This window comes from Nuphar pumila, chromosome 2, assembly GCF_984573655.1.
Source record: "Nuphar pumila chromosome 2, dmNupPumi1.hap1.1, whole genome shotgun sequence".
Taxonomy (NCBI): domain Eukaryota; kingdom Viridiplantae; phylum Streptophyta; class Magnoliopsida; order Nymphaeales; family Nymphaeaceae; genus Nuphar; species Nuphar pumila.
Window position 1 is genome coordinate 85799929 of NC_143250.1, and position 144179 is coordinate 85944107.

At 36.8% G+C, this 144179-nt stretch overlaps 1 protein-coding gene across 5 annotated transcripts; it reads left to right on the forward strand.

The window, feature by feature from the left end:
- Positions 1-44248: 44248 nt before the first annotated feature.
- Positions 44249-113199, forward strand: LOC149845929 (uncharacterized). Of its 5 annotated transcripts, none has more exons than XM_089997790.1 (10): positions 44249-44595; positions 44793-44871; positions 45511-45605; positions 52311-52415; positions 52528-52607; positions 62121-62211; positions 86785-86892; positions 112050-112136; positions 112653-112721; positions 112829-113199. In XM_089997790.1, exons 1-10 carry the CDS (start codon positions 44368-44370, stop codon positions 112982-112984), a joined length of 1098 nt encoding a protein of 365 aa, XP_089853916.1. In that variant the 5' UTR covers positions 44249-44367; the 3' UTR covers positions 112985-113199. The 5 variants fall into 5 exon arrangements, 3 of the variants coding, with proteins under 3 accessions (XP_089853916.1, XP_089853917.1, XP_089853918.1); XR_016430486.1 differs by having other exon boundaries at positions 44255-44595; positions 112637-112721; positions 112829-112908; XR_016430485.1 differs by lacking the exon at positions 112829-113199 and adding an exon at positions 112243-112517 and having other exon boundaries at positions 44255-44595; positions 112637-112700.
- The last annotated feature ends 30980 nt before the right edge of the window (positions 113200-144179 follow it).

A 144179-nucleotide genomic window follows, 5' to 3' on the forward strand; every position in this document is an offset into this window, starting at 1 on the left:
TCGAGTAAATGTGCTAAAATGATTAAAAATAGAAAATGCTTGAAAATTAGTTTTATTTTGCAATTTAGTGTATATTTTAGTGATTGTCATTAATGTAGTAGTTTTAGTTTTTAAAAATAATAAAAAATTAGAGTTAAAATAGAGTTAGTTTAGTTTTTTTTCAAAACATAGTCAAAATGAGGTGTTTTGTAAATAACTTTTTGTATGAGAGGTTTTAAATAGAATTTTCAAAAACTAATAGAGCTTAGGTGAAAAATAGTGTAACAACTTACCAAATTCGTTTTAAACTTCAAGAAAGGGGAAAAATGGTTGTCTCCTCTTTGCGCCAAAACCTTCTCTTCTTTCCCTTCCTCTCCACCTCTTCTTCTCCATCTCCTTCTTTTTCTCCTCTTTTCTCTTTCCTCTTTCCGGTGGAGTGACACAATCAGTGGCGGCAAAAGGAGGATTCCACTTCTCTTTCCCAACCCAATCTGAACGGTGAGTTCCTTTCTTCTCCTTCTTTCTTTCTTCTTTTCTACCTCTTCTATTTTCTGTGTGCATTTTAGATTAGTTAATTTTGTTTTCAGAAAAACGAAAAAGATATATATCGGATTTTGATTTCTGCATTAGTTTCATCACAATTTTTGTGCATCCTTTGATTTGAGGCATTCTTTAATTTCCTATTTTTTTTATTGTGCATCTGATTTCTTGTATCTTCATTCCTTGATTTCCTGTGTTTTCGGTTTTGTTCATTCTTTGATTTTTCATTTCATGTTTTTCATTCTCGCAATTTCCGATTTCCTGTTTTGCATTTAGTAAATTCTTGTCATTTATCTCTTGATTTCCTGTTTTGTATTTAGTAAATTCCTGTCATTCATCTCTTGATTTCCTGTTTTGCATTTAGTAAATTTCTGTCATTCATCTCTTGATTTCCTGTATTTCTGATTTCCTCATTCTCATTCTTTGTTTTTCTGTTTTTCATTCATCGCATTAATTTTCTGTTTTTCATGCATTAATGTCTTGTTATGTATCTTTCATTTCCTGTTTTTATTCATCGTAATCTCCTGTTTTGATTCATTGTCTGATTTCCTGTTTTGTTGTTTCCGATTTCCATTTCTGCATTCATTAAATTCATGTTTGTCTTCAACACAATTTCTTGTTTCCTTCATCCATTAAAATTCTTGTTTCTTCATTCAGTACTTTTTTGTGTTTTCTGTTTTGCAGTCAGTTTTTCCTGTTTTTCAAATCACTGATTTCCTGTGTTTTTCAATCTCCGATTTCCTATTTTTTTTATTATTCCTTGAATTCCTATTTTTCATTTCAATTCCTGTTTTTCTATGTTTCATCTCTTGTTTGTTTTTCTGTTTTTCATTGCATTTCCTGTTTTTCTGTTTTTCATTCTCGCCATTTTCTACTTTGTTTATTCTTTGTTTTTCTGCATATTCATTCTCTAATTTCATATTCATTCATTAATTTTCTATTGTGATTTCATATTCTTGTTTTCTTTCTATTTCATTATTTCAGTTTACTATTTCCTGCCGTTTTTAATTGTAATTTCTAGCTGTTTAGTTAAATAGATAAGTTAGCCGATAATTTTGTTATAATTAGTTTACTTAACTGTTAGTGTTAGTGTAATTCGTTAATTGTTAGTCATTTAGTTGACTTAGCTAATTAGTAGTTAATTTTACTTAGTTGCAAACTGTTGTTAGTCATTCTTGATATTACATTTAGTCTTAGAATTACTTAGTGAATTGTCATTAGGTTTATATAGTTAGGAATTAGTTGTATATAGTAGCATTACATGCTTAGCAATTTATTACTTGTCATTTACCACTTTAGCAATCATTTTCATTCAAAATTGTCATTAGACTTCTTTCATATTATATTTCATTGTTTAGCATTTAATTAGTATAGTTTCTATTACTCTTTCTTTTGTTGCTCGTGTTTTTTTGAATTGTGCAGGATCGAACGGAATGGAGCGAAAGTGATCGAGTGACACAGAAGCACAAGCATAGAAGAATTTTTGCTTTCATTTTAGAATTTAGGAATTTAATTATGGGTTTGCAATAAAGTCTTTTTAAGCCCTCTGCGTAGGGTATTCATTCATTGTAATAGCTAAGTAGCTTAATTTTTCTTGTACTTTTCATTTTGGCAATAAAGAGTAGTTTAGTTGCTTGTTTGAATACAAAGTATTCCCGTTCCCTGAGTTTGACCCGGTCTCTACCACTAGTGAGAACCGGTTTTTATTATTTGATGTTTGGTTTTCACATGCTTTTCATTTAAAAATCTTTTAAAACTATAATTTCTTCAAAAGGACATCAAATTTTTGGCATCATTGTCAGGGAACGGCGAAATGCAAGTATTCACTTTATTGCCTAGTGTTTGCTTACGTATTTAGGTTTTAGAACCACATGTTTGCATAACATAGAGAAGAACTTACTTTTCCTGCAGAGCCACCCATTAGGATTCCCTTAGAAGTGACTGTGTACGAGTGGTACCGTGCACATAGATGTCATTTTCGCAAATTCTCTGGTGAGTGCAACTGTGTGGTGCTTGTTTGTTTCTCATTTTTAGTTTTTTTTTTTTGCTCACTTTGTGGTTTGTGTGGTTTGGCCTCTAGCGCGTTAGTTAGGTAAAAAACCTCAAATTAGGACGCGTGCTACACCGGTGTACTTCAAGGTGTATGCAAGAACGATGCTCACTTGACCCTGAGCTGGTAGAGCCAATTGAGGACCTAGAGTCCCTTATTAGGAGGGCCCAGAGAGCTGGAACCATGGCTGAAGATCAACAGATGATTCGTCCTCTTAGGGAGTACTTCATGCCCAACAGCTATACTCCCGCCTCCTGCATCACAAGACCTGATGCCCAACCATGTAGTTTGAATACAAAGTATTCCCGTTCCCTAAGTTTCACCCGGTCTTTACCACTAGTGAGAACCAATTTTTATTATTTGATGTCTGGTTTTCACATGCTTTTCAATTAGAAATCTTTTCAAAACTATAATTTCTTCAAAAGGACATCAGATAACATGCCAAAAAATCAAAGAGAGTGAACCCTTTATTTGGGAGGAAAATGTGTGGGCCTCACTCGACAAACCACAAACCCTATAACCACTAAAAGTGGAATACAAAATGGGGCAAATTTTTACCTCTGGAGCGCTGCAGCTCAAGATCCTCCTGATCAATCAACGAAGAAAGGACTGGCTGAGTGTTGAGAGAGAGATGGTGGTGGTCGCCCTACGCTGCCACTGACGATAGTGGTCGATGCTGCATTGGTTGCCTGAGGAGAGAGAGAGAGAGAGAGAGATGGTGGTGGCTGGATGAGAAAAGATATGATGAGGAGTGTTGAGAGAAAGATGGTGGTGGTTAGCCTTGCGCTGGGTTGCCATCGATGGTGGTGGCCGGTGCTGCACTGGTTGTATGAGTTGAGAGAGTGAGAGAGAGAAATATAAAAAAGGCATGTATAGATGTTTGTATAACGGCGACATAATAGAGTAAACCCCTATAATGGCGAGAGCCAGATCTCATCGTTATTGATCTATAACAGTGAGATCTCCTGGCCTTTTAATTTAGTTTTTAAAGTATTTTAATGACAATATCTAACCGATAAAAAATCTCGCCGTTATAGATATGTCTTCAACGGCGAGATGTGTGCAAGAGGCATTCATGGGGACATAAATATCTCTATTATTAATGAAGTTATAGCGGCGACATTCATGATTGTAGTAAAGTAATAATGACAATATATGTATGTCTCTGCTATTACCTATCAATTAGAGGAGATAAATATCTCACCGTTATTGCTTTATCAATAGCAGCTAGATTTTTTGCCGTTATTAAAGAGTCGTCACTATTAACCCTCATCCTTATAGTGCCACCTTATAGGCAGAGGGTTGACCCCCCTTTACCCTCCGCTAACTTACCGCGAAGTCGGATCCACAAAAGTTATGAATTTATATTCAGGTAGAAAATAGACTCCACACTTCTCAAACAATGTTTTGCATGTAATATATGAAAGTCCACGGATTCTGGCAAGAAATTTAGACTGTATATTTGAATGCAAGTTGTTTTCACATAACTTTGTAAAAATGGGGAAATGGATTAGGATATTAACCCGGATTCGATCCATATTCACCCAACGGCCCTTGTGGTGTTGAATTTGGTGTTTCGGTTCATGAATTAGATACAAAGATCTAAACCCACACATTCCAATGAGGATTGTCAAGTTTTCCACATTGGTGCATTCAATCAAAAGAAGTCCCAGACTGCTCATCAAAAGAAGAAAAAACATGGAGAGAGAGAAAGAGATTTGTTCTTGATAGACCATAACTCGTGTCGATCATGGTGCTATTAGTTTGGTGCCAAACCATAACTAGGTAGAGTTATCAATCTGTTCTACAGGACATTTAAATAGAGTGTAGAATCATGACATGGATACTCCATGCTAGCAGGAGGCATAGTTAGGTGCAGGGGCGGAACTTGAATATATATATATATGGAACTATCGTCGGATTAAATAAAAGGTCAGACACACCATCGCGCACCAAATGTAGCAAAAAAAAGCCTTTTAGTAATTGTCGTTGACTGCCACTAAAGAACTCTTCAGCACAAAAAATGATGATGATTGTGCACAAGATCAGTAGTACAAGAAAGCAGTTATACGTGCGATGAGCCTTTAAAAGGTCCCTTCGAGCCCTCAGAGGGCCCAAAAAGGTCCCCTGAAGGCTCTTAAAGGGCCCCTCAAGGAATGTTTCATCAAATAAGCAAAGAGTAAATGAGCTTAAAGAATACATGATAGTACTCTAAGGTTTAAAGGGAAATAGTGCATATAAAGGGACTAAAGCTCAAGCATTGAAGACCCTTTTTCTCTTTTTTTTAGCTTAGGTTTATTTATTTCATTAATTTGGGTTTGTAATAAAACCATTTATTATTCTTTTTTAGCCCTCTGCAAGAGAGTAACACATTATAATAGTTAGTTATTTTCATTGATTTTTATTTTAAAGGCAATAAAGCTTGTCATTCTGTGAAATACAAAGTTTTCTCTCGTTCTCTGAGTTTGACCCGGATGAACCGGTTTTTATTATTTGGTATCTGGCTTTCATAAAACATTTTCATCAAAAATATATTTTAAAAATCAATTTCATAAAACTTACACCACCAAACCAATGACAAAATCCATGTTGATAACATTCTACTTTCACTCTGAAATCTCTAACAGTTGTTAAAGACCTCCAAGTCTCTGATGCTCTATCTTCAATTGTTGACAGGTGAGACATCTTGCAACAAAATCGGCTATATCTTTCTGCATATCATTCCACCAAAAGTTCCTCTGAAGTTCTCTGAACATTTTGATGCTCCCAAGATGAATAGAGTACCTCGATTTATGAGCCTCTACCAAAATCTCCTCTCTCAAGGTGGAATCATCAAGAACCCGCAATCTTTGCATAAAATGAACAACTTCATTACTGATGCATGAATAACGAGACTTGTCTTTACTAGCATCTGCCACGCACTTGCCATAATCATGACTCTCTTTCTGAACAAGAGCGATCCTATCCAAAATCTCTGGCCTAGCGATCAGATTTGAGTACAAAATATGACCTAAACTCTCCACGAACGACTGTCAATCGATGAAACTCTACATAAGATCCCAATTCTGACTATTTAGGCACAAAACTGAAGGCTTCTGACTCAATGCGTTTGCAACAACATTGGCCTTTCTTAGATAGTATGACATAGAGAATTCATAATCTTTGAAGAACTCTAACCTTCTCTTCTGCCTCAAATTCAGCTCTTTCTACGAAAAGATGTACTTGAGACTCTTATGGTTAGAGAAAACCTCAAAAATCTCATCGTATAGATAGTGCCTCGACATCTTTAGAGCAAAAATGACTGCATCTAACTCTAAATCATGTGTCGGGTATTTACACTCATAAGTCCTCAACTATCTCGAGGCATATGTGATTACCCTACAGTGATGCATCAAAATACTGCCTAAGCCATTACTTGAGGCATCGCTATAAACAACGAAGCCTCCAGAACCACTAGATAAGGCTAACATTGGGGCTAAAATGATCTTCTTTCTAAGGATCTTGAAGCTCTCATCACACTGCAAAGTCCACACATACTTGACTCCCTTTCTCAACAACTTCGTCATCAAGGTCGCTATCCTGACGAAATCCTCAATGAATCGCCTATAGTAGCTCAAGAAGCTATGAACTTCTATCACACTCTTCGATTGCTTCCAAGTCATTACTGCCTCAACCTTCACTGGATCTACCTCGATACCACTTCCAAAAATGACATGACCCAAAAATGTCATATCGTCAAGCCAAAACTCATACTTTGATAACTTAGCATAAAGCATATGTTCTCATAGTGTCTCCAACACAATACAACAATGAGCTCTATGTTGCTCCTCATCATCAGAATACACCAAAATGTCATATATGAATATGATCATGAACTGATCCTGATATTGACGAAAAACGTGATTCATCATATGCATAAAAATTGCTGGTGCATTTGTCAACCTGAATGGCATCACTAAGAACTCATAATGCCTATATCTAGTATGAAATGCTATCTTTGGCATGTCCTCTACTCTAATCCTCAACTGATGATATCCAGGTCTTTCTTTTGCTTTCTACATGATGCAAATGCAATTACTTGTTTCGATATTAATTAATTATGTCCAAGGGGCACCACTGCCTGGGATGTTATAGGCTCACTGATCTACATGAAGGTGTATTTTTAAACATTGGTAATTTCAGTATTTTATTAACCCCAAGAGCATACAATTACATGGGCACCAAAAGTCCAGAATCCTTCATTAAAGTTTGCTTTCCTTAGAAAAGTCGTAGTGCACTACTACTAGTGTATGTAGCGTGACCTCCTCCATAAGGAGTCTTCATCTCCTAAGCCACCATGGTTGGGGACTGATCCACCCTCAGTGACCAAAAGATGAGACCTTACCCACAACATGTCAACTGTCACTCTACGAGGTTGGTGCTAACTCGCTCAACGAGCAAGTTCATTTATAGATCACACTATCTTTCAGGACATAACATTTAATCTCTATGTAACTTGTCTAAATTTTAGTTCAGGTGCATTAATGCAAGTTATCTAGGTACCCACACCAACACCCTAGGTCATTGCCCAACCAGCTACACAAAATTTTATTATGCAATAGGCATTCTTTTTGTGCAAATACCCTTGCACATATGAAGTCACTCTTGTACCCCAGTGAACATCATGTCATTTATACAACTATGTAGTGCTCACATCAGCACCACAACTTCGTATCACAACCCTTGCAAATACCAGCCAAACAAGACCATGTATGCTTAAATCACACAATGTCATGTTGTCACATACTTACAATCACTCTTATCAGCTAAACTAAAAGAAAAAGAGCATGAACTTACACATGTATAACCTTCTCATGCATGTATGTTAACACACTTATGCATTTCAATATAAATCAGGTCTCTCCTTGGACCATCCTACACATATTAGTGCATGAAGCTAAAAATACAATAAACACGGGTCTACCTACCTATTCTCTAGATGATTCACTTAAATCACAGGCTTAACAGCCTTTACCCGATCTTAAAATATCAATATATTAGATTTTGGGACACAAAGTCGACTCTCCTAAGCACAAGAATCGACTCACAAGGTGCAGGATCAACTGTCTTCAGAATGAGTTGATTCTCCCACTGTAGAGGTTGACTCTTGGTCTATAAGGGTCAACTCTGCAAGGAGCAAGAGTCGACTCTTCTTAAAAGAGTCAACTCAAATGGGAACATGGGTCAACTCTCCTTTTGAAGATTGTTGACTCTCCGAGAGAGAGTCGACTATTCTAAAACAAAAGTCAACTCCTCTAAACAAGGGTCAACTCGTTTGAAAATGGGTCAACTCTTCATAAATAAGAGGACTCTTGTTTTAAAAAACATGGGTCGATCCTATAAAGAGAGAGATGAGTTGACACCCAGAAGTAGAGGTCGACCCCCGGGTCTGCCCAATCTTTTGCAAACAATAGGGGTCAACTTTTTGTTCAGCAAGGGTCAATTCCTAGCCTTTGCAGAATCGAATAGCTCCCACAAATTCATTTATGAGCTAAGAAATGCCACCAAAAAGGTGGTTCTACCCCCAACAAGTCCAACCCAACATGCAGGGGGTTAGAACAAAGGATCCAATACATATTGTTCATAAAATCTCAAGGATAAAACAGGTTCTTAAACATTCATAACATGAATATGAACTTGGGCTGCATAAGCTAAAGCATATATATTTCAAGCCAATATTCATTTTCAGCATAGCTTTTACCCAAAAGACTAAACATCAACACTACTAAAAGCATGTAAAACTAAGAAACATGCTCAAACATTTATTTTCATATAGAATCTGTTACACATTCAGTTTCTAAAAATTTTATCTTTAAAACATGTGTTTTCCTTAAAAACAACAGTCTTGATTCCAGATAAAACACTCTCGAAAACAGCCATCAAGTCAAAACAGAGTTTTAATTCATATATTGGGTACAAAACCTGATTTTCAAACATACATTGCAATAGAAAACAAGCTACACAAATTTTTATTTATCTAACATGTACAGAATCATATTTATAAACACTTTGAAAACAAGAGAGAGCTACAAATATTTCAATCCATAAAATTGTTACAAAAAGTTAGTTTGTGAACACTTTATGCAATAGCAACTAATAAAGATTTGCATATACACTTTTCTCAATAGCTACAAAAACATATCTTTTTATTCTTAAAACATAACTCGAGGAAAGACTTGTCAAAACACATAGTTAAGTTGAAAATCCATGAAAAACAAGAGTGAAGATCAATGATCCAACAACATTGGTCCAACGAACCAATGCATAGATGCTTTGGGTTGGTTCCACCAAAACCCAAGCATAACAGTCTAAAAATTGCACATATTCTATATATTTATCACAAAATTCATTCAAGAGTTGACTCTCCCAAGCACAAGAGTTGACTCTGAGCTAAACTGAGCATAAACAATGTTGAGGAGTCAACTCTCATGACTCAGGAGTCGACCCTTTGGCTAACTGCACTAAAAACAATATAAAGGAGTTGGCTCTTTTGTTTCAAAAGTTGACTCTTCACTCCATGAGTCAACTCACTCTAAAAGAGTTGACTATTTTGGTGCAGGAGTCGACCCTTTTACAGAAGGAGTCAACTCTTTTTAGAAGAAGTCAACCATTTTGCAAAGGAGTCGACTCTTGGGCTAACCAAAAGATGAAAATGTAGAGGAGTCGACCCCAAAAATGCAAGAGTCGACTCCTAAGGCATTTTAGTTTGGTTCCATACTTTTACAACTCTGAAAACTCAGAGTTTGAAGTAGCCAACTCACTTGAAACTCAACCCCAACACATCTAAGGGTGTTTTAAAATGATTATATACATCTGCAACCAATTTTTCAACAATTTAAAAGCATTCTAAGCAAGATCCTAAGCATGTTATTCCATAAAAGCACATCCAAACATTCAAGTCATGCTTTTAGTAAAATCACCACAAAACTAGTTGTAGTCATAGCATGCTCAGTATCTACGAAACAGAAAATCGAGCACCTACTTTTAATCGCTATATCTGACAGATATAGGTCCACTAAATGCACTATGCGCAACTCGCACACACCTACACGGATTCCTGGCTACCACACACATGAACAAGATAGTTGTCCACACAGAAACACAACCTCAAACACAGACTAAGGTGCCACCAAACACCGCTTTAGCCACAACAACTCCAATAATGGTCCAGCTCAACTATAGGGTAGTGGTGAAGCAGATGGGTCATCCACCAAAGGGGAGAGAAGGTGTGAGAGAGAGAGAGAGAAAGAGAGGAAAAAGGGAAACTTGTCTCCTTCTTGAGCTTAAATAGGCTTCTACAAAAAATGGGGTATGAGTCTAGACAAAGCTAGATCCAAATGATCCAAATCTGGTTGAATTTCAACCACAAAGCGGCATGGGCTCCTAGTTAGCCCACTAGTTGGGTGAACTAGGTCCTCACCTAGTTGGCCTAACCAAAAGGTAAACAACCCAAAAAGCAAAACAGCCAAGTGGCATGGTTTAGCTGACCCTAGCAGGTCTGACTTGCTAGGGTTGGCTAAGCTGGGCGGCAGCTGTCGTTGTTGTCCCAACAAAAAAGATCAAAATGCCCTCAAATTTAACCGGTTTCTCAAAATAAATCACAAGAATGTCATTAAACCAATTCAAATAATATTGTATATGTCTTCTCATGCAGTTGACTAACCTGGTCAACTTAAAGTTTGACAATTATGTCCTTTGAGACAACGATGACCTCAAAACAACCCAAAAATAACCAAAATACCCCTAAAACTTGTCGGGCACACTCTAAACTCATTTCAACTCTATTTTCGATAAAATAAACACATTCTTCTCAAAATAAATCATAAGAACGTAACTAAACATGACAATTGCATGAAAAATCCAACTATGTTGTCATTTTCTAAAAATTACAAAAGTCGAGAAAATTTGTTGGGTATTATAAATGCCATCTTTAGAGTTATGATCAATAATCTATTTAAGAGCCAAATTACAGTATTTTTGCATAACTCTTGCATGAAACATCATTGCTAATCCCAAATCAACTATGCTACGATGTTTTCTTTCAACCCGTCTATTTTGTTCAGGTGTTCACTAACATAAAACTCCGTGATGGATCCCATGATCCTTTAAATACCTTTGAAATATCTCACCAAAGAAGTCACCCCCACCATCAGATTGGAACACTTATACTTTTTTGATATCTGTATGTCGCCATCTTATGAAATTCCATGAATCTTTAAGAAAATTCAGATTTTTGTTTTAATGAAAAAAACCATATAAAGTGCGTATGATTGTCAACTAGGATGGTGTAATATTTGAATTCCCTAATAGAGTTTTCAGGAAAAGGCCCCCATAATTCACGATGGATTTTCTCAAATGGCTCCACACAAGTAGAATTAGAAACATCAAATGGGTGTCTACTAGATTTTGCCATAGCACAACTAGTGCAAATGTCATTGCTTAAACAAGTAGAAATTGAAATGAGATTCTTTCTACGAGGAAGCTGACAATGTCTATGTTTGGAGGTCCCAAACATTCGTGCCATATTTCTTTGTTGGTTACTCTTTGTCTATTGCAGAAGAAAACTTTCTTATTTGATGGCTTAAGCGCGTATAAATCACCACTCCTACACATTGGCGCTACCAGATTCTTGGTCTCTCTATCCTTTATCACAAAATAATCATCATAAAATTCAAAGATCAATGACTGGTTTGTGTTTATTTGACTCAGACAATAAATTCTTTTTAATTTCTGGAATTACCAAAACATTATCGAGATTGGGCTTGCCTCTATTAACTTCAATAGTAGTTGAGCAAACATGAGTTATATGTAACTTATTTTTGTTCCCAACCATAATTTTTTTGGGGCCCTTATATCTAATGAAATTTTTAGGTTACTTGGATCAGTAGTTATGTGAGGGCTCACATCCATCATAGTATATGGTCATTATTTCAAGAGCATGTGCAATATCTCTTGCTTGATGCACTTGGTTGAACATGTGACAACATTTCAAAGCATAATAAATTGGTTTAAAACAAATCTGACAAATTGTTCCTTTATCCTTTTGCTGGTTGTGATGAGCTTGTTTGGTTGTAAAAGACTTTTATTTTGGGAGGCTTGATTTTGATTGGAGTTAGGCTGCATCTGCCAAGTGGATTGTTGTTCAACTTGGAAAAAACTACAACCCTTTGATGAAAACTAATTCTGATTTTGATAGCCACCTCACTAGTTGTAAATGTTGTTCTTTCCTTCCCTTTGATGAAAACTAATTCTGATTTTGATAGCCACCTCACTTGTTGTAATTGTTGTTCTTTTCTTTTGCGTTGACCTACAAATGCCATATTTTGATTCACCGACCCTCCAGTTCTCGAATTTTGAAGATTCTTAAATTTTCATGGCTCTAGAGCAAGGGAACCAACTTTTCATGTGGGCATAAGCAGTTTCATCGTACTAGTGACAAAAGCTTCATAGCCTTGCCCGAGACCACTTAAGAGCAGAAAGACTTTAGTTTGATCAGTTATGGGCTTGCCTATGGCAGCAAGATCGTCATAAATATTTTTAAAGAAATATATATACTCGACAAGGAACTGATTTCCCTTTGATGAGTTTGAAGCTTTTAGAGGAGACAACATTCTCACTCGTAAGAATCAAGAGCGAAAGCTTCTTCAAGGATAGTCCAGACTTGGGCAGCTTTGTCTAAACCAACAATGAAACTGAGCACCTTTTCGAACAAGGTGCTGGTTATCCATCCTCGCAACGGTCTGTCGGATTGGCACCAAGCAATAAAATCAGCATTCTCAGACCAAGAACCTTCATTGCCTAATATAAACTTTATAGGGGTTGGAGTAGATCCATCAACGAACCCTTGCAAATCTCTGCTTTCTATTAGCCCAAGGATTTGCCTATGCCCTTGTGTGTGATAACTTGATAGACACGAAGTTGGCGACATTGAGTGTTGCTAGATATGGGTATTTGGATTGAGCAGAGAAAATTGCAGCAGAAGCCATTGTGAGTTACTGAAACCTCATTGTATTAGCTCTGATACCATAAACGAAAAGTTAAAGAGGAAAGATAAAAGAGAATGCACAAGAGTTACGTGGTTCGACAATTTCTTGCCTACATCCACATAAAAACACTTGCAAAGATGCTATATCATTGATTGGGCTTTACAATATATAGGTTTTCACACATCATTTGAGGAGAACTCTTTGTTTTACAGTTAGGAAAAAAAACTTTTTTTATCCTTATCACCAAGCACCATGTTTTGTTGAGCAGACACGTTCTATTGAGGATTGGTGCATTTATCTCTAAAGGATCTGATAATAGTTAGTTTATTCATTATTTTTAAATCTTTGGAGGCAATTATTCATTTCACCCAATCGTCTGGAAGATAAATTATGTGTTAAATTATGGTATAATATATATATATATATATATACATATATAATTAAATTTGTAGTCGAAGTCATTGTATTGTTGTTACATTCTTAACTTAGAATATCACATTCTTTGCTTACTGCCATTTTTTTATTTGCTTGTAAATCTATTATTTTTTTAGAGAAAAAAGGAAAAATATTTTATCCAACATTGACTGACTTTTGCCAATTTACTCCTACTTAAGCTTGTACCTATCACAAAAGTGCTTTACAACATTGCATTCTCTTAATGATCTAGCCATCATTTATTCAGTCTTGTTACCAAATCTAATTCCTTCTCATCCCTTTTGTACTCCTATGACTTTCATAATCAGATACTTGGATTAACAACTTCATAATTATAGAGACCGAGATTTAATGGAATATCATAGACCCATTTTTTTTAGATTCAAAAACCATTTAGAAGTGTGGAAAAGACCTCTAAAAGGTCTTATTGTTCTTTTAGGCATTCAAAAAAGACAAAGTATTTTAAATTTACCGATCAAATTTTCAAGATTTGTTTTTGACAATCATTTTTTATTTAATTTTAATAGTTAAATAAGAAAATCTGAGATTTGTCTGTTACTAAATTGATCAAATATAGATTTAGACAAAGATATTTGTTCGTTACTAAATTGATCAGTAGATTTACCTCTCTCTCCATATTAATTTAGATGGGCTAGAGAACTATATGAATTAATTTTCTTTTTAAAAATATTGTATCATGCTTAATTTGTTTTCTTTTGCAGGTATGGGCAATCCTTTTGGACAAATCAATTGAGCAATACTAGGTAGTAACCAAAGTCTTGTTATTTTCTTAACTTCTCTCTCGGCATTTTTTAATTTTTATCTCTCAGCATTTCATGGTAATTGGTGCTCTGCACCAAAAAAAAAGAAGTCAAAATGCAACTTTCATTAGCTGATATATTAGGTTTGGATTTTGATTGGCCACATAATCATGATTTTGTATATAATAGTACATATATAATACAATCAGCTATTCATACAAATTTGGCCATATTATTTAGTATGAGATAATTAGACGATTTTAGATTTATCGCATACGATTCTATTTTACCTAATATTTCCATCTTTACTATTGTTTTTTATATTATTTAAATTTCACAGTAGTATGATTAATAACAAAGAGAGAGAGAGAGAGAGTTGCATAATAATTTTACCTTGCAAATATGCTAACTACTTTACCCCTTTAATTAGATTCAACATATTTGTTTTGATACTTTAAAAATTGTTTACTATCTCATCAAAGAAATTGAACAGTCTTCCATTATGGGAAGCAAGTAGTAATTGAATCATCAACCAAGATGTTATTCATTTATTAGAAAATTTGGAAGCCAGCTATTAAAAGTAGAAACATTAAAAGGCATCCAAACCTTTCCAAGATCTTGCATGGAAAAGTATGTTGGAATTCTAGAACCTTTGTGTGCGAAGTGAAGGAGATTGAATTTTTACAGCCTACTTCGGGGGGATTTCGTTGATGTACTTATCGACCATTGATCCTGCAGAGGCAAGGGTTGGGTATAATTAGCCTCATCTGGGTAGTTGTATCTCAACCATAACTATCCCATTGGATTCTCAAACTTGTTGGGAATCCAATGAGTTGTGGGCCCATCACTATCTCAGTGGCTCATAACTCAAGAGCCCACTATGTAAGTAGGTCACTAAGATTCTTAGCATTAGTTTGGATCATTGGATTCTTTTATGAGATCTAATGATATATTCTAGATCCAATACATGGCTTCATATTTTAGATCTAATACTAGATCCAACTTTGGATCCAATATTTGAGTTATGGGCTCCACGTGTGAGACCCAATAACCACACTAGATCTGCACCAGGATCCAACATCTCCCACTTGGCCATATAGGCCAAACTGTAAGGCCCCAAAATCCAAACTTGGAAAATCTTTAGATTTTTTTATGATTTTTTTTTTGAAAAACATTATGCAAGCGGAAATACCATAAGAGAAATCATTTGGAAAATTTGAGCGAGTTACAGAATGAACAACAAAAAGAAATATTTTATTTCATAGTTGATTTATAAAATGAGACCAAAAGATATACATCAACTCATTTACAAAAGGTCTCCCAAAAACTGGAGATTTCCCCAAAACCAACTGCCAAGACTGCAGACGTCCAAAGTGTGGGTTCAAAGCCTCTGTCGCACAGTCATCGCAATCACACATCTAACAATCATCACCTGTATCCCCATGAAATGAGGTTAGTACTCTTGTGAGTTGGTGAGATAATATCCACAACATTCTATTTATGAAAAACATAGGCAGTAATCAACATAAGTAAATCTAACATGATGGAACAGTTAGAAACATTTGCAATAATTGACAAGTGCAACTATAAACAAGAAAGGAACAATAAACAGGATAGAAACTATCAACTAGCATTCAATCAAGTAAGTAATTGAACCATTAAGCATCTAAACAATGCAACTGTAACAAGTAAAGAACAATAAGAAAGGCAATGAATTTAAGCATCTAAACAACTAAGTAGTTAAACAACTAAGAACTAAACTACGATATAAGCATTAATTCATAAGTCAGTAGTTAGCAAGTTAGTTTAATTATTCTATCTTGATTACTCCTTCCGGTATGTGAAGGAACCTTGCATTCTGTGAAAAATACCACCAGGGTTTATTATTCTATGTTATGTGATAACTGGAGTACCTACAAACCGAGTAAAACCTCATGCGGGCGGCCTGTGACCGAGAGAAAACCTCACATGGGTGACAGATTGCAATCCATACTATTGTAGTAGCTGAGGCACCTCAAGAGGTCACCTCAATCTCCCTAACTTTGGGTGACTGGAGGCCAAAGGACGCCTATGCTTTTTAAAACGTGTCGTAAAATCGACCGATCACTCAAGGTTGTACCATTCACCCTCTGCAAGGTGAACCATTTTGTGAATGGGTGACTGGGTAATTTATCTTTTTAGGGCTACAGTTAGTACACATTCCCTCATCTCAAGGTACTTAGGCTCATCTGACCTTGTGTTTCCCACATGGCAACACGAACAACACTCAAAGGTCTAGCCCACTTGTTCACGTGCTCAAGCCTCACACGGCCTCATAAAAACTCTTTGCCTGTGAAGGCGACCATCACATATTCATTATTTAGGGGTTTATGACACAACAAGCACAAGTGAGCTTTGCTCACGAAAAAGAGCTCAATGCCCAACACAACTCACCATGGAGTTTCAAAGTGCACAAGATTTACAAACGTGTATCATATCCCTACTGTGATGTTCATGTCTCCTTGGCATTCGAGACAAGTCAAGTGTCAAATGTGCATATACATCCATGTGATGTGAAAGATACAACAGTCTATTCAAGACATTGATACAAGTAATAACATTGCACATTCATAGCTCAACTATAAGCACTTGACTATAAGTATACTTCAATCAATCCATTTGAGTTCAGTGGCATGATGTGCAAGTGGCAAGTGTTCAATACGTGCTATAACATTGATATTTTATGTCACATCATGTTCATAACATAAAATTCATAACCATGCGCAGTAGTATGCTTCATTAAGCCTAGTGTGAGATATCACAATGCTTGAATATCATGCATATGATCAGAAATTCGCAGTCATGTCGAGTGGTGCAGTGCTTTATGATATAGTCAAGAGTGTTGTGAAAATGTGCTAATTCATTAACACCACTCTACTGGCCTTACATGAGCCATGTGCATGTAAAAATATTTCAATCCCATCAAGCATATTTTCGATAATTCCTTAAACGTACTAAAATGCGAATTGTACCAACTAAGCATGTCACATATGCTTCATATCAAGATTGTGCCAATATGTGCAAGTGTGGAGTGTACCTTAGCAACAAAATTCATTGTACAAACAACCATAACTTTCATGTATGGTTCTTGAATCATTCCGCACATGTTATCACGTTAAATGTTTCATATCATATCATGCTCATTTGTATACTTGCAATTGTGTTAAGATGTGCGACAAGTGCACGTGATATGAGTCATTCCATCACGCATACCGTAAAAGCTACTACACTTGAAATAACATGGTTAATATTGTAAAGTTCATAATTGTGCTTAGAAATGAGTGTGATACATCGCATTCAAGTTGCAGTACTCTTTATTTGGCTTGAGCTATGCTTCTTAATGTGAATGCATCCAAAGGATGTCATAGGTGCGGTGAATTTGCAGCACACGTATAAGTGCATATATATACATTGTCTAAGCGATGACCTTACTACCGCAACATCGATAGCCAAGGTGCTGCCCAAAAGCGCCTACGCTGCAGGAAAACTGCAGCATCTATATGCCGCCAAAGGAATGCCAAAACATACAAAATTGGCAGCAATCTACTAGCTGCTAGACGCGGGCGAAACGCATGGGAAAAATCGCAGCAACCCAATGAGCCATGCACTCAAGGTGTGCAGGGAAACGCAGCCAGGTAGGTGCTGCCAGCAAATGCACGGCTACAAGGAGGTCGTTGTGTGAACCATTCTTATCTTGCCGCCATAGTGGCACCCGAGGGGCATGAGCAAAAGTGCCAACATGTAGCCACTTGCAGCGGCTATAGGCTGCCAAACGTGTGCGAAATGCATACCAAAATGCAGCAACTGGTTGTTGTCATGCAAGTGCTAAAATTATAAGACCGAACAACATGTAAAGCGCTGCCAAGGGTGAGTTTTACGCGGATAAAGTTTTGCGGCAAGAGGCTTGCTGCCACCTCTATGAGGATGCTGTCATACACATCGAGGGTTTTGTTGTTGTACCACCCACTACCGTAAAATTTTTGCAGCACATATGGTGTTGTCACGAAGCCGTGATTGCAGGGAGAAACCAACACTTAGGGTGTTGTCAACCCAGTTTCCTAAGGACCGGTATCTATGGTTGCCGAAGGGGCTGACCCATGGTCGATTTCCTAATGCAAAAGACCACATTGGTTCTTGCCAGTATTCACGTAGGTGGAGCTCAAAAGCGGACTGTGCAAAAGTATGAATTGTTGGCCCTACTAGGCAGGTTGGAAGGGCAGGTAACCAGCCCATAGTTGGGCCAGCACACAACCTGGTCTGGCCTGACATGCAGGCCCAGACCTGTCGGCTGGTGTACCGCAAGAGGGCCATGTGGTTTGCAAGAGAAGTTTGCCTGGGCTCATGCGGTTAGAGCGCCCAGCAGCTGAACCGACAGCCACGAGTTGCTGCCACAATTGGGCTCACACACAGCACGGTCAGCCCGTTGACCAGCTAGTCGAGGCTCACTTGCTCAGCCCAAGAAAGTGGGCCAAACTGTGGTGCAAAGAAGAGACTATGAGTTTTTTTTTAAAGGATTTAACTTGGCCTAGTGTCATTAATACATATATATTTTTTTTATGCAGGTACTTTTACCACTGAGCAAACCCCAAAATGTTGGGTTGCTCTAGGGCACACCTGGATTGCACCCAACTCGGCCCAGCCGAGTGGGCGCACCCACCATAAAGCATCCGCCCAGTGGCTAAAGGGGGTTTGGTTGGACAAGAGGATGCCCAGGTCTATTCCACAGTGGACTCAGACCTGGGGCAGGTCCAGTTCTGATCAATGCCAGGGTACTAGGTTGCTCCAGAATGCACCTAGGCTACTCCCAACTTGGCTCAGTCGAGTAGGTGTGGCTGCCAAGAGGCAACCGCCCAGCGGCTAGGTGAGGATGTGGCTGAGCAAAACGAACGCCCAGGTCTGGTGTGTTCTGGTCTGAGCATATTGACCAGGTCTGAACCACGTGGTTCAGACCCTGTTCAAAGTCCTTCAATAGAACCGAAACTGAAAATAAAGAAAAAAGCAAATACATATCCATTTTTTTAAAGGCATGGTGTCAGAATGACACCCCTTGTACCCACGACTAAGAGGGTGCATTCCAATCACCCTATAGGGTTTACCCCATGAGCTTGGGGCCCACAAGACCATAGAGAGGTCATGGGACACCCAACCATGGCGTGGGTCGAACCATAAGGTAAGGAAACGAAAGACATAAATGAAAAATGCATGTGGGTGTGTGCCAATAACATGTGAAAGCATATCAAGAACGCAACCATTACTTCTAATCCACCGAAAATTCATCATGCAATTCAAAAAATGCAATTCATGTTTGGTCAAAATAAACCAACATACATTTTCTTTTCAAACAAAGAAAAATTGGAAATGTCAATATATTCTCACAAAACAAGGATGAAAGTTGTAGATAATGCTCACCTTGCTTTCGGAGAGGAAAGAGGAACATGTTCTTCACTTGGTTGGTAGTGTAGAGGAGAGTCCCTTTCGGTACTGTAAACACCTTAAATTTTCACTCGCATCCACAAGCACATCCACCCAATCACTGAGACTTGTTCTCTAGGACTTCTGGAGATCAAAGGGGTCAACATCTGAGTCTAGACCTTGCGAAGGTCAAAATTTTGCTTCTCAATCCTCAAATTTGCTATATTTGGCAAGTATTTGTCTTTAGTGGCGAACTTTCAAAATCTTGTTTGTGTCAGGGGTCTAGGATTTCAAATCCCTTATTCAGAGTTCATTGCATATCAGTGCATAGCATTTCACATCATTCCACTGCACAGCATGTCATCTCGAGGTTCAGAACTCCAAATTTTAAATTTTCAATCCAGATTTGAATTTTAAAGCTTTTTGAAATAAATTTCAATCCCTGGGTTTTTAAAATTGATATTGTTGCCCTTTGTTAACCTCCAAGACCTTGAATTTTAAAATATTTTCCCAAGAAAACAATTTGGATTTCTTTCAAACTCAATTTTTAAATTTTTAAGCTAGACCCACTTTGCCAAGGAGGCTAGACCCACTTTGCCAAGGGGGACAAAACTCTGAATTTCGAAGTTCATTTCAAAAATACAAAAAATCTTTCATTTAGTTCAAAATTCTCTTTTGGAAATTTTATAAAATCATTTTTAACCCCTTTGGATTTTCAAATAGTTTCTAAATCATTTTTTTTTTAATGTGTGGGTCCCACCCCAAGGTGGCACCACACATTTTTTTATTATTATTTTATTCCTTTCAAAATAATGTGTGGGTCCATGCCAAAGTGGCGCCCCACTCAAAATTTTCAAAAACAAAAAAAATAGAAAATCCTTCCTCATTCTTTCCTTTTTTTATTTATTTTATTTTGTTTTTTATTTTTATTTTTATTTTTATTTTATCTAATCTAGAAGAAGAGAGTGGACCCCACAAGGGGGGTCAACCCCCTCTCTCTCTCTTTTTCCTTTCCTTTCTTTTACCCCCTCTCTTTCTTTCCTTTCTTCTCTTTTCCCTCTCTTTCCTTCTTTCCTCTCTTCTTTCCTTTTTCTTTTGTCCCTTCCTTTCTTTCTTTCCCTCCTTTCCTTCTCCCTTCTTTCCCTTTTTCTTCCTTTCCCTCTTTCTAATTCCTCCAAGCACCATATGACTGAGCATTTGTTTCTCTCCAGCCTCCTCCTCTCTCCTTTCTAACTCTCTCTCTTCCTCTCTTTGACGCCATCCTCTCTCTCTCACACCCTCTCTAGCTCTTTCTCTCCCTTTTCTCTTGCTTCAGCCCCTCCCTTGGCAGCCTCCTCACCCAGCAGCCTTCAGCCTTGATAGCAACCTTTAGCCATTGCCAAGACCCTCCTTCTTCAGCTGGCAGCAGCCTCCTCTCCTTCAGCTGGCAACAGCCTCCTCATAGGCGCTTCCACCACCTCCTCTCTCCTCACTGGCGCTACAACCTCCTCCTTCAATCGGATCAAGCAAAGCTTCCCAAGGTAAAACCTTTTCTCGCCTTTCTTTTTTTTGTTCCTATGAACCTACCATGTAAATCCAGTTTAAAACTGGATTCACATGGCTGGGAAGCTATGTTTCATGAGTTTACAATAAGGTGACCATGATCAAGGCTGAAGAAGGGAGATCCATCCAATGCATGGATCAGATCCTCCCTTCCCACAGCCACATAAAAAAAATGATTCGTATATCCCTACTTACTTTTGTTTTTACTTTTTTTCATGTTAGATGCATATTCTAGGCATTATGTTTGGCTTGATTTATTATTTTGTTTACATATTGCATTAGTTCCTTTAACGTACGCTTAGTATTCCATAGGGTTTCATTTATGTACACTGTGTAGCCATTATTTTATGTAGAAATTCTTTACGTTAAATCTCAAAATTTTTATCATGTATGTGTTTGTTTGTTATTGAATCTTTGCAAAAAATTTGAAGCCTTTTGAAATTTGTAGCTCTATTTTAAAAATACAATACCGAATCAGGTTTTCAACACTATGAAAACGTTGGATACACCAAAGGCAGAATTGTTAATCTGAGATCTCCCTCATGGGATATCCAATTCATGATCTATAAAATATAGTGGATTCATGGAAAGATCTAATATTTTACTAGATTTTATTGTAATTTTCTATTATAATATGCTATTTTTCAAAAATCGGAATACATAGATCATTTTACAGAGCTCGCTACAGGCCATTGGAGCTTTGGATCGACTTAGGTCGATTATAGCTCCCGACCTGTAAGTCGGATGTTCAGTCTGTAAAAAGAGGAATTAATTCTCATGATGTTATCCATCATTGCTCAAAATTTCAGGATTTTAGGATTTATATTTTTTTTTTTAGATTTTTAAAGTACACCTATCTATTCCCAGTTTCTGCTTATTAGAGTGATCTAAGCCTCTGATAATCTAGTGTTTCCTTTGTAACCATAGCTCATATCACAAATCTGTAAAAAAAGGATGTGATCCTCTGTTTGTCTACTTGTTTTTCTTAAAATTTTAGAATTTTTAGCTACTGTTTAGCAATTTTCTGGCAATTTTAGTTGAAAGCCTGTCAGTTTGCCTGTAATTTCAAGGTTGTCAGATTCTGACCTAGGTTGCCGGAGTGGTAAGTCTCCGACCATAGGTCAAATCCCAAGTTTGTAAAAGGCAAAAATCCTCCCCTAGTTGTCCACTGTCACCATACAAAATCTTAGGAACTTTTATGGTAAGGATCAATCCAAAAATATCTTGTCATTAGGATAGACACATGCTTATAGGCTAATATCTTGCAATTTTAGGGTTTTTTATTAATTTCCACATTTAAATATTGCCATAAAAATTCCTTTTGTTATCCTATTCCATTCTTAGGATCACTATGGTTGTTCATGCCAAGTTTCATACAATTTTGAATTCAATTGACCCATGTGTTAGCGAAGTTACCAAAGTGAAATACTTAATTCACGTGAAGTACAAGTGAAATTCAATATTATGATGATATTTTAGCATTTTTAGGGTTTTAGCATGCATATAATCATATCATATCATCTTATGTTTAATTTTATTCTCATTTGCATTCATTTGATTTTCAAAATTCTCATTTTTTGCAAAATTTCTTTCTAAAAACCCTGATTTCAAGGCCATAGTCTTGTTATCAAAAGCATTTTGGTCATTTTCATCACAATTTTAGAATTTTCAAATATTATTTTCGTATTTTCCATACATTAGCATCATTTATTTTTCATATTTATATCAGGGAGGTTTGAATTGGGTTTATATCTGGATAAAATCTGATAATTTCTCGATATTATGGGGTGAATCCAGAAAAACCTACATATCTGTGCTAATCCATTTTCTAGTTTTGCAGGGATATTCAAGTGGAAGACTTTAGCCATTTATTTCGTTTTCTTATTTATTTCTTTAATGTAATATTAGATGTAATATTGGAATAAGAGTTACATTTCTGCATAGAATAGGGTGCATTGCATATAGTTTATTTTCGTAATTTTCAATATCTGATGAGTGATAATTCGTGCAAATTTTCAAAATTCACAATGGTTGACACGAATGGCATGTGCACAGACTTTTAGGGAGTAGACAAACTTGGTGGAATTCGCATTTATGGCCATAGTCAAAATACGAACGAGACCCAGATTTGTCATCTTCGTATAAGCCACATTCAACCTACACTCTTAGGCTAACTTCAAAATCACTGCGTTTCTCAAATAATTTTCTCAAACTTCCTTTGAAAATATCTTTCAAATCTATATTCATTCATTCATTTCATTTAGTTTGCATCATAAAAATATTTCATAAGGCTATATGTCTACTTCTTTGAACACATTTCTCAATTTCATCAATTTTCTCAAAATCATGTAAAATCTTCTTTAAAGATCAAATTCTCACAAAGTTTTTATCCTTTTCCCCTCATAAAGTGAATTTCTCTGTCTTCCAAGAAATATTTTCCAATGTAATTCACAATTTTCAATAAATTCCTTTTTCAAGTATTTTCCAAAACATCAGAAGCAAACATCATCTTTTCAAAATGTGCATTTTTCAAAAACTTCATAGCACATATTTGATTCTCTGTGCATTTAGGAAATAGAGCATAATTCAGATATTTGAGCCTAGCTAAGCACACATTGATCATTGGTTTAATTACCCCTGGTAAAGGCGTCAGGAATGGATGAACCTCGTACCGACAGGCGAGTCTCATTCTATGGAATTTTTTCCCAAATTTCAAAAATGGAGGCGAATAATTTTCAAAAAATCATTTTCAAAATTTTGGTCAAGTTTGACTCGCAGAATCATTTCTCTCTCTCTCATAGAGGGTGAGAAAAATTTTGCGACGATAATAGGTACCACACCCTACACAAGAGCACAAGAAAGCTTCACAAGATGCCATAGATTTTCGGTTGAGAGAGAGAGAGAGATCAAAAAAAGAAAATCGCCCCTTACAATGCCCTTCTCTCTCTCTTCCTTCAAAATCTACATATGCTAGGGTTTTAAACTTGTGTGGCTCAGATTAAATCTCAGAAAAATGAATGGCTAGGGGCTGCTTCACGCCCATCTAGGCCATGGCAAGGTTGTAATATCCCAATCTTGCCTCCCATGCCCCCAATGGGAATCCTCCATTCAAATTCTTTTAAAAATCTTTCAAAAATGCCATTTACATTAGGTCATTTATGCCATTTTGTTTTAAAAAGTTTTTAAAACATGTCACAGGGTTGTTGCCCGTTGTGACCAATAGACTCTTAGCCTACTTTTACTTTTGAAAATCTTTCAAATGTGTCATAGGGTTGCTGCCCCTATGACCAATGAGCACTTGCTCTTTTAAAATCCTTTGAGTTATTTACAGTTGAACCACCGCCCAGCTGGTCAAACACGCCCAGCTAGGGTCCATGTTCGGGCTCTCCAAGTCGAGCCTAAACCCCCACAAAAAATCTAATTTTTGCTTCATACAAAATTATACTTTAAAATTAATATATATAACCATTTTTTTTAAATGCTTAATTTCAATTTCGATAAAACTCACATTTCTTTTAGAAACACACTCATTGGCAAATTACGTAGAAATGAACGGATTTTAAATCATTTAAAAATCTCGTTGGTGAAATTCAATCAATTTTATGTATTTGAATTAAAACTTGGGGATTTGATGAAAAATGCATTACAATATGCATATATATATATATACACACACACGAATGTGCACACATGCATATGCATATACCTATGTATATACGAATACATAAATAAATGCATTTATAAAATTCTATCTCGCATTGAATTTTCTCAGAAAATTCATGAGCCTTACACAAACACATATACTGTATCATAACTGGTGCATCATGTATTGCATATAACACTTCATGATAAAACATACACCAAATAATCATGCACAATTCTTTGGGTTATCTCATTATTTAAATATGATATATTTCTCACATGTTATAAGTTATTTCCCACATAATCAATTGAACTTTTCTATCATTCAATCTTTAAGTATGCACATGCTATGGGTTATTTTCTATACAGTCATGTGAATCTTTTCATAATTCATATTCAAGTATGAGATTTTCATACATGCTATGGGTTATTTTCACATAGCTATTATATTTTTTTTGTTTTGAAATATGTTGTTTTCACACATGCTATATATTATTTTTCACATAGTCATGGTATTTTCATCATCATATAAACCATGATACTTTCCACATATGGTATGGGTTTAGCCATGACATTTTCCTTGCATGTACTAATTTTACATAACTATATAGGTTTCTCATCATGTTATAGTTTAAATCATAACTCTTAATATGCAATATCATATTTAAACCAATACATTATATTAGGGTCTCACTTTTTTAGTTAGTCATGTGGTTTTTATGGCTCTTCCATGACCGTATCATAGGACATCATCATATCCTCATGCACACTAGTGGAGTACTATGAATTTTATCAACCCATGGATCCATGATAAAATAAGATTTGCCAAACATAGCAAATACTTTCACTTTTTAGACTTTCACCGTAGTTAATACTCTCACTATCCATGTGTATCAGCATCACATGCAACATGCTTAAATTTTTAATAGGTTAACCACCACCTAATCATTTTTTGATCAATATATATCTAGATCCAAATAGTTATAAATATTACTAAAGACATGGATAACACCATGTTGCATATCATGCATAAGCTTCTAAGGCATGAAAAATACATTTTCATGCATTTATAAAACAAACCATAGAGAGCATAACTTATAATGATTATTTATTACCATATACAAATAAATATTCACATGCATGTGTAAAATGAGAATTCTACTCTCACTTTTTTAATGCATCGCATTTAAGCAATATACGCATTATGTCATCACAAACTAGAAGCAATATGCATAAGTAAAGCATAATATAAGTATATGTATCCATATTCAATTTGGATATACATCAAATCCATATCCAATGAGAGTTATCACATTATCATTTGGATATGCCAAATATGATAAGTTTATTTCAAGACTTTAAACTTATCAAAAATGCATGATAAGCCCATTCCAAGGCTTTAAACTTATCAAAAATGATAATCAACAACATAAACAATAAGCATGACAACATATAAGTTCAGATCCATTACTGAATCCACTCAAAAAGTTTATATCTAAATTCATTGAATTTGTATGAGTCCATATTCAAAACCTGACTTGAGATGTTTTCATAAAGTCCAACATGATCTATATTAAAAATTAGATCTCCATATAAGCTTAAATAACTTATGCAAAATCATGCATCACAAGAGATTTAACCATTGTCTAAATTTATATCCAAATTAAAATGGATCCACACTACACATCTAACATTATACTTATCTGGATATATCCGGGTCAAACTAGGACCCATAAAAAATATATTATTAATAGGTCTAAATATCAGGTTTGATATTATCCAGATCCATCATAAAACTTGAATCAAATCTGAATCCATATCTCATATCTGGGTATTATACTTTTCTAGATTCATCGCAAAACCTGGATCAAATATAGATCCATATTCAATATTTGGGCATTATAATTTTTGAGAACTATCATAAAACTTAGATCAAATCTAGATCTATATCTCATATCAAGGCATTATACTTATCCAGATCCATTACTAGATCCATCCAACAAGAGGACCCAATTAAAGAACTATTCAAATTATGAATGCATAAAACCATAACTGAGTTCATATCATACTATAAGCTTTGAGTCAATGAATAATTCAAATCTGAATCTCAATACTTGATCCATATTGAGTTATTTGCTCAACATCCAAATAACCTCAAAAACTCATAAAATGACTCATTCAAGTATAATAATAATTCAAGCATATTCAATGGTGTTTCCTAGATTAAAAATATCCAACTAGATCTAAACTCATTCACATGAATCTATTACAGGTTCAACCAGATCGAAAATGTTTTATCGGATCCAACCAAGCCTATATCACCTTACTAGATCCAAATATATGATCCAATATTGATCAGATCCAATATTAATCAAAATCAGATCTAATGGATCCTAGTCCAATTAAAGTTGATTCGTCATAAAAATTGGATCAATACAAACCATATTGGATCGATACATAATATGATCCAAACATGAACAAAATATAAAACATATCAAAAAATAATATGTAAACACAAAATTTTCAAGATCCAAAAATAGATGCATGCTAAAAATCTAACCTCTCTCGTACTAGGGTAGAGATCCAATCCAGATTATAATTGGATCTCAGAAAAACCAAATCAACCATGAGTTTTGAAATTTAATATAAATTTCATGGATATTACTTCAACTGAATATCAAACTGATGAAAATAATCCATGATCCAAATCTATCTAGATAATGCTCTTTGGGGGTTTCAGTAAACTTGAAACACTTTTCTGCAAAATAAAAAAAATTATAAGGCAATTTTGGGCAAAAACAACAAACCAGATAACTAAAACAATTTTTTTAGAACTTTTTTTGTTAAATAGAAAATTATAGGTATTTTTCTATAATTTTAGAAAAGTTCATGAGTCATTTTGAAAAAAAACAGACACAACCCTGTCTTGGGAGAGTGCCTGTTTCTAGAAGTTTTTAAAAATAAAGGCTCATGTTATGTAAAACAGCGGGCACAATATAAAATATAGAAGAAAAAAAAACAAAGGCAAATTTATAAGCAAACTTAACAAAAGATACTTAGGAATTTTTAAAAAAAGGGGCATAAAGGTAAAAAGCACTTTAAAAACGTACAAAAGAAAATTCGAGGGCTCTCCATTTTTCTAAAAACCCAGGCCTATTTCTTCTTTCATTTTTTAATTTCTTTTTTTCATTCTGTAGTTTCCTCCGCTACTGCCACGGCGGATTCCAGCAACCGTCGTCCAATGGGTCTCATGGATCGCCCATTTGGTGGAGGGGCCTCCACCACCCCGAGTACACCGCTGGCTGCCTCTGCCGCTCGCCGACAACTCTGCTGCCTCCGCTGCTCGCCTACAGTGAAAACCTTCCTACACCCGAGCACCAAGCAAGGGTGTCGGTCGGGATGGCCTTCGCCTCTCATGTGAGCGACACGAAGGATCATCCGGCTAGATGACGTGTGTCTCTTGTCCTCTTCCAATAGCACCTCTGGTGTCACGCCGTGTATCGCTGATCAGTGGGAGTTTTATTCCACTCCCTGCGACCACCGCTCTCCACTACCTTTCAGACGATGGTCTCGGTGTCGAGGCTGAATCTGTGGACCTCCTGACCCTCAGCCTCACCATCGATCACCAGAGTGCCTCGCCTACAGTCACCGGATCCAATAGTTCTTCTTGCTATTCAACCCGATGTACAACTCCCCGGATGTCACGAGCGAGTCGATATGGCCTTACTCACGGGCCAACCCAATGAGCGAGGATTTTTGGCTGAAGTCTTTCTTTCTTTTTTAAGACCTCATCAGCCATTGCTTCTCACTGGAGCACTACAGCCTCTCTGCAGCTCCCTGCCCTCCAGCAGCCCTGCCCCATCTCATGGGAGCACTATGACCTCCTTTTGGCAGAAATTAGTCTGTTTGGTGGTTCCGGCCAGCGAGGACGTCTCTTTATTCCTTTCCGGGCTAGAGAGACCCCAGTAGCAGGCATCAGAGGTCGCCTGAGTCCGTAACCACCTGACAGAGAGGGTTTCTTCCTCTTCGGTTGCTAGTGGCAGGAGTCATTAGAGTCCGATGACCCTACAGAGAGCTTTTCCTGTGTTTTTTTTTTCTTCCAGATGCCCCTCTTTTGATTTTTATTTTTTCTTTTCCGTCTGCTCATGTCGGCAGCACGATCCGTCGGACATAGACGTCCTATGGAGGAGCGTCCTCTGCTTTATCTGCAGTTGTTTCACACCGAAAGCTTCTTTCCTCATACAGCACCAACGGTCCTGGCTGTTCCTGAGTTTTCTGATGAGGAAAGCTCAAGGCTGTCATGGACCATAGTATACCTGATAACCACGCTCTGAGACCTTGATGTGTGCAGTGAGGGAGATTAAATTTTTACGGCTTATTTCAGGAAAGATTTTCTAGATGCACTTTTCTAGCATTGATTTTGTAAAAGACAGAGACGAGTATAATTAGCCTCCCTTAAAATAGCCATTTCTCAGCTATAACTATTTCATTGAATTCGTAAACCTGATGAGTGATGTGAGCCCACCATTATCTCAGCTCTCGTAACTCAAGGACTCACTATCATTAGCACTACTTTGGATCATTGAATTCTTATGAGATCCAATGATACATTTTGAATTCAATACCTGAATCCATATTTTAGATCCATTATATAAGTTATGGGTTCTATGTGTGAGACCCAATGGTTACATTGGATCCGTACTAAGATCCAACAAAGTAAACAATTTTTTTTTTTTTACAATCTAATTAATTTAAATGCTTATTTCTTTAGAAGTTTTAAATGGTCTCTCTTAAAGTTGCAGATTTGATACAAGACATGACATCATTTTTGCTTCGGACCTACGCATTTGTTATCCAATTTGGCCCTTTTTAGAAAAAAAGTTTGCTACTTTCGTGAGTTCCAAATTCCATAGTGAAAAGCTCACCATTTTTTTTTGTTTATTTTGCACATCTGATCCTATAATCTACATGTACTCGTTAGAGTGAAATTGTTGAATTGTTAGGTCACTCAAATCTTGGGTTAGAATCCCCTAGGGTTATACTCAGGCTTATAAAAAAACACCAATAAGATTTGAATGTAAGCTTGGATTTAAAGAGAGCTAGCTAAATCTAGATCCATTTTTTCATTAACATATCAATCATATTGTATACCCAAACCCAAGCAAGCATGAATCGTACACGGTAAGATTCAGATCTGTTGGATACATTGGTTATTATTAGATCGAAAACAAATTCATGACCAATTCAAATCTTTTACTTTTTTGTGTTAGACACAACCAACTTCTAAAATAGCACATTGTTTCTTGCATAAATAGAAAATAACATAATATTTGGAGATTTTAAAAATGTAATAAGAGTTTTTCTTATATAGATCTTGATGTGATAAGCGGGGTCCTGTGTCAAGCTGAAGGCCCTGGATCGAATCCTTCTGCCACATGGGGTGGCTGTTGTTCTGGTAGGGGTCCGCCTAACCCCGGCTTGCCTTTCAAAAAAAAAAACTTTAAAATTAACTACAGTTAACACTAATAGTTTGTGATGACGAAGTAGGTGGAGATTTATTACTTCAAAATTTTATTCTATTTTCCAAAATGTATTGATCTTTGAATCATCATCATGTGAATTTCACAAAAAATTTGTTCAATTTAGTAAAAAGGACCAAATTTTTTACACACACACACAGAGAGAGAGAGAGAGAGAGTAAATTCTTAAATGTCATATTTGAGATTTGCTATAAATTTAATGTTAAAGATGCTGATGGGCTTTTTGATAAACCACAACAAACTTTATGCGCATTTTAGAGATTTTCAAATGTGCTAAAAACTTTTCAACAACAAAAACGTATTTGCATTTAGCAATTATGCTAAAAGCTTATAATCTTATTCATTGAATTTCTCTTCATTTTTTTTCCTTACCTCTTATCATTATATTTCATTCTTGAACTTCTTTTTATGGATGGTTGTATATCTATTTTTTCTCATTACTGCAGGTTCCCTTGGATGGCCATCTTACTAGCAGCAACAGTAAAAGCAAAACAAACTAAAAAATCTCGAATGTCTTTTGTAGTGTCATTTCATTTTGAAAGAGTAATATTTTATTGCAATTAACCCTACCTACCTACCTATATATATATATATATATATATATATATATATATATGCAAGGTATGCTCCACCCTTGTCCTCCTTTTCAAGATATGTTTTTTTTGGCAAATATGGATGTGATCTCCATGGTTGAAAAAATATGAATACTCTTGCATCAAAGTTGTTGATGTGTAGGTAAGGTTTTATAATTTAAAAAAAAACAGAACTTTCAAAATCGTTGATTTTTGGATCCTTGCAAAGTCTAACCTAAACATAAAAAAAGTCTGGTTCAAGAGTTTATTCATATGTTTTCAGCCATGAAAATCACATCCACATGGTCAGATTTGTCAAATTAATAAATATATCTAACATGCATATTTTGAAAGGGAGGACAGGAGCTAGAACATTTAGTGGGTGGACCATCCCCCTTTCCTCTCTCTCTTTATATATATATAATTTCTTTGATTATATCCATACAGATGAAAAAATGTCTTGTCACGACCATCCCTGCATTTACTATACTGTATGCATAAAAATCAAAGGAAAACTAAAGAATTAGGATTCGTCAAAAGCAGTTAAACAAACCAACTTTTTATTTATTTTCATCATTAATATATTGCCAAGGGGACCTTCCCTATTTTAACCAACAACAGTTCAACAAAGGAAAGCAAAAGTATTAGTGTGCATCTTTTTCTTGATTGGTGATCCAACATTTAAGCAACATCGACATCAACATCATGTGAAGTAGAAAGCAATACAACAAGCATGATATCATATCATTGATATGGGCTCATGAAATTATCTTAGGAGAAGTCCAACCTAATACATATTTCATCTTGTTTTCCATGTTTGTAAATCTTGGCTTGGAAATAGGGTTTTCAATGGGCATGTGTCAGATACCTAACCCAAGCCGAACCTAAATCTCCAAGCAAGGAAATAAAAAATGATGACCTGAATAAAATTTGGATTGACCTGAACTTGACCTAAGTAACAAGGGTCAGGCTTGAGACATAATTTCGCTTAGATATCCGGCATGAGCTGGCTGAGCAGAGAGTTATGTATGTATTTTGAAGTGTAGATATATGTTTAAAACCCTTTAGTTATATGTTTTTTTTACTAAAAGTGATCGAGTAATTTGATGCGATTCCCTAAAAACTTGACAATTTTTTATATTCTTTTGACATCCAAAATTGTCATTATCCGACATCGTTAGGACCCTTTTACCCTTCACAACTACGAATTTAGATATTTTGATGATAAAATTGTACTGCTCATCGAATATGTCCAACACTCATTTAAATCCAAAATCGCAGGATTTTTTTATGTGAATTTAGACCTCACAAACTCGCATAAATTTATTTGCGAAATCTTGACGAAACTAAAACTACCAAAATCACAAATATCATACTCTTTTGCATATATTTCATGAAATCGCAAAAATATATTTGTGAAACTCCACTTACCACTAATTTTGCAAATATCTTATTGTTTCACATATACTTTTCAAAATCACATAAATTTATGTGTGAAACTGCAATTATCGTCAAATTCATAAATATCTTACTTATTCACATATACGAACGATATCACATAAATTTATAATATTATTCTATTTTGTGAAACTTCACTAAATTCACAAATATCTTTTTCACATATACTACATGTTCTCACTTAACATAATTTGTGAATTGCCTTATATCACAAATATCGTACTTAACTATTTGCAAAAGCATGACACATATGCAATATTTCTTATTTATTGAGAAATATTTTTTCGAATCATATATAAACTCGTTGTAGTCCCCAACCTTATTATTTTTTGCATAATCTAAGATTTTTTTTGTCTTTTGTCTTCAACCTGCTTCCCTTTCGACAACTATTCATTAGAGGCATTTCATCATTGTTGAATCATTTAAGACGTGTTTTTTCATTAAGCACAGTGTGCCCTTTTGTTTAACGGTTGAATCAAATACCGTTTCATTTTCTTTAACCACTGAATGAAACAATGTTTACTTTTTTTTAAATGCTTTTTGAAACGCAAATATGTTGTTTGTTTTTTGCAATGTTTGTTCAATATTCCTTGTATTGTTATTGTAAGAAAAAATGAATATGCTTATTAATACAATATGGCCAATAAGAAGAAAGGGACCACACCCACGCCATCTAAAATTTCTCAAGCACAACAACAAAAGCAAATGAAGAAGTATGAACTGGGTCATCCTGATAATTCGAAAGTATGGCTTAGTGTGCATAAGTGGGTAGAGAGGAAGCCACATTCATTGCCAAAAATATGAGTGTCTGATATTTTTTTACAAAAATTGTACCATCAATAATCACATACAAGTACGTTCAAGCAGTGAACAACTACAAGTTTCAAAGTAGCTTGTATCTAAGACAAAATGTTTAGATAAAGTTGAGCAGTTTATAGACACAATCTTGTCTCTCATCCCAGAAGCATAGTGGGAGGGGGAGGGTGACCTATTGGTTGCTTATGAGGTTGTTGTTAACCTCAATGTCTGAATAAATGCAACTGAAGATGCAGCCACCTATACTAGCAGTAGTAAGAGGGTAGAAGAAGTACCTGACCAAGGGGCCGAGATCATCCTCAAGAAGTAGATGTAAGTGTGGGTCATGTGGCTCGCTCAGATGCAAACATCGTTCAGGAGTCTGATGTTGCTCTCCATGCGTAGGAAAAAGTGATGTCGTGATGAAGAGGTTGCAGGGAGGAAGAAGGTTTGGTGCTCGTGGACAGGTAAAAATTTATTGGAATTGATTGACTTCATTTATTAAATTGATATATATATATATATATTGCTACTGTATCTTAATGCAATTGATTAGTTTGTTATGTATATATGCAAAACGTAAAAATTCATTGTAATTGATTGATTTCATTGATTAAATTGATATATACATTGCTATTGCTATTATATATGAATGCAATCGATTAGTTTATCATGTATATGTGCAAAATGTAAGAATTCATTGCAATTGATTGATTTCAATAAATAAATTGATATATATATATATATATATATTGCTACTATATACATGAATGCAATTGATTAGTTTGTCATGTATGTGTGTAAAATATAAAAATTCATTGCAATTGACTGATTTCAATGATTAAATTGATATATATATATATATATATATATATATATATATATATATATATATATATATATATATATATATATATTACTACTATATCTCAATGCAATTGATTAATTTATCATGTATGTATGCAAAATGTAAAAATTTATTATAATTAAATGATTTCAATGATTATATATATATTGTTACTGTATCTCAATGCAATTGATTAGTTTGTCATGTATGTGTGCAAAATATACAAATTTATTGCAATTGACTGATTTTAATAATTAAATATTTATATCTTAATGCAATGGATTAGTTTTTCATGTATGTATGCAAAATGTAAAATTCATTACAATTGACTGATTTCATTGATTGAATTGGTATACATATATTGTTATTGTTACTATACATGAATTCATTGAAATTGACTGATTTGAGTAAACTTAATTTGGATTACAGGATTCTCAACCAATTGATTTATAAGAGTCAACATCTTGTATGCACCGGTTCTATTGGAACCAAGCACACCAATGATTTTTAACACTAAAAGAAGAAGCAATGGAGTTGTTAGATCGAATGCATTTTTGCAAATTCTTGAAGATTACACCATGGAACATCAATTCCCCTCTTATAGACTGTTGTGTGATTTTGAAATCCGACAACCAACATATTCTAGTTTGGAGATCTTGAGATGACCATCACGTTAGAGGACGCAGCACGAATCACCAGACTGAAGTGACAAGGGGAGCTAGTTAGTGAAATATGGTGGAAAATTTTTAACCACTTGTATGATATTTATTTGCAAGCAGATGATGATGTGTTTGCAGTCGATAAGATTAAGTTTTCATGGGGAGGAGGATGGAAGTGAAACTATCGTAGGTTGGACGAAAGGACAATAATAGGGTGGACAAGACAATGAGAGCATTCTTGCTATACTTCTTTGGCTCACTTTTATTCATTGACCATGGTGAGAAGTCAGTTCATTCATCTACATCGAACTGTTGGAAGACCTAGATCATGTTGATCAATACGCATGAGGAGCAATTTCACTTGCACATCTGTATATAAGTTTGAGTAGCACGAGGAGCGTAAGAAAAAACCTAGCCGAGATGGTGAAGGTATTTATTCCTTTATTGTACATAAACTTTTGATTTATACTTATATATTGTGTTTTGCTATATACTTGTATTAATCCTTGTTAATCATTATTATATAGGTTTGAATATGGGAGCATGTATCCATTGAAAGGTCTCAGATGCATGACATTGCCCATGAATTTTCATGTGCCACAACGTTGAGTCGGTCATACAACAAAGAGGGTCGTGATTGAAGATTGGTGGGTCCTCGCATGTCACGTGCCGATTGCACTACATCACTTTGCATGCTGACTAGGGCGAACATAAGTATTCTTATTGATATTTTATATGTTTTTTTAATAAATGCAAGTCTATAGGCCTAACCATAAAGAAAAAGCAAGTAAACTAGTGCCCCTATAAAGACGCATTAGAGAGGATAAGGAAAATGTTGATGTGATTATGGGGGTGAAGGACATCATCAGGAAGAGTATTTGAATGTACAACATGAATAAAGTTGAGCGCCAAATAGCTAGCTGAGTCGTTCGCTAGTTTGTGTTTGTTCTGCAGCCAAACAGTTACCCTTGCACAGTTAGCAAATTTCTATCGCATGCCATGAAGGATCAGACGAAGGATTACCCCACGATATTCCTCTTTGAACTTCAAGACTGGTGCAAGGGAGGCAAAGACCGGCTTGTCATTCATGGAACGTGCCACTAACGATGATTTTGTAGCCACTTAGAAGGTTGTATATTCTTCAACGACAAAGAGGGTCTTTCTAGGAGAGAAAAAAAGATGGAGAGAAACACAAAAAGAGCATAAGTGGATCAGAGGGAGAGTTGACTCTTGCACTTGAATAGATCTGCATGTTGAAGAATATGATATGTATTCAAGAAGATATGATACATACTCAAGTTAGCCTTTTGGAGAATGCAAATAAGGTCATTGAGGAGCTACGATCGCAACAATCACAACATCATTAACCATAAAAATTCATTTGATTAGTTTTTATTTTTTTGTATATATTTGAATATCAACATCGTAACTCATTGACTTACTCATTGATTTGTATATAATGCCATTTGAATGTCTCTATGAATGAATTTTTGTATAGAGTCATTTGTTTGTCTTTTATTTGCATATAATGTCATTGATTAAATATTTAAATGATTTTAATGTATAACTGAAACCATTGTTAAATGTTTAAAATGAAACCACTGATCTTGTAATTTAAATGATTTGAATGTTCAAACTGAAAGCATTGTTTAATGATTTGTATATAATGTTATTGTTTATATTATATATATATATATATATATATATATATATATTTAAATCATTTGAATGTCTATTTGCTTACATTCACTGTTATTTGGGTTGTTATAAGCGAAAATCCACAATGGGTTTATATATGATTCAAGAAATTCACAAAAATAATAAATTTTGCATATTTTCATAATTTCACAAATATTTAAGTATGATATTTGTGATATCTAGAGATTCTCAAATAACTTCATACAAGAGTGTTCAATATATGCAAAAAATAAGATATTTATGAAATTAGTGGTAAGTGTTTCACAAATATATTTTTGTGATTTCATAAAATATATACAAAAGAGTATGATATTTGTGATTTTGGTGGTTTTAGTTTTATAGAGATTTCACAAATAAATTTATGCGATATTATGTCATATATGCATATAAGAAAGATATTTGTAAATTTGGTGGCAAGTGGTAAGTGCAGTTTCACACATAATTTATATGATTTCGGAAAGATATGTGAAACAGTAAGATATTTGCAAATTTAGTGGTAAGTGGTCAGTGGAGTTTCACAAATATATTTTTGCGATTTCATGAAATATATGTGAAAGAGTATGATATTTGAATTTTTTGATGGTTTTAGTTTCATCAAGATTTCAAAAATAAATTTATGCGAGTTCATGTGGTCTAAATTTGTGAGTTTGGCTTGTCATCCATTTTCTTTGTCATATCAAACCTCATATTCATCAAAATGTACACATGAAGGGGTTGGGTCTCAGGATGGATAACTATCCAACTTATAAACATACCTGGATCATATCAAGTTGAATCGATGAACCTTTTGGACCCAATTTTGTTGGTAATATTTTGGATAGACACTTGACTTTTTAAAAAATTGCTTAGATGATCATTTGAGTTACTTTTTTTCACGACCAACATTTAAAAATGACAAAGTTTAGTTTTTTTTGTAAATTTATTGAAGGGTCTATATTTGGTACTAATGAAAGTATGAAACTATTACCAACGGTAGTTGGTAAGAGATGTAAGGTCATGTGGCCATAAGATGACTATTGGGAGGCCATCTCCAACAGTCACATTCTCTCAACAATCACAACTGTTCATAGATGTAACAGTTAAATTACAAACAAATCACATATAAAATAATCAGATAATAAAGCATGCTTGAAATATAGTTATATGTATAAAACACCAAGAGATGTGTCTCTTGGGGCTAAAGAGATTTCTCCCAGGGATGTATCCCAAGCTTGAACCCCTTATAAGTGCAGTGTATTGTATGGAAATAACATGCAGGGAATCAATCGTTTAGTTCTCTAAATAGAAAGAGAATTATTGCAATTTGAGAGTGTTGAATAGTAAGTACCTTTCTGGCGATTTTGAGAGTAACAATGAACGCTTCAGCCTGCCAAATTTGTTTTTTCACATTTATAGATTCCTACATTGGTATCAGAGCAAGGTTCGATCTATTTCTATCGGTGATAATGTGTGTCAAACCATTAACGCGTGCATCACCAAAAGAAAAGAAAAAATCAAACCAAGAAATCAACGTTTGAGGTTAGTATAAGATTTTTTTGTTCATATGTATGGCAATCGGCTAAACCAAATATCCATTGCAGAAAACCCAAAACTCAGATACATAAATATACATATATATATATATTATGTACCCAAGTTTGTCTCTTTTGGTAACCAGAGACAGTCCTTGAGAAAGGGGTGTAACCTTTCTGAGAGAGTTCAATTCAAACCAAACTTCTTATAAACATAAAAAAAAATAAAAAATTACAGATAAATCAAAAGGGGGCAAACTCAATTATTGGTGGTAGAAATCTATGTTAAGCCCTTGCCAGTGACATCATTATCGGTCCCGACTGGTCAAAGGTGGTCAAACCCTTCGACCATCTCTACTGAAAACCCAAGATACACACCCGACAAATCCAAAGAGGGATCAATGCTTGCCTGCCCCTCTTTGTGCACACCGAACCCCCTTGCTCTCTATTTCAATTTTAGGCTATAGAAGCAGCAGAAGGTCAAAACCCTCTGCTTTCTCTCTCTGCTATTCCCTGAACAGTGGAGGCAAAGCAGAGGGTGCAGAGACCCTCTGCCCTCATGGTGAATCAACATCGTGAACCTCCTTCCCCTAAACTGAAAAAATCCAAACGAATAGGTTTGAGCCGCAAGCGGCTCATTTTCTTTTGAAAATGTGCTACCTAGCACTGAGAGCAATGCACCATAGATGATCGAGTGGGCTCCTCCATTTTTGGTGAGTCATTGCTGAAAAATTGCAAGCAACAATGATGATCATTGTCTCAAATAAAAAGGGGGCAGGACACTCCAACGAGTCATTGCCATGAAGGTGGACGCTCTGTCGTTGTGCAGGTGACTCATCCTCTCTAGCGAGTCATTGCTGAAAAACTGTAGGCAACAACAATAATGATTGTTCTCTCAAACTCAAAGGGGCAGAGGTTAGGGTTTGGAAGAAAAGGGTCGAGAACCCTCTTCTTTCAAATTTTCCTTTATTTTAAAATATATATATATATATATGTTTAAGTCTATAAAGTTTTTGTTAATTCCATTAAGGACCCTTCTAAAAATTATGCACAAAGGGTTTGTTTTTTGGAAATTCCATAAAAAGGCTTACCAATTTTTTCTGAAATAAATCTCTGTTGATCATTTTTTGCAGAAATAGACTTCCTATTTTCTAAATTTATAGAAAGAGGGTTGAGGCTTCTATTGCTTCAAAAATTTATAGTTTTTGGAGGTTTATGCTTTATTGTTTGCTTAGAGAGGCTTCTGCTTTTCTGAAATTGCAGAAATGTGATTCTTCTTCTTCTGATAAACTCAAAAATTTTAGAAAGTGTTCTACTTTATTGATTTTTTGCAGAACAAGGCATTTGATCTTTTTTGATATTGCAAAAAGCAGGTTAAAACTTTTTGTTTAACTTAAAAAGTTGCAGAAAGAGGTTCATTATTTTTGCTTACATAAAACCTCTTCTTTTATTTTCTAAAACTGCAGAAAGGTGGTCTTGAGTTTTTGAAAATCACCTAGTACTTGTTTTTGTCAAAAGTGCCTCAAAAATTTGTTCTTTTGTGTATTTCTTGCACATTTAAGTATCTTATTGCATACCAAACTAGTTTGGAAGGATTAAAACTGGTTACATTCATAAATATTAGTTGAAATTATTTTATTAATCCTAATATTTATTTATAATTAAGATAATGGAAAATCAAATAGTCATGGTTGAGTTGTCCAAAATTGAAAAACTCAATGAAACAAATTTTAGAATATGGCAAAGGAAAATGGAGTATTTGTTAACACATGACAAGACCCTACATATGTTGAATAATATGAAATCTTCACTAACTGATAAATCTAGTGAAGAAGAGACGAAAGCTTATAATAAGTTTATCAAGGATGATCAACTTGCTCGAGCAACTCTTCTAATATTCATGCAAGATGACCTCATCCGAGTATTTGAAGACTTTGACACCACAAAGAAAATGATGGAAGAAGTTAAAAAGAAATATGATATGACTTCAAAAACCCATATTCAACTTCTTATAGAATAATACAACTCATGCAGGATGAACGAGTTAGACAATATAGTCGATTATGTGAATCGAATGCTGATAATGGTTAAGGACTTAGCCATAATTGAAAATGATATTCTTGAGCGAATGCAAATCTCTTCCATACTAAACAACCTTCCTCCAACTTAGAAGATGGTGTCAATTGCCATGAGATTAAACCATAAAAGTTTATCGCTAACTGATCTCCCTGTGCAATTTGCTCTTGAGCAGGAGTACATGTCAAAAGACAAAAGGAGAAATCATGAACACCTAAGAATCCTTTCCAGCAACCTCTCATAGGTTCAAGCCTAAAGACACATTCATCAAGAAATTTAATAAGAATAATTTCAATAAGAAGTGTCCAGTGCAAACCAAAAACTCCAAGACTGCAAACAAGGGAGCATGTTTTTCTTATGAAAAAGTTGGGCATTTCAAGAATAATTAACTAAATAGAACCAAGAAAGAGTCCAGGAAAACAAGTAACTGAAGAACGTGAAATAGTATGCACTGTGTTTGAATCATTTATCGCATATGGTGATCTTCCAGGATGGTAGATTGATTCAGACACAACATGTGTTTAAGTCAACATAAGGACTTGTTGAGATGAAGGAACTGAAGCCTAAAATCACATAGTGTATATGAGAAATAACATCTATAGTGATGTGGTTGGGATAGAGACCTACCAGCTCCAAATAGAAGGGACTAGTCTTCTACCAACAAATGTATTTTATGTACCTTTCCTAAGAAGAAATCATGTAGCAGTAGGAGACTTTGCTAAAAAGGGCTTTGAAATCCATTTTCGAGGTGACAAGGTCACTATTGAGAAAGATGAAAAAGTGAAGCTCAGGGGTCACTATGATGCGGACAATAGTCTATTTCATTTAAATGTAACTCCTTCTATAAATAATGTAATAAATGCTTCTAGTTACATTAATTATGCATTTAATGTTAATGCATATTTATGACACTTAAGGTTAGAACATATAAATATCAATAAAATAAAAAGAATAATTCACATGGGATTATCACTTTCTCTTAAAAATGTAGAATTTGAAAGATGTAAACTATGCATATCAGGTAAAATGACTAGAAAACCTTTTTCTAAGGGAAGTAGGTCATGTAACTTACCACTTTTAGTACACACAGATATATGTGGACCCTTAACAATAAAAACACATAAAAAAATCATATTTCATCACATTTATAGATGACTACTCAAGGTATGGATAGATATACCTAATCTCTAATAAATCTGAAGCTCTAGAAAACTTTAAGGCATATAAACATGAAGTTGAAGGATTATTAGGAAAGAAAATCCAAGTTATTAGATTTGATAGAAGAGGTGAATATAACTCTGATGAGTTTATGACCTTTTTCAATGATAATAACATAATTTATCATACAACTATGCCTTATACACCTCAATAAAATAGTGTAGTAGAAAGAAAGAATATAGCTCTAATGGATATGACAAGATCTATGTTGGCACATGCAAATCTTTCCAAGAAATTTTGGAAAAAGTAATATTCACTACTATGTATATTTTAAATAAAGTTCCTTCTAAAGTTGTAGATCTTACACCTCATGGGTTATGGAGTGGCAGGGAGCCAGATTTCAGTCATTTGCGAATGTGGGGGTCACTTGCTCATATGTTAGTTTTTAGTCAAATGAGAGTCAAGTTAGATAACAAGACTATCAAATGCATCTTCATGAGATACTCAAAAAGATTAAAGGGATATCATTTATATAATCCAGAGAAAGAATTTATAGAGAGTGAGAAGGTAGAATTCCTGAAAACCAAATAAAGTAATTTTAATCCTAAAGATGATGGTGTTCTTCTATATATTATAAATGATTCTGGGGTACCTACTCAAGAGTTAGAGCATAATGATCCAGTTATAAATAATGAGTAAACTTCACAACTAGTAATTGGATAGAAAAGAACAAGAACACCTCCATCTTGTTTGAATTATTATTATACATTATTGAGTGATGAATTATGTTATTTCATGGACATAGATGAAACTCTTGATAACTTGAGTTTTGAAGATACAATTGCTTTCAATGAATTTGAACTATGGAGGAAGCAATAAAAGATGAGTTGGACTCCATAGAAAATAATGGAGTTTGAAAACTAACCACAATGCCTAATGGGTATAGAGCAATTGGTAATAAGTGTGTTCTCAAGAAAAAACTCAAGGCAAATGGATCTATTAATAAATTCAAGGCAAGATTAATAGCAAAAGGCTATTCTCAACAAGAAGAGATTGATTATGAAGAAACTTATTCTCATGTAATCAAACTGGTATCTATTTGTATTATTTTGATCTTGATTTATATCAAATTGATGCAAAAACAACCTTCTTAAATGGTGAATTAAATGAAATTATTTTCATGCAACAACTAGAAAGTTTTGAATTGAAGGTCAAGAAGATAAAATATACAAGTTGAATAAATCCTTATATGGACTTAAGCAGTCACCAAGACAGCGGTATTTGACTATTCATAATGCTATAATTGAATTGGGTTATAAGGCAAATAGTTTGGACCACTGTGTATATAAAAAAAATAGTAAGAGTAAGTTTACTGTGTTATCTCTCTATGTTGATGATATATTAATTACAAAAAATGACATAGACGTTATAAGTATGACTAAATCATGATTAAGTTCTCGATTTGAAATGAATGATATAAGTGAAACTTCATATATTATTGAAATTAAAATACAAAAAATAAAAAAATGAGATTGCTATGTCAAAGTCAAGAAAAATATCTTGACCACATTATAAAGAAATTTAGAATAAAAAGTACCAAGGCAAATGATACTCTTGTAGTAAAAGGTCTAAAACTAAGTAAGAATGAATATCTAAAAGATGGACAAGAAAAGTTGAATGTTTCTTCTACTCAGGCAATTGGAAGCTTGATATATGTAATGCTTTGCACCATACCTGATTTAAATTTTGATGTGAGTCTAGTAAGTAGACATCAAAGTAATCCTGGGCTTTCTCATTGAAAAGTAGTAAAAAAGATTTTTCGATATCTAAAGGGAACTAAGGAACTCAAGCCATGCTATCAGTGCGATAGTCCAAAGTTTGTGGGTTATTCAGATGCTAACTTTGCTAGTGATAGAGATGAAACAAAGTTCACCTCTAGTTATGTATTTATGTTTGGAGGTGGGGCAGTTGCATGGTCATGCAAGAAACAAGGGTGTATGACTCAACATACCTAAGAAGCAGAGTATATTGTCTGTAACATGACAATCACTTTTGGTGTGTGGATAAATCACTTTCTAAATGAGTTAAAATTTGATATTAAAAAAGATTCAGTTCAACTTTATTGTAACAATAAAGTTGCTATAAGATTGATACAAACAAGAACTGATAACTCTAAAAGTAAGTATATTAAAGTTAAGTATCAATATATTCATGATATGCTTATGAAAAATGAAATAACAATGAATTATATTTCTTCAAGTGACATGGTAGCAGATTCGCTAACCAAAGTAGTCACTGAGGATGTTTTTAATAGACATGTAAGTCATAAGTTCACTCAAAAAGTGTGTATGTAAGGTTCCGGATGAAAGCAAGCATTAAAAACATAGGATATCTCTTATGGCCAAGCGGGATATGTAAAGTCATGTGGTCATAAGATGACTCTTGGGAGGCCATCCCCAACAATTACTTTCTATCAACAATCACAACTATTCATACATCTAATAGTCAAATTACAAACAAATCACATATAAAATATTTGGATAATAAAACATGCTTAAAATATAGTACATGTATAAAACACCAAGAGATAGTGTCTCTTGGGGCTGAAGGGATTTCTCCCAAGGATGTATCCCCAAGCTTGAACCTTTTATAAGTGCAGTGTATTGTACGGAAAGAACATATAGAAAATCAAGTGTTCAGTTCTCTAAACAGAAAGAGAATTACTGCAATCCAAGAGTGTTGAATAGTGAGGACCTTCCTTGCGATCTGGAGCATAACAAAGCATGCTTTAGCTTGCCAAATTTGTATTTCCTCATATGTAAATTTCTACATGAGCTGCCAGTGCACATCTAAGCTCAGTTGAATAACTGGTCCTAACCCCAACCTGCCTTTGAAAAAAAAGTATGAAACCATTGAGCTAAAAGTAACAGGGCGACTTAATCTAATCACATAGAGGTGTTCACATTGTTTTAGCGAAGATTAAACATTGAATCGTGGTTTTTGGATGTAAAATTATGAATTATTGAGTCATGAAACTTTGGTATATTATGGGTGATTAATTTTTGAAGGCCTTGAGAAACCTAGTTGCCTATCATAATCGCATGCTTTACAACTTATTTTCTACTAAAGAAACATTAATCTAAAAAATAAGAAAAAAACTGTGATTTCTATTCAATAGTTGCATACCGTACTAAATATTTACCCATTATTGTCACTCCTGTAGCCCTCCACAGACATACTTAAGGATAAATAAGTAATTTTAAATAGAAAAGAAACGGAGATATTCAAATATTTGAAATCTCAAGCTGTTAAATGTAAATTTGTCAAATGCAAGCCGCCTATATGTAAATTATCCTCCAAAAAAATCCAGCGCATTACGTTCGACGAATTTCAAGGAGATAAAATTCCGTTTTATTCCTGTTAACAACGTCGAGAAAAATTGTACGGCTGAAATAAAAGCAGCGAAAATGAGCAGTGATTATATACAAAACTAAGCGAGGGAGAACGACAAAGAAGGAGAACCCGAGAGGCAAGAGCTCCTTTCATCTCTCCTCTGCCGCTGCGTTCCTGATCGCGCTTTTCCTTCCTCCGATCGCCCACCGGAAAAGCCAGGATTTTCCGGCGAGGAATGGCGGAGGCCGACGGAGAGAGCGCCCTGCTCGAGGAGGCCGCCCGGGTGCTGGAGCGGGCGAAGGAGCTGCAGGACTCGTCCGCCTCCCTCATCTCCCAGACCAAGAACGAGGAGCAGTCTCTCTGCCAGCGCGCCCTCGCCCTCGAGTCCGAAATCCAGCGGCTCAAGCGCTCCATCGATGCAGCGACGAAGGCCGGGGCCGTCGATCACCAGACCGCCGATAAGGTCTGCTCTTGATCCCGTTGCTCCGAACGATCGGCTTCTTCTTCTTCTTCTTTTGAATTTGCCGATTTGCTTTTTCATCACTAATTGAACTCCCTGAGGTCCGTTCTTTCGTAATTAGATCGTCTGGAGTTCCATTTCCTTCCATTTGACGTTATTGATTGTGTTTATTCTTTTCTTTGGCTTTTTTTGGGGTGAAGATGGAGGACAAATTGTACAAAGCCAAATGTGTGATGAGAGATGGCGATGTTTCTTTGTTTCTCCCCGTGAAATCCAATGGTACCGTCTTCTGAGACTTGTATGGACTCTTTCCGTAGATTCCTTAGCGTGTAGCTCCTAAATAATTTCATCTCCTAAACATCGTAAACAATTCAAAAGAACATAGTTAAGGTATTTTTTTCTTTATCTAAACTTGTAGATGTGTTGATCTTTATTTAATTGCTAAAAATCGTCCTTTACATTGAATCAATGTAGCCATAAAATTCGATTTCATCGTCAAGTTTTAGTGTGATATCAACTGTTGATTTTTTGTTTCTCTGGAAACACTTCTAAACATGAAAATCACACCATCTGAAGCATCTTTTTCTACTAAAAGTAAATTATGTAGGATATATTTGTAAGTTCAAATTAAGCAAATACCTAGGCATATGACTTTTCAAGCCCTTTAGGAAGGTTTAGGAGATAAGACTGTTTAGGACCTATAATCTGTCACATGGATACAGCTGCGGATATGGGGATACAGCCATTTTTATGAGGTTTCCAATATAACTTGTATAAAAGGGGATACCGAACGGGAGTTAAAATAGAGTATCCATGTGACATAGGCCAGAATGGCATTAGGAATCACAAGATCGTAGGTGTTCTTAACTGTTCTGAATGTCTCTATATAGAGAATAATATTGTGTGGTTCATGTGTAGGTAGATTTCTTAGGATGTTTCTTGGTCCTCTTAATGTACGGGCAATCAGAAAGGATGTGCAGTTGAAAGTGAAGGAGGAGTACAACAGTTACCGGGTAAGTTTACTCAACCTGCTTTGTTTACTAAAGTCATGGATTTGTTTGTCTTGGAAGAATTTTCTTATTAGAGCGATGATTGATGTATGTGCTAGCATTTATTTAGTTTTTCGAGCATCATCAACTGGCTATAAATAATGTTGTGGGTAGAGTATTGATTATATGAAATATATTATGGTTATGTGTACTTGTTTGCACTAATTAGAAGCTGCAATTATTGGCTTGCACTTGACAAGTTTAACATTTATGATATTCTTTTTTGGTGGAGAACAGTTTGGAAACTAATTGGCTTAGATAGGTTACTGTACAATTTTGAGAGACTCTAATCAATGTGATTGTTCCTTTTAGTGCACATACCTATGCATTGCACATTTGTGTTCTAGAGCTTTCTTGCAAAGAGATTTTCTGAAATAATGGTCGTTTTCTTCATTTTGTATTTTTCTCATTTTGATCTTGTGCTAGAAATCTATGTATTACACATCTTTTTTTTTTCAGAAATTTTGGGAGGTTTTCATTATGTTCTTTTAGCAGGAGTAACCAGTAAGTGTCCTCACAGGTTGGTGATCCACTAGCTTCTAGTATTCAGACTTTAGTCCTTTCTACTGAAGTTATCAATTTTATTTGACTTGTGGTATTAGGTAGGACCTTGACAAGCATATAGATGTGAAAATCCACATCCAAAATCTTTTATTGATTTTCAAAACATTTTTCTTTAGAAAACTCGCCTCCCATTTCAGAAAATATGGGAACCCTGCCGGTACAAGATTCAGCCGTTCATCAAGATTGAGACTTTCTTGAAGAATCACTTTTCCTAGCTTTTGGGCAGAGCTTTCACAACACCTATGAAAAGAGAGAGAGAGAGTCTTGGTGGTGGGACCCATTAAGCCTCTGTAATAGGCAAGAAAGAGAAACTGACAATTAGCAAATGCAAACAATAAAAATTTAACTAAAAATAAAAAAAAGCGAGAGGTTAGAGAACTTACGGGCTTGTTGAATCTCTAGCCCCGTTTGTGGTGTCGGCAGAGTCTTCCCATTCCGACCGGGAGCTTAGAATCCGGCATAATATCCCTACTCTGACCGGGGTTTCTTACTGGCTATGTCACAGGGACTCGGAAAAACAGATGCCGCATCCGCGTCGACGCGACGCGACGCGGGTGCGCGTGCGGCACCGGGTGCGGTCAACGCACCCAGGCTCATTTTGATACATCTTTTTGATTTTTTTTTTTAAATTTTGCCCTATGAAATGGTACAAGGGTGATTCTTTGGACAAATCAGAGGTGCCGGAAAAATGCAAAGGGTGTTTTGGAAGGGGTGTTGTTTTAGAGTTGATACCTGGGGATTTGAAGGCAATAGGAAAAGGTTGCAGAGTCCTTGTTGCAGTAGCTCCTGCTGCAACTGCACCACAGGGACATCGTATAAATCGCTCGACCTGCCCTCACTGTTATAAAAGGTGGGGCTGTTGTTATAACGGGAGAAGGGAGGCATCTTAAAAGGGAACGCATCGGTGCGAGACAACTTTTGAGGCGCTGGACTAATACCTTCCCTCTCTTCACCGGAATCATTCACGGCCAAGGCTGCTGCTGCACCTGCAAAGCTCCCTGCTATGCCTGCACTACTACTGCCCCGGTCTCTGATGCGCAACCAATCTCCCCCTTTCATCCTTTGCTGCTTCCAACATTCGGCCTTTGGGACAAATTAGCAAAGCTAACGCTGCTGCCCCTTATTACTTCAAATCACATCACACTAACCCTTTACATGTCTCGAGTGTTGCACCCAACCAGGGTTGGGGACTCCAACCAAAGTTCCTTCACGTGATGCACTAACTAATTGCCCCCAACTAGTCTCACCTCCACTTCCAGAAGGAAAAAGCGCAAAACACAAAATCTCCAAATATCTTATTATATGTCATAAAGAAATCTAAAAATGTAAAGGTAGAAAAGATGGCTGGAGGCGGTACGGTCACGGAAACAGAGGTTAAAACTAATAAAATATTGACTGGTGATTTTAAAGCCCGAGTAATTACGCGGGACGACTTTTAAATATGCCTTGCCCAGGACCCGCGTTGGGGGAACTCGGACCCCTTTTAAATATATATATATATATATATATATATATATATATATATATATATATATATATATATATATATTTTTTTTTTTTTTTAAAAAAAAAAAAAAATTTGCCGCACCCCCGCACCCGGGTTTTTTGGAAGTGCCGAATCCCCGCACCCGCACCCGCTCCCGACCCGCACCCATGTGACTTAGCTTACTGGGAAGGGGCACTCCTTGTAGGAAACACTACTCTATTAAGCTAGGAAAGTAATTCCTACACTATACTAAAGTAATTACTTAGTATTTTCTCCCAAAAATGCAGGAAAATTCTAAGTAAGAAGGCTATCCTAGGCTAAGAGAGTGTCAAACACTCCGTATAAATCCGAGGCTTGGTGGTCAATGAAGCGGGAAAGCTAGACTAGAAAGCTAGTTACCTAGGAAAGCTAGAAGAATAGGAAATTACCTCGAGGGGCCGCTCTCGGAAGCGAAGGAAAGGAATAAAGAAGGTAGGCGCTCCCAATTCTCCATCAAGCACACACACTCAAGTGGAGAAGCTTGAAAAAGCTTGAGATAATCCCCAAATAAAGCACAAAGAAAGTCTTTATAGGCGTTTTTCAGGCCTCAACAACTGAGGCCGTTGGCAGACGGGCCATCAACCGATGTTCTGATCCTCAGCAAATGGCCATCTACTGAGGACCAATCGGGCATGGACCAATCGGGCTTGATCGGATCCGGTTTTGTGTCCACATCTAGTTGACCATCGGTAGATGGACCATTTGCCAACTGTCAAATGGATTCAAATATGGGTCGGGTCAACCTAGTCCGAATCCATATTTGGATCCAATTAACCTTTGATAGATGGGCCATTTGCCGATAGTCATTTGGATCCAAATCTGGATGGCTCAAACCCAAATTGTCCAGACCTATCCTTACACATTTCAGGAAAAAACCTCTATCTTGGGATCTAGAAGTCCATTTGATGAACAATTTAGTGTATTGGAAAGCTAATATCCTCTTCTACGATTAGTCTTTTGGGCTTAAAACCAAATTAAACTGTTTGAATTGTCAAAATGCTCTCAAAATGGGCCATACTTTTTGAACAAGTTTTTTTAAAATCCAAAAACATGTTTTGGCCCTAACTTTTTACTTTGATATTGGATTGAAGTGATTTTTGGCTTGTTGGAAAGCTGGAAACCTCTACTTTTTGGTTAAAAAAGTTTGAGGATGTCAATTTACGAGTAAAAAAGAGGTAAAGCCCAAGTTATTACTCGAAAAGACCTGAAACACCTAGCCTTTTAAAAAGTTATTCTCGAAAATTATTTTATCAAATAGAACTTCAAAGCACCCTTTAAAAATGTTTGAGTGTACTTGACTATGTTTGGAAGGTTTGTGCACCTCCCGAGAATTTCCTTCCTTTCGAAAAGTTCACACCTTAATCCTCTTGAGTGCGAACAAGCATCTCAATTTTGACAAGTCATGGCATTGACTTTACAATTTACATCATGGCCAAGATGAATGTTGGTTGAGAACTCGGAAAAATTTTGGGTGTCTACAAAGCACCCTACTAAAAATAGGTTTCTCTTGGGCTAATTCATGCTTCTTATTGATTAAAGCACTTGCTTCTCATGTTCCTTCGCTGAAGATTCATTTTTGAGTCTCGTAGTTTTGGTGTCTACATGCTGATTCATTAAAAATATTATGTTTAATAGTTCATCATTTAGTTAATGGCTATGTTGATTCAAATGATTTTTTTTTCATTCTTTTGAAGAAAGCATTTATTGAACTTTCCAGCTGATAAGGAACTTTGAAGGTGGTACCATCAATTTTTCCCCTTAAATTTTCACATCAAAAGCTAACTGAGGCTGGTGTGAAAATCATATGTTTGACTGTGCTAGATTATAGTTGTCAGTTTTTTGTTTCTTATGTACATTGATGTAAATATGTGAGTTAGGAGTATTTTAGTCTTAATTCTCTATTTTGTTGTGGTAACCCTAACAAAGAGGTTCGACCCATGTATCTTTTCTCTTAGTTCAATAATACAAGATGTTTGGCTGTCCATCGAACCTCTCTCTCTCTCTCTACGATTGATTTCAATATGGTGTCAGCGTTAGTTAGGACTTAGGAGAGTTTTTGCATCCAAAAGAAGGGCACTGGAGCATCTAGCTGCAATTTTGCAGGGAAGTAGCAGGAAATGCAGATGGTGTCATCTTAGGGATGGATGATTGACTGGTTTTGGCTACTTTCAGAGTAAGTTGGTTTCGAGTTGGAAGAACACTAAACTCCATGTCATTTGCAGCTATAGGGAGTGAGTTTCAATTGTTTTTTTGACTCTGGAAATTTTCTTAAAGCTGCAATCTGAAACTTGAATCTGAGTCCATTTTCAAGTTTTTGAGAACCTAATTTGCTTCTATTAGTGTTATTTTTTTATTTAAAGGTGGTAGAAGACTTGGTTTGACAAGATTTGGTGTGATTTTTTCATAGTGGGGAAACTTGTGAAGAGACATAAGAGGCAGCAGCCTATTCTTGACTACTTCTTGCCCTACAACTTGGTATTTAAGACCATTGGTGGTTTATCTTGTGCTGCTATTTGTGTTTGGAGGTATTGGTACTTTGTACTCTTGAGTTGTTTTTGTTCGGGATGGACAAGAACGATCTCATTCAAGTATCCCTGTTAAACTTGATAGTACTAACTGCACCTTTTTGAGCTTTGTACTCTTGAGTTGGTGGTTTATCTTGTGCTGCTATTTGTGTTTGGAGGTATTGGTACTTTGTACTCTTGAGTTGTTTTTTGTTCGGGATGGACAAGAACGATCTCATTCAAGTATCGGTTGGAGCATTCATCCTTTAAGCAGAGAGAAGATGGGAGTATATGGATGAAAGGCACTATATAGGCCCCATGTAATAATCATTTATCATCAATGAGAAAACTAGCTGTTAGCTTTTGGAGGTCTCTTTGCCTCGAAGGAGAATTCCCTTCTCTCTCTCTCTCTCACACACACACACACCTGCCATTTTTCACCGCACTAGTGTGCTCGCATGTGTGTCCTGTAGCACCCTTGCCACACACCCACACCCTCGCATGCATAACCCATGTTGCCAGTCATCCGTGCAACACTTGATAAGAGTTCAGCCCCAACTTAGCCGACACATCAATTTTCAACTATCATATCATGAGATTTTTGGATAAGGAGTATCCTTTTAACAAAATTAATGTTTAACTCATATTTTTTTTAAAATTATTCTCTGCTTTCTTCAGTAGGTAGGCTGGGCAGTAGCTCCCATGGTTATGTAACCATAACACAAGATGCTCTTAAAAATATAAGTGCCATAATTACAATAAGCACCAGTACACTTTAATAAGAGATTAAAAATTCACCATTTGTACCATCTCACACTATGATTTGAAATAAAAACAGAATATCATAGGTACTTTTAAATAACTGAGAGTCCAGAGTGCAATAGATTGTTTAGAACTGTTTGACTACCGAAGCTCTCAATATGAAAACCTACTAAAAGAAAATTTGCAAGTGTTGTAGATAGCTTCAAGTTATAAAACACACTTAAGTTGGTGGGTGTTAAAGTCTGTATAACTTTAGGCGTGTTTTACTGGCCTAAATAACTGAACTACCAGGGCAGTGTCTTTTTTGGAAGGATTTAATTACTTTTGATGGTCACATAATCATTTGGGTATTTGTTATAAAATACCCTTGGGATTTTTGAAAAGGATCATCATGTGTCCTTTCACCCATTAATAGCTCTTACACTTCCCTCCCAGAAAAGGACCTAGCTGCTTTCATGTCTGACAACACTGCACTTGTGTCAGTGTTCAAGTGACATAGGTGTAGGCGCATAATGAGTTACAAGTATGTCTTTGAAATCATCTGGTACCATATTCCAATAAAAGGCATGCTATGTCTGAATGAAGTATAGGGGCTGATTACCAAGCTCTGGCAGCTGCTAATTCTTAAGCTTAATCAGCTCACCGTTTGGTGACTGCTTATTTCAGAAAACAGATTAACCCATTTTATGTTGTGAAAATAAGAGCGTTGCAAAAATTCTTTGGAATCTAGTCAAAAGATTGAAGAATAAGCATGTTGATTTTGCTTGGAAGAAAATTAAAGACGTTGGCATTTTGACCTTAATTTGTTAGCAGCAAGAATCCAATTGCAGGTTCGCTCACAGAATTCCTTTGGCATGATCAGCTTAAGAAGCAAATGTCCATGGTCATATCCATGCACAGTGTTGAGGTGATGTTAAGAATGGCATCTAGTTTTGTAATTTGATTTATAATATGGTTGTTTATACTTAATGTTGAGCCTAATACCATAATCATAAATCATTATTAAGAACATTGCAAAGAATAGAATAATGGTTTAATCCATAAGTTCTGGCCTTTGCTTCTTGGCAGCTGATGCATTTTCTTCTCCGTATTCTCTCTTCCATCTTAGTTTCTTCACTAACAGACATTTTTGCTGCCGCTTAACCATTTTATGTTTTGTATCCATTCCTTTTCCTGCTATTTTGTTAATCTATCATTTGATGAATTGTTTTTTTATTCGAGTTTGCACATAAACATGTAGCATATATACATAATGCAATGATAAATCATCTTTTTCTATCTTGTTTTGATGTCTCTACTAATTATTGCTGGCAGGATCGCACAGCTGTTTTATTTATGATATTTCCATGCACACTCCTGTTTTTAAGGCATTGGATCTGGGATGGATGCTTTCCTGCACTTCCAGTTCAACTATACCAAGTATTTACCTGTTCCTTGTCAGATACTTGAAAAACAATTTACATCTTCCAATAGAAATTTAGTTTTCATCAATTTATCGAATCAAAGCATGAGAAAATTTCTCTTTTTTCAGGCATGGCTGCTATTTCTATATACGAGTTTGTCCTTGAGGGAGAACATATTAAGAGTAAATGGGAGTGATATTCGTCCTTGGTAAATGGTCTGATCTTTGCTTCATGTGGTTTGCCAAGTTTCTTTTGGAGCATGGACGTGTGATGCAATTTAATTCTTTTTGAAAATTCTGGTTCTTAAGATCTGGTGAAACTGTGAAAGTCTTTATTTTCCCATCATTCATCCAAAGCTGATGATGCCATGAGATTGTATGTTGGGTTTTATAATAGATTACTTGCTATGATTTCGTCATTCACTTTGATCTATAGTAGTTTTATACTCATTGTAGATTTAATAAATATGGAGACGACATGACTGGAAATTATTGCATCTTTAGTTTTTCTACAGACAAAACATAACTGGCAATTCTTGCATCTTTAGTTTTTCTACAGACAAAATTCAATCCTCATTCAGGTTTTCTCTAGATGATCTTCTAACAAGTTTATAGAAAGTTTATGAAACGTATGTATCTTAAGAAGTTGATTAGTGATCAAGTAGAAATAATGTTAAATAATATAAAGAAAAATAAATCATCAGGTCCAGATGGTTTCCTATCAAATCTTGAAACTCAGTTGGTGAGATAGTGATAAAATGGTTAATAAAACATTTTAACAATTATTTGTCCACAAAAGAAGTGTGCAATGGGTGAAAAAAGGGTATTTTGGTTCATATACATAAGAATAAATGTGTTATCCAAAACTGGGCCAAGTATATGGGTATTAAGCCTATCTTTAAAGAAAGAAAAAGGCATAAGGATATTAAACATAGTTAGATGAGGTGGTCATAAGCTAGTGGAATGTTATGTGAGAGACACATCCTTTGTATAATTAAAAGGATATTTCTGTAGGACTGTTGAAAGATTTACATGTTTGTAGTGTTGCATATTGCACAACTAAAAAAGCAATAAGATATAATACTGGTTGCAGAAATGCATCACCGAGTCACCAGTTGACTCTCTTAAGTTGTATATAGTTATTTGTGTATATTATATATATGTATACCAATGTTGTGAAAAGCACTGAGGCGTAGCGAAGCACTCCTCCAAAAATGAAGCGAGGCATAAAGCGCAAGCCTCAAAAATATATTTTTAAAATTGGAAAACATTAAAAAATATCTAAAAATAGAAATGAATAAAAGAAATGCTTTATTGATGAAGCAACAACCATTAATAAATACCAAAAAATATGAGAATAACATATAAAAGTATCATTAATGCAACAACTTGATCTATCCAAGTATCTAACAAATTAAATGTGAGCATTCAATGAAAATTTAAGTAACAAAATCACTAACAATCAAATTCCTTAACATCATCATATAATAATGCACACAAACTCTTCTTAAGTTCTAAACAAACATTGAGCTAATTTTTCATGCATGCTTGTTTGAAAAATTAGCTCTATCAAACTACTAAAATCACACAAAATAATCCAAACTTACACTTAGTCTCACAAATAAAAAAACAAACATTTTCATTTAACAATTTTTTTTTTTAATTTCCATGATCTAACAGTCAATTACATGTACATGTAATGAAGAGGGGTGGAAGCACCAATAGAGCAAGAACACTCTTTAAGAGTGACCACAAGAGTCAAGAACACAAACACTAAAAGTGTATACACAAAACTCACAAAAGTAGAAAATGACTTAAAGTCATAAGTTGAATATTATTGAAGAAAGAAAGAGGAGGGTGAAAACCCAATACCTTTACAAGAGTGAGCCTCCTCTATTTATAGAGGAGGAGAGCTAAAGGGGGACCATAAAGGGGGCTCCCTTCTAGTCGTTGGGAGCCCCAACGGTCATAAATATGATCGTTGGGGCCCCAAAGACTAGATAGGTGGGGCCCCTTATGGTCCTTCAAAAGTAAAACTAAGAAATAAAAAAAGAAAAAGAAAAAGGAGAAAAGAAAGAAAAAAGGAAAAGGTCCAAAAGGAAAAAGTACATTGGTGATTTACCAAAACGCCCCTATCGGGTTTTTGGTTATACAGAAAAAGAAATATATTATGTATATATACATATATACATATATATACTTATATATATATACGTATGTATATATATAAGTATATGTATATATATATTTATATATACATAATTTAACATGCCCCCTCAAACTTTATGAGGAGAAGACCGAAAGTTTGCTAAGAAGAAACATAAATCGTGGAGTTGGGAGCGCTTTGGTGAAGAAGTCAGCTAGTTGATATTCTGAAGTAACATATGACAATGTGATAGTTCCTCTGAGATATTCGTCTCGAACATAATGGCAATCTATTTCGATATGCTTGGTCCGCTCGTGAAAAGTATGATTGCTTGCAATATATATCGCGCTTTTGTTATCACAGCAGAGCTTGGTGGGAGAGGAAATGAGGATGCCCATGCCACCAAGGAGACTTCTGAGCGATACGATTTCCATAGTTGTCATTGCCATGGCCCGATACTCAGCTTCAGTGGATGATAGTGAGACCTTCTGCTGTTTCTTGCATCTCCACGAAATGAGGGATTCACCTAAAAAAATGCAAAGACCAGTAGTTGAGATACGATCATTGGGATTTCCTCCCCAGTCAGCATCAGTAAAAGCAGTTAACTCAAGAGATGAGGAAGAGGATAAGAAGAGTCCCTTGGAGATGGTATTTTTGACGTATCGCACAATTCTCATTACGGCTGCCATATGAACTGAAGTGGGTGCATGCTGAAACTGGCTTGCTGCATAAACCACATGAGCTATATCTGGACGTGTGATGGATAGATAGGTGAGGGATCCAATTAATTGACGAAAGGGGGTTGGATCCTCAAGAAGAACACCATCCTCAAGTCTCAGTTTTGCATTGATAACTTCGGGAGTCTCAACTTTCTTTTCATCAGATATTCCTGACTTGGTACAAATGTCTGCAACTAATTTCATTTGAGATAGGATGTAACCTCATGCAGAATAAGCTACTTCAATTCCTAAAAAATATCTCAAGTATCCAAGGTCAGACATATCAAAAGTTTCTTTTAACATAGACTTTACATTATTTACCCCCTTTTTGTCACTCCCAGTGATGATCATATCATCAACATATAACAAAAGCATAACAATGGAGTCACCTGTCTTCTTAACAAAAAGAGCAGTGTCAGTATAGCAAGAAGTAAATCCTAAATTGATTAATACATTACTAAACTTATCATACCAAGCTTTAGGAGCTTGCTTAAGTCCATATAAGGCTTTTTTTAATTTAAAATTTTTTTCATTTAAATTCATACCTGGAGGAGGTTCCATATAAACTTCTTCATTTAAATTTCCATTTAAAAAGATATTTTTGACATCTAGTTGAAAAATTGACCATTTTTAATAGAGGCTATTGCAATAAGGGCTCGAACACTAGTCATTTGAGCAACTGGGGCAAAAGTTTCATCATAATCTACCCCATACTCTTGGGCATATCCTTTGGCAACTAACCTAGTCTTATATCTTTCTAATGAACCATCACTCTTAGTTTTTACTTTAAAAACCCATCTACATCCAACGGGTTTCTTGCCATTGGGTGGATCAATGATTTCCCAAGTTTGTGCCCTTTTAAGAGCATTAAGTTCCAGTTCCATTGCTTTATTCCAATGAGCATATTGTTTAGCATCATTGTAATGAGATGGTTCATGAAAGGAGTGAAGAGCTAGTAGACATGCTCAAAAGTTTGGAGAAAAAGAATCATACGATACAAATCTATTTGGTACTTTAGAAATACGATTTGATCTTCTTTGAGAGGTTTCTTCAATCGACTCACTTTGAGAGAATTTTTCAAGGGCACAAGGTGGATTTCTTTCATTCCTTCTAGAGTAGACTTGTGTTTGTCTTGATACATTTTCTTCTAAATTTTGATCATCATTTGGATGTTCAAAATGATCTTCTATGAGAGGTTCATTAGGATCAATATGATCATTTATGATGTTTTCTTGAGGTAACAAGTCAAGTAAAAAGGAATAATCAATATTTTCATTTGGTTTGTGCGAAAAACCATTTTCTTCTTCTAGGAATGTGACATCTTTTGAGATATAAAGTTTGTTTTTGAGTATGTCAAAACATCGATAACCTTTTTGTTTTTCGCCATATCCTAAGAAAATACATTCAATAGCCCTAGGAGAAAGTTTATCATTTTTGTGAGTTAGAACAAAGCATTTACATCAAAAAATTCTTAGTCTTTTATAATCGGGAGACATATTGTAAAGTTTCTCAAATGGAGAAAGATTTTTCAAAGAAGATGAAGGGATTCTATTGATAAGGTATGTTGAGGTTAGAACCGCTTCGGCCCAAAAGGATTTTGGAATATTTTTTGAAATTAATAACGTTCTTGTGGTTTCTATAATGTGTCTATGCTTTCTTTCCGCAAGACCATTTTGTTGCGGAGTGTTGGGACAAGAACGTTGATGACAAATTCCATTTTCTTTTAAATAGCTTTGAAATTCATTTGACATGTATTCGCCTCCCGAATCGGACCTAAGAATTGATAAATTTCCCAAAAATTGATTTTTAACCATCGCATGAAATTTCTTAAAGAAGGAAAAAGCTTCGGATTTGCGGCTTAAGAAGTAAATCCATGTAAATCGAGTGAAGTCCTCAATAAAGACCACATAGTAGGAAAATCCTCCTTTGGGCAAAATAGGGGAAGGTCCCCATACATCGGAATGAACAAGTTCAAAACGCCGAGTGGTGAAATAATTTATTTGAGAAAATGGAGTAGCTTTAGATTTTCCAAAAATGCAATATTTACAAGTCATGTGATTGTCTTTACAAGTATTGTTCAAAAAAGGAAAAAGAGACATTTTTACAAAATTTGGATGACCAAGTCTCTCATGCCAAATTCCAATACTTTTGTCCTTTACAAGATTGCAAGATGACTTAGATGGAAGAGTAAAAAAATCCATAAAATGGAGATCACCCCTTCTATGGCCTTGCCCAATCAGCTTCCCTGACCGGAGATCCTGCACGGTGCAATCTTTAGGTGAGAAAGAGTCTTGGCATCCATGATCGGTGATTTGGGAAACGGAAAAAAGATTTAGATTAATCTTTGGAACGATTCTTACTTTAGGAACGAAAAAGTTTTGAGAGGTTTTAAAATCAAGTGTTCCAATACTCTCAAATTTTAAAGATGTTCCATCGGCCGTTGAAACATAAGAAGATATGGGTTCGGAAAAAACATTAGAAAGAGAGTTTTTATGAGATGTCATATGAAAAGAAGCACCGAAGTCTAGTATCCACATACCTGGAGGTGATGAAGAATAGGCGATGGCGGCTCCGGATGTTGAAGAAGAAGTTTTGAAAAGATGTTGGAGAACTTCAGAGATATGATTAAGAGTTTCTTTGATATCTCCCTCTTTAGCACTTTCTTCTTCCTTCTTTGGAGAATTTTCTTCAACCACGGCTACTTTTTCCTTAAGCTTTGGACAAACCGGTCTAATGTGTTCTGGTTCATTACAATAGTGACATATCACTCCCCTTCTAGGCCCATTATTTTTGTTAAAGTGAGGAGGTCTATATGCTTTTACATTTGATCCGGGCCTAGTAACGGCCAAAACTTCATCACTCTTAATGCTTAGGCCAAGTCAAGTTTTTTCTTGGCATATTTCGGCAAGGGCGTCTTCAATGGGTAAGGCTTTACTTCTATGGAGAAGGGATGCCCTAACTTGTTCAAATTCCGGTCGAAGACCATGAAGAAATTGGAAAAAGTGCTCTTTTTCAATTTGTTCCCTTCTTAATTCAATATCTTCCGGAGCTACCCATTTAGGCTCAAGAAGAACAAGTTCATCCCAAAGAGGGGTTAAAGAGCTAAAGTAGTCCCGGACACTCATATCCATTTGTTTGGTGGAACGGATTTTTTCTTGACAAAAAAATTATCGAGCAAGATACTTTTGGGTATACATACCCTTAAGGAAGAACCATGCCTCATTGACTCTTCTAAATTTGGCAATATTAGCACAATTTTTGAGGTCCACATTGTTCATAAACCATGCCAAAATTTTGGCATAGTTACTTTCCCAATCCTCAACTTTGGATTGATGGTCATTAATAGCTTTGATGCGCTCATCGCCATCTAAAGCTTTTTCAACCTCATTTTCTATTTTAGTGAGAACAAGAGAGGGTTCGGGAGTAGTTTCCATAACAAAACCCCAAAGTTTCTTACCTCTTAGATGATTTTCCATAGCGGAGGCCCACATAAGATAATTGGACCCATTGAGCTTAAAAAAAGATCAACTTTAGAATCACGTTCCATCGGCACCAAATATTCTTTCTTTCTTCAAAAGCTTGAGAGACACACGTCCCGAGATAGCAAAGAGAAGCCCAATCACCAACCGAGCTTTGATACCATGTAATGAAGAGGGGCGGAAGCACCAATAGAGCAAGAACACTCTTTAAGAGTGACCACAAGAGTCAAGAACATAAACACTAAAAGTGTATACACAAAACTCACAAAAGTAGAAAATGACTTAAAGTCATAAGTTGAATATTATTGAAGAAAGAAAGAGGAGGGTGAAAACCCAATACCTTTACAAGAGTGAGCCTCCTCTATTTATAGAGGAGGAGAGCTAAAGGGGGACCATAAAGGGGGCTCCCTTCTAGTCGTTGGGAGCCCCAACGGTCATAAATATGATCGTTGGGGCCCCAACGACTAGATAGGTGGGGCCCCTTATGGTCCTTCAAAAGTAAAACTAAGAAATAAAAAAAAAGAAAAAGGGGAAAAGAAAGAAAAAAGGAAAAGGTCCAAAAGGAAAAAGTACATTGGTGATTTACCAAAACACCCCTATCGGGTTTTTGGTTGTACAGAAAAAGAAATATATTATGTATATATACATATATACATATATATATATACTTATATATATACGTATGTATATATATATATATATATATATAAGTACATACATGGTCACATGCATATTTGCAAATAATTACACAAACTGAAAGTAACAATTTCATATATATGATTTTTATATAAACAAACTAACAAAATTGACATACAATTTTTATATACAGTCAATTAATTGAAAAAAAATCCAGTCATTAAGAAGAAGAAGAAGAAGAAGAAGAAGAAGAAGAAGAAGAAGAAGAATTAAAAAAAGAGTGAATAAAAAGAATTGAAGAAGAAGACTGGAAGAAGGAGAAGAACAGAAGAAGCAAATGAAGAAGAAGAACAATAAGGAGGAGAACGAAAGAAAAAGAAGAAGACTGAAAGAATATGAAGAAGAATAAGAAAATGTAGGATGGAAGAAGAAGGGAACAAGAAAAAGAAGAAAAAAAGAGGAAGAAACAAGCAGAATAATGAACAAAGGAAGGGAAGAAGAAAAAGAAGAAAAAGAAGAAAAAGAAGAAAAGGAGAAAAGACGAAGGTGAGAGAGAGGGGTACATACCTGGTGCTCTTCTTCTTCTTTGTTTTCTTTCAGTAGGAGAGAGAGTTCCCTAGCCCATCGGGCCTCCCCCTTTCATTTCTTTTTTTTATGTATTAGATTTGGGTTTGACCCAATCGGTTTGAGGCATGCCTCGCCTCGAGGCGCACACCTCTGGCCTATTTTGCTACACATGCGCGCCTCGAGGCGAGGCACACTTTCATTGATATATACGTGTATACATACTCATGTATGTATATACATATATACATTATATATATTTCTTTTGTTCTTTATTTTTATTCTTTATTTTTTTTGTATTTTTTGTGTAGTCAACATTGAGCTGACTAGCCGTTAGTGCTAGGCCAATGGCTATATGGCCTCCTTCTTTGTATATATATAGGGTTTCTTCCCCTTTGTAAGGCAATGCATTATTTGTGCATTGTCCAGCCATTAATAAAATATTTTTTTCTTATATTGAGTGCTATCTTTGGAGTGTTTTTATTGTGCCCTTAGTGTCTATTATTGTGATTGTGCCTTTAGTGGCCCTTGTGGTCGTGACCTTTGCTGGCTGATTTGGTGATTGATTGTGCTCGTGTTTTGTAGATCTACACTTATCTACACTTGTGGGTGTTCTATTCATTACATGGTATCAAAGCCATTGACTTTTGATCCTTGAAATTGATCTCAAGTGGCTCAAGTGAAGAGGTTGTGGTTTGTGTGCTCCAAGTGTTCGTGATTCAAGAGACTTTTTTTGTTTCTCTTGCTCTTTCTTTCCCTCCATCTCTTCTCTCTCTTTATCTCCATTATGGATGACAAAGAGATCATCACTATTGTACCTGCAAAGCTTTAATGACACAAACTATGTAATGTGGTCTTCAATCATGAAGCACTAAATATGGGAAAAATGACTGGGGCTTGGTAGATGGTACCGATGTGGAGCCAAAGCTTATTCTTACTAAAATAGACAATGGGAAGAGTATTGAGCTTTTAGGAGAGGAGAAAACCAAGGCGATAGTGGAGTACGAGAGACAGTGAAAAGAATGGCGGATTGGACCTTAAAAAATAATGTCATGGCTTATTAATACCGTTGACATTAATAAATGCTCTAGTTTGGCTAAGTTTGAGAATGCTTATGATGCTTGGAATTACCTCGAGCACATGTATTCCCTTAAAGATATTGCACGTGTGCAATTTACAAGACAAAATAAGAACCATGACACATGGAGTAATGAACATTAAAGAGTACTACAATGCCCTTGGAAAACCAACGTACATGTTGCACAATATGATCGAAAGCCTCTTTTCTACTAAAGAAACTATATAGGTCACTAAAAAGGTTAGATTACCAAAAAAGTGGAAAAATGGTGTTTTCCACTAGATTGCATATATATATATATATCCCCATGTTTGACACCAACACTTGAATCCATCCCTAGGTACTGCAAATGGTAGAAATTGTATGCCATGACCTCAGTCAATTGAGGAACAAAGGGATCTATGACAAGTATATTTTGTGCTGAAGGCCTGTTATGACATCATACCTGAATGTATCATGTAGAATACAAGACACTTCAGTATCAATCACTGGCATGCCTACAAAGGAAATTGAACTATGAAGCAAGGCCAATGATTGATACAAAGAAATTGGACTGTGAAGTGGATTACCTTGATAACCATATCAGGGTCATACAATTCTGATATCTTCACATGCCAACAGGTCTTGAATAACTTAACAGTAAAAATCTGTGCAGCATTCTGAATGAGCAGCAATAAAAGTCAAAAGCTCAAATATTGTTTTTTTTTTGCACATAGCCTGAACCAAGTGTTATAATATTTTTTAAAGCAGATTTGCAACAGGGGGCCTTGGAATTGATAGCCCAACCTTCAAAAAAAAAAGATGCAATCCTCATCACTAGAATAAGGGATTATTGTTTAAGTGGCAATTCATTTAATGCGGGCCTGAAAGTGTTACAGGGCCAAAACAAATGCATTTCTCTCTCTCTCTCTCATGGTTCGGCATGCTTATGCATTTTTCTTGTTGCCATTACCACTAATGATGTATAGGAAACAGGCTTGTCGGTGTTGCTTCCTTTTCTCTATTTTATGAAATAGAAATCAATGATTAGCTACTTGTTAGTTCTCATGTGGAAGTTCATTTATATTATCCTAACATCTGATTTTGTTCATCCTTGATAGGTGGATATGCCATCACTACTGTGCTATGGGAACGGCTCTGATCAGTCTCACATGGGAGATAAAAGGAGAACCTGATTGTGCCCATAAGCAGGTTGTCACTGCTCCTATTGTACCCTAGTTACTCATTATTGTAATGAGATGAGCGGAAAATAAATACAAGCCAACTAAGGGCATACAAACACACAATACAATGTGCACAACTACAAATCCACAATAAGCCAACTAGGGCTTGCAACACAATGCAAAAAATATAGATTTTATTGATAAAATGCTTAGTGAGAAGCATAAAATAAATATCGACAATGTGTCCCTATTTATACACAACACAAAAGAAAGAGAGAGAGCCTTGGGAGCTCCCATAGAGACTTGGGAGCTCCCAACGGCTATATCTATAGCCAGTGGGAGCAGCCCCAACGTCTCTATGGGTAATCCCTGTAGAGCCCCTTAAGGTAATAAAAATAAATTTATTTAAAAAAAGTAAAAAACACTATCTAACTAACCTATTCTTATTGAACTAACTTAGTTACATAATGTGAAATGACCAAAATGCCCTTTAGGCATTATATATATATTTATTTATTTTTAACACCCTTCCTTAAACTTATGGTGTATACACTGAAAGTTTGTTAAGTAAGAATATAAAACGTGGTGCAAGAGCTTTGGTAAAGAAGTCGGCAAGTTGATACTCAGAAGTAATATATGGAAGCTCGATGATTCCTTTCAAATATTCATCTTGTACATAATGGCAATCCATTTTATGCTTGGTGCTCTTATTGAAGGTGTGGTAGCTGGCAATATAGATGACACTCTTGTTGTCGCAATACATCTTCGAAGGTCTGGAGATGTCTATTCCGATATCTTTGAGAAGATTCCTTAGCTATACAAGTTCGATAGTTGTTGTAGTCCTAACCCTATATTCTGCTTCAGTAGATGGTAGTGAAACTTTCTGTTGCTTCTTGCACCTTCATGAAATCTGAGAATCTCCTAAAAAAACACAAAAACCATTAGTTGAGACCCTATCATTTGGATTTCCTCTTTAATCTGTAATGAAATGAGCAAAAAACGAATACAAGCCAACAAAGGGCATACAAACACACAATACAACTACAAATCCACTTAAGGATAACACAATAAGCCAATTAGAACTTGCAACAAAATGTAAAAAAAATTCTTTATTGACAAAAAGCTTAGTAAGAAGCTTAAAAATAAATGGGGACATTATGCCCCTATTTATACACAAGAGAGGGAGACTTGGGATCTCCCATAGAGACATTGGGAGCTACGAACAACTATATTTTTAGCCGTTGGGAGCAGTCCCAACGTCTCTATGGGTAATCCCCATAGAGCCCCTTACATTAAATGAAAAATACATTTATTAAAAAAAACTATCTAACTAATCTATTCCTAACCTAGTTATATAATGTGAAATGACTAAAATGCCCCTATCAGTCATTATATATTCGTTTATTTTTAAGAATATATATATATATATATATAATTATATATTTAAACATTCATATTTTAACACTCCTCAAACTTACAGTCTATGTCACACAGACTCTTCTAACAAGGCATCGTACCCGCACCCAGGTGGGTGTGACACTTGGACACAACTTCCTTTGTGTTAGGTGAAGTCAACCACACTGAGTTCCATTTCTATCCAAAAGTATATTCAGTTAACCCTAATCAGGTCCATTTTTATTTATATTATATATATAAATATATAAATGCACACAAATACACGTAGTGTTAACTTAAAACTGTTAATATATATATATATATATATATATATATATATATATATGAATGTTTAAATAGACCATGTGACATAGGTGCAGGTGCGGCGATGCAGCACTTTAAAAAAACTTGGGTGCGGTATATATATATACATACATACATACACTCCCCGCACCCTTTACAGTGCCGCATCCGCACCCGTAGCCACATCCGCACCCACACCTATGTGACATAGCTTACGGTGTATACACTGAAAGTTTGTTAAGTAATAATATGAAATGAGGTGATTGCAAGAGCTTTGATAAAGAAGTAAGCAAGTTGATATTCAAAAGTAGCATATGGAAGCTCGATGATTCCTTTCAAATATTCATTTCGTACATAATGACAGTCCATTTTGATATGTTTGGTGCGCTCATGGAAGGTGTCATTGCTACTAGCCCTATATTCAGCTTCAGTAGATGACAATGAAACTTTCTGTTTCTTCTTGCACCGCCATGAAATTAGAGAATCCCCTAAAAAAACAAAAAAATCAGAGATCCTATCATTTGAATTTCCTCTCCATTCAACATCAATATAAGCAAACAAATCTAAAGATGAGGATGAGGATAAGAAAAACCCTTTATTTATAAAATTATTTATATATCTCACAATCCGCAATGCAACACTCATGTGTATGGTGGTTGGAGCATGCTGAAATTGACTTGCAGAATGAACAACATGTGCTATGTTTGGTTTGGTGATTGTTAAATAGGTAAGTAACCCAATCAACTGTTTATATGGAGTACCATTTTCAAGTCTTAGCTTTGCATTGACAACTTCAGGTGTCCACTTTCTTGTCATCTGTAATACCAGACTTAGCACAAATATCAATAGAAAGCTTCATCTGAAAGAGAATATAGCCCTTGGGAAAGTAGGTGACTTCAATACCTAAAAAATATCTTAAAAACACAAAGTCAGAAATATTAAATTTTTTTTAAAACATTTTTATTTTCAATAACTCCTTGTTCATCATTTCCTGTTATTATCATGTCATCCAAGTATAGCAGTAGAATGACAATATTGATACCTATACTTTTAACAAAAAGAGCAGTATCAGTATAACAAGAATGGAATTCCAAATGAATCATGACACTACTAAATCTATCATACCAGACTTTTGGGGTCTGTTTGACCCCATATAACGCCTTTCTTAATCTAAAATTTTTTCCTTTGTGAATACTAAAACTCGATGGGGGGGGGTGTTAAAATGTACCTATTATATATATATATACATATATATATATATATATATATATATATATATATATATATATATATATATATATATATATATATATATATTCTGTTTATTACATCAATACCCGATAGGGGTATTTTTGTAATTTCACAGTTGTTTTAGAAAACAACTATTTTTTCCTTTTTGATCAAATGTAATTTTTATTATTTATTTTTTTATTTTTCTTTTTATTATTTTTGAGGACCAAAAGGGGCTCCAACATAGAAGTCGTTGGAGCCCCCAACGGTCACAAATGTGACCGTTGGGGGCTCCCAACGACTCTATGGGAGCCCCCTTTTGGCTCTCCTTTTGAGGCCCTTTGGCCCTCCTTTTTCCTCCTCCTTCTCTTGTATAAATAGGGGTGATCCCCTTGTGTATTTTTATCTTGGAGAGCTCCTCTCTCTTTTCAATAAGAGGCTTTGTATATTGTTGCCTTCTTAAAGGCTTGTGCTTGTATTGTCCCTTCGTGGACTTGTGATATTTTCTCTTTTATTCATTGTTGTATGTGCTTGTATGCACTCTTTATATTTCCGCAATATCTCATTACATGGTATCAGAGCCACTCGATTCTTGAAGGAAAGGTGTGGTTCGTGTATCTCTTATTTTGGTGGACATCTTCTCACTTCTTGGCAACATCATGGAGACAAAGATTGATCTTTCTTTCAAACTCAATGGAAAGAACTATATGATGTGGGCATCGGCAATGGAGAATAATCTCAAAGGGAAGAAGCTTTGGGGTTATGTCATGGGGACCGTTCCGGAACCGAAGCTTATGCTCACAAAAATGGAAAAAGATCAAGAAAAAGCTCTTGAGGGAGATGCTCGTCTCAAGGCCATTGAAAATCATCAAAAGGAAGTAGAAGATTGGGAAAGCAATCACGCAAAAATCCTTGCGTGGTTTATGAACAATGTGGAGCTTAAGGTATGTGCTAATATAGCTAAATTTCGTCGAGCCAATGAGGCTTGGTCCTTTATGAGGGGTATGTATACCCAAAAGGATCTTGCAAGAGCATACTTCTTGCAAGAAAAAGTTAGAACCACCAAGCAAGGTGATTCTAGCATTCAAGACTACTATAGTGCCCTTAACCCACTATGGGATGAATTGGCTCTTTTAGAGCCAAAGTGGGTTTCTATGGAAGATGTTGATTTAAGACAAAAACAAATGGAACAAGAGCGATTGTTTCAATTTCTTTTTGGGCTACGCCCCGAATTTGAGCAAGTGAGATCCTCACTTCTCCATAGATCTATTTTTCCTCCTATTGAGGATGCTATTGCCGAAATCACTCAAGAGGAGACAAGGCTTGGCATGAGTAAGCATGTTGATGAAGTCCTTGCCGTATCCAAACCGGGTAACAATGTTAGAACCTATAAGCCTCCTCATTTTGGGAAACAAGGGAACTACAATGGAGGAAAAAAAATGATTGTTTGTCATTATTGCAATGAGCCGGGTCACATTAGACCCGTTTGTCCAAAGCTTATGGGAGCCTTCAAGCCTAAAGTAGCCTCTCTTGAAGAAACCACCTCCAAAGAAGATGAAGGCAAAAACAATGACATTAAAGAAACTCTTGGACAAATATCTATGGCTCTCCAACAAATGCTTAAAGTTTCTTCCTCCACATCGGGTGCGGCCATTGCTTCGACATCATCACCCGGTACGTATTCTTGGATCCTTGATTCCGGAGCTTCTTTTCATATGACCCCTCATGAGAATGCACTTAGTGATGTTTGCATCAATTCAAAGGACTCTTGTGTCTCAACGGCCGATGGAACTTTTTTGAAAATTTCAAGTATTGGCTCTTTTAAAGATTCTCAAAATTTTTGTGTTCCAAAAGTAAGAGTTGTTCCCAAATTAAATTTAAACTTTTTTTCGGTTTCTCAAATTGCCGACCATGGATGTGAAATATCTTTCTCATCTAATGGTTGCTTTGTGCAGGATCTCCGGTCCGGGAAGCGGATTGGGCAAGGCCATAGAAAGGGAGACCTCTATTATATGGACCATCTTGATCTCCCTACAAACTTTTTTTGTTCTTATGTCCAAGAAAAAAATATGGAAACTTGGCATAAAAGACTTGGTCATCCAAGTTATTCCAAAATGTATCTCTTTCCTTTTGGAAACAAATTTTGTAAGGAAAAAGAAATTAATTGCAAAGATTGCATTTTTGGAAAAATGAAGTCTATTCCTTTTCCAACTAGATCTTTTTTCTCATCAAGGCCTTTTGAATTGGTGCATTCGGATGTTTGGGGTCCTTCTCCGGTTATGTCTAAAGGGGGTTATTCATATTATGTTACGTTTGTTGATGACTTTACTCGGTATGTTTGGATTTATTTCCTTAGTCATAAGTCGGAAGTATTTACTTTCTTTAAAGATTTTCATAAAAAGGTTCAAAATCAATTTCAAAGTAACATATCTATTTTAAGATCCGATTCCGGTGGTGAATACTTATCTCACGAATTCCAAAATTATTTAAGCCAAAATGGCATTTGTCATCAAAAGTCATGTCCTAGGACTCCTCAACAAAATGGCCTAGCGGAAAGGAAACATAGGCACATTATAGAAACCGCTAGAACATTGCTTGTGTCTAGAAATATTCCAAAAAATTTTTGGGCGGAAGCCGTTCTTACCTCAACCTATCTAATCAATAGAATGCCCTCTTCTAAGTTAAAAAATGCTTCTCCCTATGAGAAACTCTTTAAGTTTTCACCCGATTTTAATCGACTTCGTATTTTTGGTTGCAAATGTTTTGTCCTACTACATAAAAGGGATAAGTTATCTCCCAAAGCAATTGAATGTGTATTTTTTGGATATGGTGAAAATAAAAAAGGGTATAGATGTTATGATTTTAAGAATGATAAACTATATGTTTCAAAAGATGTAACATTTCTCGAAGACGAAAACGGTTTTGATAAAATAGAAGAGACAAATGAAATTGATTATGTATTCTTATATGATCTTATTGATGACATACAAGAAGATTCTCTTGAAAACATAGATGACACTCACGAGGTATCCCCTCTTGACATAACACTCTCAAATGATAATAATTCAAATACAAATGTTCATGATAGCAATGCCAATATAAATGTTTACTCAAGAAGAAATCAAGAAAAACCTATTAGTGCCCTCGAAAAATACTCCCAAATTTCCGAATCCATTGAGGAACCACAAGTTAGGCATTCTTCTAGAATATCAATACCCCCAAATAGGTTTGTCTCCTATGACTCTTTAACTCCCAACTATCGGGCATGTTTGATAACTCTACACTCTTATTTTGAACCAACCCACTATAATCAAGCTAAATCTATACCTCATTGGGTTGAAGCAATGCAAGTTGAACTAAATGCTTTAAAAAAGGCCAATACTTGGGAAGTAGTTGATCTACCCTCACACAAAAAACCCATTGGTTGTCGTTGGGTCTTCAAAGTTAAAACTAAAAGCGATGGCTCGTTGGAACGATATAAAGCAAGATTGGTTGCTAAGGGATACTCCCAAGAATATGGTATTGATTACGAAGAAACATTCGCCCCCGTAGCTCGTATGACAAGTGTCAGAACCTTAATAGCTGTCGCATCAACCAAAAAATGGCCTATTTATCAACTTGACGTAAAAAATGCCTTTTTAAATGGAAGTTTAAGTGAAGAAGTTTATATGGATCCACCACCCGGAATAAATATTAAGCAAGGTCAAACACTTCGGCTTTTAAAGGCATTATATGGTCTTAAACAAGCTCCTAAGGCTTGGTATGATCGTTTTAGTGATATCATGATAAAATTAGGATTTCATTCTTGTTATACTGACACTGCTCTTTTTGTTAAAAATGCAGGTTCTAGTATCGTAATTTTGTTGCTTTATGTTGATGATATGATTATCACTGGAAATGATCAAAGTAGTATTATTAATGTTAAAAATATGTTAAAAGATAATTTTGATATGTCTGATTTAGGTTTTCTCAGATATTTTCTTGGAATTGAGGTTGCATATTCTCCTAGAGGATATATTTTGTCACAGATGAAGCTTGCTGCAGATATATGTTCTAAGTCTGGGATTTCTGATGATAAGAAGGTAGAGACTCCCGAGGTTATTAATGCCAAGTTACGGTTAGAAGATGGGGTTCTTCTGGAAGATCCTACACCGTATCGACAACTCATTGGGTCTCTTACATATTTAACCATCACCAGACCAGATATCACTCATGCGGTTCACTCAGTCAGTCAATTTCAGCATGCTCCTACAACCGTGCATATGAGTGCGGTTCTTCGAATCATTCGCTACATTCGGAATACCATCAATAAAGGGCTATTTCTATCCTCCTCTTCCCCTTTGAATCTTCTTGCTTATACTGATGCAGATTGGGGAGGTAATCCCAATGATCGAGTCTCAACTACTGGTTTTTGTGTCTTTTTAGGGGACTCATTGATTGCCTGGCGATGCAAGAAGCAGCAGAAAGTTTCACTCTCATCCACTGAAGCTTAGTACCGGGCAATGGCAACCACAACAATGGAACTTGTATGGCTTCGCAGTTTGCTTAAAGATATGGGAGTTGATATTACTGAAGCCTCCAAGCTGTGTTGCGACAATAAGAGTGCCATCTATATCGCAAGCAATCATACTTTTCATGAACGTACGAAGCATATCGAAATGGATTGCCACTATGTTCGTGACGAATTTTTACGAGGAACTATTGCTCTGCCATATGTCACTTCAGAATATCAGTTGGCAGACTTCTTCACCAAAGCTCTTCCAGCTCCTCGATTCATGTTTCTTCTCGGCAAACTTTCCGTCCTTCCCCCGTAAAGTTTGAGGGGGGGTGTTAAAATGTACCTATTATATATATATATATATATATATATATATATATATATATATTCTGTTTATTACATCAATACCCGATAGGGGTATTTTTGTAATTTCACAGTTGTTTTAGAAAACAACTATTTTTTCCTTTTTGATCAAATGTAATTTTTATTATTTATTTTTTTATTTTTCTTTTTATTATTTTTGAGGACCAAAAGGGGCTCCAACATAGAAGTCGTTGGAGCCCCCAACGGTCACAAATGTGACCGTTGGGGGCTCCCAACGACTCTATGGGAGCCCCCTTTTGGCTCTCCTTTTGAGGCCCTTTGGCCCTCCTTTTTCCTCCTCCTTCTCTTGTATAAATAGGGGTGATCCCCTTGTGTATTTTTATCTTGGAGAGCTCCTCTCTCTTTTCAATAAGAGGCTTTGTATATTGTTGCCTTCTTAAAGGCTTGTGCTTGTATTGTCCCTTCGTGGACTTGTGATATTTTCTCTTTTATTCATTGTTGTATGTGCTTGTATGCACTCTTTATATTTCCGCAATATCTCATTACAGGGGGGTCCATATAAATTTTCTTATTTAATTCTCGATTAAGAAAAACATTTTTGACATCTAGTCGATAGATAAGCCATTTTTGTATGGAAGCTACGACTATTAGGGTTCTAACAATAGTCATCCTAGCTACGAGGGCACAAGTTTTTTCATAGTCAATTCTATATTCTTGAGAATAGCCTTTGGCAAGTAGCCTTGTTTTATATCTTTCTAGGCTTCCATCACTCTTGGTTTTAACTTTGAACACCCATCTACAACTTATGGTTTTCTTTCCTAAGGGTAAAGTAGTTATTTTCCATGTTTTGGCTTTCATGAAGGCATCTAATTCCACCTTCATGACTTCATTCCAATGAGATAAATTTTTTGCTTCATTATAATTAGATGGTTCATGATAAGACTGTAACACTATTATGCATGCTCTATAGTGTGGGGACAAGAAGTCATAAGACACAAACTTATTAGGTGGAATGGAAGGACGACTAGATCTTCTAAGGTTTAATTCTTCTATAGAAGGATTATGGTCAATCTCTAAATTTTTATCAAAAGATTCTTCTTCTAGAGAAGAGTACTTTTCTAAAGCATTTTGAGAGTTATTTTCCTTATGCTGGGTATAAACATGTATGATGATCACTATCCATAGTATGATGATCACAAGGTTCTATACTCTCATTACTAGGATGGTTATCATCAACATTATCATTATTCAAAGTCTCATTATCATTCCTTGGAGTGAGATCAAATAAAAAAGGTATAGTTTAGTTTCTCTTTTCATTTCTTTGATCAAAGCCATTCTCATTTTCTAAAAAGGTCACATCTTTAGAAACATAAAGTTTGTTGTTTTTGAAGTCAAAACATCTATATCCCTTTTGACTTTTCCCATATCCAATGAAAACATATTCAATAGCTTTTAAAGTTTAGGAATAATTTATTTCTTTTGACTAGAAGCACAAAACATTTACAACAAAAAATTCGTAATCTTTTGAAGTCTGGTGTTATTTTAAATAACTTTTCACAAGGAGAAACATTTTTTAAGGATGATGATGACATTCAATTTATTAAATATGTTAAGTTAAAATGGCTTCGACCCAAAAAGATTTTGGAATATCCTTAGAAATAAGAAGGGTCCCAGTGGTATCCATAATATGTCTATTTTCTTTCTGCTAGCCCATGTTGTTGGAAAGTTCTAGGATAAGACCTTTGATGACAAATTCCATTTTGTTTTAAGTTGTTTTGAAATTCATTTGACAAATATTGTAACGCTCCAAAATTTCAAACTTGTAAACTTTTAAAAATACTTAGAAAACCTTTCATTTTTTAGAGTTTTTATCAGCGAAAACATTTTTTTTGAAAAGCAAAACAAGTTGACAACTTTGGGCACGTTACCTTAAAAATCCATGATCAAGCCATCATTATTAAAAACATTTTAACAAGAAAATTAGTGAGTCAAATATTTATTATGAAAACTATCCGTTCTACAAAAGTTAGGGTTTCCTCTTATACAAAACTCCAGCTAAAACAGGTGTCCCAGACACAAAATTGCGAGCAGAGGAGTGAAGTCTCCGGCCATCTCGTTGTTAAAATACATGTAATCAATATATATATATATATATATATATATATTCAATCATACCCGATAAGGGTATTCTTGTAATTCTGCCCAATAGGGGCATTGCAGTCTTTTTTTTATTTTTGTTTTTTGTTTTATTTTCCTTTTTCTTTCTTTTATTTTTTTGTTTTCTTTTTCCTAAATTGCATTAAATGCATTCACATTGGGGGTCCCAACTAAGAGTCGTTGGGCCCTCAACAGTCACAATTGTGACCGTTGGGAGCCCAACGACATCTTGTTGGGCCTCCCAATGTGGTCTCTCTCTCTCTCTTACTTTTCTCCCTCTCTCTCACTCCTTGCCTATAAATAAGTGGGGTCTCCCGCTTTTTAATGTATGGCTTCTTGAAGCCCTTTATTGCATTTATAAGAATTTATGTTTGCAAGCCATTGTTGGCTTTTGTGTATGTCCTTTTTGGACTTGTCCTTTGCTTTCTATATGTGAATGTCCATTATAGGACATTGTTTTTATTTTCGCATATTTCATTAGATGGTATCAGAGCCAAGTGTATGCTCTTGATTCTTGATATTATAGTTAGTTGACTAGTTATATTTTTCATATTGTATTTCTCTTTCTTGGTTTGTCTTCTTGAGTTTAAAATGGAAGGAGTACAAAAGATTGATGTCTCCTTCAAACTTAATGGTTCCAACTACATGATGTGGGCTGCCGCCATGGAGAACAACCTCAAGGGTAAAAAGTTTTGGGGATACGTCATGAGCACTATTTCGGAACCGCAACTCCAACTCACCAAGATGGATGGTGATCAAGAAAAAGCTCTTGAAAGAAATGCCCGCATGAAGGCTGTTGAAGATCACCAATCTAAAGTGGAAGATTGAGAAAGCAAGCATGCAAAAATTCTTGCTTGGTTCATAAACAATGTGGAGCTTAAAATTTTGTCCAACATTGCTAAATTTCGGATGACAAATGAAGCATGGTTCTTTATGAAAGGTATGTATACTCAAAAAGACCTTGCTCGCCAATTCTTTCTTCAAGAAAAAATTCGGACTATTAAGCAAGGGAAAATGGGTGTAAGAGATTACTTTAGCACCCTTGGACCCTTATAGGACAAGCTATCTCTGCTAGAACCAAAGTGGGTTTCTAGTGAAGATGTGGAACTAAGAAGTGAACAAATGGAAAAAGAACACTTTTTCCAATTTCTACATGGGCGTAAGCCCGAATATGCACAAGTTAGATCTTCCCTACTTCATAGATCTAAGCCTCTTCTTTTGGAAGATGCCATAGCCGAAATATGCCAAGAAGAAACTCGTCTTGGCATGATTAAAAGAGGAGATAAAGTTTTGGCCGTGTCTAAACTCGACAATCATGTGAAAGCCTATAAGCCTCCATACTTTGGGAGGCAAAATAACTATAATGACAACTATAGAAAAGCCATTTGCCATCATTGCCAAGAACCGGGTCATATAAGACCTAATTGTCCTAAGCTAAATGAAACACCAAAAAGTAAGGTTGCCTCCATTGAAGAAATTACTCAAAAGAAGGAGAAACTATCAAAGGAAAGGAGTCCTTCTCTCTTGCTCAACTATCGGAAGCACTTCAAATTCTACTCAAATTGTAATACCCGGGAAATAGAATCAATGAATTTTAGTTGATTTGGGCCTAGGACCCAATATTCGGATCCGTAAGTAATCGATAAAATGGGTGTTAAAATTATGCTTATAGTAATAATTTTTGATTTAATAAGTAATTAATATTATTTATAAGATAAAAAGAAAAGAAAAAAATTCAGGTACTGGGTCGGACCCGTAGTGGGACCCGCAAGGATTCAACTGTGGATCCGCTAGTCCTTGGTGACCCGGATCCAGTTGTAAACTGGATTTGGTGTCGCGAGTCTTGGACCCGGACCCGCATGCGTGTGTTAAAGGTAAACCGAAACAAGAATCGTGCCTAGGGCACAATTCTTGCAGGTCGGTTCAAGAAAACAAAACAGAAGGGGAGGGGGGGGGGTTACGCCCGACATAACCAACCCTTCCAATTTTTTTCGAAAGGAAGGGGAGCAGCGGCTTGCCATAAAAGGGGGAAAACCCCCTTCCTATCTCTCTCTCTCTCTCTCTCGGTGTGCGCACACCGGAGGGCAGAATGCCATCGTCAGACAACGTGGGCTACCGGCTGCCATTGAAGGCCACGACGAGCAGCCTTGTCACGAGGAGCGTCAGCCACGACTCTGTACTCGCGTCTCCAACCTCTGATCGTCGGAAAAATCGCCGGTTAAGGTACGGGTCTTCCTGGAAATGGGGTGAGGGATCGAACAGGGGTTCGATTCCGTGTGTACGATTTGAGGTAGTGTCCACAGAAAACCCCCATCAGCGAATGTGTCTTTCGTTTCAAAAGGTGAAAAGGGGGGATTTCCAGTCGTCTTGGCACCCGATTTGGGAGTTCCCTGGCTGGGAACCCACGAATATGCATAGGATGAGAAAAGGAAAGGGGGAATCTGAATCTGGAGGTTCTCGAATGATCTTTTTTTATAGTCCTAACTTGCCGAGTTCCCAAATCAGCCTGATTTGGGGTTTTCTTGATTGGGAATCGAGGTATAGCTTAAGATGAAAAAAAAGAAGAAAAGAGTGTTTGAATCTGCTAGTTTTCTTTTTGTAATCTTTGCTATCATGCTGAGGGTAGGAGTTAAAGCCTCTAAGATGAAGGGCAGAGTGATCGTTGTTTCTTTTTTTTTTTTTAAGTTTTCTTGTTGTATCCCTGTTGAATAATTGGACCTTTGATGTTTAGCAATGTATGTTGTTCCCCGATGAATACAACCAATCTGAAATTTTGATTTCAAAAGTTTGTTCTGTAATTGCATGGAGATTATTGTATTTTCCTGTGGAAATCGCGATTTCTGATTTTCGTTCAAGTTGTTACTTCCCTTGGGGAAAGGATAGGGTATTCTGGGATTGATTGTATGATCTTGAATTTCGTGTGGAATCCGCGTGCTGAGTGCGTGTCCTAAAAGAAATAGATTTTTTTTACTAACTGTCTTTACTATTGTTGCTTGCATAGGCACCCACTGTCATTTCAGTGCATAATGCCTATACACACGAATTGCTTTAAAGTATCTCAAGCTGGTTCTTGAGAGTGACTTAAACACATATTTGTAATATTTAGTGTGGATTATTGAGTCATATTTGAAAATTTTCAGTCATGTAAAATAAGGGGTCATCATACCCTGTTCAAGAAGGATGGATACATAAAACTGAATTTAATACATACTGTGACTTGCCTTGTTGTCTCTAGCTGAACATTATATTCTTGTTTAGAATTCTATGAATGATTTAAAGGCTGGTGTATTGATTTGCCATGGAAGTTTATGATTTCAATCGACTGATATGAATCAGTTTTGATGAAAATGTGTTCCAGATTTAATAAATATTGTGTATGATCTAAGTTCCGATATGAATAAAGGGAAATCTTGGAACCTATACACACCTATATATTTGTCAAGAACATGCTGGAATGTTATTAAGAAGAAGGTTATGTAATTGTTATTGTTATGTTTATGGTACTCATGAATGTGAGCATGATTCGGTTATTGATAATTCTTCTTGGGCATGAATGCTTGATTTATTATGTGAAGTGGTACATGTACACTCACACACTCAAAGAAGACATATATTGGTTAATACCCGTATGTGATGTATGTAACACATAGTGAAAATGCATATAATTGGTAAATGACATGCATATGGTTGGGTTATGATTGCATGAGTGCACATGCTCTTGGCATTATTGGCATAGTGTTATGGATAAACACTACTTGGTTTTATTATGTGATGCACCAATGGCCTAAATGGACCATCATCGGCCTGGAGAGTCGTGGGTTTGTTTTCTTTTCACATATAATTTGACCGCATTACTTACACTACATAAGTTGGTATGACACACTACTACATTGTTCCTGTGGTCTTTATGGGCTGGAGTCCCGTAAGAATTCTCGTAGAGGTGGATGCGAGCTTTTTCACTTTACTTTTGCATATGGTGTTGCAAACTTAAAGAATTGAATTTAATAAAAACATAATAAAGAACAGTGTAACATATGTTTTGTGATCTTTCATCTGGAGAATGAAAATCTTAGAGTTCCGATCTTGGGGAGACCGTGAGGATACAAAAACTCCGTGTGCCTAAATTTGGTCCCCTGAACCCGATATTGAGGTTCTTTCTCCTAGCCACGGTTTTAGGGAGAGTCCGCCACTTTACTCGGGAGTAGTGTGTTGGTCACAATTGTGAGTTTGTTTGGTACCAAGGAAGTGACACTTGTGTGCGTGGGGTGTCTCTTGTGTCTCCGATATTAGATGTGGAGGCCTAATGTTCCGAGGGTGACTCGGTCGAGGGCTAAGTTGGAACCCCGTAATAAAATACAAATTGTGTGCTAAGCTACCCTGAGAATGTACTTGACCTTGGGGATTCTACCCGTTTGGTGTATCCGTGGGCGATGAAAATTAAAAAGAGAAACTTAAAGATGTATGCATTAAATAGGGCATGCATATGGAAAAGAAAAAAGAACTTGAAGATAAGATAATAAAAGAATTCATGCATTGAAAAGGGTATCATGCATTTTCCTGTTCTGCACTAAATCGTGCATTAATTGGAATGTTCTCTAGTTCATGATATGATAATGGTATTTATTAGTGAGTATATGCAATCTGTCACATGTATAAATTGTCAGATTCTACACATTTGTTATATTTGCACTCACTCAAATCAATATATGAAATCTTATACATGTTCTTTGTCTCACCTGGTTTCCTTAGAAGTAGACGTGCTTAGAATTTCGGTTTTGACCCTTGATTTTTCACAGGAAATGGTGAGCAGTGAGTTTGGACTGGTCACTAGGGATGGACGAGGGTCACACTTGGGTTGGACAGTTTCAGCAGTGGCAGAGTGACTCTTTCTTTGGTTTTGGCTTCATTGTTACTTTCAGTTCTTTTTACTTTCTCAGTTGTAAAGCTTTGTAGCAACAATTTACTCTGGTTCATAAATAAAGGGTTGGTGTTGATACTTATGAATGATGATTGTGAGTTCATTTGTGGTGTTGGGCTATCCAATGAAAATTAGAACGGTGAGGGCCTCTGATCTCTGGGAAGGTCTCCGCATTGATTGAAAAAAAATATTCTGCATTTTTAAAAAGGTATGAGTTGAGATCGTTACACAAATCACCGTCAACTTCGGGTGTCGTCACAACTTCTTCTCCTCCAGGTATGTCTTTTTGGATTCTTGATTCTGGACCTTCCTTTCATATGACCCCTCTTGAAAATGGGTTTTTCCGATTTGTGTAATAACTCTAAAAACTCTTATGTTTCAACCGCCGTGGTACATCTTTACAAGTAAAAAGTTTTGGAACTTTAAATTTTTCCAAAGATTTCTTTGTGCCAAACGTAAGAGTGGTACCTTAACTTAATTTAAATCTCCTTTCTGTTTCTTAAATATGTGATTATGGATGTGAAATCTCCTTTTCAACTAAGGATTGCTCTATACAGGATTTCCGGTCCGGGAAGCAGATTGGGCAAGGCCATAGGAGGGGAGATCAGTATTACATGAGCAACTTGAAACTTCCCACTAACTCTTTTTGTAATCATGTCCAAGATAAAAATATTGAAACTTGACACCAAAGACTTGGACATTCAAGTTTCTCAGAAATGTACTCCTTTCTTTTTGAAAAGAAATTTTGTAATGAGAATCATTTTGTTTGCAAGAATTGTATTTTTTGAAAAATGAAATCCACTCTTTTTCCAAATAGAACTTTTGTGTCCAAAAGACCTTTTGAGTTAGTCCATTCGGATGTTTGGGACCCTTCTCCGGTCATATCGAAAGGAATATACTCCTATTATGTTACTTTTATTGATGACTACACTAGATATGCGTGGATCTATTTTCTGAATTTAAAATCCGAAGTCTTTGACTCCTTCAAGAAATTTCATATGATAATCAAAAATCAATTTTCAAGTAATATCTCTACTCTTAGATCCGATTCGGGTGGACAATATCTATCAAATGAATTTCAAAATTATTTGAAAACAAATGGAACTTGTCATCAAAGATCATGTCCTAGGACTCCTCAACAAAATGGTCTAGCCGAAAGAAAGCCATTTTGGAAACCACTAGGACACTTCTTATTTCCAAAGAAATTCCAAAAAGTTATTGGGCCGAAGCCGCTTTAACTTCAACTTGATAAATAGAATGATATCTTCATCTTTACAAAATACATCTCCATATGAAAAATTATTTGAAAGAATACTTGATTTCAATAGATTAAGAATTTTTGGGTGTAAATGCTTTGTCCTTACACATAAAAGAGATAAATTATCTCCTGAAGCTATTGAACGTGTTTTCTTAGGATATGGAGAAAATTAAAAGGGTTTTAGATGCTTCGACCTTAAAAATAATAAACTATATGTATCTAAAGATGTAACTTTTTTAAAAAATGAAAATGGTTTTGAGAAAACTAAAGATATTGACGAAAGCGAATATGCTTTCTTATTTGATCTTCTTTCTCAAGAAGATTTGACTCCTCAAGAAGAGGAAATCTCTAAAGATTTGTTGAATGATCTAGAGGATATTCCTCTTAACAATGTTGAAAATAAAAGTGATAGACCCATCCAAACCTATGTTAGGCGTGGTAAACAAGTTCCCATGAGTGCCTTAGAAAAATACTCTCAAGGTTTCAACATAGAAAAAACCTCTTTAAGGAGATCCAGCCGAATCTCTAATCCTCCTAATAGGTTTGTTTCCTATGAGTCTCTAACACCAAAGTATAGAGTGTGTCTAATTGCGTTACACTCTTTCCATGAACCTTCACATTATAATGAAGCCAAAAATATTTTCCAGTGGGTTGAAGCCATGAACTTAGTGCCCTTGAAAAGGCAAAAACTTGGAAAATAACCTCATTACCCACTGAAAAGAAATCTATTGGATATAGATGGGTCTTCAAAATTAAAACTAAAAGTGATGGATCATTAGAACGCTATAAAGCCCAGTTGGTAGCAAAAGGATACACTTAAGAATACAATATAGACTATGAAGAAACCTTTGCTCCCGTAGCTAGGATGATTAGTGTTAGGACTCTTATTTTGCGGATGCGTCAGTTAAAAAATGACCTATTTATCAATTAGATGTAAAGAATGCATTCCTAAATGATGAATTAAATGAAAAGTTATGTTACATGGGTGCGGGTGCAGGGGTGCGACACTTTCAAAAACCTTGGGTGTGGGGGTGCGGCAAATAAATAAATATATATATATATATATATATATATATATATATATATATATATATATATATATATATATATATATATATATATATAAAAGGGGGTCCGAGGTTCCCCTCGGTGCGGGTCCCGCTGCGTGGTCAGCGGGTGGGGGTCCCCCCCCCCCAAAAAAAGATTTTTTTTTTAAAATTCCGCAGCCCATTTCATAGGGCAAATTTTTAAAAAAATCCAAAAAACAGACCAAAATGATCCTGGGTGCGTTGACCGCATCCAGGGTCGGGTTGACCACATCGGGTGCCGCACCTGCGTCGCGTCACATCGACATGGGTGCGACACCTGTCTAGCCGAATCCCTGTGACATAGATGAAAAGGTTTACATGAATCCTCCACCAAGCGTATGTATTGGTGAAAATAAAATTCTCAAACTTAAAAAGGCATTATATGGCTTAAAGTAAGCTCCAAAGGCTTGGCATGATAGATTTAACAATGTAATGACAAGTTTAAATTTTCGCTCATGCTATACTGACACTTCTTTGTTGTGAAAAGTGCAGAGTGTAGGGTCTTCAGTAGTTATTCTACTACTTTATGTTGATCATATGATCATCATTGGAAGTGATGAGCAAAGAATCAATGATATTAAGAAAGTTTTAAAAGAGAATTTTGACATGTCTGACCTTGGTTTCTTAAGATATTTTTTAAGAATTGAAGTAGCGTATTCTCCCCGAGGGTACATTCTCTCTCAGATAGCCTGGCATCTCCGATGATAAGAAGACAAAACCCCCTGAAGTTATCAATACAAAGTTAAGGTTGAAAGATAAAATACTCCTCGAGGATCCTACTCCCTACCGCCAACTTGTTGGGTCTCTGACCTACTTATCCATCACTCGGCCAGACATAACGCATGCAGTTCACTCAGTTAGTTAGTTTCAACATGTACCTACAATTGTGCACATGAGTGCAATCTTAAGGATAGTCAGATACATCAAAAACACCATAACTAAGGGAGTTTTTCTTTCCTCTTCGTCATTACTTGATTTAATTGCTTATACTGATGCTGATTGGGGAGGAAATCCCAATGATAGAGTCTCAACTACTGTTTTTTGTGTTTTCTTAGGTGACTGATTTCTTGGAGATGCAAGAAGCAACACAAAGTATCATTGTCCTCAACAGAAGCGGAGTATCGTGCAATGACCACTACAACCATGGAGCTTGTGTGACTTAGAAGTCTCCTCAGTGATATGGGCATATTCATCTCTACTCCTTGTGACAACAAAAGCGCAATCTATATCGCAAGCAATCACACATTGCATGAGCGTACTAAACACATGGAGATAGACTGCCACTACGTTCGTGATGAATACCTAAGAGGAACCATAGCACTGCCTTACGTTACATCCGAGTACCGATTGACAGACTTCTTCACTAAAGCCTTTGTTGCTCCTCGTTTTATGTTCCTTCTCAACAAGCTTTTGGTTATATCCCCGTAAAGCTTGAGGGAGAGTGTTAAAATACATGTAATCAATATATATATATATATTCAAATTTGTCCAATAGGGGCATTGTAGTCTTTTTTATTTTTGTTTTTCTTTTTCTTATTTTCCTTTTTCTTTCTTTTATTTTTTTGTTTTTTTTTTCTTAAAATGCATTTAATGCATTCACATTGGGGGTCCCAACTAAGAGTCGTTGGGCCTCCCAATGTGGTCTCTCTCTCTCTTACTTTTCTCCCTCTCTCTCACTCCTTGCCTATAAATAAGTGGGGTCTCCCCCTTTGTAATGTATGACTTCTTGAAGCCCTTTCTTGCATTTATAAGAATTTATGTTTGCAAGCCATTGTTGGCTTTTGTGCATGTCCTTTTTGGACTTGTTCTTTGCTTTCTATATGTGAATGTCCATTGTAGGACATTGTTTTTATTTTCGCATATTTCATTACACTCGCATCTCGCCATCGGCTGTTTGATAAACCTACTCGTCACCTTCGCCCATAAAATAGGTCAGTTTCACGAAAAATTGGTAGGTACGCAAGCGAGACAATATGAAATAAAAAATAGAGCAAGACATATTATGCTAGCATGATAAGCAGTAATTAAGCTACACTAACATGATAGACATTTTAGAACAGAAATTTAGCTACGCTAGCATGAGCAATTATCTTATGCAAATAATTTTTTTTCTTCTAACATGGATAATTGATTCCACAAGCGGATAGAAATTAACGAACAATCATCAGCTGACACAGATTATAAGCAAACAGTTCATCATTCTAAAAAGTGAAAATTCGAACAGTTATTGTGAACAAGATATTCTTTGTTTCGATATTAGTTGGCCTGTGAGTACGCACAGATGCGAAACGTAGAAACAACCGAGACTGATCCAGGGATTTATTATGCTATGTATTTTATGATACCCCAAATTGCTAGCTGAGTCCGCTCCTAAGGGGACGGTCAGTGACAAAGAGAGGATTCCTCAAAGGCATTCATGGCCATGGATGCATCCTACTTCTGTAGAAGTCCATGACATCTACCACCTAGGATAATTTCAGGTAGTCTCATCTCCTAACTCCGATGACTGGGGATACCGAGTCATTTGCCCGAGAGGTGGTTGTTAACAACCTGTCCATCAGAGTTTTTGTACCATCTATCCTCTCCCTTGATGGAAACAAGAGACGAATGGGTACGTCAGGGGTTACTTAACTTATGCCCTATCCTATATGCTCTGGTCTTTCAGACCCACTCGAACATCTTGCCTGTGAAGGCGAATCATTACTATTTTATGTGATTTCAACAAGGTGCACATTGCACGTTTTGAGGTTTTCATCGACCTCTCATCTTACTCACCGTAGTAACAAACATACCGTACCTGTCTAAAGGTACGATTACGATGATAAGGGCATGGGTTTCTCAAGGGATAACACGACACAGAGTTTCACAAGTACATGCTGAAAGGATTTCAAATATTAACATACTTAGACTTGCGAAACAGGAAACAATCATGCATGGTTTAGATTATCTATGAATCTAAAATGCTTCTCCCAAGTGTATCAACTTGGGGGAAAGCTAGTTGCTAGGTTGCAACCCACAACACTCCTATAGCTTTGCTTCGTAAAACTGCGTACCCGAGATGCCAGAATCCATGTAAGGAGACCTCTCGAGACCGTAGCGCCTGTACGCAAATTCACTTCTTTTTTGAAAAGAGCAAAAATGGTATGCGCTCTAGTGCGCCCTGTTAGACTTGCATTTAAGGACTAATAAGTACCCAAAAATGTTAGTCTATGCTCTAAGTGTGGCGGCAAGGAGAAACACGTGCAGAAATGCGAAAGCAACAGTCTGTACACGTAAAGCGCGACAGCAAAGCAAGTTCAAAATAGTAACAACAAATACAAGCCTTAGCACTCTAGCGCAGTGGCAAAATAATCAGGAAGGATAGGAAAGCAGTAAAGAACGAAAGGAACTGTGAAAGCAAAAGCCTGGGTACATAAAGCACGACAGTGAAGTAAAGACAAGAACAATAAAGACAAAAACCAGTAAAGACAGGAAAGTAAAAACCTGTGCATATCAAGCGCGGTGGAAACAAAAAACAGTAAAGGCAGGAAAGTAAATGCGGAAAGAAAAACCTGTGCACATCAAGCGCGACGGCAACAGAAAGCAGTAAAGACAGGAAAGTAAAAAGCACAAGGATTGCAAAACTGCATCCTTGAGTTAAAGGCTTACATATATAGATATACATATACATATATATTGTCCTTGGTCCTTTCTTTTTCATTTTTAAAATTTTATTTTAATTGCTTTATTTTCAATTCGTCTATTCTTCTTTGCGCAACTTTTTCCTACCTTGGGGAGTCACGAGGGTGCACACGTCTTCAAGTGTATGTAATGACGATCTCGGGCCGCAGGGCACGAGATGGCTCCATTGCGCAAGCTACGAAGGTACAACATATTAGTATGTTAAAAACAAAATGGAAGAAGCAGGAAGGGGGCAAGGGTACAACCCCTGCTTGCCGATTCAAAAAGGGAGGGAATGGGCAGGGGCTGCGCCCTCGCCCATTGCCTATCCTGTCGAAAGGAGCAGGTGACACACCCCTATCGGTCTGCTGTAGAAAAGAGGCAGGGGACAGGGGCTCTGCCCCTGCCCGCTGGACCGAGGGCGAGGAGGGTGTGGTAGCACCCTCCCCCTGGTAAAAGGGTAAAGCGGGAGGCATGGGCTCTGCCCCTGCCAAACAGGCAACAAAAAGGGTAGGGGGCGAAGCCCCCTGCCGAAAACCCAAAGGCGGTAGGGGGGTCTCGCCCCTGCGTGTCAGGGGAAAATACAAAGGGTAGGGGCGAAGCCCCCTGCCAGGAAGGTAGAGACGACAGGGGCATCACCCCAGCCTATCTGAGTAAGAAGGGTAGGCAGGCCCAGCCTGCTGGCAAAGAGAAGGCGGGGAGGGGCTTGCGCCCTTCCCTTGGTGTCTAAGAGAGAGAGAGAGAGAGAGAGAGAGAGAGAGAGAGAGAGAGAGAGAGAGAGAGAGAACACCAGTGTGGGATGGCCAGAGAAACGAGCGAAAAAGAGAAATGGGGCAAGCGAGGAAGGGATGTCCGGACGGGGGTGTCGGTCGGGTCGGGTCAGTTGCCTGGTGAGGTGGCACCAGCTAGGTCACTGGGTAGGGGAGGGATGCGGGGGTCGTCGAGCAAGCTGTTGAAGAGGGAGGACGACCGACGCTCGGAGGTTGGACGAGAGGGGAGGGGACTGAGCACAAAGAGAGGGAGTGAGTTGCACGAGAGGGGGAGGGATGTGGGGGTCATTGGGCGAGCTGTCGAAGAGGGAGGACGGTCGGCGCTCGTAGGTGTGACGAGAGGGCAAGGGAGCCAGCAAAGAGAGAGGGAGAGCTGCACAATAGGGGGTGGGAGCTGCCGATTGGTGGGTCGCCTGAGAGCGAGAGCGAGAGCGAGAGCGAGGGAGAGAGAGAGAGAGAGAGAGAGAGAGAGAGAGAGAGAGAGAGAGAGAGAGAGAGAGAGAGAGAGAGAAACCCTCGCCCCCTGCGTGGCCTTAAATAGGCACGAGAAAGGGGGGGGGGGTACTGGGTCGGATCCGGATCTAACCCTGATCCAACAAAAGTTTTTTTTAAGTCATGGGTTTTATGGATATTCTCCATCCGAATGATATGTAAGTGTGGCAATGTTACTTTGAAATTGATTTTTGACTATCATATGAAATTCTTTAAAAAAAGAAAATACTTCAGATTTTAAATTGAGAAAGTAGACTCACATATCTAGTAAAGGCATCTATAAATGTCACATAATATGAATAATCTCCTGTCGATATAACCGGAGGACTCCAAACATCCGAATACACTAACTCAAATGGTCTTTTTGAGATGAAAGTTTTATTTGAAAAAATGGTAGATTTTATTTTGCCATACAATGCTTGCACACCATATCTTTTTCTTTACAAAATTTTTCCTTCAAAGGAAAAATATTCATTTTTTAATAGCTTGGATGTCCAAGTCTTTTATGCCAAGTTTCAATATCATTATTTTGGACATAATTACCAAAAGACTTTGGTGGAAGAGATAAAGAGTCCATGAAATAAAGATCTCTCTTCCTATGGCCTTGCCTAATCCGTTTCTCGGACCGCAGATCCTGCACAAAGCAACTTTTAGATGAAAAGGAGATTTCACATCCATGGTCGATAATTTGAGAAACAAAAAAAAGATTTAAATTCAACTTAGGAACAATCCTAATTTTTGGAAGAAAAGAATTTTGAGAATCTAAATTTCTAATACTTTTAATTTTTAAAGGTGTTCATCGTCGGTGGAAACACAAAGCAAATTTTGGTTAGTGCATATGTCGGATAAAATAATCTCATGTGGAGTCATATGAAAGAAAGCTCCTGAGTTAAGAATCCATGAGCACTCACCGGAATATGAAGAGGAGGCAATGACGGCACCCGATGTAGAGGATGGAGATTTGAGTATTTGTTGAAGCGCCATAGTTAATTGACAAAGTGTGTCCTTTAACTCTCCTCCACTTTTGACTTCTTCCTCTTTCTTTGGTGTGGATTCTTCTACAGAAGCCACTTTGTTTCTAACCTTTGGACAAAGAGGTCTAATTTGATACGTCTTATTGCAAAAGTGACAAATAGGCTTTTTTTGATTCTTCATAGTTTGTTCCATGAGCCATTTTGCCTCCCAAATTGTAGAGGTCTATATGCTTTAACATTGTTTTCAGGCCTAGATACAACCATTACTTCATCTCCTCTTTTAGCGCTATGCCTAGACGAGTTTCTTCTTGGCATACTTCGGCAACAACATCTTCTAAGGGAAGTGAAGATGTCCTATGAAGAAGAAAAGATCTTATTCAAACTCCGAACGTAATCCATACAAAAATTGAAAAAATGTTCTTTTTCCATTTGTTCCCACTTAAGTTCCATGTCTTCGGTGGCCACCCACTTAAGCTCTAATAGTGCCAATTCATCCCAAAGAGGGGATAATGCACTAAAAAAATCATGGACACTCATGTCCCCTTGCTTGGTTGTAATTTTCTCTTGCAAGTAATATTTTCTTGCAAGATCTTTTTTAATGTACATACCTTTCATAAACAATCATGCTTTATTTCCCTTTCTAAATTTGGCAATATTAGCACAAATTTTTATTTCAACGTTATTCATGAATCATGCAAGGATCTTAGCATGATTACTCTCACAATCTTCTATTTTTTATTGATGATCTTCAATGGCTTGGGATCTAGCATCTCCTTCAAGCGCCTTTTCTTGACCTCATTCTAGTTTGGTGAGTTTGAGTTGAGGTTAAAGAATCGTTCCCATCACATATTTGGGGTTGTTCTCCATAGCGGAGGCCCATATCATGTAGTTAGTACAATTGAGTTTGAAGGAAAGATCAATCTTATATTCATGCCCCATTTAAATGATAGAGAAAGAGGAGAGAAATGTGGAAGGCCACTTGCAAAGGCCACGATCACATGCACACTTTTGGATGCTTCTTCACGAACACAAACAATTTCCTCAAGATCGAGAGCTCTGATACCATGTAATGAGATGAGCGAAAAATAAAGACAAGCCAAGTAAGGGCATACATACACACAATACATTGTGAACAACCACAAATCCACTTAAGGATAACACAATAAGCCAACTAGGGCTTGCAACACAATGTAAAAAATATAGATTTTATTGATAAAATGCTTAGTGAGAAGCAATAAAATAAATGGGGACAATGTGTCCCTATTTATACACAACACACAAGAGAGAGGGAGCCTTAGGTAATCCCCATAGAGCCCCTTAAGGCAATCAAAATACATTTATTTAAAAAAAAGTTAAAAAAACTATCTAACATATTCCTATTGAACTAACCTAGTTACATAATGTGAAATGACCAAAATGCCCCTATTGGGCATTATATACATTGTTTCATATTTAAGAATATATATATATATATATACATATTTTAACAATTATTGGGTTGATTCCAACCATTTTTTCCAAATGAATGATGCAGAGAGGAGTTCAGCTCTTTTTGGCATGGGCTATGATGCAAGGTGTTGCAATGCTTCTTCAGAACAGATATCAACGTCAAAGGTTGTATACTCGTATTGCATTGGGAAAGGTAGTTCTCTCCTGATATACATTTAATGGGCTTATTTCTGCCTCTTTATAACATTATTTTTGGATAACAGATTTCTATTTACTCTTCATGGTTTTGTATAGATAATGTTCCTGTAATTGTAGTGTAAAAATCATGCTCATTGTTATGTCTATCGTCACTCTTTAATTAGCTAAGTTTAAAATTAATAATTTTGGAAGAAAAAAAAAATTAGCGCACATTGTTTGGTCACAGCTGTAATTCCTCAGCCAGTGAAGGCTGGTCACCAGTTCAAACATGTAATCAACTTTCAAAGTTTAAAAGGGGTACATAATAATAGGTGACAATCATAATCACGGGTCCTACTTTCAGTCTTTCCGATGTTTGTGTTGCCTTGTGAGAGTCCTATGATTGTGATTTGTAATCGCAAGTTTAGAAAATCCCACTTTCATTGGGTGTTGCTAACATGCCCTTACTACATTTTCATGCACAAATTTGTTTAAAACCCATTCCATCATCGTTGCTAATAGAAAGTGGCTGAATTTTTAATATGTTCTTTCTGCCAAACTTTGAAGTCATAGATCTCTGTTTGGAAAACACATCAAATGGACATTCCATCTTTTGATGTATGGCCATTGGGTTGCTTTTTCAATTGTCTAAAAGGGTCTGGTCATTTGGTATAATAAAAAGGAAACCTCCATAAGTTTTAAAGGGGGATTTCTTGTACTAATTTTTTTTTTGGATAATGAATGGAACCAACCACGCAGGATGGTTAGCGAAGAATTCACGGCCTCAACTGTCTCCTCACCAAACGACCTCATGGGTGTAAAACCTGGAGTATGTCTCCCTTGCCAACCAAGTAGGTCTCCCTATCTCTCTGGCCTTGTGGCAAGGGACCTGCACCCTGGATATTGAACTCTCAATGCCCTTCAACCTATGTCACATAGGTACGAGTGCGGATATGGGTGCAGGTGCGGGGATGTGACACTTAAAAAAACTTGGGTGCGGGGAGGTATATATATAAAATCTTTAGCAGTTTTAAGTTAACACTAATGAAATAAAAAAAATTATCATATCATCAATTCATCATGCATAAATTCATGCAATAAATCAAATTAACAATCTACAATTGCTATTCCTCATCAATAAAAAATAACACCATAGTGGTGCATATATATATATATGTGAAAAGTGTTGAGGCATAGTGAGGCTCTCCACCAAAAATCGAGGCGAGGCGTAAGCCTCGGGGCGTAAAGTTTAAGCTTCAAATAATTTTTTTGAAAACTTTTAAAAAATTATAAAAAATATCTAAAAATATAAATAAATAAAGAAATTCTTTATTGATGAAATAACAACCAATAAGAAATAGAAAATCTATGAGATTAACCAAAAAAAGTTAAAATATTGTAAAACCCACAGTTTAAAAAAAAATTTATCGGACCCGGGACGAGTCGGGTCTGGACTCAACCCAGGCCCGTCCTCATTAGGGTTTAAAACCCGACATAGGAGAAAAGGTTTTTAAGAAAACCCTTTCCCTTGTGCGCCGCACCCACCCGCGTCGCTCCTTTCCCCCCTCCTCGACTGGATAAGGGGAAATCCCTTGAGGGTTTCCCCGATTATCACCCCCCTGAGCTCTTTAAGAGCATCGCAGGAGGGTAAGGGGAGGCACGCCTCCCTCTCGAGCCTCCTCCTCCTCGCACCGACGCCCTTTGCGAACCTCGACGCCTCCTCCCTCTGGTCCGATCGCCGCCACCATCGCCGTCGATCTTCTCCTAGGTACATACCTCCCCTGTCTTATAATCCTTCTCTCTTTCTCTGGAGGTTCGCCGGAGTGCCGATAGGGGGCCAATGGCCCCTGCGACACCCTCTCTCCCTTGTTGGTGATCGGACGACCGACAGGAGGTCGGTTGTCCCCCTATCACCCCCTTTCCTTTGGGGCCTGCTTGAGGGTTGGCAGTCCCTGCCGTCCTTACTCCTCTGTGACCTGCCAAGGGGTCGGCAGGTGGTTGGTGGCTCCTGCCGCCCCGGTCTCTCTCTCTGTTGGTCGTTGAAGGTCTGGCAGGGGGTTGACGACCTCTGCCCCCCCCCCCATTCATCGCTTCGTCAGGCAGGGGCCGATGCCCCTGCTGTCTACTGTTTTGTCTTGTCAGGCAGGGGCCTCGGCCCCTGCTATTCAGTGTTACCAGGCAGGGGCCGAGGTCCCTGCCATTTGTTGCTTCGTGAGGCAGGGGCCGAGGCCCCTGTCGTTGGCTGTTTCGTCAGGTAGGGGCCGAGGCCCCTGCCATACGTTACTTTGTCAGGCAGGGGCCGAGGCCCCTGCCATTCGCTGTCAGGAAGTGGCCGAGGTCCCCTGCCATCCTCGGTTCTTTTGGCAGGCCAACAAGGGCTTACTCGTTTGGTAGGGATCCTACCCATGCTTCCGTTGCACTATTAATTATATAGCATAATTGAATATTTCACACTCTTGCAGATTTATGCAACGGGTTTCGTTCGCGCTCCGCGGCCCGACCCTCGTATTATCTACACTCGTAGACGCACACAACTACACAACATCCCGAGGAAGGAGAAAGTCGCACGAGGATTTTGTATGAATGAAATAAAATATAAGGATTCTGAGATAGAATAATTTATTTTGCATACATGCTTACCTGTAGGATTACTTAACTTGTGATTGTCTGTTTTGTGTTTCCTTATCCTTATTCTTTTGAAATTACATGCTTGATGTATGTTGTATGGGTAGACTCATTTCTACAGAGATCCTATTACTGTATTTTTGTCCTTGCTCACTGTTGTAAATTACTGTAGATGCCTTACTGGTTATTGCCTGATGAATCTTGTTGCCACCCTCAGGTAAGCCTTGTAGGGTGTGCATGTGAACATATCACATTTTGCCCCTTTATGGAAAGGTGCGAAATTGTGTACAAGCACTAAAAGTTCGAGAGGAGGTGTTTCCTTGTGCAAGGCTGACTCCTCGAGAATGAATTCCTGCTTATAAAGCTTGTGATCTAGTATGCATTGCTAAATGCAATTATTGGTACCCCGAGGCGGTTATTCAGAAGAAATGATTGGATCCACAACGATCCCAGGACTTGTCTGAGACTTCTTGTTTCTTAGTATTTGAGCATGCTAAGTATATTATTGATTTTATGAAATACTGTGATGGGTTATCCATCGAGAAACCCACGAATTTGCTATCGTAACCGGACCTTAAGACAAGTATGGTACAAATAATACGAGAGGTCATTGAGTACCTCGAAGTGGACAATCAACACTTTATTGATATAAATGAAATAATGTCGGCCTCTACATGCCAAATGCTCAAAGAGCAATACATGTCATGTATGAATTAAAAGAATCATAGGACATTAAATGTTGCCCTTTCATCATAGTCGTACCTCTAGGTAGGTATGATCGTACTTTTAGACAAGTACATCCCTTGGGTGTTACGATGTTTGGATAATGAGGTTGTGGCAACCTCAAAGCGTGCATATAACATAATACTGAGATCACATAAATGGTGACAACTCGTCTTCACAGGCAAGATGCTCGAGTGGGCCTAACAGACCAGAGCGTGTAGAATGGGGCGGCGGTTAAGAAACCCCCGTCGTGCCCATTCGACCTTCACGGTTCATCAAAGGAGAGGATAGATGGTACAAAAATTCCGATGGACAGGTTGTTAACAACCACCCCACGGGCAAAAGACTCGGCTTCCCCAGTCATCGGAGTTAGGGGAATTGGGATTATCATAAATTATCATAGGTGGTAACTCCCAGATACTTTTGCAGAAGTTGGATGCATCCATGGCCCACAAATGCCTTTGGGGATTTACTCTCTTGGTCACTGATCGTCCCCTTAGGAGCGGACTCAGTCAGCCATCCGGGTTAATGAAAAACACCTGACATAATAAACCCCCGGATCGGACTCGGTTGTTTCTACGTTTCGCGTCTGTGCATACCCACAGGCCAGTTAATATCAGAAGTTAAAGAGTATCTTTTTAAATAGTTGTAGATGATTGAGACTTATACTGCTTGAAATGTTGTTGGTATACCTGTTTCAAACAATAGCTCTTTGTATATGTTACACTTGCTAGAATAGATTATAATTGTACTTGTTGTTTTGATGTAATAAACTGGTTATCTCATGAATGTTCTGCTTTATTTTATTCTACATTGCCTATTCGTGCACCTACCAGTTTGTTATGGAACTGACCCATTTCATGGGCAGGTGATGAGTAGGACTTCACAGGCGGCCGATAGCGTGGTGCATCATGTCTCAAGATTTTTCTTCTTTCTGCTGGCGTCTTGGCTCTGAGTTTTGGAGTTTTTCTTTAGATCATTGGACATTGGGAAAATGCTCATTTTGTAATAAACCGTTTTTATTTCCTTAATTCCTTTAAGTAGTTGTTCATGTGAAATGATGGTTTTTCAGCTAACGTACCCAGGATTTGTTAACTTGTGCTCCTTTCTAAATGTCTTCCGCTGTCGCTTTTAAAAGTGAAAACTTTAAATCTTTGAAAGGTTTTTCGATAATGTTTTCGAAATCACAAGTTGAAATTTTGGTGCATTACAAATATACTAAGAAACTGATTACATAACTGAAATAACTGGAAAATATATGAGATTAACCTACAAAAGTTAAAATATATGAGATTAACATATAAAAGTAACTAAAAAAATGATTACATAACTGGAAAATATATGAGATTAACCAACAAAAGATAAAATATACTAAGAAACCAATTAGAAAATATATGAGATTAACCAACAAAAGTTAAAATATATGAGATTATTCTAAAAAATATGAGATTAACATATAAAAGTAACTAAAAAATTGATTACATAACTGGAAAATATATGAGATTAACCAACAAAAGTTAAAATATACTAAGAAACTGATTACATAACTGAAATAACTGAAAAATATATGAGATTAACCTACAAAAGTTAAAATATATGTGATTATTCTAAAAAATATGAGATTAACATATAAAAGTAACTGAAAAAATGATTACATAACTAAAAAATATATGAGATTAACCAACAAAAGATAAAATATACTAAAAAACTGATTACATAACTGGAAAATATATGAGATTAACCAACAAAAGATAAAATATACTAAGAAACCAATTAGAAAATATACGAGATTAACCAACAAAAGTTAAAATATATGAGATTATTCTAAAAAATATGAGATTAACATATAAAAGTAACTAAAAAATTGATTACATAACTGGAAAATATATGAGATTAACCAACAAAAGTTAAAATATACTAAGAAACTGATTACATAACTGAAATAACTGAAAAATATATGAGATTAACCTACAAAAGTTAAAATATATGTGATTATTCTAAAAAATATGAGATTAACATATAAAAGTAACTGAAAAAATTATTACATAACTAAAAAATATATGAGATTAACCAACAAAAGATAAAATATACTAAGAAACTGATTACATAACTGGAAAATATATGAGATTAACCAACAAAAGTTAAAATATACTAAGAAACTGATTACATAACTGAAATAACTGAAAAACTATGTCACACAGACTCGGCTAGGGAGGTGCCGCACCCGAGTCGACACGCCCCGACACGGGTGCGGCTTCGTACTCGGTCAACGAGTCGAGGCTAAGTCCGTCCTTGTTTTGGACTCGGTCAATGTTGACCAAGTCTAATTTTGTTCATTTTTAGGGTAAAAAACAAAAAAAATGATCTTTTTATATATATATATATATATAGCATGAGTTTTAAACATAAGCCCCAGAAAAAAAAATTCCGAGGGGCGCTGCCCCCCTACGGCCCCCCGGACCCGCGCCAGGGGGAGCCCCCGGACCCTCCTTTCTGCGAGGGCAAAAGTATAATTTGCAAAGTTTATAAAAATACTCATGATGGTGCCAAACTTTAGAGGACAATATCCACATATATGCACACAGGATATACATACATATATATAGCCGAGTCCCCGTGTCCAAAATTTTTAAAATTGCGCCGCACCCGTGTCGCACCCGCACCCATGTGATAGCTGGAAAATATATGAAATTAACCTAGAAAAGTTAAAATATATGAGATTATTATAAAAAATATGAGATTAACATATAAAAGTAACTAAAAAACTGATTACATAACTGAAAAATATATGGGATTAATAAAAAAAAATTAAAATCTTTGTCACATGGGTGCGGGTGTGGGGGTGCGGCACTTTAAAAAAACTTGGGTGCATGGGTGCGGCAAAATAAATAAATAAATAAATAAATATATATATATATATATATATATATATATATATATATATATATATATATATATATATATATATATACGCCCTCTTTGTGCAGGGGAGGGGTCGAGCTGATGAGTTGTGGAGCCTGATTCAGAGTTTTTGCCGTTACAGAAAAGGGGGTCCAGGGGCTCCCCCCGACGCGGGTCCCGGTTTTTGGAAACAAATGATCTTGGGTGCTGTCAACGCACCAAGGTCGGGCTGACGGCACCGGGTGCTGCACCCGCGTCGCGTTGATGCGGGTGCGACACCCGGTTTGCGAGTCCCTGTGACATAGGTCAAAATATATTAAGAAACTAATGACATAATTGAAATAATTGAAAAATATACGAGATTAACCAACAAAAGTTAAAATATAGTAATATACTAAGAAACTGATTACATAACTGAAATAACTGAAAAATATATGAGATTAACTTACAAAAATCTTGTTGATCATGTCTCATAAATCTTGTTGTAAATTTTTATTTTACACTTCAGGTTTGCGCCTTGAGGCACAGAGGGCCGCACCTCAAGGCGAGGCGCGCCTTTTGCGCCTCAAGGTGCGTTTTTGTTTCATCTAGACCGCTTAAGCTAGTTCATTCGGAAGTGGATATGCATATTATGTTATATTTGTGGATAATTTTACTAGACACTTGAATATATTTCCTTAAGCATAAATCTGAAGTCTTCTTCTACTTTCAAAAATTTCACAAGTTAGTTAAAAATAGGTTTGGAAGCCAAATTTCTATACTTTGTATTGATTCGGGGAGAGAATTTATATCAAATGATTTTAAAGATTATCTTAAACTTCTTGGCATCACACATCAAAGATCTTGTCCTCACACACCACCATAAAATGGTTTAGTCGAAAGAAAACATAGGCACATCATTGAAACTTCAAGAACTTTGCTTATTGCTAGTTATGTGCTTAAGATTTTTTAGGTAGAAGTTGTCTTAACGGATGTTTATCTTATAAACAAAATGCCTTCATCCTCTTTACAAAATATTTCACCTATTGAAAAACTTGTTAAACTCTCTCCTGACTATGCTAGATTACGAATTTTTTGGTTGCAAATATTCTGTATTAACCAACAAAAATGACAAGTTTTTTCCTAGAGCTATTCCTTGTGCCTTTTTTGGTTATGCCGACAACCAAAATGGATACAGGTGTTATGATCCTAAGACTGGAAAATTGTGTATTTTTAGAAATGTAACTTTTTTGGAAAAAGATTTTTTTTTTGATAAAGAACAAGCAAAGGAAGTAACCAAGTACTCGTTTTTATTTGATCTTGGATCCAACCAAGATATTAATGATTGTGATTGTGACTATGATTTTGAAAATATCATTGAATCAAGAGATAAGGAGTCTCTTAATGAAGCTCCTTATGACGATCAAACTTGTTTACAATACTCTATACGGGAATGTCCCAAACCTTCGTGTGCACTTAAACAATTTCTAATTTAGATAAAGAAGAGTTGCAAACTAGGAAATCATCTAGAGTTTCAAAGCCTTTATCAAAATTTTCAAAATTTGTTTCATGTGATTCTTTTTCGTCTAAATATCAAGCATGCATAGCCTTAATTCACTCATATGCATCTTATGTTCAAGCCAAAGAACCATGCAGATAAAACTAGATACATTAGAAAAAGCTTATACTTGGTCTATTCAAAATCTTAGGAAAAGAAACCTATAGGTTGTAGGTGGGTATATAAGATTAAAACCAAGAGTGATGAAACTCTTTAGAGAAACAAAGCTAGGCTAGTTGCCAAAAGGATATACACAAAAATATAATATAGATTGTGAAGAAACCTTTGCACATGTTGCTCGCATGACCACAGTTAGAACCCTCATTGTAGTTGCTTCAATTAAAAATTGGTCCATATTCCAAATAGATGTTATCTTGAATATAAGTACAAAAAGATTTTGAAGGAAGATTTAGAGAGTTCATAAAGTAGAGATCTCTCCTTCTATGGCCTTGCCCATCTGCTTCTCGGACTGGAGGTCTTGCAGAAAGCAACTCTTAGACGAGAATATTTCACATCCATGATCGAAGTTTTGGGAAACTGAAAATAAATTTAAATTCAATTTTGGAATGATCTTAAATTTTGAAACACAAAAGTTTTGATAAGAATCTAAGGTTTTAATACTTTTAATTTGCAAAGATGTTTCATCGGTAGTAGAAACATAGGAAGGTTTTGAATTAGTGCATAAATCAGATATACCATTCTCATGTGGTTTCATATGAAAGAAAGTTCTTGAATTAAGGTTCCAAAACCACATACCTGGATGAGAAGATGAGGCTGGCGTAACACCCAAAGTTGTTGGAGATTTGAGTAATTGTTGAAGTGTCTTCGATAGTTGAGAAAGTGAAAAAAAGTCTCCTTTTTTAATCGATTCTTCCTACTTTGGTGTGGATTCTTCAACAGAAGCCACCTTGTTCTTGGATGTATCATTGAGCTTGAGACAATTGGGTCTTATGTATCGTGGTTCATGGCAACGGTGACAAATAGTTTTTCTATAGCCACCATTATTATTTTGCCTCCCAAAGTGTGGATGCTTGTAAAACTTCACATGGTTGCTAGGTTTAGAAACCACTAACACTTCATCTCCTTCCTTAATCATACCCAAAAAAGTTTTTTTTTTGGCATATTTTGGCAACCACATCTTCCAAAGAAAAAGATGTTTGGATCTATAGAGTAGAGAAAATCTAACTTCGAATTCAGGCTGAAAAATATATAAAAATTAGAAAGTGTTCTTTTTTAATTTGTTCTCTTCTTAGCTCCACATCTTCACCTAGTGTACTAAAATAATCGCTGGTTCGCATTTTCTCTTACAAGAAAAATGGTCTTGTAAGGTATTTTTGAGTATACATACTTGTTGAAGTCGCCTAGGGTGACGGCCTAAAAACAGAAAAAGAAAAGAGAGAGAGAGAGAGAAAGAGAGAGGGGAAGAGAAGAATCATTCCTTGCTAATTAGGTCTAATCTCACTTAAATAGAGAGATTAGACTAAAATACCTTATTTACAATAATGCCCTGACCTCTTGAGTAGTTACTAAACTACCCATATGCAATGGTGACTGCTTCTCAACACTCCCCCTCAAGCTGGAGCATATATATCAATAATGCTAAACTTGTCACAATATTTTGAAAAATTTGAACTCGCTAAGGGTTTTGTGAAGACATCAACAATTTGGTTATCTAAAGATATGTGCTTGGTGCAAATGTACCCAGTCTGGACCAAGTCACGTACATAGTGACAATCTACCTCAATATGCTTTGTCCGTTCATGAAATACTGGGTTATTAGCAATATAAGTAGCAACTCTATTATCACATATCATCTCCATAGGTAATGAGACTTTCACTTGAAGATTAGTCAACACAGATTTAACCCACATCATCTCAATAGCAGTTTGAGCCATAGCCCGATATTCGGACTAACCAAATTCCCTCCAACAAACACACATAATCCAGTTGTGGGCTTTTTGTCAACAACCGACCCTGCATAATCTGCATCTGAATATGCAGTAACATCTAAAGACTGGTTTTGTTTAAACCATAGTCCTTTACCAGGGGAGAACTTTAGATATTTGAGAATCATCATTGCAGCATCCCAATGAGTCTTTGTAAGTTTGTCCATAATTTGACTTATCTTGCTCACGGCTAAAGATATGTCAGGCTTGGTCACGGTCACATATAATAGCTTGCCAACCAAGGAGCGATAATGACTACAGTCTACATACTGTAATTTTTCATCAAACAAATGAGACTTGGGATCCATAAGAATCCTTGCAGGTTTGTGACAGAACCAGTTTGTCTTTACTCCTTGCAACCTCTATGCCTAAGAAATATCTGAGTAGTCCCATATCCTTAGTCATAAAGTGTTTTTGAAGATGAGACTCTGTGTCAGAAATGTCTTTTTCACTGCTTCCTGTGACTATAATGTCATCAACATATACTATTATGACCACAATTCCTGTGCAAGTCTTTTTAATAAAAAGAGAGTGATCTGAGGCAGAGCAGACAAACCCAAATGTTGACATGACCTCAGCCAGCTTGGAGAACCACACACGGGGACTCTGTTTGAGACCATAGATTGCCTTGTTCAACTTGCACACCTTCTGACACTCTCCCGGAACTTCAAACCCCAGATGTTGCTGCATGCAAACTGTCTCCTCCAAGTCTCCATACAGAAAGACATTTTTCACATCATGCTAACATAGAGACCAACCATGGTGCACTGCGGCTGACAAAACAAGACGAATAGTCCCAAGACGAGCAACATGAGAGAATGTTTCAAAGAAGTCCACCCCATAAGTTTGAATGTAGCCTTTCGCAACCAGGCGAGCTTTAAACCATTCAATTGATCCATCTGAGTTATACTTCATAGTATAGACCCATTTACAACCAACAATATCAGCCTCAAGTGGAGGATCAACTAAGTCCCATGTTCTCCGAGAAAGCAGTGTATCCATTTCATCCTGCATAGCCTTCGCTCATTTGGGGTCCAGAAGAGCATGATGATGATTGAGAGGAACTGAGGTAGCAGATAATGCTAATACAAAATTCTTCATATTTTCACCAAGTCTTGCCTCAGAAACAAATTGAGAAATATGATGAAGTGTACATTGCCTTTTTCCTTTCCAAAGAGCAATAGGTAAATCACCATCAACAAGAGAATCGTCAGTAGGGTCAGAAACACTCACCTCTGGAGAAGTTGATGGCACAAACATAGAGTTGGGTGGAGCTCGATGTGTGTACACCACAGGAGGATTTTTGTAACGAGACGAAGTCGGACCGGGAACAAGAGGCTCAAGACTAACAGACTCTAATGGAAAAGGAGGAAAAGGAAGAGAGAATGAATCACCTTGGCTAGCATGTATTCTCGAAGAAGTACTAGAAAAATATGGGATAGACTAAAAAAAGGAAACATCCGCACTAACATACTCTCTCTGGGATATGGGATCATAACAATGATATCCTTTTTGGTGCTTGGGATGCCCAACCAAAACACATTTTATAGATTGGGGTGACAATTTATCTTGGTTTGGACCAAGTTTATGAACAAAGCACACACAACTAAACACCTTTGGTGAGATAGGGAAAATAGGAGCTTCAGGTCTGAGAATTTGAATGGGAATACGATCCCCCACAGAGGTTGAAGGCATACGGTTTATTAGGTATCCCACAGTTAGAACTGCATCTCTCCAGTAAGACGCATGCATATTAAACTGAATCATCAGGCAACATGCAACATTTAGAATGTGTTTATGCCTGCGCTCCGCTACTCCATTCTGCTGCGAGGTATGAGGACAAGAAGTCTGAGGTTGGATCCCAAGATTTTTGTAAAATTGTAATAATTCAGAGGATTTGAATTCAAGAGCATTGTAAGTGCGAACAACTTTGATGCAAGAATTAAACTGAGTTTTTATTTCAATAATCAAGGATTTAAGAATAATGGGGGCTTCAACCCTATCTTTTAACAAGAATACCCAAGATAATCTGGAAAAATCATCTACAATAACTAAATAATAACGACTAGGAATTCTACTTGGACCCCCAAACATCAACATGAAGAAGATCAAACAAATTTTGACTTGAAGGACTCTGACTGGCCGGAAATGAACTCCTATGATGCTTCCCAAGCGGACATGCTTCACACAGCAGAGTAGTGGATGGCGAGATATGAGGAATAACCCTACGCAATTTAAGCAACAGAAGATGACCAAGACGATGATGCCAAAGCAACGAACTAGAAGAGGACTCAATTGCAGAATAAACAGAGCCAACTGGTTGGTGTAGATAATAGACTCCACCTTCCTCATAGCCTCCACCAATCTTCTTCCCCGTCTGCAAGTCTTGAAAAGTGCAAAAGGCAGGATCAAATATTACTCGACAATTCAATTCCTTTGCAACACGACTAACATATAACAAATTTTGAGGGAATGAAGGAGCATGAAGAATATTTGATAACTGAAGAGTAGGGGAGATGAAGATATTTCCCTGGCCAACAATGGGAAAGGAACTCCCATCGGCAAGAACAACCTTTTTATGATTAGCAACACTATTCAACTTTGAAAAATCACATTCATTTTCACACAAATGGCTAGATACCCTGAAATCAATAATCCACTTACTACCTTGGTAAGATAATTCATTACCTGCAGAGCATGCAATATTAGCCATGGGGGAACTAGACAGAATATGTGCCAACAAATCATCATACTCAACATGAGTGAGTGTAACCGAATCACTAGGAGGAACATGTAAAAGTATCTTCAACAAGATACTTTAGTCGATAACACAACAACCTTAAGAATAAATGTGTGAACATACACACCCAAAAACACTTATGCACAACAAACACAACACACCGAATCACAAATGTGCACTTGCACCCATAAGTTTCATAAACACTAAAGAGGTTGGGCTATAATCCCAAATCCCTTGAGAAAATACAAGAGGAGCTGCCCATATAAATAGGGCTTGGAGGAGGCCTTGGGAGGGGCTCCACATAGTCGTTGGAGCCCCTCCAACGGTCACATTTGTGACTGTTGGAGGGGTCCAACGACTAGTGGGTTGGGCCCCTCCCAATGCATGTACAATGCATTAAATGCAAAAAAACAAAAATACAAAAAGAAAAAGAAAAAAGAAAATACAAAAAAACATATTCTTGAAAAAAGAATATGTGTAAAATTCCTAAACTACCCTTACTATGACTATATATATTATATATATAATTGGTAAATACATATACATATATTATATATATGTATATGTATTACCTTATATATATAAAATATATATACGAAATTACAAGTTTGATTACATAATTTAACACCCCCCCCTCAAACTTAGGGCAAGATGGCCGATAGTTTGCCAAGAAGGAAGTTGAACAGCGGAGCGCACAGGGCTTTAGTAAAGAAATCGGCCAACTGATATTCGGACGTGACATAAGGAAGGTCGATAACTCCTCGGAGATATGCTTCACGAACATAGTGACAGTCCATTTCGATGTGTTTTGTCCGCTCATGAAAGGTGTGGTTCTTTGCAATGTAGATTGCACTTTTGTTGTCGCAGCATAGCTTGGTGGGTCCTTCAATTTTGATCCCCATGTCTTCTAGCAGGTGGTGAATCCAAACAATCTCCATGGTAGTAGTGGTCATGGCACGATATTCAGCTTCAGTTGAGGAGAGCGACACCTTTTGTTGCTTCTTGCATCTCCACGAAATTAGTGAGTCTCCTAAGAACACACAAAAACCAGTGGTGGAGTGACGGTTATTTGGGTCACCTCCCAAATCTGAGTCAGTATAAGCAATCAATTTTAAATCAGAGGAAGAGGACAGAAAAACTCCCTTATTTAGAGTACCCTTTATGTATCTTACGACCCGTAAGATGGCACTCATGTGAACGGATGTAGGCGCATGCTGAAATTGACTTGCAGTATGGACTGCATGGGATATATCTGGTCTGGTAATACTCAGATACATCAGGGACCCTACAAGCTGTCTGTAAGGTGTAGGATCCAATAGGGGAACTCCATCATCAATTTTCATCTTTGCTCCTACTACCGCAGGAGTTTCACACAACTTCTCATCTGTAATACCTGACCTGTCAATGATCTCAGAAGCAAGCTTAGTTTGAGATAAGAAATATCCTCGAAGAGAGTATGCCACTTCAATTCCCAAAAAATAAGTTAAAAAACCCAAGTCAGACATTTCAAATTTATCTTTTAAGATAGATTTTATACTTTTAACCCCGTTAGAATCACTCCCAGTGATGAGCATGTCATCAACATACAGAAGTAAAATAACAATCCCTGCATTGGATTTTCTAACAAATAGAGCAGTGTCAGTAAAACAAGAGGAAAAACCATTCTCAATCATAACAGAGTTAAATCTATCATACCAAGCCTTGGGAGCTTGTTTTAGGCCATAGAGTGCTTTCTGAAGACGAAGCACCTTTCCCTTAGGAGTCTCCATTCCAGGAGGAGCATCCATGTAGACTTCTTCGCTTAAATCGCCATTTAAAAAGACATTTTTCACATCCATTTGATAGATGTTCCATTTGTTGATAGAGGCAACAGTTATAAGACATCGAACAGTGACCATACGAGTTACAGGAGCAAAAGTTTCTTCATAGTCAATACCATATTCTTGACTATATCCTTTTGCAACCAAGCGAGCTTTATACCTTTCAAGGGATCCATCACTTTTAGTTTTTACTTTGAAAACCCATCTGCACCCTATTGTTTTCTTGCCTTTAGGAAGATTTTGGAATTCCCAGGTTTTGGCTCTTCTCAGAGCCTCAAGTTCATTGTCCATGGCATTAATCCATTCAGGGCATTTACGTGCTTCTTCAAAATTTCTAGGTTCTATATAAAAGTGGATGGCACTAAGGCATGCTCTATATCTTGGTGAGAAAGAGTCATAGGAAATGAACCTAGAAGGAGGCCTTCTACTTCTCTCAGTTCTACGAGGGATCACTTCATTCTGAGAGGCACTGGAACTGGCATCATTATATCTGTCAAGAGCACTCCTAAAGTTGTTTTGATCTCTATGAGAGTAGGTGATAGGGTCTCTAGGTAATTCAATAGGTTGATGTGACGAAGGAGACAAGGAGATGTTTTCCTCGGTTTCAAGTTCATTTGGGTTACCTTGATCTGACTCATTATCACTAGTATCATCATCCTTATTCAGTAAATCAAATAAAAAGGAGTAATCCATATTTTCATTATGGGGGTCACAACTTTCAAATCCACTAACATTTTCCAAAAAACTCACGTTCCTGGAAACATACAACTTATCACTTTTGATATCATAACAACGAAACCCCTTTTGGGTTTCAGAATAGCCAAGAAAGGCACAAGGAATGGCCTTTGGAGAAAGTTTGTCATTCTTATCAGTAAGAACAAAACACTTACACCCAAAGACCCTTAACCTGCTATAATCAGGTTCCTTATCATACAGTTTTTCAAAGGGAGAAATTTTGTTTAAATTTTTCGATGGAAGTCGGTTTATGAGATAGACAGAGGTAAGAGCTGCCTCAGCCCAAAGATTTTTTGGAATGTTTTGAGAAATGAGCAAAGTCCTAGTTGTTTCAATGATGTGCATGTGTTTTCGTTCGGCTAACCCATTTTGTTGAGGGGTTTTTGGACATGATTTTTGGTGAAGAATTCCAAAATTTTCAAGATAACCCTTAAATTCATTTGAGAGGTATTCTCCTCCAGAGTCAGACCTAAAAATTTTAAAGATCCATTGAATTGATTTGAAATCATCATGTGAAAATTTTTAAAGGTTGAAAAAACTTCATGTTTATGTTTAAGGAAATAGATCCAACAAAACCTAGTATAGTCATCCACAAAGATTACATAATATGAAAAACCTCCTTTAGACATTACCGGAGCCGGTCCCCATACATCGGAATGGACAATTTCAAATGGTTTTGTCGTAAACATGGATCTTTGAGGAAAGGGCAAACATTTCATTTTCCCAAAAATGCATTCATTACACAAAAAGTCACTTTTACAAAGATGTTTAACAAAAGGCAAGTACGAGATTTTAACAATATTGGGATGACCCAATCTCTTATGCCATACATGAATGTCTTTGTTTTGGACGACGTTGCAAAATTGACTCTTGGGAACTTGAAGAAAATCTACGTAGTAGAGGTCTCCTCTTCTAGAGCCTTCCCCAATCAATCTCCCGGACTGGCGATCCTGTATCCAACATTTATTAGAAGAAAATTTTATATCGCAACCATGGTCCGAGAGTTGGGAAACGGAAAGAAGATTTAGGTTAAGGTTTGGGATAAAACGAATTTTTGGAACAAAGAAGTCTTGTTTTTCAAAATTACCTATTCCTTTAATCTCAAGAGATGTACCGTCCGCGGTTGATACAAAGGATGGAAAAGCACTTTTAGAAAAATTTGAAAGAGTGCAATAACTAGGGGTCACGTGAAAGGATGCCCCGGAATCTAAAAGCCAAGATGTCTTACCGGGGGAAGAGGATGACATAGCGGCTCCGGAAGTACCTCCCTTGAGAAGAGGTTGTAGGGCTTCCACGATTTGTTGAAGAGAAAGAGACTCACTTGATAAAGGGGGTCGTTCTTCAACTTGAGATGCCATAGCCGTTGCAATCAATTTCTTCCATTTAGGACACAAGGGTTTGATATGTCCGGGTTCTTTACAATGATAGCAAGTTACTTTGCTATAGTCTCTTTTGCCATACCGATCATTTCCTCCTTGACCTTGATTCTTGAAATGAGGAGGTCTATAGGTCCTCATGTTATTTCCCGGTCTTGACACGGCATTAGCCATTTCACCATCTTCTTGAGTAGAAGAAGTAACAAGAATGCTAGGGTTATTTTTGCCAATCCCCATACGGGTTTCTTCACCACTTAGCTTGGTGATAACATCTTCGAGTGAGGGGGATGTGAAGGCGGAGAGAAGAGAGGACCGAACTTGTTCAAATTCGGGTCTAAGGCCATTTAAAAAATTGAAGAACCGGTCTTCTTCAAGTTGTTTGTGCCTTAATTCGATAGCCTCACCACTCCATTTAGGTTCAAGAATTGCGAGCTCGTCCCAAATAGAGGATAATTCGGCAAAGTACTCCCGAATGGTCATGTCATTTTGTTGGAGAGTCAAAGCCCTCTTTTGAAGAAAGTACTTGTGGGATAGATCTCTTGAGGTGTACATTTTCTCAAGATATACCCAAGCTTCGGAAGCCCTTTTAAATTTGATGATGTTGGCATTTATCTTGGTCTCAACGGATGAGAAAATCCAAGATAATATCTTGAAGTTCTTCATTTCCCAATCATCATGTTTCTTAGAATACTCTTCAAGGGCCTTTTGTCTTTCATCCCCTTCAAGAATCTTAATATCGCCTCCTTCAACAATGGTAATTTTGGGTTCCGGTTCCGGTATGGATCCATAAACGTAACCCCAAAGCCCCTTTCCTTTAATATGGGCTTCCATATTACCGGCCCAAACATGATAGTTTGAGCCATTAAGCTTAAACCCAAGAGAGAAATGGGAGTCTTTTTCGCCCATTAGAGAGGAAAGAATGCAAGAGATAGTATGTACCTTAATTACTTTTTGCGTCTTTCTTGACAAAAGGAGCTCCTAAAATATTGCTCGAAGAAGATGATCCTCTTTGATTTCAAAAAACTTGAAGGCACGCTTCCCGAGGAATGCAAAAGAAGGCGAGTCACAATTCTTCTTCTTCAACGAGGCTTTGATACCATGTAAAAGTATCTTCAACAAGATACTTTAGTCGATAACACAACAACCTTAAGAATAAATGTGTGAACATACACACCCAAGAACACTTGTGCACAACAAACACAACACACCGAATCACAAATGTGCACTTGCACCCATAAGTTTCATAAACACTAAAGAGGTTGGGCTATAATCCCAACTCCCTTGAGAAAATACAAGAGGAGCTGCCCATATAAATAGGGCTTGGAGGAGGCCTTGGGAGGGGCTCCACATAGTCGTTGGAGCCCCTCCAACGGTCACATTTGTGACCGTTGGAGGGGTCCAACGACTAGTGGGTTGGGCCCCTCCCAATGCATGTACAATGCATTAAATGCAAAAAAACAAAAATACAAAAAGAAAAAGAAAAAAGAAAATACAAAAAAACATATTCTTGAAAAAAGAATATGTGTAAAATTCCTAAACTACCCTTACTATGACTATATATATTTTATATATATAATTGGTAAATACATATACATATATTATATATATGTATATGTATTACCTTATATATATAAAATATATATACGAAATTACAAGTTTGATTACATAATTTAACAGAACAGTGTGAGACTCAGGTTTGGCCACCTGTGTTGTAGGAACAACTTTAGCTGAAGATGCGGGAAGTCGTCCATTCTTGTCAAAACATCTATCTTCTAAATGCCCAAATCTTCTGCAGTAGATACAGTGGAGCTTGCCTCGTCCTCCCGGGCCTCGACCACGTCCACGACCTCGAGAATTAAGAAGAAAACCTCAGCCTCGGCCATAGGAAACAGACAGAGCAGAGGTTTGTGATTCCGATTGAGATGAAGGAAGGGACATGGCAAGTCTGCTCAATCGATTATATGCCTCAGCAAGAGTGGGAACATCTGAGCCTGTCAACATCTGAACTTTGGCAATTGAGAATTCAGTTGACAAGCCCGTCAGGAACCGTGCGACCATGGTATGCTCCTGGTGTAGTTTTTGTTTGTCATAACATAATGATCTATGAGCATTTAGTCTCCCAAAAGCTGCCTTCACGGAGGCATAATATTGGGCTAGAGTTTGTTCTCCTTGCTGCAATTTATAGATCTCCTCTTCTACTTGAAGAATACAACTAACATTAGTTTCTTGAAAATAAGTATCTTGCAAATTATCCCACATTTGTTTTGCAGAGGTGTAATAAATAAGCCCATCGGCTATGTAAGGTTGCACACTATTCATAATCCAAGACATAACAATATCATTGTCCTCTTCCCATGTAGCATACTTTCCAGTTTTGTCTGTAGGCTCATTTTTCAACAAAATATGTTTTCTACGATGCCCTGAAACATACATCATGAACGTATGCGACCATCTAGCATAGTTAGTCTCATCCAACTTTACAGATGATCTATATGAAAATGGATTTGCAAAGGCTTTATAATCAAACACAGTTTCAGTCTTCATGTCTGACCTCTGCATTTCAGCCATGGAAATACAACCACAGGCAACTACCAACTGTTGAAATCGGGTCTGACGTGCACACTAACTACTAGTCTGAGAAGCCGACTATACCCGATTTTAATCATACTGATAAAATCTGATATAAAAAAAAAACCGTAATACACCGTTCAGATCCGAAACTACCTCTGCATTTCAGCCATGGAAATACAACCACATGCAACTACCTGAAATGAAATGGGGATCTTCGAAACACGTGCTTTGATTGACAAGAGCAAGTGTCAAGAATGACACTAAAGCACAACCCTTAAAAGGGGTATAACTGGAAACAAAATAAAAATAAAAATGTATTCTTTATTGATATGAAAAACCAATTGCTTAAGAAGCATTGGGATAAAATACAAGAGGGGCTGCACCCCTTTATATACACAGCTGAAAGAGGACTCAATAGAGCTGTTGGGCACAGTCCAACAGCTCTATTTAGAGCTGTTGGAATGTGTCAGTCCAACAGCTCTATTAAGAGCTGTTGGACTGTGTCAGTCCAACAGCTCTATTGCTAGTCAAGTCTGGACAGGACTTGACTAGCAACAGTCATTCTAGTTCAAACTGAACTAGATGACATAAAGACAAAAAAATAAAAATAAAGGAAAAAAAATACAGAAAAGAAAGAAATTAAAAATGTATTTATATATATATAATAATATAATATTATTATATATACATATATGTACAGTTTTACATTTTAACACTTCCCCTCAAACTTACGGTACAATGAGCGAAAGTTTGTCTAAGAGAAAGTGAAATCGGGGAGCAGCGAGAGGCTTTGTAAAGAAGTCTGCTAACTGATATTCTGAAGTGACATATGGTAGATCAATTATCCCGTGTAGATATTCCTCTCTGACGTAGTGACAATCCATTTCGATGTGTTTGGTGCGTTCGTGGAATGTTCTGTTACTGGCAATGTAGATCGCACTTTTGTTGTCACAACACATTTGTGAAGCCTTTGTTGCTTCAACTCCCATGTCAGCAAGCAGTCGTCGGAGCCAAACTACTTCCATGGTCGTGGTTGCCATGGCTCTGTATTCAGCTTCGGTGGATGAGAGAGATACCTTTTGCTGCTTTTTACACCTCCACGAGATTAATGATTCCCCTAAAAAGACACAAAAGCCAGTGGTTGAGTGTCTGTTATTGGGATCACCTCCCCAATCAGCATCAGTATATGCAATTAAATCAAGAGAAGAGGAGGAAGATAAGAAAAGTCCTCGTGAAAGAGAGGACTTGATGTATCTGATAATACGCATGACTGCTCCCATATGAACAGAAGTAGGAGCATGTTGAAATTGACTTGCTGTATGAACAGCATGTGCTATATCTGGTCTGGTAATGGATAGATAGGAAAGTGCCCCGACAAGCTGTCTGTAAGGAGTAGGGTCTGCAAGAAGTTCTCCATCATCAATCTTCATTTTAACATTAACAACTTCTGGAGTGTCAACTTTCTTATCATCAGTAATACTAGACCTGAAAACAATATCAAAAGCAAATTTAGTCTGAGATAATAAATATCCTCTAGGAGAATAAGCAACTTCAATGCCTAAAAAATATCTCAACAAGCCCAAATCAGTCATTTCAAAATGAGATTTAAGAAGTGTTTTGATTGTTTTAACTCCCTGTTTATCGCTTCCGGTGATGATCATATCATCCACATAGAGAAGAAGCACAATGATCCCTGCATCAGAATTCTTAATAAACAAAGCAGTGTCAGTTAAACAGAATTGAAAACCAATATCAATCATAACACGACTAAACCTATCATACCAAGCTTTTGGTGCTTGTTTAAGTCCATAAAGAGCTTTTTCTAAGCGAAGGACTTTACCCTTAGGAATACTTAGACCAGGAGGGGGTTCCATATATATTTCTTCAACTAGCTTTCCATTTAAAAAAGCATTTTTGACATCCATTTGAAAAATAGACCATTTTTTGATAGAAGCTAAGGCAATTAAGGTTCGGACAGTAGTCATACGAGCCACCGGAGCAAAGGTTTCTTCATAATCAATCCCATATTCTTGGGCATAACCTTTGGCTACTAAACGGGCTTTATATCTTTCAAGAGTACCATCACTCTTGGTTTTAATTTTATAAACCCATCGACATCCTATAGTTTTCTTCCCTGGAGGAAGATCTTGAATATTCCATGTAGAAGCCTTTTCAAGTGCATCTAATTCAGCTTTCATGGCTTCTATCCATTTGATATCATTTTTTGCTTGAAAATATGTGGATGGTTCTTCATATGAGTGAATTAATGCAATAACTGCCCTATATGTGGGTGAGAAAGACTCGTATGATACAAACTTTTCTGGAGGCCTCGAGATTCGGGATGATTGTCTAGTTGGAATGTTAGAATATTTCTCAAGTGCACATGGAGTATTAGACTCTTGTCGCCTGGAATATTGAATACTAGTATCTCTATGAACTTCTTCATTTTCAACATTAAGATCAATAATTCTTGGATCATCATCAAAGTTACAATCAAGGTCATATTCATCAGATGTTGATGTTAGATCTAGCAAAAAGGAGTACTCAGTGACGTCTTTTAATTTTCTAAAATCAAAGAAGCTCTCCTTTTCAAGAAAGGAAACATTTCTAGACACATATAGTTTATTATTTTTGAAGTCAAAACATCTATAACCTTTCTGGTTTTCAGCATATCCTAAAAAGGCACAGGGAATCGCACGAGGGGAAAGTTTATCATTTTTGTCAGTAAATATGAAACATTTGCACCCAAATATTCTTAATCTAGAGTAGTCTGGAGAAATGTTCATTAGTTTTTCAATGGGAGTGATATTTTGTAACGAAGAAGATGGCATCCTATTAATGAGATAGGTGGCAGTTAAGGCAGCTTCTGCCCAAAAGTCTTTAGGGACTTGATTTGCTATTAATAAAGTTCTAGTGGTTTCTATAATATGGCGATGTTTTCGTTCTGCCAGTCCATTTTGTTGAGGTGTATAAGGACAAGATCTTTGATGTGTGATGCCATGCAATTTAAGATAATTTTGAAAATCTGTGGATAAAAACTCTCCCCCTGAATCTGTGCGAAAAATAGTAATATCATTTTGAAATTTGTTTTTAACCATATTATGAAAAGTTTGAAAGTATGAAAATACTTCAGACTTATGTTTGAGAAAGTACATCCACGTATGTCGGGAGAAATCATCGACAAAAATAACATAGTAAACAAATCCTCCTTTAGAAATTACTGGTGCATGACCCCAAACATCCGAGTGTATTAATTCAAGTGGTCTTGAAGAGAAAAAGGTTCTGTTCTGAAATGGTAATCTTTTCATTTTGCCGAGAATACAATCTTTACAAGGAATGGTAGTCCTTCGTTTAGTTTCATAGGCATGATGGTGACTTTATCATTGTCATCCATCGATTACAAGGAGAGAAAGAATAGGGATAGAAGAGAAACAAGAAGGAAAATGAGAAAGAAAGAAAAAAAAAACAACACAACAAGATGTGAAATCTTCTCCAATGAAGTGATAAAACACTTCTCTTCAAGTGGCGAACACTTTTGCAAACGGGCACGGAAACCGAGGCAGCTTTTCCTCAAGATTTAGTACTTCCGCGGCTCTGATACCATGAAATGAAATGGGGATCTTCGAAACACGTGCTTTGATTGACAAGAGCAAGTGTCAAGAATGACACTAAAGCACAACCCTTAAAAAGGGTATAACTGGAAACAAAATAAAAATAAAAATGTATTCTTTATTGATATGAAAAACCAATTGCTTAAGAAGCATTGGGATAAAATACAAGAGGGGCTGCACCCCTTTATATACACAGCTGAAAGAGGACTCAATAGAGCTGTTGGGCACAGTCCAACAGCTCTATTTAGAGTTGTTGGAATGTGTCAGTCCAACAGCTCTATTAAGAGCTGTTGGACTGTGTCAGTCCAACAGCTCTATTGCTAGTCAAGTCTGGACAGGACTTGACTAGCAACAGTCATTCTAGTTCAAACTGAACTAGATGACATAAAGACAAAAAAATAAAAATAAAGGAAAAAAAATACAGAAAAGAAAGAAATTAAAAATGTATTTATATATATATAATAATATAATATTATTATATATACATATATGTACAGTTTTACATTTTAACACTACCAACTGTTGAAATCGGGTCTGACGTGCACACCAACTACCAACTGAAAAAAAACCCGATTCTACCAAATTTTAATCACCCTGATAAAATCTGAACGATTCACCTTAAAAAGCTGTGACAAGATGCATACCACGACCAAAAAAAATATTATTCGACAACTTGCATACCACGACTGCATCTTCAGGCATTTTTGACATCCACACAACCATCAACAACCATACCTGCTGCTACGCACCATTGACACGGTCAGGGTCTCCCTGCTGCTGCGTGCACATACCTGCTTCATCGACTACAACTTCAGTCGTATTGAGTGCTGGCTGCATCACCATCAATCGACCTTTTTTTTGTTCAGACCTCGACAGTGGTCATGAGGCTGTTGTGAAACCCAGGTCTGTCTTCCACACGACGGTCCAGTCATGGCAAAAGCAACGACGACCCCAACGATAGCAGCGACGACAATGACTTTTACAGCAGTCACGTCACCTATGCACAGAGGCGACCCCAACGATACTGCAAAGGCGTCTTCAGGCAGCGACGTCTCGCGGCGACGGCTGTGCAGCGTCGTCGTCGGCGATGTTAGTCACCCAGGGTGGGTGGCTCTGATACCTTGTTGAAGTCGGCTGAGAGAGAGAGAGAGAGAGAGAGAGAGAGAGAGAGAGAGAGAGAGAGAGAGAGAGAGATTAATTAGGTCTAATCTCACTTAAATAGAGAGATTAGACTAAAACACCTCATTTACAATAATGCCCCTGACCTCTTGAGTAGTTACTAAACTACTCATATGCAACGGTGACTGCTTCTCAACAATACCTTTCATAAAGAACCAAACCTCATTGACTTTACGAAATTTTGCAATGTCGGCACATATTTTGAGCTCAACATTATTCGTAAAGCATGCAAAAATTTTTGCATGGTTATTTTCCCAATCTTCTACTTTAGATTTATGATCTTGAATAGCTTTGATTCGAGCATCTCCTTGTAAGGCCTTCTCTTGATCTCCTTTTTATTTGGTAGGCTTGAGTTGACGTTATGAAATAGTATTCATTATATATCCCCAAAGCTTCTTTCCTTTGAGGTTATTTTCCATTGCGGATGCCCACACCATATAATTGGAGCCATTTAGCTTAAAGGAGAAATCAATTTTTTGTTATGTTACATTTTGAATGGTAGAAGGGAGAAAAAAAGAAAGAGAAGAATGTGGAATAATACATTCACTTGAGTCACCACAAGCACCACGAACACACGAATACTTAAAGATGCTTTTCCACAATCACGAACGCTTGATGGCTACTTTTCACAAGACCAAGAGCACTATGGCTTTGATACCATGTAATGAAATATGCAAAAATATAAGGAAACAATCATAAAGTGCACAAGTCACGATGGAACAATACGATTGCCAATAATGGCAACACAAACAAAATAAAAATATAACTTTATTGAGCATATGCTTGAGCTCTAAGCATTGAAGAATATGGGGGGAACACCACCCCTATTTATATACTTTATAAAAGAGAGGGAGGCCATTGGGAGCTCTCAAATAGAGTCGTTTGGAGCTCCCAACAGTCATATTTATGACCGTTGGAAACTTTATGGTCAAAGGACCATAGGGCCCCTTAATGGCTAAAAGAATGACAAACATAAGAAAAAGGAAAATAACACAAATAAAAATACTGTTTCTAATAAAGAGTCACTATTACATGTGAAAAGACCAAAATGTCTCTATAGGGGATTAACTATTACAAGAATGAATATATATATATATATATATATATATATATATATATATATATATATATATTAACACTTATATTACATAATGACTTAATCTTGTGGAAATATTCTTCATGTAACAGATATTTATCTTGCTAGCATATTTTATAGAACTGCTTTATGGGGCTAGATTCAAGTTCTTAGCAATACTATTATGATTCTCTGCAGTCAATGTTTTCATGTATTGTCTAATGCAATCGGTTTTGATAATTTTGCTTGTACACCATCAGGGTGTTAGTGAGGTATTATACTGCCGCGTTTTTCATATTCTTGCACTGAAGTATTGGTGCTTTTCTGTTTGCAGTCAAGAAGAATGAATGTTGTATGGGGAGAAACTGCTGGTGTGGAAGGACAATTGTGGCTTTTATATCCTATCCTTTTCACATTACAGGTAAACTAAACTGCAACATATTAAAATTATTATCCTATGAAGAACGGTATCTTTCATTTTACTGTCACTTGTTGAGATTTTACATTGTGCATGTGCAAATGGATAGGTCTGTATATATCTGGAGATCCAATTCGTTTGGGTGGCCAACTTGGCTTAGCCTAAGTCGGAATTACATGACATTTACTTGGTTGTTCTAACCATCTGACTGCAAATCTACAAATACAATGAACTCTAAAAGTGGGTCAGCTTGAGTGTCTCATGCTTAGGCACAGCAAAATCAATCTTCTGCAATTTTATGCCTCTGGATTGGCGACTGTAGGCAGGGCAGGCTAAAGACCAGCACGACCAGGTCTCTGATCCTGGATGTGGTTAAAAATAAAAGTTCTGGAGGCTTGTCCAATGTCTTGATGCATGATATTGATATGATTTTCAAAATTCAATGTCTTATGATCATTGTTGATGTTTAATATGATAAAAACTTGTTAGACATCAGACATCAGCTCATGTTGTCCTCAGGTTTTTGAGGCATATGTGGGGATATTACTGCTTCAGACTGCGTTTGCTGGTGTTGCTTCCGAATGGCAGGTAAGTGCGTTCCTCCATTCTTATTTCAAGGAACTTTGTATTATGTGTAACAGGTATGTGCGACATTTGATTTTGAAAGCATTTGTAATCTTAATGCTGCCGTTCAGGTTGTTGTTTGTGGAACTCTGCTGATCATAATGGCTATAGGGAACTTTACAAACACGGTTCAGACCCTTATGGCAAAATCAAGGTTCAAAGCAATGAAGAGAAGCAGAAGCAAGCAGGACTTCGACCATGGTTCACCTAGAAGCCCTTCTATATAGAGTGAGTCTTCTTAGTTGTAAGATTACCGAGCCTGCTTGGCGCTACAGTGTGGGATAATCTTGTAGGATTATCCTTTTCTAGCTCTTTGGTAAAAATTTTGTTGCAAAATGTTTCATTCTTTCTCCTTTTCTGGTAACATCATGTGCCACATTGTATCCTCATCGGTCTTTGCCCTTTTTTCTTTTAATTTTTTTAATCAGAACTTTGAATGTGTTTCGGCTAGCATTCTTCTTGCTAGGAGGGTCTGACAATTATGCTGGCTAGCTTGAGAATGCTCATCACTATTCACCACGAATGTTGAGCTTTTTCTTCCTATCATAAAGAGGATCAAGATTTTCTCTAATAACTTTCATTTGTGATGGCCTCTCATCATCATCATCATCATAGCCAAAAAACTTTGTTTCCACGGAAGAGGTCTCCTTAGAAACAAGCAAGAAAAGTGGCTCCCATGGGGGCTGTATGGGGGCCATGGAAACATCATGTCTGCCCCCATGTTTTCCTTGTTTAAAGCACGGTTTTCACAATCTGCAGTTTATTTTGTAGGGAAGGGTTCAACCAAAACACCTGTTGCTATGCAGGCAAATTGCAGGCTCAACCTACAAATCGATGTTTATGAAATTTAAACCCTGTTTGCCTTCACTTTTTAGAGAGAGGGAGCGAGAGGTGATGATGGGCAATGGAAGACACTTTTTGGAGAGAGAGAGAGGTGATGATGGGCAATGGAAGAAAATGGCTCAGATATTCACCATTTAGTAATGAAGGGCATGTAAAATCTTTTGCTTCTTTTAAACCAGAAGAAATAAGCGCCACCATATGCCGAGCAAAGAAACCACTTGAGTCCCGTGCCTGGTTACTTCAGTTTGTGAGATATCAAATGGCCAATTCTTGGGGCATGTTTGGAAGCCAGAAAAACTCTCATAAGAAAAGAAAATTTTGCCTATTAGAAGTTTTGATATGATAATTTTTATAAAATGAATTTTTCACTTTTTTGGGTAGCCTTCTCCAGCAAGGTTTTTTGGGAGGTGAGTGATGGTGGGTGGTGAAAAGTTATCGTGGGGTGGTGATGGTGGTGGAGCTTCTTCGGTGCCATTTTTTGGGATTTTTTGGGAGGTGGGTGATGGTGGATAGTGATGGATGGTGGGGGGGGTTTCTAGGAGGTGGGTTATGGTGGTTGGTAGTGGTGGTGGTGAGTTGGATTGTGAAAAATCATTGTGGGGAGGGCAGTTTTTTGGGAGGTGGGCAATGGTGGTAGCGGTGAGATGAATGGTAGTGATGGTGGTGGGTGGGTGGTGGTGGTGAGATGTAGTGTGATGGGTGGTGGAGAGTGTAAATCACTATTTTCTTTCGATAGAAAACATTCTTTTATTGGAAGAATGTTTTCTATCAAAAAGTATAATTTTTAAAAAAACTCTCAAAGAAAGTTTGTCGTTTGACAGGTCTGAAAACTGTACTGTTTTCCTACCTTGTATCATTTTTCTCACATCTTTCTTACTTCCAAATATGCCCTTAGAGTATAGTGGTTCTCGATTTTTCTAGAATTGCCTTACCTGCCCGTGTATCGACGGAAAAGAAAAACTGTTTTTTAGGCTCTTGGAATTGACAAAATTACATTTTTAGATTAAGAGCTATGTTTCAAAAAAAAGAAAAAGAAAAGATGAGGTAATTGTGAGGTTTCAGAAAGGAGCTGCCAATTTATCTCTAACCGATTCACGTTGCCCAATTTTGGCTCCTTCCAAATCCCTCTAAACCCTCCGTGCACTTCGGAAACAGCGGCAATTCAATCATCGTGAACTGCCATGATATCTTTCAATGGCCGACCAGCATACACCGTCTTGCGTGCAAATTTCAATGTACTAAGCACTGTTGTTCAATCGGTTCACTATGTGAATCGGTTTCTTAAAAAAAGTTGAAAAAATTAAATCGATCTTGAATTGGCCCCCTTTTACCATCAGATGACGTGTAACTAAAAAATAAAAATTGTTTTTAAGCCTCTTAAAAAATATTTTAAAAAACTTGAAATGAGACTTCAGATCCGAAACGCAGGAACGATCTGACTATAAAGTCATTCAAAACCTGATCTAAGAACCAGCATGTATTGAAAAAAGCAGGGCTTTGCTCGTACCATAAAGTCAATTCTAGCAAAGCCATCCAACCCGTTTCTGCCACTCTTGCACAACCCCATTGTCGCTGGAAAGAGCAGTAGGATTGTTGGAAGCTCCACTCACATTCTAACAGGTCTTGAGTGCCTCACCTTTCCCATGAATTTGCTGCAGCTATTCCATTATAAAAAAAGTGAGCTTGCACGCCTTTTGGTACAAGTGGTAGTTGCCTGAGTATTCCTTAAGGGGTTGTTTGATGGTATGCCCGTGACACTGTTCTACCCCTGTTCTCACACTGTTCTACCCCTGTTACTGTGAGAACAGGATGGGAGAAAGGCACTTAAAAAAAATCGAGCACTCTCTCTCTCTCCTGTGCAGTGGCTGGGCAATGAGGCCAGCGGCAAGGCGAGCTCTCTCTACCCCTTCTCTCTCTCTCTCTTTCTTCCCCTTCTTCGTTCTTAATCTTCTTTGATTAGGTCTTTTTTTTTTCTTTCATTAGGTTTTTTTCATTGATTAGGGTTTTGAATCAAACATCTTTAATTAGGGATTTTGTTATTTAATTTTATTAGGACTTTCTTTTTATTTTATTAGATTTTTTTCTTTAATTTTTTATTAGGGAATTGAATCAAATATCTTTAATTAGGGTTTTTGATATCTAATTTGATTAAAACCTTTTTCTTTGATTAGGGTTTTGAATCAAATTTCTTTAATTAAGGTTTTTGTACTTAATTTGATTAGGGCATTTCTTGTATTTGATTATGTTTTTTTTCATTAGGATTCAAATTAGGGATTTTTTATATTTAATTTTATGGTTTATTTGATTTAATGATTTATTTTTCTTGTAGTTTAGGGTTCGTTGGTTTATTTATGATTTATTTTCTTGTATTTTATGGTTTTATGATTTATTTATGGATTTTTTTATTTGTATATAAAAATATGAATTTTTGTTTTTATCAAATTATTCAAAAAAAAAACCGTACTTGGATCCAGATTGAGATCCATATTTAAGGCTAAAATCCATAATTTTTTGATAAACTTTTATAATTAGATTCAATATAACACCAATTAAAGTCATGGCTCAAAAACCCAGTGACTTGGGTATCAGCTCATCCAATAGTAACTCATGACTCGGCTCGATGACTCGATCGAGTTTTATTAACTTTTGATTATATATGAAAATTATGTATATTAATCAAATAAATACAAAAAAACTATAAAAAACTATGGTTACTTCTAAAATAACTAAATAAACAAGAAAACATCATGTTAAGTTACAACTAAGCCACAACTAATCATTTACTAACAAGAAACTGAATTAAACTTCAAAATCTTCAATAATTTTGTTCTAAGCGAGTCATGACTAAGTCTGGATGAGTTTTTGCTCTAGACGAGTCTGTTCATTGTGTTGACCCAATAAATGGGCAATATGAACAGAGTCAACGAGTTTTTAAACACTAATTAAAGCATTTATATATCAAAAAAGTATGAATTTTTATTTTTTCTCGAAAATACCCACATTTTAAACATTTTTTTTAGCGTTTAGATCCAATTCAAGATCCATATCCTGAGCAAAAATCCATAATAAACATGTTAAAACACTCGTATGCTTGGGCAGATCGAGTGTTTTAACATGTTTCATTATCTATATGTGTTCAAGTTTGCACAACATAAAAATCAAACATTGGATACTTGGAACACAGTTTCTTGAACAATCTAAACAAATGATGAACGGAACACAGTTGTTACAAAATAGACAGAACATGTGTTATATCTCTTATGTTTTGTCTGTCCAATCTTGGATGCCACATTAAACATGCCTTAAGAGTGTGCTTGACTCCCTATCCAGGTTAGGAGAAAACAACTTGTCTAAGACAAACATCATAGTGGTTTCGTGCAGGACATACTGTCCAGTTTGTCCTAAACAATTTTTTTTTTTAATGTACCATCCCCATCGTTCCAGGTGGGGACCTACAAAAAAAAAAGTGTGTCGCACATCCTGGGGATGTGGGGAACACTGGGGATTCACGTTCATTATTTGATAGCAAGCATGTGATGTGCATCTGCGGTGTCCCGCGCGATGCGCAATCAAACACACCCTAAAGTTCTTTCCTTAGCTGGTACAACAATTACATGGGTTGGAAAAGAATAACACGTCTATATTATCATACATTAATATTATCAGGGATATTCCCCCATCAGTCCCATTCATTGTCCCTCCTACCAACCCTTTTGTAGTTACTTCGAATCGATAGGCCAAGGAGATGGTCGCCTTTTGGTTGAGGGGCACCCTACTTCCCTACTAACACATTTCATCCTCTCGAAATGAAAACATGTCCTATTCATTTTTTATTAATAGACAAATTTGACAGGGAACAGTATTACTCTCTCAAACAATAGGAAGAGGCCTAGGCTGCGTCTTTACCCCCAATCCATTTTTTGGGTCAGAATCCAGTTGATCTTTTTAACTGACCCCTTTTGAATCATCATGGGCAGATTTTGACAACATTGGTACTAAGCGCTTTTTGGGAGGGGGTTACCTTGGATTATCCCCAAAAAAATGATATGAATTGACTGATTTAGATCGAGCTCTTTGTAAGATGACAAAAGGCTCTATTTGACTGTCCAATCCACCAGAATTTACTCTCATACTTTAAAATTACTTTTGCAAAAAAAAAAAAAAAAAAAAAAATTAATCTTGAAATGGCCCTATTAAAAAATGATTTTATTCAAACCAATTTTGTCGTTTTTTAAAGAATCAATCCTCTTAGTGGACCGATTTTAACATTGGTTCAAAGGCATCAACCAACGATGAGTTTTGCTTTCATAGTAAGCCATCCCTTCAAGTTGCTCTAGATATTGTTGGTCTGATAATGAATGCCTCTAAAAAACTATGAGGCGCCTCTCGAATACAAGCAATCCAGCAGAGAGCAGATCAAGGGATCGGCCAAATCACTTTTAGAAAAGTGATTTAGCATCCTTAACCGTACACAATAGACAAGGACATGAGGTCCTTGTAGACGAACCAATGGACAATGAAGAAGTCAAATCACTTTAAAGTGATTTAACAAATCATCTGATCTGCTCTTGATCCAGCAACGGTGGTAGCATGTCGTTCATTGCATGACCTTGATGCGCGCACACCTACCCAAAGAGCCACTGCATTTGGAAGCATGGCCTAGCGTACCCGTGCTAAGCCCACTTAAGGCCACAGTGATTTTGTGCAAAAGGGAAAAGCTTCACCTATTTTGGAAGATGATGACCACATGAGCGCCCATGTGAGGCCCACGACTTGGCCACCTCAACAGCCATCTCACTCCTTAAAGGGCCCACCTTGCCACATCAGCTTTTGATGGAGACAACTCCTTTAATGAATACCTAAAATGGTAGGCTTGGTTTTAGCTTAAACCACAATAGCCAACAAAGTAGAAAATCAATCATGTATCAGGCTGTTGTTTTTCTAAAAAAGCCAGTGTATTAGACTATAAACCACACAACCTCACACCCTTGGGCTCTATTTAAACCCAAGGGAGGGCGAGTTCTCTAAAAATAGAAATTTGAACTTAAACTCACTTGTGAGCTTAGACCTTACTTAGGATTTTAGGAAATTTACTTCTTTCTCTCTTCTCCAATTAAGTGAGAGTGTTCACTTCAACAAAGAATTAGGATCCTTCCTAATCCCAATCGGTTCACCTTAGTACCATGAGCATTTGCGTCTACTTGGGCTACTTTGGACGAACGATCAATGATGAACGTAGAATCTGTAGATGCCCAACAACATCCTCATGGTCTAAAGGCATTTTTAAGCATCTCTCTTCACCAAAAAAAGTTTTGCCCAATGAGCTGATCAAACGGAGGTGTGTTCGTGTAAAAGCTCATCTTGCAATCACGTCGGTGCTTGCCAAACCTCGGTGAACTTAGTATTAAATGGCTGGATCTCCCCTTCCTCTTATACATTAATTTTTAAGCACATTATCTAAATCTACGTTAGAAAGCGTGCAGGATTGCGCTTGTAAGTAGGGGTGGCAAAACCTGACACGACCTGCCAATCCGCCTCTTAGGCGGGTTCGGGTTGGGCTTAAGCCAACCCGTTTAATAAACCGGTCGACCCGCCTAACCCGTTTATTAAACAGGTCAGATTCGGGTTGGGGGTATGCCAACCCGCCAACCCGGCTGACCCGTTTAATAAACGGGTTAGGCGGGCGGGTCAACCCACCAACCCGACCCGCCAACCTGACCCGTGAACCTGAGAACCCGTTTACCCGACCCAACCCATTTATTAAATGGGTTGGCGGGTCGTGTCGGGTTACCCGTTTATTAAACGGGCCGGGTTCGTGTTTGCCACAGCCGACCTGTTTAATAAACGGGTCGGGTTGATGTATGCTGACCTGCCAACCCATCGGGTCGACCCGCCAACCCGACACGATTGCCACCCCTACTTGTAAGAGTTCCATGCCTTTGCAAGTTTTGGGTAGATAGGCATCCCATTGCACACATTTAATACATTTGTGCCTTCTCTATGCAACAGATTGGACCCCAACTTATGCAAAAAGCAATTGCATCAAGTGTGGCAATTCGCCTAATGGATTGGCCGTGCACTCACTTCAAAACACTTCACGCATTTGGTGCATAGGCACCAAGCCTTTCCCTCTTGTGCACACGGGAGGTGCACACCCTTATTGAACAAGGCAAGACATGCGGGCCATCCACGACACGGGGGCCTTCCGTGGCCACATACCCTATATTGTTGTTCCCATTATTCCTGGAGAGCCTCCCTTGGACATTGGAGAACACACAAGCTAGCACATGACACACGCAGACTCACACACGTGTGCCCTTAGCGCCATGCCCATCACATGGCCGTGCACACCTCAACGCACGGGCCCCACACGTGCACAGCAGTGTGCGTGCACTACCGCGCAGCGGCAGTCACCACATGCTCACACTTATGCAGCTTTGCACGCCTTGCGCCTGTGACCGCGCACTGCCCTGCACACTGTCATTGTGTGCATCAGGGTGTCACCCACACCTTGGCTCCGTGCTATCTCATGCATCACACATGCATTTTAGCCCATTCTTGGCATGTGATATTGAATGTACCTTAAGTGTCTGCGTCCACATTTGGAGCCTCATACGATGTGTGTATCCAGGCCTGCACACTCGTTGAAAGAAGCTTGTACTCCTAGTCTTTACTAGACAAAACCTCTTCTCACTTAGCCTTTTTGGATTTTCTTGTGTGCGTTTATATTATTTGTGGTTTGCGCACAACACACACCTCACACTGGCACCTCCTGGCATGTGTGCCCAAGCACGAGAGGCGCTTAGCAACTTTGGGTTCTCCCTCCATTACGGATCTGCTGTTTCACCTCTAAACGAATTTGGGGAGCCCATGGCAATGCCACCCGGGCAGGCCGCACCAAGTGTCAGTCTATTCTAGATGGTATGGACCCATTGTGGACTGCCCTATGTTAGGAAAATAGGTGTGGAAACAGAGAATGACTTAACTGGAATATTTGAAAAAGCACAGAATCAAGCACCACCCTGACCGTGTGGGCAGGACTGTGCTAGGCTCTTTCGTGCATCTCTAGATGAACATGTAAAAATAATACTACTAGTTGAAGATTCCATTCATTCACTCTCTCTCTCACACACACACACACACAGCTCTGGCCCCCCACTTATACAGCGTAGAGTTGCTTAACGATTTCCATTTTCATTACACAGAAAAAGGCAGTTTACATGCTCCAATGAAACGCAGTGTCAAAACTGGTTCCCCCCCCCCCCCTCCCCCCAAATTAAATAAGAGAAACCTCTCTCTTTGGAAGTTACTGCATACAAAATCCAAGCTCCTGCTGAGGCCTGCTTCCTCAAATGCACCGTGTTCTTTCGATCTTATTCTGCTCCCTGTGTTGCTGCAGGCATTCCATAGCATGAGCAGTAGAAGGCATCTGATCTACTAAACCTAAGTTCTAGCTCATTCTTCAACTCTAACAAGAAGCACTCATTTTCAAGTTTCATCCTTTCATTCTCGAGTCTCAGCATGTTTAACTCCCTATCCTTCTTCTTACTTCTCTGCCACTCGAACCGTTGCCTCTCCAGTTTTGAAGCTTCAGCTCGAATGTGCACCCTCTGCTCTTCCAGCTGCAGCATGCGACTTTTTATCCATTCCCCCTGCATCCAACCCACTCTGTCCTGCACCATTTCGTTAGGTTCCCCTCTATGATTTCATGCTTGCTGAATTCATGAGCATTTGCCTTTACCCACAAGTTTGCATCTTCAATATTGCTCTGAATCTTGGGCATCTTCTGAAGTAACCCTCCATCTTCATCATGGAAGTCATTATCCTCTCCACCATCTTCACCTTCATTCATCTCATCGTCATCATCCACGCAATCATTCTCATCTCTTGCCAACTTGCTTGTCTCCTATTCATCTCTTCCTCTAAGGACTGACTGCAAACACTGAAATTTTGATAGGTCATCCAGTAAGTGCAGCCGGTTACTGTTGTGATAAGAACACATCTCTTCATAAAATAAATGCTTAGAGCTCAAAATATTTCTCACATTTTCCTTTGCCTTCTCTGTCAAGTTGGGGAGGGTGTTGTGTGTTCTCCCCCGAAGACGCAGGGTTTGCTACAGTGCATGTTCGGGGGTCCGAATAAGCGCCACATATATAAGCATGGGGGACTTGTATCTCCATGTGTGTCGGCATCACTTAGCGTCGGAGTCCGGTGCGGTTGCAAAGACTTAAGTACCCTTTCCCGCCATTCCCATCATGAAACGACGGTTCGAGAAAATGACAAAAATGTCCTACATTCAGAAAAGAGGGGATGATCTTAACTCTTCAAAAAGTCCAAACGTTTTATTTTTGCCCTACGCAGTAAACTCCTATGCTGCCAGCGGATCACCTTTTGACAATGCACCATTTGCTGTAACAGGAGCTCCCTTTGATGACACACCCTTTGTCGTCGTCTATTGCTGTCATAACACCATTTATCGTCGTCTGCTCGTGAGAAATAGTTGAACTACTAGAGGAATCGACATTTTGTCTATTGTTCATCATGATACCAGAATACAAGCGTCGAACTGAGTAGACATAGAATAATGATTTATAACAGAGATAATGGTGGCAACATTGAACTGAGTAGACAGAGAGCAACGATTTACAACAAAGATCAGATCAGAGAGTAGCGATTTACAGTAGAAATCAGATCAGAGACTAACAATTTACAGTATAAATCAGATCAGAGAGTAGCGATTTACAGTAGAAATCAGATCAGAGAGTAGCGATTTACAATAGAGATCAGATCAGAGAGTAGAGATTTACAGTAGAAATCAGATCAGAGAATAGCGATTTACAATAGAAATCAGATCTAATCTTTGCCGTAAATCGTTACTGTTTGATCTGATTTCTACTGTAAATCGCTACTCTCTAATCTGACAGCAATAGACGACGACAAAGGGTGCATCGTCAAAGAGAGTTCCTGTTACAGTAGATGATGCATTGTCAAAGAGTGATCCAGAACGTTTAGGGCGAAATATTGTGAGGAGCTCCTGTTACGAAAGAGGAGTTTATTGCTTAGGGCGAAAACAGAACGTTTGGACTTTAAAGAGTTAAAATCATCCTCCCTTTTCTAGATAGAGGACATTTTTGTCTTTTTCTAGAATCATCGTTTCATGGTGAGAATGGAGAGAATGAGTAGTTAAGTCTTTGCAACTGCATCAGACTCCAATGCTAACCGATGCCGACACACACGTGATACGAGCCCCATGTGCTTATATATATGTGGCGCTCATTCAGACCCCCAAACATGGAACATTTGCTACAGTGCATCTTGGGGGGGGGGGGGCATTGCTTAGGTCAAATTGCCCATGGTATCCAAAAGCTCATGATTCTCAACCACCCTACACGAAGTGCCCCTACCTAGCATATTAGTGAGCCACTTGTACCTCTTATTAAGATAATTAAACTTATCCTCACACTGCTGCGGAGAAACATAGAATCCTCTTGCTGCCATGACTTTAGAACCCACTTCTCCTTCTTCTGCAAGAACACAAGCTTCTTCTGTCTGCCATTGCATTCAGAAGCTGCATCTTCGCCTATGTACGATACAATCGTTATTAAGAGCCGCACCAAGCCATTAGTCCATTTCATTCTCTGTCAAGGCGAAACCTTCTTTCCCTTACCATCATCAGGGTGGCCATCAAGGTCATCTTCATTAAAACTAGGATCAAATCCATCACTGGCACGGACTTTGGTGCCATTGATGGAGCTCCTATGACTGCCCTTAAAATCAGGGGGTGCCAAGGGTTGCTCGCACTCGAGGTGAAGCGCAACCGACAGAGGGAACATATCTTGGAGATGGTGAGATTGATGAGAAATAGAATGCAGATGTTGTTGGTGGTTTAGAGGAAATGGGTGTGAGTGTTGATTGCTGATGGGGATGCAATGACTCTTACATCTCAAGTACACCATAAGAGGGACTAGACATCACATTTCCTCCAGGTAAATTTCCTTCCATGTCTATCAAGAATGACTAAAAACTATAGCTGAAAAGATAACTTTCTCTGCACTTCTGACTTTCCCTAATCCATACCAAGAACCATAGGAATGAATTTTTCCCTAGTACCCCAAATACCGAAATGCAGAACAAATTACACAGTCTAGAGAAGAGAGGCACCATAAAGATCCATTTCAATTCACAAATTCATAAAAACAAACGACTATAAAGATGAAACCCCATAATGTCTACCAAACAGAAGTAGATATTGGATTACCAACATACATTTGGAACAAGAACCAGCAGTGAAATTGATTCAGTTAACTCTTTGCATGCGCAGAATGGAAGGCAAACTTCTGCACATACAGTAGGACAAAACTCAACAATGAACTCATCTGGACATGAATAGTACAGAGGAGAACTGAAACATAAAATGACACCCCCAAAACCGTAGTTTCCCAAAGGAACACTCCCAACAAGAGCACATCAAGAGATTGGGAAAAAGAAACCCAAATTCTTCTTTAAAATTGGAATCAGATGATGAGGAGACCCACAAAAAAAACCTGTTCAGACAAATTCCGAACTTTGTGAACCAAACCTTAACAACCCACCGCATTCGAAACTATAAGAGAAGATACCAACTAATAAAATCCAAACCCTCGCTCCCCAAAGACCAAATCACCCCCATGGTCTCTGCATGCACAAGAAAAACACCAAAATCCTCCAAATCTCCACCGGAAAACATTATGGTCGCCAACGACCAACACCAAACAAGACGAAAAAGTTGAAACTTTCATCTATTGATTCGACAACCCCAGCTTTCTTCACCCAACCCGTTCACCCCAAATACGAACCAGAAAACGGGCAACAAAATGCTAAATTCAGAACCGAATCCCACCACGAGATCGTTGTCCTCAATAAAACGATCTCACGATCAGCCAAAAACTTAAAAATAAAGAAGGAAATCCCAACTCAAGGATCAGAGAAACCCTTAGAAAGGTAGGAGAAAGAGGCTACCTCTATCTTCGAAGTCGCTCACCCACCTACTTCCCCCCAGAAGTTGAGGACGATGCCGCACTGCACGAGCGATTCTACTCGTGCGGAAGACCCTTAGAAATCAGAATCACCCCCACCACACAAGCATTTCTGAAAAGGAAAAGCAGATAGAGCGTTTCTGTAATTACAAAAATAGACATCATCCTAGTCATCAAGGTCTAGAAAGGACCTACACGTTGAGTGATTCAAATCATACACTTAACTAAATTATAAAAATCAAAATATATCAACATCAATTGAATTGAATTAAAATAAAGTTCATATTATTCATTTATCCAGTTAAAAAACCATTCTTAAAATCCAATGTCCAAGCCAACCAAACCCTCTAAAACAAAAAAAAAAACAAAATCACCACCTTGGCATGCAGTGTGCAAAGTCCATGAACAACTGAATAACGTAGTATCACTCAGCCTTCTCGGAACCTAAAAATTTTTCAAGTAAAAGGGTCAGACAATATGAATTTGAGTAGGCAATGACATACTTGTATAATGTACGATATTAGAATACATTCAAACATAGCCTTAGATATATAAATCATGTCATACACATCTTAACAGATTATAACATAAAAATTATGCTAACAATTAAAAATACAGATCAATTATATGTATATCCATTCATGCTAATACTACAAGAAAAACGGCAATTAACGATGAAAATTTGTGACAAAAATAATCCATCATAATTTTACGACGGATTAGCGAGAGAAAATGAGTTGTTCCTAAAATTTGATTTAGTTGCGGGATTTACGACGAAACAATTTTGTCGCCAAATCCGTCGCTAAGTAGTGACGAAATTACATCCATTGCAAACTATGCCACAACTTAGCGACGGAATAACGACAACTTTTTTCTGTCGCTACTCCATCGTTGATTAGCAACGATGTTTGCGATGAAATGTTTCTGCCGTGAATCCGTCGTTAAGTATCATCAATGTTGGCAACAGAATTGTTTCGTCGCGAATCCGTCGTTAATTTTTTATGTAAAATGCCCATCTAGGGCACGAAATTAACTCTGCTCTCTCTCTCTCTCTCTCACGTGCGCTGCTTGCCCCAACCACCTACCTCTCTTTGACGACTGCCCCACCCACCTACCGCCCTCCGGCGACTGCCCTGCCCACCTCCTCCCCTTGTGTCTGGCAGACACCCCGACGACCCTGAGAACCACCCCTCTCTGTGTCTCCTCTTGTTTCCCCAGCAGCCACCGGTGACTAGAGCCGTCGCCGACTGCACCGACTGCACCGACGATCTCCCCATCGTCGTCCCTCTCTGACCCCACTCTCCAGGAGGCTCCCTCGGTCGACGACCTCTTTTCCCTAGTGACACCTCCCCCTTCAGCTCAGGTAACCCCGACTCCCCTCTCTCTTTCCGTTGCATCGCCGACTGTTTCATTTTTCACCAGGGAGGGGCCGAGCCTCCCTGTCTTACGGGATGTGAGGGAGGGGCTCGGCCCCCTCCCTGTACTTTTTTCGCCGGAGAGGGGCCGAGCCCCCTCCTTGACTTACAGGTTGCGCTGGAGGGACTCGGCCCCTCCCCTTTTTTTCGCCAGGGAGGGGCCGAGCTCCCTCCCTGTTTTTTTTTTTGCCAGGGAGGGGTCGAGCCCCCTCCCTATCTCCCTGTCTTACGGGATGCGCAGGAGGGGCTCAACCCCCTCCCCTTTTTTTTTTTGCCAGAGAGGGGCCGAGCCCCCTCCCTGTCTCCCTGTCTTACAGGATACAAGGGAGTGACTCAGCCCCCTCCCGTGTTTTTTTTTTTTTGCCAGGGAGTGGCCGAGCCCCCTCCCTGTTATTGTTTTTGCCAGGGAGGGGTTGTGCCCCCTCTCTTTCTCCCTGTCTTATGGGATGAGAGGGAGTGGCCAATCTTCCTCCCTTTTTTTTTGCCAGGGAGGGGCCGAGTCCCTTCCCTGTCTTACAGGATGCGAGGGAGGGATTTTGACCCCTCCCTGTTTCCTTTTTCGACAGGAAGGGGTTGAGCCTCCTCCCTGTATTGTTTTGTATATTTGTGCTTTGCAGGTACGTTGTTGAGCTAATTGCGCGATGCTTAGTGCTAAGCATCGCATGCGGCTAAAAATGCAATGCAAAAAGAAATAAGAAAAAAATGCAAAGGCAAAAGCAATTCAAATCGAGTAAATACCCATGGTGAGTAATTGATGCTAGCGCATCACATGTTATTTAATTTCTTGGATGCAACATTTTTTTGTTCACACACTCACTTAGTTGTGGATATCTAGGATTGCTTTGATGTAGTTTGAAGATCATGTTGAGCATGATTTTAATGTATGAAAATAGAAGTGTTCTTATTTTTGGAGTACGGATTCCATGCTAGGCATGATAGTAGTTAGCGGGATATTGGAGTGTGTTTGCTGCAGGTATATGTTTGACATTATTTTGATATGAATGATTTGAATGTATTGCAATGTTTGATGTATCTGTATCCAAGCCTGCATGAAGTTATTTTCCATTTGATTATGTCTTCCATGTGAAATTGTATCATGAAAATATGCTTCAAATGAATGTATCATTTTATGAAATGTGATTTCATATTTCTAAATATCCTCATGATGTGTATAAATATGATGTGATGGTGTTACACACAAAAATATTGAATTATCAATGCATGCATAATAGTTCATGGAATTACATTTTATGTTAAGCATGTTTGTGGTATAGAGGGGAAGAAAATTTACGCATTAATTGAAAAAAAAAATTGCTCACAAACAATCACCAAACAAAAATTAATAGATAAATTAGATATTTTTTTCATCATAGCATTATTAAGATTCTCTTTTAACTGGTGATGATAATATCCGTAACATTATAGGACAAAATGACTGCAAACCGTGAATGAATGTACCATAGGATAGTTGATAATGAGGTGTCACATGAATATATGGATGGTGTTGACAGTTTTATTGAATTTGCAACAACAAGTGTCAGTACAGTGGATCCCACCAGTTGGATCAGATGCCCCTTTACGATGTGTAAGAACAATCGATTTATAGAACCTCATGACATTAGACACCACCTATATAGGAAGAGTTTTGTTAGTAGTTATCAGAATTAGACGCTTCATGGTGAAGAATTTTGGAATAATTTTGATGCACAGGTGAATGTGGTGCACGATAATTTATATGTGGATTTGATATTTGATGTCGCATGAGCAGAAATAGGTTCTGCTATGGGGCATAGTGATGCACAAACTGGGGTAGAGGAAGAAGCAACAAACAATGCAACTAGTAGATTTTATGACTTACTTAGAGATGCTGATGAGCCACTGTAGAATGGTTGTGAATCACACTATATTGTCTACAGTTCTTCAACTACTGAATTTGAAGTCAGAGTATAATTTGAGTCAATCATGTTTTGATCGTTTATACTCTATTGTGAAGAGTATGTTGCCCAAAGATGAGAAATTGTTAGAAAATCTCTACCGTGTGAAGGTTATGGTCAACGCTCTAGGTATGAGGTATCAAAAGATAAATGTTTATCCAAATCACTGCATGTTGTATTTCAAAGATCAAGAAAATAACAATTCATGTTTGTCATGTGGGCATCATCGGTTCAAGCCAAAGACAAGGGAAAATGGTAGCATGAGGTCAAAAGAAGTGTCATACAAGTCACTCCACTACTTTCCTCTCTTCTTTAGATTGCAACGACTGTATATGTCTTCGAAGACAGCTAAACAAATGATATGGCATGCAAATAAAGTTCGACATGATGAAGACAAGATCACACATCTTTTTGACACGAAAGCTTAGATGCACTTTGATCGTACTCATCAGAACTTCACAATGGAAATGAGAAATGTTAGGCTAGGTTTATGTACAGATGAATTTAATCCATTTGGGGGTAGATCAACCCCATACTTGTGTTGGCCGATATTTGTCACCCCATACAACCTTCCTCCAAGCTTTTGTATAAAGTGTCAAAATTTTTTCTTGTCTCTATTGATCCCTGATCCGACTTCTTCAGGCCAAAATTTTGATATATATTTAAGGTCATTGTTTGATGAACTGAAAATACTATGGGATGACGGTGTTCTCACATACGATGCCCACAAAAAACAAAACTTCAGTATGAAAGTTGTTGTTCTATGGACAATCAGTGACTTCCCTACATATGGTATGTTATCTGGTTGGAGCACACATGGAAGGCTGATATGTCTGTACTGCATAGATGATACAAAATCTTTTAGATTGACGCATGTAAGAAAGTCGTGGTGGTTTGATTGTCATTGTCGATTTCTACCCAGCGACCATTCGTTCCGACTACAAAGAAATGTGTTTTGAGTAGACACAATTGAAATGGAAGGTCCACCCATAGGGTTGTCTGGCATAGAGATTTTAAGAAGATTGCGATACTTTCCATGTGAACTGATAGATGCCTGTAGCCTGACACCCTTCCTTAGATTTGAGAAGGATCACAATTGGACAAAAAAATCTATATTTTGGGAACTACCATATTGGCTGACCTTATTAATATGACATAATTTGGATATGATGTATGCAGAGAAAAATGTGTTTGATAATGTGTTCAATACGGTAATGAATGTGAAAGGGAAAATGAAGGATAATCTGAAGGCCCGTATGGATTTAAAAGTAATATGCAAAAGACCAGAATTGAAACTCAAATAGTACAATGGCAAAGTATTGAAACCAAAGGCAAGGTACGTGCTTGAACCAGATCAAGTAAAGCAGGTATGTCAATGGTTGAGACAGTTGAGATTTTCAGATGGATACGTCTCTAACATTGCTCGGGCTGTGAAGATAGACGAGGGATAGTTATATGAGTTGAAGAGCTATGATTGTCATGTCATTATACAATGGTTGATTCCCTTAGTATTCCATAATATGTTAGACAAACCTATATGGGGGGTATTGTCCGAGTTGAGTAGATTTTTTAGAACATTTTGCGCATCAAAAGTCGTAGTATCTGAGGTAAAGAATCTCAAGAATTTTGTCATCACTACTATTTGTCAGCTAGAGAAGATATTTTCACCAACATTTTTCGATGTTATGGAACATGTGATCATACATTTGCCATATGAACTAAGAGTTGGTGGTCCTGTGCAATATCGGTGGATGTACTCATTTGAGAAGTATATGTTTTTTTATATATTTCTCTTTAATGCTATTGAGAAATTTATTGTAATCCGATATGTATATTGTTGACAGATGCATATTTGACCTAAAAAAAAGCTTTAGAATAAAGCAAGAGTAGAGAACTCTATTCGTGAGGCGTACACTTTAGAAGAGATTTCAAATTTCTCATCTATGTACTTTGAACCTCACATTCCAACACGTTACACATGCCCAGCTCGTAATGATGATGGAGAACAATTTACTGTAGGTGACAAATTATCGATATTTCAACCACTTGGGCATGCATTTGGCAGTTGCTAGTCAAGACTCTTGGAAGATCGAGAGCAAGACGTAGCACAAATCTATATCCTTTTTAATTGCTCAGCAATCGACCCATACATTGAGTAAGTATACTTAATATGTAACACTAAGTTTTATACGTACGTACATGGTTCAGTAATATAAGTATTTGTTAAGTACATATGATTTGATCTGGAGCTGTGAAAAAAACTTCCACATCTCACTGATGCAGAAGTACAGAAAGAATGTGAAAATAAGTTTGTGGCATGGTTGAAAGAGTTGGTAAGGACGATGACATACATTCTTTCCATGTAAACAATAATAAGTTACTTAATTGGTCGTGATCACAGTCATTATTTATACTTGTAGGTCCGCCATGGTGATGTTAAAGATCAAGGAATATGTGATTTACAAAATGGTATGACCAAAGTTGTGCAATGTTACAACGGGTATATCATAAATGGTTATCGATTCCATACAAGAGACTATGATATCAACAAGTTAACGATGAATAGTGGCATGTGCGTCAAGGGTAGAAACTTTGGTAAAAATGAACATGACTACTACGGTGTTATAGAAGAAATAATGGAGTTGACTTAGGCACAAATAATAGTGTAACTTTATTCAAGTGTCATTGGTTTGATCCCACAACAAAAAGAGTCGACAAAGCCTCAGACATTGTGGAGGTGAATCATAAATCAAGGTTTGGAACATATGAACCATTCATATTAGCCTCACAAGCTCAATAAGTTTACTGTACTTCATATTCGAGTACAAGGAAGTTAGATAGAAATGAATGATGGACAGTTTGTAAGGTAAAGTCTAAATTATTCCCCGAGTATGATCAGTTATAGGAAGACAAGTTAATTGAAGAGAGTGATTACTATCAATCAGATGATATGTATGACTTCTCTTATGGTCACGATGTCACATATGGTGTGCATGTCACATTTTCATTATTCGATGACACATGTATGGAAGAATGTGATCCAAATGATATACCAAGTAGATGGGCACCCAATATAAAAGAAGATGAAGATGACGAAGAGGAGGAGGAGGAAGAAGAAGAATATGAAAGTTAAATAAGTAATGAGGAAGCATACTCGATTTAGTGAAATACATGTTTGAGTGATATAAATGATTTGAATGTATTGCCACGTTTGATGAGGTAGTAGTTATGAGGTAGTAGTTAGCAGAATATTAGAGTGTGTTTGTTGTAGGTACATGTTTGACATTGATATACTATGAATGATTTGAATGTATTGCCACGTTTGATGTGACTGTATCCATGCTTGCATGAAGTTATTTTTTATTTGAATATGTATCCATGAAATTGCATATCATGTAACTAATCTAAATAACATTTTTATTTGTTGGAATATGGTTCGTGGAGGTTACAGTGGTCGAGGACCAAGTGGAGGCCGTGGGACATCATTAGGTAAATGTCTTTGTGTTATATTTAAATATAGGCATTCATTATATTTTTGCTTATATGTTTATATAAACATTGTTACTTGTTAATCGTCTTTATAGGATCCCAGCTCAGTGATAGGCAGACTCAACCTTCGTCTTTACGCAATGCTTCGATAGGTATATCATTTAAATAATTATATACTTGATTAGTTTAAATGTGTATTGTGTGAATTTCTAACTCATTGTTCTGTAGGCGATGTTTCGCCTACATATGACCCACCTACACCAGCTACTCATACACATAATAAGAGAACGCCAGATGCAGGGTCTTCTCAGTGTGACACACAATGACTCATTCAAATAGTGTATATCAATAGTCTACCGCAAGTATTTCATTATCACTTGTTCAATATTTATCTTATAAATAGTGTATATCGACAGACCATTGTTAATGTGTATCAATTCATGTGTAGTACGAGGTTCGAGCAACAAGAAGTAATACAATAAATTAGGCAGTCACTACAACAACATCTTTCAGGACCGATCGCGTAATGGAAAGGGTATCCGATGGAGGTGTTGGACAGATTAATGTCCTCATTCATGGTATGCAATCGTTTATCATAACTGTTGTGTTTCATATTTAATTTTTTGTTATACTCATGTGTGCTAACTTTCTGAAAGTATTTGTATGCTTTCCATTGCTTTGCGACTGCGAACGAGGAGAAAGACGCAAGGGTAGTGTGGCAGAAGGTGACTGCCAATCGATTTGCGGAAATGCTGCACAATATAAATATTGCATAAAAAAAAATAGCTGGTGGGATAGATGATCCACTGCAGTGGAAGAGCCATGGGCCTTCTACTATTAGGAGAGATTATTGGGAGGGCATGTGTGACAAGTGGGCGAGCAATGAATTTCAAAATCGTTCAACAAAGGGTGCACAAAATTGAGCGAAGATGCTCGATGCTCATCTACACACAGGTGATTCTAGAACTTTTGGGAGCCACCAAAAGAAAATGGTAACTCATCTATGTATCTATTTATATATATATATATATATATATATATATATATATATATATATATATATATATATATATAAAATCGAATTTGTAAGTATTTCTGCATACTTATTAATTGATTTTTTTATCATTTAACATTGCAGGAAGCAGAAAAAGGAGACATTGTGGCTTACAAGGATGTGTTTGTTGAAACACATAAACGTAAGAGCACAAAAGATTTTATATAAGAGAAGGCGAGAGCGACATCGATATGTATTTATTGTATTAATAAACATTATAATATACAAGTTACTATGAATTACATTATCATAAATATTATAATTTTTAATTATTAATTCATATTCTAATTATTACTTTGTAGGAGTCATACGAGCAGCAAATGGTAGAGCGATATGGCGATGACTCCACTCAGCATCCGCCTTTCGATCCTGCAGCATGGGTGACTGCAATCGGTGAACCCAAAAAGGGTCGTGTGTTCGGGTTTGGGAGTAACATGAACACCACAACAGTCCTTGCCTTCTGCAGCCCTGGCTCTCAGAGTTCTCCCGCCAGCATCAACTCTCAACGTCCGATTGACCCTGCTATGTCTTGGGATAGTGTTTGTCAACATCTTGAGGACAAAATGCAGTACTTTTTAAATGAAACCATTCTCAACATTGTCCATAATGAGTTGTGCAACTTTTTTCGGGACAGGGGAACTTCATCTGCATTCAACATGAGCTTCAGTGCCTGTCAGGTATAAAGATTCATGTCATTTATTTTATGTCGTTAGATTTCAAGCTAGTATATGCATGATTGAATACATATATGCATGATTGCCTCATTATGATTTTTTTTTACACCTTTAGAACACATATATGCATGATTGATTCACTATACAATTTTTATGACACCCTTATAACATATATACACATAATTGAATCACTATGAAAGTTTTTTTACAACCTTACAACACATATATGCATGATTTCATCACTGTAAAATTTTTTTAGTGCCTTATAACACATATATGCATGATTGAATCACTATGAAAGTTTTTTGACAACCTTAGAACACATACAGACATGCTTTCATCACTATGACAACCTTAGAACACATATGAGCCTGATATTAGCATATATAAAAGTTTTTTAATGCCTTATAACACATTTATGCATGATTGAATCACTATAAATTTTTTTGACTGCCTTAGAATATGATACGCATGATTGAATCACATATAAAGTTTTTTGACTGCCTTAGAATACATATGAGCATGATTGAATCACTATGAAAGTTTTTTGACTGCCTTATAACACATATGAGCATGATATTAGCATATATGAAAGTTTTTTGACTGCCTTATAACACATATATGCATGATTGAATCAATATAAAAGTTTTTTGACAACCTTAGAACACATATATGCATGATTGAATCACTATGAAAGTTTTTTGACAACCTTAGAATACATATAAGCATGCTTTCATTACTATGAAATTGTTTTACTGCCTTAGAACACACATATGCATGATTGAAGTACTATAAAATTTTCCTTAGAACACATATATGCATGATTGAATCAATATGAAAATTTTTTACTGCCTTAGAACACATATGATCATGATTGAATCACTATGAAAGTTTTTTGACAACATTAGAACACATATAAGCATGATTTCATCACTATAAAAGTTTTTTAACTCCCTTGTAACACATATATGCATAATTGTGATACATAACACATTTATTTGACAGCCTTATAAACCATATATGCATGCGTGAATCACTGTGACATTCTTTGACAACCTTAGAAGACATATTAACATGATTGAATCACTATAATTTTTTCCAATCTTAGAACACATATCTTAATTTTGTTAATGTCTTTCAGTTTATTGCTAGTCTATGTGTCATTCAACCATTTACTTTGTTGCATTAGATTAGGTGCATTGCATATAATTTATTTCATTATATTTTGTTTATAAATCTTAACATTTTGGTTCTCTTGTAGGATGCTGGAGATGATCAGCGTAGAGGAGCTGATGAAGGCATGGAGAGAGGGTCAGATCGAGAAAATAAAGAAGATGATGCCCAAAATCTTGGCGAGGATTAGATTAATGTGTTTAATTTGTTTGACATACTTGTAACTAATTATAACTTGGCAAGAACTGTATTTGGTTGTTAAAGTTGTTTAACTTAGAAATTGTGTTAAATTTGTTTCACCTGTATATGTATTTTTATGTGTACTTTGTTTTTTATAAGCAGATTATATGAATTATATACCGAGAAATTTTCTTGAGTTTCAAAATATTTGAAAAAAAAATTATTTATTTTTTATACTTAGCAATAGATATTATTTGTCGCTACTCTGTCTCCAATTTAAATCAGTCGATGGTTTGCGATAGAATTTAAGCTGTCGCTAATATCCATCGCCAAATTGGTGATGGATATTAGCGATGGATATGTATCCCTTGTTACAGATTAACGACGGATTAAATTCCGTCGCATAACCTAATCAGTCTCTATTTAGCGATGGATTCGCGATGAACATGATCCACCGCTAATCTGTCGCTAAGTAGCGATGGATTGGCGACAAATAAATTCTGTTGTAGTTTAGCGGGTTATGCGACAAACACTATCTATCGCTAAGCATCGCTAAACATGTTAGCGACGGATTTTGTGATGGATTAGCGATAGATAGAGTTCGTCGCTAATACATATTTTTCTTGTAGTGTAAGTTTTGCTTTGACACAATAAATAATACATATGCATGAATATTTACAAAATGCATGAACATATACGATATGCATGAACTTATTATTTTCGTATTGTGAATCATTTATACATGAATAACTTCTTATCTTCACTTATTATTTTCTTGCTTAAATGATGCATATCATGTTTTATCTACATGGAGTTCAAAATCTTGTTTCACTTGTCAATATCTGGCTGTGGGTACAACACAGACTCTTCCAGATGGAGGTACAACCCAAGTTTGTATTTTCAAACAATTGTATCTTATTAACCTGCGTGATGCCCCAACTATGCATACTCTGGAGATGAAATATAATTTTATAGAGTTCATAACTTGTGTAATCTCGATATATTAGATTTTTTTCATGAATAATACCTACCACACCACAGACAAATCATGGTAGTTCCTTCAGTTACTAGTCCTGTAGATGAGGGACAAAAGCAACCTTCCGTGCTAAGCCAAATATCCTACAGAGCCGTCAGTACCATGCTTATTCTCTTAATAAGCTTCAAGAAAATTAATTTTATTTTGATTTTTTTATTAACTTTCTTGTTAATCATGCTAATGTAAACATGCAACTACATTCAGGGTTTAAATGCAATAATATTCATGGTACTCTATGCATTTTTTGGATTAGTCTCTATCATAAAATCAATACAATATTACAATCATTTTGCATTTACACAGTTAAGATAGGCTAATCATTGATATTTATGCATGCTCAATTCAATCAATAATGAAATGCATTCATTTAACATGCATATCAGTTCAATATCTCAATTAAGCATCAACAAACATGCTATAAAAAGTAAAATATAACTCGACATTAACATATATCATATTATGCAGTTTGGATCCCTGTTAACTCAACTTTGAAAAACCCATAAAAAATCATAGTTACTGAGTTTAACTCTCAAAAGTTTACTATGATTGCCCCATTATCTTAGGAACACAGTACAAAAAATAAAATTAAAAAGTTTATTATAATAAAATAAAAAAAATTCAGGATTGAACTCTATTCAGAAAAAATATCAGACAGATCCTGTTAACTATAGAAATTTAATCGGGTTTCAGGAATTACTCAAGATTTATAGAAAAATCTTTTGACAAAATTCTTTTTATATATGTTGCCTTTCACTCAGATTTTTTACAATTTATTTTAATCAATTTTGATTAGGGTTTTAGAGCTTTTAAAATCTTTGGTAAGAATAGTCTTGCTGATAGGGCAGAAAATTTGTGCTCTGTTGCAATGGACATTTCAGCCTCCAAACTGAACCAAACGGAATGAAACGAGATTATAAATTTAAGTCCTAGAGTGTTCTATACATCTAGGGCTTGAATTTATTTTTATTTATTTGTTGACCTCATTTTTATAAAGATATCGATTATTTTCTAAGAATGATCAAAACAAAAAAATGAGGACAAAATAACCAAGATCCAAACTCATGCAAGATTTATTAAGCAAGAATAAGAAACATGGTGAAACTCATATAATCATGATTTTTAGATGCTCTAAACATATTTACAACATCATACAACAAATCTTTGATCATATTTAGACTAATCTTTATAAAACATTAACAAACATAATCCAAAAATCATAAAACCTTCATAAAATATAGCAAATACGATTTTATCTATGCAAGAATCACAAGTGACATAAGAATAACATGAAATCATGGATTCTTTATTCAATGACATGTTTAATCATGTTATACATGTCATAATCTACTATATATGATTAAATTAAATTTGTTTATCATAAAAACATCAAAACCCTAAAATATTTTTAGCAAAACCTTCTTAGAAATGATTTTCGTATATTTTTAACCAAAAATCTATGCAAGAGACATATTTATAGCATCAAGATCCATGAAAAAATACTCAAAAATATATTTATACTTTCATTATTCATGCTAAACAATTAAATAAAATATAGATCTATCTATTAACATGATTTTTCCTTTTTAGGGTTTCAAAACTAGTCTTTTGCAAATCATTTTCTCAAAACTGATATTTCAAAACACTATTTTGGGTTTTTGAAAATATTTTTTATGTAGATCTAATAGCTATAGATGTTTTAGACATAAATTATATGAAGATCTAAGCACAAGATCAAAAATAGGGTATGATAATGCATCCTAAAACCGAATATCATAAAAGTAAATATTCTCTACCGAAAACATACTTTTCATAATGACACTGTCACTTTTTCTTCCACTCGTACCTCGTTGTAGGCTGGATTAGACCTTCACCAAGGTGGTTGTAGGCCCTCTAATGAAGGTCTGAACTTTCCTGATGGTTTGGAGAAAGAAGAAAAAGGGGGAGATGCACATCCCTATCATGAGGGTCTCTATTTATAGATGAGCTTAGGCAAGAGTTTCATCTCTAATATGAGAAAGTAATATCTGTTAATTTTTTTTATTAATAAAATAAGTAAATAAATTATGGGTTCTAACTTATTAAATTTTAAAATTGATTAAGTTAAAGAATAAAGGTGGGGTTGTCTTACCTTGACTTGGGCTCTAGTGATATGGTATCCTTTTGGGAGGCCTAAAGACCCAAAGACTCAACAAAATTCAATGTTTAAATAGTCGATTTGATAGCCCTCAAAACATAGATTGTCTCGAGGGTCTTAGATTTAATCATACGCACATGGATCAATAATAAAATTTAGTTGATGCTGAAAAATGTAGATTTTTGACCTACAATTAGGCATGAACTTCAGTCGATGATAAAATGCTCAAATTGATACTAATTTGAGCATGTAGATAGTTGATTTCAATGCCCTCAAAATGAGAAATGTCAAGGTCAACTTCGAATTAATAGGTAAGGCACCGATCGGCGACAAATCTTATCAAAACAATAATAATGTTATTGTGAATGTCTTACCCTATAGGTCCAATCCAATGAGATTAGATCAAAAAATCCTTAGTTATATCCAACCCAATTAATCTCTAATAAGATCCAAATGTCATGGATTATATCTAACTTAATTGAGTTGGATCCAAATGCCATTAGTTAAATCCACTACCTAATTTAAGGTCTAAATTCATATTAAATTTTGATGTATGATTAAATTCTCATTTCATGCCTAATGAAATTCAATATTAAATTTTATTTCAACTACTGACTCAATTCAATTTATAATTTTAATATCAATTTGGAAATCAGATAAATTTTTAATTTTATCAATATAATATATAAATAACGCTTTAATAATTGTCAAAAAAATCATCACAAGTATTACATCCTACCCTCCTTAAAAAAAATGTTCATGAAATTAACTAGGGTTACTCATCAAACAAGCTCAGATATTTTTCTTTCATAGCTTCTTCTGTTTCCCAAGTGCATTCCTCGATTCTTTGGTGGTGCCAACACATTTTTACCAAGAGAATAACCTTCATTCACAACACTTGATCTTTTCGGTCTAGAATCTCTATCGGGTGCTCCTCAATCGTGAAGTCATTCTGCACTTCCAAATCTCCATACTGTATAATATGTGTCGGGTCTGACAGATACTTTCTCAACATAGATACATGAAACACATTATAAATATTTGAGAACTGGGGAGGAAGTGCCAATCTTTATGCTGCTCCTCCAACCTTCTCGAGAATCATAAATGGTCACACGTACCTCGGGCTAAGCTTTTATTTCTTGTCAAACCATAATACACTCTTGGTTGGCAAAACCTTGATGAATATATGATCTCTAACTTTGAAAGTAAGATCACGTTGCTTCACATTTTCATAACTCTTCTGATGACTATGAGCAATCAAAAGCTTCTTGTGAATCATCTGTACCTGATCGGTATAATGTTGTAGCACTATTGAAGATTTGACAGACCAATCACCATTCTCACTCCAACAAACAAGTGATCTGCAGGGTCATCCATATAATGCCTTATACGAAGCCATACCTTTGCTCTAGTGATGGCTATTATTATATGCAAATTTCACTAACTTTAGGTGTTTGCTCCAATCACCTTTCCAGTCTAATGCACAAGCTCAAAACATATCTTTTAATGTCTGGATCATCCTCTCTGACTGACCACCCGTTTGAGAATGAAAGGTCATACTAAACTTTAGCTTTGTCCCCAAAGCCTTCTATAACTATCCCCAGAACTTCGACATAAACCTCGGATCCCTGTCAGAAATGATTGATATAGGTATCCCATGTAACCTCACGATCTTATCTATATATAGATCTGCAAGGCTTTCTAAGGACGGACTGGTCTTAACCGGTAAGAAGTGTGCTGACTTCGTAAGGTGATCTACAATCACCCATATAGCATCATATTGATATCGGGTCTTAGGTAATCCTACCACAAAGTCCATGGTGATATCCTTCCACTTTCACTGAGGTATCTCTATGGTCTCCAGTTGGCACACTAAGCATTTAATAACATATTCTACAATCTCTCTTTTTATCTCATTCCACCAAAAATTCCTCTGAATATCTTTGAACATTTTGATATTGTTTAGAAGAATGAAATACTTAGATTGGTGTGCTTTGTCTAAAAGATCTTTCTTCAATTTTGGATCGTCTAGCACCCATAATCTCTGTCTATACCATATACTGCTATTTTTTTCTAGGTACAGATTCGACTCAACTTGTTGACAAGCTGCTATCATCTTGCTAAACAGTGGATCGTCCATTTGCTTATCAATGATACAATCCATGAGGTTGGTTTTAACAGTTATACTGGCGATCCCGATCCTGCCCTGCTCCAATCTAAAAGAACTCTACTGAATGAAGTCTTCTAGAAGCTTCCACTCGTTACTTATGAGACATGATATTCTACATTAATTTTTCTAGGATGATAAGAGATAGAAAAATCATAGTCCTTCAGAAGTTTGAGCCACCTACGTTTTCTCATATTGAACTCCTTCTATGAGAAGATATACTTAAGGCTCTTGTGGTCTGATGAGACTTTAAATTTCTCCCCATATAGATAGTCTCTATATTTTTAGAGCAAAACAATTGTTGCCAGCTCTAGATCATGAGTGGAATAGTTTCGCTCGTGAGCCCTCAAATGACGGGACACATAAGTGATTACCTTCCTATGTTGTATTAAGACACATCCTAGACCCACTGCTGAAGCATCACTATAAACAACAAAACCTCCGTGTTCTGAAGGAAGAGTAAGTACTTGGGCCATAGTAAGCCTTCTCTTAAGCTCCTAAAAACTCTCCTCGCACTGTTGTGTCCACACAAACTTCATACCCTTCCAAAGTAGCTTGGTCAACGGTGTGACAATCTTAGAAAAATTCTAGATAAACTGTTTGTAATATCCAACGAGTCCTAGGAAACTGCAAATGTCCATGACATTCTTTGGTTGCTTCTAATTTAATACAACCTCTACTTATTAAAATGCCAAATTTTATTTATAATAAAATTTATAATTTCATTACCAAAAATTATCATTTTATTGAAAGGTTGCTCACCTTAGCCAGATCTGAAAGTACTCTAGGATCGATGCAACCAACACTAGGGGGGGGTGAATAGTGCTTTTAAACTTTGTCTTTGGAATTTGAAAGATTTTGAATTCTGCAAAGCAATTACACACAAAGAACACATATTTTATCCTGGTTCGGTCCTCCAGACCTACATCAGGTCCACAAGCAAAACCTGCTTGGGATTTCCACTATCAAACTTGTGTCACCACAAGATCAAACAGACCAAAACTGGTTCCACTTTCAACAACAACCCTGCTGAAAGCAAACCTCTCTTTTAAACTAAGGAGACTCTGTCCTTTTACAGAAAAAATGAAATAAACAACTTACAATCAGCCTATGAGCCATTCTTATGAATGCAAAGAAAGTGAAATAGGTTTGCAGAGGTTTCTAAGGCTTCAGAAATACTCAACTCACGATTTCACTGACTCACAAAAGAAATTGAAGTGAAGAACTTGAGTTAAAAGACTTAGTGAGTGAGAAAATGAATGCTTGAAAGAATAAAAGTGAAAGACAAAGAATTCAATGTTTCAATTCATTAATTTTGAGTGTAGATCTCACTTTTATTATTAGCTAAAGAATTTCAAACATTGGTGGTACGAAGGGATGTCAAACTGACAGTTTTTAATAGTCAAAACATTTGAAAATGAAAGAATGCAACTTCTAAAAAGTTCAAAAAAATGGCTATATTAGTCGACTAAAAAAGTTATCAGTCGACTGAAATCAAATATTAGCAGACTGATTGTTAAATCAGTTGACTACTATGTCTAGCCGAAAAGATTTGAATTCAGGATTTTGAAAATTAGTCAAATAAAGAAAAATTAGTCGACTGATGAAAATGATCAGTAGACTGAAAAAAGCTTTCAGTCGACTTCTGTTAAATTTTTTAGAAATCGAACATTCAGGTCGATCGACTGAGAGTAGATTAGTCGACTGATCATAAAATAGACATTTGGCTTTGAAAAAGGTGCGAGAAAATTGGTCGACTGATAAAATAAAAAATATAGGTAAAGGGCTTTCTAAAATGATTTTTGCAAAGGGTTCTTTTAGGAAAGTTTTCCTAAGTATTTTTAGGTGTAATGCAAGTGAGATATGAAATCAAAGTAAGGCTCTTACAAGAATCTAAGAATTTTAAAGAGATTTACACTTGCATGAAATCTTCAATCAATTCTGCAATATAGAACATATAAACTTCTTTAATTCTTTTCTTCTTTCTTTATTGCCATAGCTGAAATCCAGTTGTTCCAGTTATTCATCATCAAAATATCATACTTGCATTATCGTGTACAACTTCCTTGTCTTAACAGGATCTACTGTGATCCCATCCTTAGAAATTACATGACCTAGAAACATTATTTGATCTAGCCAAAATTCACATTTAGAGAATTTGGCAAATAACTCAAGCTCTCTAAGGATTTCTAAAATGATCCGGAGATGAACATTGTGATTTTTTCTGCTTTATGAATAGATCAGAATATCATCAATAAAAACAATCACAAAGAGATCCAGATAGGGTTGAAAGATTCTATTCATCAAATCCATAAAAGTTGCTGAAGAATTGGTCAACCCAAAAGGCATAACCAAAAACTCATAGTATCCATATCGAGTCTGAAATGGTGTCTTCTAGATGTCAGACTCCTTAATCCTCAATTGGTGATAGTTCGATCTGAGATCTACCATGGAAAATACATTCAACAAATTGCCAAATTAAGTCAGAAAATCTATTTAACATGAAATTCAAATCTCAAGGTACAAATCTAATTATACCCAAATCAATATTTACCTTGGATGTTCTCAGCTAGTCGAATAAGTCATTGATGCATGGCAAGGGGTATTTGTTCTTGATCGTTGCTTGATTCAACATCCGATAATCAATGCACAAACACATTGATCTGTTATTCTTCTTCAGAAAAAGGATAGGCGCACCCCACAGAGAAACACTGGGCTGAATAAACCCTTTGTCTAGTAATTCTTGAAGTTGCTTCTTTAACTCCTCCAACTCTGCTTGTGCCATTCGATATGGAACTTTAGATATTGGAACCATTCCAGACAGCGAGTCTATAGCAAAATATTGAGCTTCCACATAGGGGGAATTCCAGGAAGGTCCTCGAGAAATACATCTGGGAATCCTTTTACCACTTTAAGGTCCTCTAACAGAGTTACTTTAGGCTTCACTAGGGATACACTAGTCATAAAGGCTTCACATTCCTTTTTCACAAGGCATTGGGCTTTTAAAGCCGATATCATCCTTCTGTCCTTATCGAATTTTGTTGTAAGACCCACAAAATTTTCTGAAGAATTCATTATTTGCATTGAGTTGATATATATATATATAGCGTGTTTATGAGGTTATAGCATGTAATTTGATGTAAATTGACTATGCTTTGTATTTCGGCTTTGTGCGCGCGACCCAAAAATCATGTAAGTTCACTATATAAGTAATAAGAGCCCAATTCTGGACAAATTAACCTCTGAAACTTTAAGGGTAAGTTTATATTATATTTGTATAGTTTGTCTCAGAATTCAGGACCTATACGACGAAAAACCCCCATCAATGCATGTAAATTACGAGATTTGCTTAACGATAGTACGTGAGTCGTAACGAGCGTAATTCTCACAAACGAAGGGAAATTTCTCTATGAAGCTCTGATAATTATATGGTGATTAAGCATTTAAAAATAAATAAATGATTTATTGAAGTCAATTCTCAGTTTAAAAGCATTAAATGAGTATTCCTTTCACATAATATCTAATTTTTTTTATTTCGGTTTTTGGATCTGGAGTTGGCCCAGATCCATGGGTGTCCCAATCCCATTGTGCGCCCCTCTAGGAGGACGTTTTTGACCATGAGGGACAGCTGGTCAAGGGTTGACCAACTGGGTGGTGGCATCTTTGTAAAAAGATGCATGGCTTGAGAAAAGAGGGCCACGATTGGCCATGCTCTTGTCTCAAGGCCTCATGATGAGGCTTGGAGCTTATCATGAGGGGGGCATTTTTTTGAGGGAGGCATGGGGCTGGCGCCCTATGGCCTTTTTGTAATTAGTTTAAACTGTTTCAAATAGCAAATTTGAGTGGCTGGATGGGGCGGCAAGCCTTGGACATCCCATGTAATTTTTACAAACAATAAAGGCTTTTATAAAACCCTACTCAATAGCGTTTTTGAAAGAGTTTCAAAAGTTTTCAAATAATAGACATGCATTGGAGGTATGGGCGGCTATGGGGGGGCATGGAGCACCCCAGCCCTCCATCTTCTCTCCTTTAATCTCAGCCGTCCATTTTGTTCAACCTAAGTATTTAAGGCATTAAGAGAGAGAAAGAGGGCATTTTTCTCTTGGGCGATTTTTGGAGTCCCTCTCTTTCCTTCCCTTCTTCTCCAAACCGTGAGAGTGGGGGTGCTAAGCACCACGTTGGCTGAAGCTCCTAGGCCATAACTTCCATCTCCACCCATCTTTCTAAAGCCTCGAAGGTGAGACGCCTCTACACTTATCCATGAACGTGATTTTTCGATTGAGCATGCCTTCATGAGTTGATTTTTCC

Excerpts from the sequence above, each read along its gene's own strand:
- LOC149845929 (XM_089997790.1), top strand. The coding sequence starts at position 44,368 with ATGGCGGAGGCCGACGGAGAGAGCGCCCTGCTCGAGGAGGCCGCCCGG. Across the intron at positions 44,872-45,510 it reads TCTCCCCGTGAAATCCAATG|GTAGATTTCTTAGGATGTTT; the intron begins GTACCGTCTTCT and ends GTTCATGTGTAG. Across the intron at positions 45,606-52,310 it reads AGGAGTACAACAGTTACCGG|GATCGCACAGCTGTTTTATT; the intron begins GTAAGTTTACTC and ends TATTGCTGGCAG.